General features: G+C 41.4%; 2 protein-coding genes across 2 annotated transcripts; one reads left to right on the plus strand and one right to left on the minus strand.

Moving 5' to 3' along the window:
* Window positions 1-33,483: 33,483 nt before the first annotated feature.
* Window positions 33,484-50,262, minus strand: mrpl15 (mitochondrial ribosomal protein L15). Its single transcript, XM_072254871.1, has 5 exons — window positions 49,949-50,262; window positions 43,367-43,524; window positions 42,121-42,286; window positions 39,015-39,138; window positions 33,484-33,913 (listed from the first exon to the last, which is right to left on the minus strand). Exons 1-5 carry the CDS (start codon window positions 50,045-50,047, stop codon window positions 33,570-33,572), a joined length of 891 nt encoding a protein of 296 aa, XP_072110972.1. The 5' UTR covers window positions 50,048-50,262; the 3' UTR covers window positions 33,484-33,569.
* Window positions 50,263-50,515: 253 nt separating this feature from the next.
* On the plus strand, window positions 50,516-96,434 carry lypla1 (lysophospholipase 1). Its single transcript, XM_072254908.1, has 9 exons — window positions 50,516-50,731; window positions 61,589-61,620; window positions 63,120-63,185; window positions 65,271-65,318; window positions 70,681-70,751; window positions 75,164-75,237; window positions 76,942-77,043; window positions 93,066-93,242; window positions 94,545-96,434. The coding sequence occupies exons 1-9, from the start codon at window positions 50,669-50,671 to the stop codon at window positions 94,599-94,601; spliced, it is 690 nt and encodes a 229-aa protein (XP_072111009.1). The 5' UTR covers window positions 50,516-50,668; the 3' UTR covers window positions 94,602-96,434.
* Window positions 96,435-139,013: the final 42,579 nt, after the last annotated feature.

Consider the following 139,013-nt stretch of genomic DNA (forward strand, 5'->3'; position numbering starts at 1 on the left):
TTAGAAATGCATGCATTTAAAAATGATACAATGTTCTTCCAGTATGATATCACAGAAACACATGACAAACCAAGACTACAACTGACAAAAACCACATAATTATAACATATAGTTACAACAGTGCAAAGCAATACTGTAATTTGATAAGAGCAGATCATGGGCACGGTAAAAAAAAGTCTCAAAGTCCTGATAGCCCCAACATCTCACGCAGATGGTAGAAGGAAGAAAAACCCTCCCTGCCATGAACAAAGGTTCTGAACTTAAAAAAGGGTAACTTTGAAAAACTCTCCCTGCCATAAACAATGGTTCTGAACTTAAAGAGGGGTAACTCTGAAGGTATGAGATGTGAATTAGCTAAGATAGACTGGCAAATGACACTTAAAGGGTTGACGGTGGATATGCAATGGCAAGCATTTAAAGATCGCATGGATGAACTACAACAATTGTTCATCCCAGTTTGGCAAAAGAATAAACCAGGGAAGGTAGTGCACCCGTGGCTGACGAGGGAAATTAGGGATAATATCAATTCCAAAGAAGAAACATACAAATTAGCCAGAAAAAGCAGCACACTTGAGAACTGGAAGAAATTCAGAGTCCAGCAGAGGAGGACAAAGGGCTTAATTAGGAAAGGGAAAAAAGATTATGAGAGAAAGCTGGCAGGGAACATAAAAACTGACTGTAAAAGCTTTTACAGATATGTGAAAAGAAAAAGATTGGTTAAGACAATTGTAGGTCCCTTACAGTCAGAAACAGGTGAATTGATCATGGGGAACAAGGACATGGCAGACCAATTGAATAACTACTTTGGTTCTGTCTTCACTAAGGAGGACATAAATAATCTTCTGGAAATAGTAGGGGACCGAGGGTCTAGTGAGATGGAGGAACTGAGTGAAATACATGTTAGTAGGGAAGTGGTGTTAGGTAAATTGAAGGGATTAAAGGCAGATAAATTCCCAGGGCCAGATGGTCTGCATCCCAGAGTGCTTAAGGAAGCAGCCCAATAGTGGATGCATTAGTGATAATTTTTCAGAACTCTTTAGATTCTGGATTAGTTCCTGAGGATTGGAGGGTGGCTAATGTAACCCCACTTTTTAAAAAAGGAGGGAGAGAGAAACCAGGGAATTATAGACCGGTTAGCCTGACATCGGTGGTGGGGAAAATGCTAGAGTCAGTTATCAAAGATGTGATAACAGCATGTTTGGAAAGCAGTGAAATCATCGGACAAAGTCAGCATGGATTTGTGAAAGGAAAGTCATATCTGACGAATCTCATAGAATTTTTTGAGGTTGTAACTAGTAGAGTGGATAGGGTAGAACCAGTGGATATGGTATATTTGGATTTTCAAAAGGCTTTTGACAAGGTTCCACACAGGAGATTAGTGTGCAAACTTAAAGCACACGGTATTGGGGGTATGGTATTGATGTGGATAGAGAATTGGTTGGCAGGCAGGAAGCAAAGAGTGGGAATAAACAGGACCTTTTCAGAATGGCAGGCAGTGACTAGTGGGGTACTGCAAGGCTCAGTGCTGGGACCCCAGTTGTCGACAATATATATTAATGACTTAGACGAGGGAATTAAATGCAGCATCTCCAAGTTTGCGGATGACACAAAGTTGGGCGGCAGTGTTAGCTGTGAGGAGGATGCAGGATGACTTGGATAGGTTAGGTGAGTGGGCAAATTCATGGCAGATGAAATTTAATGTGGATAAATGTGAGGTTATCCACTTTGGAGGCAAAAACAGGAAAACAGATAATTATCTGAATGGTGGCCAATTAGGAAAAGGGGAGGTGCAATGAGACTTGGGTGTCATTATACACCAGTCATTGAAAGTGGGCATGCAGGTACAGCAGGCGGTGAAAAAGGCGAATGATACGCTGGCATTCATAGCAAGAGGATTCAAGTACAGGAGCAAGGAAGTAATACTGCAGTTGTACAAGGCCTTGGTGAGACCACACCTGGAGTATTGTATGCAGTTTTAGTCCCCTAATCTGAGGAAAGACATTTTTGCCATAGAGGGAGTACAAAGAATGTTCACCAGATTGATTCCTGGGATGGCAGGACTTTCATATGATGAAAGACTGGATTGACTAGGCTTATACTCGCTGGAATTTAGAAGATTGAGGGGGGATCTTCTTGAAACGTATAAAATTCTAAAGGGATTGGACAGGCTAGATGCAGGAAGATTGTTCCCGATGATGGGGAAGTCCAGAACGAGGGGTCAGAGGTTAAGGATAAAGGGGAAGACTTTTAGGACCGAGATGAGGAAAAACTTCTTCACACAGAGAGTGGTGAATCTGTGGAATTCTCTGCCACAGGAAACAGTTGAGGCCAGTTCATTGGCTATACTTAAGAGGGAGTTAGATATGGCCCTTGTGGCTAAAGGGATCGGGGGTATGGAGAGAAGGCAGGTACAGGGTTCTGAGTTGGGTGATCAGCCATGATCATACTGAACAGCGGTGCAGGCTCGAAGGGTCGAAAAGCCTACTCCTGCACCTATTTTCTATGTTTCTATGCTTCTAACCTCCAGCGCCGCAAACTTGTCGATGCAGCATCCTGGAAGCACCCGACCACAGTCCAACTCTGAGTCCGTCCGAAAACTTCGAGCCTCCGACACCGAGCACCGAGCACCATCTCTGCCGAGCGCTTTGACCCCGGCCACCATGCAACAGGCAGAGCCGAGGATTCGGGACCTTCCCCTCCGGAGATTTCGGATCACACAGTAGCGGTGGCAGCGAAACAGGCATTTCAGAAGTTTCACCAGATATTCCTCCGTGCTCTCACATCTGCCTCCATCAAATCAGAATTGTGCACGGCACCCTACTTGACAGATAACAGATTATCATCACCAGAGAGGCCACGCGCGCTGCGTCGCGCCGCCATCTTCTCCTCCCATCATTAATGTTATATAATGTTAATATTAACAGATCTGAAAGTGAAGAGACAGAAAAGAGACCCTTAATGTGGGAGGCAGGAAGGGAAGATGTGTTATCAGGAGTTTGGGGTATTAAGGATTAGAAGCATGGAATGGGACTGACTACTGGATATATGTAGAGAGAGGAATACATTCAAAAATGATCATGTTCATGGATCACAGTGTAGGACTCAAAGAGCAGCATGGAGGACACAGTTTTTGATTAACAGCAACAGCACTAGTGCAGGGAAAAGAGGGGGCTGTTCTACTGGGACAAGCTCCACTTAAACCAGATTGGAATAGCTGTCCTGAGAATGAAACAACTGGAGAAGCAAATATGCCTTTATACTGACAAAGGAAGGAAAAGTGTTCAAGTAAGTAAGGACTTACAAATTTTAAAATAACAAGTTAAGGATAAAAGACACAAAATGTGATTAGAAGAACTAGTTTAAAGCCAAAACTATAACAATGGTGATTAGACAATGGTTAAACTACTAGTTATTGACTATAAAATGACTAGCACAGTAATCCAAAATCCTTAATTAAAAATCCAAAGAGTGGAATTCAAATTGCATCATGGCAGTTTGGAAATTAAAAATTCAATTAACAATCTGATTTTAAAAAACATAAATGCAATGATGGCTGCAAGACCACCAGATAATGGTTAAAAAAGAACTGATTTACTAATGTCCTGTAGGGGAAGAAAACCTGTCATCCTTACCCAGTCTGGCCTACACATGAAGACAAAATACCAATGAAATTAACTCTAAAATGACCTAGAAAGCAAAGCAGCTCAAGGCACTTAAAAATAGACAATAATGTCCAGATCCAGAAAAAACTATAATAAATTTTAAAACACGAATGAGATCAAGTTAGATGAAAATGGTTGAAATATAACTTTTCTCTGAATACACAAACAATATTCATGACAAGATGAATAATTTAATATCATGAAAGGATGGGCATGATCTTATAAACATCAGATGGATATGATCAAGGTTTGTAACCAAATGTTATATTTGAGATTTTGAAAAACAGACAGAAATTAAGAAAGTATTACATAATCCTAATATTAAAAGAAATCATAAGGGTACTAATGAGGAATGAGCTTGGTGTGATGAAGTGAAAGGGACTGGCAAGATGTGAGAGAGGCCTAGATTGTCCTCGTGGTAAAAGCAATTGGATGATGCATGACAAAAGGAAATAATGCTGAAGGAACTTCTGAGATGTGTGAGAAATTATAGCCTATAAACCACTTCCCATTGTTCCTAATAATTGTTAACACAAAATAATCTGCAGATGCTGGGGTCAGAGCGACACTCACAACACGCTGGAGGAACTCAGCAGGTCGAGCAGCATCCATAGAAACGATGAGTCGACATTTCGGGCCGGAACCCTTCATCAGGACTGAAGAGGGAAGGGGCAGAAGCCCTATAAAGAAGGTGGGGGGAGGGTGGGAAGGAGAAGGCTGGTAGGTTCCAGGTGAAAAACCAGTAAGGGGAAAGATAAGGGGGTGGGGGAGGGGAAGCAGAGAGGGGATAGGCAGGAAAGGTGAAGAAAGAATAGGGGAGAACACAATGGGTAGTAGAAGGAGGCAGAACCATGAGGGAGGTGATAGGCAGCTGGGGGAGGGGGTAGAGTGACATTCGGATAGAGGAAGGGAGGGGGAGGGAATTACCAGAAGTTGGAGAATTCTATGTTCATACCAAGGGGCTGGAGACTACCTAGACGGTATATGAGGTGTTGCTCCTCCAACCTGTGTTTAGCCTCATCATGGCAGTAGAGGAGGCCATGTATGGACATATCTGAATGGGAGTGGGAAGCAGGGTTGAAGTGGGTGGCCACCGGGAGATCCTGTCTGTTGTGGCGGATGGAGCGGAGGTGCTCAACGAAGTGGTCCCCCAATCTGCGTCGGGCTTCACCGATGTGGAGGAGGCCACACCGAGAGCACCGGATGCAATAGATGACCCCAACAGACTCACAAGTGAAGTGTTGCCTCACTTGGAAGGACTGTTTGGGGCCCTGAATGGTGGCATGAGGGGAGGTGTAGGGACCTCATATACTGTCTAGGTAGTCTCCAGCCCCTTGGTATGAACATAGAATTCTCCAACTTCTGGTAATTCCCTCCCCCTCCCTTCCCCTATCCCTATTTCACTCTGCCCCCTCCCCCAGCTGCCTATCACCTCCTTCATGGTTCCGCCTCCCTCTACCACCCATTGTGTTCTCCCCTTTTCCTTCTTCACCTTTCCTGCCTATCACCTCCCTGCCCCCCTTCCCCCACCTCTTTATCTTTCCCTTTACTGGTTTTTCACCTGGAACCTACCAGCCTTCTCCTTCCCACCCTCCCCCCCCCACCTTCTTTATAGGGCCTCTGCCCCTTCCCTCTTCAGCCCTGACGCAGGGTTCCGGCCCGAAACATTAACTGATCGTTTCCACGGATGCTGCCCGACTTGCTGAGTTCCTCCTAATAATTGTTAGTGAGAGCTTTTTAAAGTATTAGACCATTCTTATTAAAGTTGCCCTCATCCAGGCAAGAAATAATAATAATAATAATATTACCGAGGCAATAAACACTTATGCCATATTTATACTAACATATTCTTTTGGCATAATATATTGGTCCAAAACTCTTCAGGAAAATTTACAGAGAAAAATAAGAACTGAAGTATCAAATTTCAGTAAACATATGTACACTCAAATGCGCTTAGATTAGCACTTACGAGAACAGAAAGGGGAAGGGGAATAACAGACATTAAAAATTTACACAACACTCAGATAAAATTTCTCAGGATATATTTTCATCAATGAAAACAAGATTCAGCATTCCATGCGAGCATATACAATTCTGATAAGAAGTATATACCACTAAACTTAAATGAGAGCACAACCCAGAAAAATGAAGACGTTATCACTATTGAAGAAAAAGTTAACCAAAGGAAGAGAATGACCCTTCATGGAAGACATCCCCTCGATCTGAGCAGACTAGAGGTCGACAAGGAAGCATCGAATGCCTGGCTCAGAGTTGGAGACCTCTTCCCAGAAACAGAAGGGTACCTTGTGTCATTACAGGACCAGGTGGTTAAGACAAAAAATATCAAAAATGTACAATAAAAGACCAACAAATTCAAGATGAGAAATGTAGAAAATGCTGAGAAAAACCAGAAGCAATCCAACACGTTACAGGATTCTGTAGCAGGTTAACACAATCTCATCACTTACCAGACACAATCAAGTGGCAAACATCATTCACCAAAATCTTAAAAATACAAGCTCACAAAAGAAATCATACCTTACTATAAATACAAGCCTGATTCAGTTTTACAGTCAGAATATCACTAATTATATTATGACTGATCCGTTATTACAGATAGGACAACCCAGAATAACCATCCCGATATAATACAGGATAAAGCAAGAACAACTTTCTTAGTAGATATAGCCATTCCAAACACACATAACTTACAGAAATCAATAAGTGAAAAACACCAGAAATACACTGAATTAAAAGAGGAAATTGAAAGACTTTGGAACATGTACAGGGTCTACATTATCGCAATAGTAATATCTACAATTGGTGTCATCCCAAAGGCAGTATACAATAGCATTAAACAATTAGGGCTACACAGCAATATCTATGTAAATCTTCAAAAAGCCACAATTCTAATACCACTGGAATAGTCTGAAAGTTCCTAGCAGTTGAGAAATGAGCGTGCTTGGCTATGCCAGCATCTCAGGTTTTACCATCTCAAGCTGAGAAAAAAATTATTTTTATTATAATAATAATAGTAATAACTTATTGGTAAAACACTTTTCATACAGCCAATATAGTTCAAAGTGCTTTACAAGGGGGCAAAGAGCAAACATGAAAATAAAAGACAAAAAATATTGGTTAGAAGCAGAGTTAAATAAATAGGTTTTAAGTTGGTGTTTAAAAGTGCCAACAGAGTCAGCATCCCTTATAGATTTAGGTACTGAACTTCACAGTTTAGGAGCATAATTCCTGCCAATTATCTTTTGAGAGAGATGGTTTAAATTTAAGAGACCAGCAGAAGAAGACCTGAGAGTTCAAGTAGGATTATAAAACAAAAGTGACTCTGTGATGTACTCTGGGCCCCTGGGCTTTAAAAACAAGTAAGAGAACTTTAAAATCATTTCTAAAAGATATAGGAAGCCAACGCAGAGTAGCTAGGACAGGAGTGATATGCCCTCTCGTCCAGGTTTTAGTTAAAAGTCTAGCAGTGGTGTTCTGAATGAGGTGAAGTATGTTAATAGGTGGCTTTGGAAGGCTAGTAAAAAGTGCATTGAAGTAATCTAGTCCTTTCGATATAAAGGTATGAATTAGTTTTTCAGCACCATTATGTGATGAAATGGATGTACCTTTACAATATTTCATAAGTGTACAAATGCTGCTCTGGTTACTTTCTTTATATGCAATTTAAAATTCAAATCTGAATCCAGGTTCGTTACTTCTGATTTTACAAGGGGAACAAAGTCCCCAAATTTATCAAGAAGTTTGGCTTTGGGACCAAAGAAAAGTATTTCAGTTTTATCTTAATTTAGTTTTAGGAACTTATTCTCATCCATTTGTTTATTGCAGCCATACCAGAAGTTGGAGAAAATAGGGTGTTATCATCAACAGACTCGACACCAAAGTGTGTCATCTGCATAATTGTGGAAATCAAGTTTAGACTATGTAATGATGTTGTCTAAGGGGGGTATTTATAAGGAGAAGAGTAGGGGACCAAAACAGCTTTCCTAAGCAACACCAAAAGGTACATCATATCCCTTAGAAAAATGATCTCCAAGACAGCCAAAATATTTTCTCTCTAAGATATATGTATGAACCCAATTAAGGACTGTGTCAGAGAGGCCAAACTAGGTCTCCAAGCGATCTAAGAGAATATTGCATAGTCAATTGTGTCAAAGGAAACCCTGAGATCTTGGAGAATTAGAGCTGAGACGTTGAAGGCATCAGTGCTTAGCCTGAAATCACTGACAATTTTAGTAAGGGCTCTCTCTATACTGTGATTTACTCTAAAACCTGACAGAAACTTTTCTAGAATATTGTAGTATAATGATATTATATAGTATAGTATAGTGTTCTAATATATATTGTAGTATTATATAGTATTAGAAATGTAGAAACATAGAAAACTTACAGCACAATACAGGCCCTTTGGCCAACAATGCTGTGCCAAATATGTACTTACGTTGAAGATTACCTAGGGTTACCCATAGCCCTCTGTTTTTCTAAGCTCCATGTACCTTTCCAGGAGTCTCTTGTTGTATCCGCTTCCACCACCATTGCCAGCAACCACATTCCACTCACTCACCTCCCTCTATGTAAAAAACTTAACCCTGACATATCCTCTGTACCTACTTCCAAGCACCTTGAAACTGTGCCCTCTTGTGTTAGCCATTTCAGCCCTGGGAAAAATCCTCTGACTATCCACATGATCAATGCCTCTCATCATCTTATACGCCTCTATCAGGTCACTTCTCATCCTCTGTCGCTCCAAGGAGAAAAGGCCAAGTTCACTCAACCTATTCTCATAAGGCGTGCTCCCCAATCCAGACAACATCCTTGTAAATCTTCTCTGCACCCTTTCTATGGTTTCCACGTCCTTCCTGTAGTGAGGGGTCCTACGTAGCATTAGCATTACCTCTTGGTTCTTGAACTCAATCCCACAGTTGATGAAGGCCAATGCACCATATGCGTTCTTAACCACAAGGTCAACCTGCACAGCAGCTTTGAGCGTCCTATGAACTCGGACCCCAAGATCACTCTGATCCTCCACACTGCCAAGAGTTTTATCATTAGTACAATATTCTGCCATCATATTTGACCTACCAAAATGAACCAACTCACATTTATCTTTGTAGGCCACCATCTACCATTTCTCAGCCCATCCTATCAATGTCCCTGCTGTAACCTCTGACAACCCTCCACACTATCCACAACACCCCCAACCTTTGTGTCATCAGCAAATTTACTAACCCATCCCACCACTTCCTCATCCAGGTCATTTATAAAATTCACGAAGAGAAGGAGTCCCAGAACAGATCTCTAAGGCACACCACTGGTCACAAACCTCAATGCAGAATATGACCCATCTACTACCACACTTTGCCTTCTGTGGGCAAGCCAATTCTGGATCCATAAGGCAAGGTCCCCTTGGATCCCATGCCACCTTACTTTCTCAATAAGACTTGCAAGGGGTACCTTATCAAATGCCTTGCTGAAATTCATATACACTACATCTACTGCTCTACTTTCATCAATGTGTTTAGTCACATCCTCAAAAATTTCAGTCAGGCTCATAAGGCACGACCTGCCTTTGACAAGGCTGTGCTGACTCTTCGTAATCATATTATGCCTCTCCAAATGCTCATAAATCCTGCCTCTCAGGATCTTTTCTCTCAACTTACCAACTACTGAGGTAAGACTCACTGGTCTATAATTTCCTGGGCTATCTCTACTCCCGTTCTTGAATAAGGGAGCAACATCTGCAACCCTCCAATCCTCCGGAATCTCTCCCATCATCATTGATGATGCAAAGATTATTGCCAGAGGGTCATTAATCTCCTCCCTTACCTCCCACAGTAGCCTGCAGTATATCTCGTCCAGTCCCGGTGACTTATTCAATTTGACGCTTTCCAAAAGCACATCCTTTTCAGTCCGCTGTAAGTGATCCCCACAATCACCAAGATCCTTTTCCGTAGTGAATACTGAAGCAAAGTATTCATTAAGTACATCCGCTATCTCTTTCATTTCCATACACACTTTTCCACTGTCACACTGGTCCTATTCTCTCACATCTTGTCCTCTTGCTCTGCACATACTTGTAGAATACCTTGGGGTTTTCCTTAATCCTGCTCGCCAAGGACTTCTCATGGCCTCCTCTGGCCCTCCTAATTTCGTCCTTAAGCTCCTTCCTGCCAGCCTTATAATCTTCCAGATCATTATCATTACCTAGTGTTTTGAACCTTTCATAAGCTTTTCTTTTCTTCTTGATGAGAAAACATCTGTTCCCAGTTTATGCTTCCAAGTACCTGCCTGATAGCTTCATATTTCCCCCTACCCCATTTAAACGCTTTCCTAACTTGTCCGTTCCTATCCCTCTTCAATGCTATGGTAAAGGAAATAGAATTGTGATCACTATCTCCAACATGCTCTCCCACTGAGAGATCTGACACCTGACCAGGTTCATTTCCCAATACCAGATCAAGTACAGCCTCTTGTCTTGTAAGCTTATCTACATATTGTGTCAAGAAACCTTCTTGAACATACCTAACAAACTCCAACACATCTAAACCCCTTGCTCTAGGTAGATGCCAATCAATATTTGGGAAATTGAAATCTCCCACCACAACAACCCTGTTATTGTTATACCTTTCCAGAATCTGTTTCCCTATCTGCCCCTCAATGTCCCTGTTACGATTAAGTGGTCTATGAAAAACACCCAGTGGAGTTATTGACCCCTTCCTGTTCCTAGCTTCCACCCACAGTAGACAATCCCTCCATGACTTCCTCCTTTCTGCAGCCGTGACACTATCTCTGATCAGCAGTGCCATGCCCCCACCTCTTTTGCCTCCCTCCCTGTCCTTTCTCAAACATCTAAAGCCTGGCACTCCAAGTAACCATTCCTGCCCCTGAACCATCCAAGTCTCTGTAATGGCCACAACATCATAGTTCCAAGTATTGATCCACGCTCTAAGCTCATCCACTTTGTTCATGATACTCCTTGCATTAAAATAGACACATCTCAAACCATTGGTCTGAGCGCATCCCTTTGCTATCACCTGCCTATCCTCTCTCTCGCACTGTCTACAAGCTTTCTCCATTTGTGAGCCAACTGCCCCTTCTTCTATCTCTTCAGTTTGGTTCCCACCCCCCCAGCAATTCTAGTTTAAACTCCCTCAATAACGTTAGCAAGCCTCCCCGCCAGGATATTGGTCCCGTTTGGATTCAAGTGCAACCTGGCATTTTTGTACAGGTCACGGCTGCCCCAAAAGAGGTCCCAGTGATCCAGAAATCTGAATCCCCTGTCCCCTGCTCCAATCCCTCAGACACGCATATGTCCTCCACCTCACTCTATTCCTATACTCACTGTCGCATGGCATAGGCAGTAATCCCAAGATTACTACCTTTGTGGTCCTGCTTCTCAACTTCCTTCCTAACTCCCTGTAGTCTGTTTTCAGGACCTCATCCTTTTCCTACCTATGTCGTTGGTACCAATATGTACCTTGACCTCTGGCTGTTCACCTTCCCACTTCAGGATATTGTGGACGTGATCAGAAGCATCCCAAACCCTGGCATCTGGGAGGCAAACTTTTCTTTCCTGCATCCACAGAATCGCCTGTCTGACCCCCGAACTATGGAATCCCCCATTACTGCTGCCATGCACTTCCTTTCCCTCCCCTCTGAGCCACAGGGCCAGACTCTGTGCCAGAGGCATTGCCACTGTTGCTTCCCCCAGATAGATCATTCCCCCCAACAGTACTCAAACAGGAGTATTTTTTGTTAAGGGGGACACCACAGGGGTACTCTCTAGTATCTGACTCTTGCTCTTCCCTCTCCTGACTGTTACCCATTTATCTGTCTCTTGTGGCTACTTGTCCACAGCTCCTCTCTATCACTTTCCCTGACCAGACAAAGGTCATCGAGCTGCATCTCCAGTTCCCTAACGCGGTCCCTGAGGTGCTGCATGTCGCGCACCTGGTGCGGATGTGGCCGTCCGGGAGGCTGGGAGTCTCCCGGACTTCCCACATCTAACACCAAGTACAGAACACTGGCCGCACAGACATACTTCCTATTCCTCACAAGTAACTTACCTCGCCTGATCCGTTACTTCATTCTTAAGCTCCTTCCTGCTAGCCTTATAATTTTCTAGATATCTATTATTACCTAGTTTTTTGAACCTTTCACAAGCTTTTCTTTTCTTCTTGACTAGATTTCCAACAGTCTTTGTACACCACGGTTCCTGTACCCTACCATCCTTTCCCTGTCTCATTGAAACGTACCTATGTAGAATGCCACGCAAATATCCCCTGAACATTTGCCATATTTCTGCCTTACATTTCCCTGAGAACATCTGTTCCCAATTTATGCTTCCAAGTTCCTGCCTGATAGCCTCATATTTCCCATTACTCCAATTAAACGCTTTCCTAACTTGTCTGTTCCTATCCCTCTCCAATGCTGTGGTGAAGGAAATAGAACTATGATCACTATCTCCAAAGTGCTCTCCCACTGAGAGATCTGACACCTGACCAGGTTCATTTCCCAATATCAGACCTAGTACAGCCTCTCCTCTTGTAGGATTAGCTACATGTTGCGTCAGGAAACCTTCCCGAACACACCTAACAAACTCCACTGCATCTAAACCCCTTGCTCTAGGGAGATGCCAATCAAAATTTGGGAAATTAAAATCTCCCATCACGACAACCCTGTTATTACTGAACCATTCCAGAATCTGTCTCCCTGTCTGCTCCTCTATGTCCCTCTTACTATTGGGTGGTCTATAAAAAACACCCAGTGGAGTTATTGACCCCTTCCTGTTTCTAACTTCCACCCACAGAGATACAGTAGACAATCTCTCCATGACTTCTTCCTATTCTGCAGCCATGACACTATCTCTGATCAGCAGTGCCATGCCCCCACCTCTTTTGCCTCCCTTCTCAGATTCAAGTGCTACCCGTTATTTTTGTACAGATCACACCTGCCCCAAAAGAGGTCCCAATGATCCAGAAGTCTGAATCCCTGCCTCTTGCTCCAGTCCCTCAGCCACACATTTCTCCTCCACCGCACTCTATTTTCATCCTCTATTATAGTGTATATAAGTATGAAATCACACTCCTGACTTGTGCCTTGTAGATAATGGAAAGGCTCTGGGGAGTTAGAATATCGATGGCGTCAGGTTGAGGGGGAGGGGTGTGGAGGGAAGATCTTGGCAATGGCAATGTCAAGAATAAATGGCTCAACTCTCTTTCATAGGAAATGGCTATTGTCTGACACATCTGTGCAACTGATCAGCCCATGTCTGAATGTTCTGCACAAGTAACGCTGCAAACATAACTGGGTGAACATCGAAATTGACCTATTACTTCTTTGGAAGATATTTCAATGGAAAAGTTTCTGCACCACATACAGAAAAATGACTTCTAATTTCCCATTCTACCAGCCTGTAATAGAATTGCACTTATGTTGAATTTCAATATTCATACAATGGGATTCTACCACATGATAAAGTTACATGGCACAGATTTTGAAAAGAGGATTTTTCTCTAAAAAAGTTCAAACGTTCATTCAAATCATTCAATTAAACACCTTACACACCCATTCTTCTCATGTTGAAGAGCTTAATTGGAATCAGTAATAAATACCATCCAATTGATAGTATAAAGCATCATTGTTTATACATGAGAAAATAAGGTAAATCATGTTTCAAATTATTTCATATTGCCTAAACTGAGATTGAACGACAGAAATGAAGCCACTGGTAGTGTTTATCAGAGTTTCTCAACAAGCCAAAACAGTAGATAAAGTAACTAATGTATGTCGCTCTTTTTTAAAAAAAACTTCATTGTAAATTCTTAAGACTCATGACTTTACATTAATAAAAGATAGTTCAGTTTAGGGTTAGAAAATATATGTTCCTGGCCAAGTACTAAAGACCTGTGCTGAATAACTGACTGGAGCATTCACTGAGATCTTTAACCTCTCATTTCGGAAGTCTGATGTACCCATCTGCTTTAAGCATGTTCCACTTATACTGGTGCCAAAGAAGAATGTGGTAACCTGCCTCAATGACTATCATCCAGTAGCACTTATATCCACAATGACAAAGTGTTTTGAGAGGTTAGTGATAAAACTTATCAACTCCTGGCTGAGAAGCTACTTAGATCCGTTCCAATTTGCCTACCAGCGCAAAAGCTCCACAGTAGATGCCATTTCAATAGACAATAGGTGCAGGAGTAGGCCATTCGGCCCTTCGAGCCAGCACCGCCATTCACTGTGATCATGGCGGATCATCCACTATCAGTATCCAGTTCCTGTCTTATCCCCATAACCTTTGATTCCGCTATCTTTAAGAGCTCTATCCATCTCTTTTTTGAAAGCATCCAGAGACTTGGCCTCCACAGCCTTCTGGGGCACAGCATTCCATATGTCCACCACTCTCTGGGGTGAAAAAGTTTTTCCTCAACTCTGTTCTAAATGGCCTACCCCTAATTCTTAAACTGTGGCCTCTGGTTCTGGACTCACCCATCAGCGGGAACATGCTTCCTGTCTGCAGCATGTCCAATCCCTTAATAATCTTATATGTTTCAATAAGATCCCCTCTCAGCCTTCTAAATTCCAGAGTATACAAGCCCATTGGCTCTTCATTGGCTCTTCGCTCAACCCTGGAACATCTGCACAGCAAAGATATATACCTCAGGTTGCTCTTCATCAACTACAGCTGAGTATTCCTTACTATCATCCCCCCAGATCTAATTAATAAGCTTCAAGCCCTTGGCCTCAATACCTCCCTGTGTAATTAGATCCACAATTTCCTCATTTACAGACCCTATTCAGTTCATCTTGGTAGCAACACCTCCTCCATGATCTCCAGCACCACAGGTGCACCACGTGGGCTGTGTGCTTAGCCTCCTGCTCTACTTACGACTGAAGGTTAAGCACAGCTCCAATGTCATGTTCAGTTTTACTGATGACACCACAGTTGTAGACCAAATCAAAGGTGCTAATGAATCAGCTTATAGGAGGGAGATTGAGTAGACAATAGACAATAGGTGCAGGAGTAGGCCATTCAGCCATTCGAGCCAGCACCACCATTCACTGTGATCATGGCTGGTCATCCACAATCAGTACCCTTTTCCTGCCTTCTCTGAATATCCCTTCACTCCACTATCTTTAAGAGCTCTATCTAACTCTTCTTGAAAGAATCCAGAGAATTGGCCTCCACTGCCTTCTGAGGCAGAGCATTCCACAGAACCACAACCATCTGTATGAAGAAGTTTTTCCTCAACTCCGTTCTAAATTGTATATCCCTTATTCTTACACTGTGGCCTCTGGTTTCGGACTCCCCCAACATTGGGTACATGTATCCTGCCTCTAGCATGTCCAATCCCTTAATAATCTTATATGTTTCAATCAAATGCCCTCTCATCCTTCTAAATTGCAGTGTATACAAGCCCAGTCGCTCCAATCTTTCAACATATGACAGACCCACCCTCCCGGGAATTAACCTTGTGAACCTACGCTGCACTCCATCAGAGCTAGAATGTCCTTCCTCAGATTTGGAGACCAAAACTGTACACAATACTCCAGATGTGGTCTCTCCAGGGCCCTATACAACTGCAGAAGGACCTCTTTGCTTCTATACTCAACTCCCCTTGTTATGAAGGCCAACATGCCATTAGCTTTCTTCACTGCCTGCTGTACCTGCATACTTACTTTCAGTGACTGATGAACAAGGACACCTAGATCTCATTGTACTTCCCCATTTCCTAACTTGACACCATTCAGATAGTAATCTGCCTTCCTGTTCATGCCACCAAAGTGGATAATCTCACACTTATCCACATTAAACTGCATCTGCCATGCATCTGCCCACTCACCCAACCTGCATTCTCATAACGTCCTCCTCGCATTTCACACTGCCACCCAGCTTTGTGTCAACAACCTCTTACTCTTACTCAATGTCAGCAAGCCGATTATTGACTTCAAGAGGAGGAAACCAGAAGTCTAGGAGCCAGTCCTCATTGGAAGATCAGAGATGGAGAGGGTCAGCAGCTTTAAATTCTTCAGTGTTGTCATTTCAAGACATGGCTGTGCCTCTTCTTCCTTAAGAACTTGCGAAGATTCAGCACATCATCGCGGAACATTGTTGCAGGAAAGCAGCGTCCATCATCAGGGACCCCATCACCCAGGTCATGCTGTCTTCTGCTGCTGCCATCAAAAAGAAGGTACAGGAGCCTCAGGGGTCACAGCACCAGGTTCAGCAACAGTTAATACCCCTCAGCTAATAGGTTCGTGAACTTCACTCAGCTTCACTTGCCTCATCTCTGAAATGTGCGCACAAACTATGGACTCACGTTCAAGGAATTTTCACCTCATGTTCATGATATTTATTGCTTATATATTGATTACCATTTCTTTCTTTTTGTGTTTGCACAGTTTGTGTCTTTTGCTCATTGGTTGAAGGCTCAGTTGGTGCGGTCTTTCACTGATTTTATTATGACTATTATTCTATGGTGGATTTATTGAGCATACACACTAGAAAATGAACCTCAGGGTTGTATATGGTGAATATTATTGTATATGATAATAAATTTACTTTAAACTTTGAACTTTGTACATCTAGTACATTTCAAATATAAATAAAACACAGCAAGAATAATCTCATCTTGAATTTGTGAAACACATTCCAATAGGCCTTGAATTTACTAAAAACTAGGCATTGTACTGCATTTTTAAAAATATAGTTATTTTGGCAATTGAAACCTTGTGCTGATTTACAACTTCATGCCTATTTAATGTTCAAATTTAACCAAAAAAAATAAGCAGGTTGGTCTAATTCCGATGCAGTTTGTAAGAATGCAAAAGCAGACAACATTGTAGCCAGGATGCAGCTGCTCCCTGTCTAACATCATGTCCATTCAATGAGTGCAGTCCTATCACCTCCTGTAAGCAAGCATCTGTTTCCTGTTTTCATTTACACAATTAACTAATTTTCCTCCTCACTTCCATGTCACCTGCAGTAGCATTTGAAAATCAACGAAAAGTGAAAATTTATTTATTGTATATGTTACACAAAATATAATCACCATGGTACATCCTTTATTATACAGAAAAAAAATCAGCCTGTGCATTAACATGAGCAACCCCAAAAGCATTATCTTTTCCTCTTAAACATTTCACTTTCCAACACTGCATAAATAGTTGTCATTACCTTGACTCAATATGGTCCAGAGGTCAGATTGTATACATCATGAATTCTATCACTTCAACCCATAAATTTGACATATGCATGAGTATTATAACGAGTGGTGCCTTCATTTTAAGAAATGTCTTTCTTTTTGGAAAGATGTTAAGGTAAAAAATTCCATACCATCATCCAAAGAACGGTAAACCAAAATACAAATTGCCATTTATGAGCCATTGTAATGTTGAATTTCTTGCCTATCTATACTTCAAAACTAATAGGTAGTATAAACTATCTACTATATAAAATCTCCCATTTCATTATTACTTTTTCAATTACCTTAGATTGATTGCCAATTATCCCACCAAAAAAACTTTCATGTTTTTTGTTACTAGAATTTTTTTCATTCACATATATTAAACCTCTGCCTGACATTCCTATATGAATTTAATTGACTTTATTTCTTGCATCCTTCACATACATGAGGAGTAAAATTCTTTATGTTACGTCTCCATCTAAATGTGCAATGTGCAATCACAGTAATTTATAATAATTTATAATAAATAGAAGTCAATGTGATATAGAAAAACACTCAAATCAGCGTGAGTTAATCAGTCTGATGGCCTGATGGAAGAAGCTATCCTGGAGCCTGTTGATCCTGTCTTTTATGATGCAGTACCGTTTCCCAGATGGTAGCAGCTGGAATTGATTGAGGTCGGATGACTTGGGTCCCCAGTGATCCTACGGGCCCTTTCTACACACCTGTCTTTGTAAACGTCCTGAATCATGGAAAGTTCACAACTACAGATGCGATGGGCTGCCCGCACCACTCTCTGCAGAGGCCTGCAATTAAGGGAGGTACAGTCCCATACCAGGCAGTGATGCAGCCAGTCAGAATGTTCTCAATTGTGCCCCTGCAGAAAGCTCTTAGGATTTGGGAGCCCATACCAAACTTCCTCAACCGTCTGAGGTGAAAGAGGTGCTGTTGTGCCTTTTTCACCACACAGCTGGAGGATACAGACCACTTGAGGTCCTCGGTGATGTGGATGCCAAGGAACATAAAGCTGTTTACCCTCTCAACCCCAGATCCATTGAGTCAATAGGGGTTAGCCCATCTCCATTCCTCCTGTAATCCACAACCAGCTCCTTTGTTTTTGAGACATTAAGGGAGAGATTGTTTTCTTGACACCACTGTGTCAGAGAGATGACTTCTTCCCTGTAGGCCACCTCATTATTGTTTGAGATTAGGCCAATAAATGTAGTGTCATCAGCAAATTTAATTAGCAGATTAGAGCTATGGGTGGCGACACAGTCATGAGTATACAGGGAGTAAAAGAGGGGACTTAGTACACAGCCCTGAGGGGCTCCTGTGTTGAGAGTCAGAGGGGTGGAGGTGAGGGAGCCCATCCTTATCACCTGACAGCGATCTGTCAGGAAGTCTAGAATCCAGCTGCACAAGGCAGGGTCAAGGCGGAGGACTCTGAGCTTCTTGTCGAGCCTGGATGGAACTATGGTGTTGAATGCTGAGCTGTAGTCCAAGAACAGCATCCTCACATAAGCATCCTTCTTCTCCAGATGTGTAAGGTCAGTATGTAGAGCAGTGGCTATTGCGTCGTCTGTCGATCGGTTGTGTCAGTAGGCGAATAGTAGGGTGTCCAGTTTGGGTGGTAGCAAGCTCCAGGTGTAATCCTTGACCAGCCTCTCAAAGCATTTGCTTACTATTGAGGTGAGTGCGACAGGACGCCAGTCGTTCATGCATGTTACCCTGGTCTTTTTTGGTACAGGGACAATCGTGGATAACTTGAAACAGTAGGGCACTCTACACTGGGAGATGGAGAGATTAAAAATGTCTGTAAACACACCTGCCAGTTGTGCTGCACACAGCTGAGTACTCGCTCTGGGATGCCATCCTGTCCTGCAGCCTTGTGACTGGCCACTTATTGGAAACCTCTGCGTACCTCAGCCTCAGAGATGACCAGGTTGCAGGTTGTAGCGGTGGCTTTCCTCGGAGGCTCAGAGTTAGTGACATCGAACCGAGCATAAAAGCAATTGAGCTCATCTAGGAGAGAGGCCACGATGTTGGCGGCACCACTACGTTCGGATTTGAAGCCTGCGATGATATGCATCCCTCGTCACAAGTCACATGTGTTATTTTCTGCTTACTGCACTTTCAATCACAGCTTCTCTGCTTAACTGAATCCTCTTATCCCCTGCTAGCATTCTAATAATTCTAATATATATCCTCTGCACCCTCTTTAGGTTCTAAACGCAATGCCAGGATTTAGACACAAATTCGCACACATTTATGGTATTGGGAATTATGATGATATGATTTAAGATGAAAAATAATTTTAAAACAAAATAAAGGTACCTTTATTCCAAAAGATTATAATAAAACCATATGACAATAAGACAGCAGGGTGGAATCATGCCATTCAGCCCATTGAGTCTACTCTGCTATCCTATCACAGCTGATTTATTATCCCTCTCAGTCCCATTCTCCTGCCTTCTCCCAGAACCATTGACCGCTCCTACTAATCAAGAACCTATCAGTCTCCATTTTAAATGTAACCAATGAATTGGCCTCCACAGCCATCTGTGGCAATGAATTCCACAGATTCGCCACCCCCTAGCTTAGAGAATCCTCCTCATCTCTGTTCTAAATAGACATGCATCTATTCTGAGGCTGTACCCTCTGGTCTTAGACTTCCCCCACTGTAGGAACCATCCACATCACAAATATTCTATCTGAGTCTTCAATGAAATTCCCCTCATTCTTCTGAGTAAAGGTCCAGGGCAATTAAACACTGCTCACACATTAACCCTTTCATTCTAGTATCATTTTCGTAAATCTCCTATGGATTCTGTCTGGTGAAAGCACATTTTTTCTTAGATAAGGGGCTCAAAACTGCTCATAATACTGTAAGTGCAATCTAATCAATGTTTTATGCGTGGGAGGGGGAGTTAGTGGGGGGGGCTTTGTGGTTCTAACGTTTTAATTGTCGTTCATTCTTTGGAGCACTCTGTTTTCATGGATGTTTGCGAAGAAAAAGAATTGCAGGATGTATATTGTATACGTTTCTCTGACATTAAATGTACCTATTGACACCTATTGATTAGGTAGAGTCACTTTGAGACTCGAATAATTACTAAGAGTAGGCTGTGAATAATTAAAGCCAAAGTTCCGATGGTTATGACTTAGGTCCACAAGGGAACAACCTCATCTGGTCAGGCTAAAGATCTTGGTGGTGTTGCATTCTTAGCATTTTGTTGGATGTGTATGATGGGATTCAGCTGGGCCATAAGCAAGTGGTTGGATTTACAATTAGATTCACACTTCTCTCTCCTACTTTCTTGAAATTCATATTGATCTCCTCCTCACTAACAATCAATACTGGTGCACCTCAGGGATGTGCGTTTAACCCACTGCACTACTCTCTCTACACCCATGACTGTGTGGCTAGGCATCTGTAAATATGCTGATAACACAACCATTGTTGGCAGAATCTCAGATGGAGACGAGAGGGTGAGTAGGAGTGAATTATGCCAACTACTGGAGTGATGTTGCAGCAACAACATTGCACTCAGTGTCAGTAAGGCCAAATAGCTGACTGTGGACTGCAGAGAGGATAGGAAAAGGGAACATGAACCAATCCTCATAGAGGGATCAGAAGTGGAGAGAGTGAGCAATTTCAAGTTCCTGGGTATCAATATCTCTGAGGATCTAACCTGGTCCCAACATATCGATGCAGCTATAAAGAAGGCAAGACAGTGGCTGTATTTCATTAGGAGATGTGGTTTGTCACCTAAGACTGTCAAACACTTCTACACATGCACTGTGGAGAGCATCCTTACAGGCTACATCATTGTCTGGTATGGGGGTGGGGCGGGGCAGCTACTGCACAGGATTGAAAGAAGCTACAGAAAGTATTAAAATTTGTCACCACCGTCTTGGGTACTTTCTTCCATAGTCTCCAAGACACCTTCAAAGAGCAATGCTTCAGAAAAGTGGCACCCATCATTAAGGAACCCTGTTACCCAGGACATGCCCTCTTCTCATTGCTACCATCAGGATGGAGGTACAGAAGCCTGAAAACACATGCTCAGCGATTCAGGAACAGCCTCTTCCCCTCTGCCATCTGATTCCTAAATAGACATTGAAACCTTGAACACTACCTCACTTTTATTATTTCTGTTTTTGCACTATAGTTAATTTAACAATATACATATATATACTTACTATAATTGATCTACTTTTTCTTTTCTCAGTACTACGTTGTACTGCTGTCGCTAAGTTAACAAATTTCATGACATTTGCCGATGATATAAAACCTGTTTCTGATTTTGATATTGAAAATTGAATGATTATTCAACATTCCCAGCCCAGCATTCTTCTTTGCCTCATGGTTATAGGGACGGAGTTTTAGAAAATCCCAAGATTGGTCATGTCAGCTAGGAGAGTATGAGCGTAGATATGAGACAGCAGATGCTGGAAAATGGAGCAACGGATAATATCCAGGAAGAACTCAGTGGAGTGCACAGCCTCTGTGAAAGAAAGGATTTGTCTATGTTTCATACTGAAACGCTTCATAAGGACTGAGAGTGGAGAGAGCAGATAGTCAGTACAGGGAGGATTAGGAGCGGGACAGTGTGAGACAGGAGTCTGAAGACATTGGACTGAAGAGGGGTGAAGGATTTCAGGCAAGTTGAGACAAGTAGGGGAGGGGGACAGGTGGATCAAGGAAGCAGAAGAAAAAGGGAGGAAGAAAGGGAGGAGAAGGTGAGAGGGAGGGAGGGGAAGAGGGAGGAGGAAGGGAAGGGGAGGGGGAGAAGGAGAGGGAGAGAGGGAGGAGGAGGGAGGAAGAAAATATCTGAAAACTGCTCACCTAGTTGGCACTTGATCACACGAGAAACCATATACAGTAGATGAGATTGGAGGAGGTGCATGTGAACTTTTGCCTCAAAAAGAAGGTCCTTAAATTAACATGGTATTCCTAAACCACACCCGAGTAGGGTAACAATATTGGGAGATTTTGTTAGGATTTAACCTAATAGCTAATTTTTTCAAAAGTGCTGTTTTCTTTGAATTTTTTTTGCTTATGATAGACCACTTGAAGTTGAACACAAATATAATTTCAGACTACTCGTATCATGTAACTTTTATTGAATATTATATGTTTAATTGCATAAAAGTACTGCGCAATTGTTCAACTAAGTTAAAAATGTGATGTTGATAATTTTCACTTGTACTCAGTGCCTGAGGCTCCTTTCTTAAGAATCACCTGCCAGCACTGACGGATTCCAGTTGCCCTGATACCGTTTCTCCATGGCCACAATGTCCTGGTGAAACCTTTCACCATGCTTGTCATTGACAGCGCCAAGATTTGCAGGGAAGAAGTCTAAATGGGAATACAGAAAATGAATCTTTAGTGACAAGTTGCACTGCATGGTTTTGTTTACTTGAAACATGTTGTCAACCTGCTGCACATAATTTGGTGCTCCGTGGTTGACAAAAAAAATTTCAGCAACATCCTTGGATGCCTTCCATGTGGTTTTCTCTGGTCCCACCAAGAGTTCTTTGAATTGCCTATCATTTGTTTGATTTGTGGACCAACAAAATGCCTTTCTTAATCTTGGCATCAGTAATTCTGACTTGAATTACGAATTAAGATAACAAATATAGGCTGCCAACCTGATGGCACGAACATCGATTTCTCGAACTTCTGGTAATTGCCCCCTACCTCCTTCACCATTTCCATTCCCGTTTCACTTTCTCACCTTATCTTCTTACCTGCCCATCTCCTCCCTCTAGTGCTCCTCCCCCTTCTCTTTCTTCTACCCTCTCCTATCAGATTCCCTTTCTCCAGCCCTTTATCTCTTTCACCTGACAGCTTCCCAGCTCTTTACTTCACCCGTCCCCTTCTTCTGGTTTCACCTATTGCCTACCATCGTGTACTTCATCCTTGCCTCACCCCACCTTCTTGCTCTAACTTCTCATCTTTCTTTCCAACCGAAAACAATGATAGTTTACTCTTTTCCATAGATGTTGCCTGGCCTGCTGAGCTCCTCCAGTAACTTGTGTATGTTGCTTGGATTTCAAACATCTGCAGATTTTGTAGTCCTTCCAATTCACTTCAAGGTTGGGTTATCCTAGACGGACAAACACAAGTTAATTTACTATTGTCATAAAAGAGAAAGCTGCATCAGTAAGTTTATTGCCCCTGGAGTACTACAGTATGTACAGTTTTAGTTGCCCTATTATAGGAAAGGTGTGGTTAAATTAGGAAAAGTGTAGAAAGGTACATGGAGGGGCAGGGCTTAGAGGACTATGGGCTGAATGCAGGAAATTTGGACCATTGTTGGCATGGACCTGTTGGGCTGGAGGACCTATATCTGTACTGTAACCTTCCTGAATTGAAATACAATTAGGAGTCAATTTTCCCTTAGTACTTTGTTAGAATCTCCAAAGTGAGTAACATTGCATTCTGGGCGTCATTGCTCGTATATTTTTGTACATGATGCTCTCTTGAGAAAGGAGTTTAACAATGATGGGGTGGCCACCTAAGTCATGATCACAATTCAGATGACCAATCCAATCACCCTTTATAGATGCTGAACAATAATTCGATAATTGCAGCAGAAGCCCAGAAAACCTTCAAAATAATGATTAGACTAATACTACAAATGACATGCTAAACAGGAGGGAAGAAACCATTCGTTAAATTTCTAAACATCTTCTTGAACTCATGTTCAGCTTTTACTAGTCACAAATGGAAATAACTGCATTCAAAAGACTTTTGATGACTTCATCTCTCCATGAACATTCCTCCTGGAAGCTACCCATCTAAGGAGCTAAAGGGAACGAGTGCTCTGCAACTATAGACTTTATGAGTGCACCATATAAAGGGTCTGGTTAGTTATACAGAGAACTAGGATCTGACAGAGGAAAAGGACAGGAGATGAGGCCAGTAAAGCAGTACCAGTTGCTTCAGGAGAGAAGGGAGTAAGCTTTTTTAAAAAGAAATATTTGGAAAAATATTGAAATCTGTTAGAAACAGAATCAGATTTGATATCACTGGCATATAGAACGTTGTTTTGCAGCAGCAGTACTGTGCAATACATAACATAAAAACAGTAAATTACACTAAGGTAATCCTATTTAAATGAATTTTAGAACAAATTAGAACACTATTAATACTACTACATGATCACAATTATATAATACAGTATTATAAATCTGTGTTAGTTCCTAATGCGTATCAGCAGAGCAATTCATCCACAACGTACATTTGACAGTTTTGGACGCGGAGAGTATGTTTCCTATGATGGGAGAGTCTAAGGCCAGACAACGTAGCCTCAGAATAGAGAGATATCCTTTTAGAATGGAGGTGAGGAGGAATTTCTTTAGACAGAGAGTGGTGAATTTGTGGAATTCTTTGCCACAGACAGCTGAGGAGGCCAAGACTTTATATACATTTAAGGCAGATATTGATAGGTTCTTGATTGGTCAGGGCATGAAGGGATATCGGGAGAAGGCAGAAGTTTGCGGCTGAGAGGAAAATTGGATCAGCTATGATGAAATGGCCGAGCAGACTCATAGATACATAGAAAAACTACAGCACAATACAGGCCCTTCAGCACACGATGCACTACTGGACATGTACTTATTTTGGAAATTACTAGGGTTACCCATAGCCCTCTATTTTTCTGATGCTCGATAAGCCAAATGACCTAATTCTGCTCCTATATCTTATGGTCCTATGGCTTTAATGAACAAAATAAGCACAGAAACCTAATGCAGATAATGGACAGCTTTCATGCAATGCTGTTGATGATTGCATTGTGCAAATCTTCATTTTCATTGTAATATTCATGATGCTTGTCAATGCCTTCAAATTCTGTACTTTCTGACACGCTGAAGTAGTGAAATAGTTGCATTTCCACTATCGACCATTTCTGGCATCACCAAACCTGAATGCTTGAAACAACAGTGAGCAAAACCTTTTGAACACAAACACACATAATTGACGCTATTTAAAAACAGTTCGCTCGAAGCATGGTGTAGAGTCTAACAGTCACACAAGTGCAGCAACTGATGCAAGTTAGAAACTGGCATCAGTGCCGTGCCCCAAGTAAGAGACGCAGTTGCTCAAATAAACAAAGGGAATCTTGGCTATTTTCTCAATTAGGTTTTGTAACAAGTGGCTGATCCGATTAATTGATGGCCCAATTAACTGGAATCCACTCTATTTCAAAGACTAAATTAAATAAGTAGTACAAAAAGAAAGCAAAATAAAAAAAAACGTGAGGTAGTTTACATGGATTCGTTGTTCATTCAGAAGTCTCATGGCAAAATGGTAGAAGCTGTTCTGAAAAAGTGGAGTGTGTCTTTTCTGTGACACTTGATGGTCATAAATGAAAATAGGGCGTGTCCTTGGTGATGGGAGTTCTTAATGATGGAGGTCACCTGTTTGATGATGTCCTCATCATCATGGGGAGGCTATTGCCCATGATGGAACTGGCTGAGTTTGCAACTTTCTGCAGCTTTTTCTGCTCCTGTGCACTGCCTCCTTCATACCAGGTGATGATGCAGCCAGTTAGAATGCTCTCCATAGTACATTTGTAAAAATTTGCTAGGGTTTTGCTAGGTGACATACCAAATCTCCTCAAACTCTTAATGAAATTTAGCCATCGTCGTGCCTTATTTATAAGTGCATAAATATATTGGTCCAGGATACATGTTGAGAAAATTTGACAGCCAGGAACTTGAAACTGCTCACCATTTCCACTGCTGATTCCTCGATGAGTATTGGTGTGTGTTCGCTCAGCTTCCCCTTCCTGAAGTTCTCAATCAATTTCTTCATCTGACTGACATTGAGTGCAGGGTTGTGGTTGAAGCACCACTCAACCAGCCTATCTATTTCACACCTATATGGCTCCTCATCACCATCTGAAATTCTGCCAACAACAGTTGTGTCATTGGCAAATTGACAGATGCCATTTGAGTTGTGCCTAGCCACACAGTTGTGGGTGTAGAGTAGAGCAGCGGGCTAAGCACTCATTCTTGAGGTGTGTTGGTGTTGATTATTAGCAAGGAGGAAATGTTATTTCTGATCCGCATTGACTTTAGTCTCCCGAAGAGGAAGGCAAGGATCCAGTTTCAGAGAGAGGTACAGAGACCCAGGTTTTGGAGCTTGTTGATTAGTACTGGGGGTATGATGGTGTTGAATTCTGAGCTGTAATCAACAAACAGCAACCTGACATAGGTAATTTACTTCCCCGCTCTTTACTTCATCCCTCCCCTTTTAGGTTTCACTTCTCACCTTGTGTTTCTCTCTCCCCTCCCTCCACCCTTTAAATCTACTCCTCAGCTTTTTTTCTCCAGTCTTGCCGAAGGGTTTCGGCCCAAAACTGTACTCTTTTCTTAGATGCTGCCTGGCCTGCTGAGTTCCTCCAGCATTTTGTGTGAGTTGCTCAGATTTCCAGCATCTGCAGATTTTCTCTTGTTTGTAACCTCACGTAGGTATTGTATTGTCTAGATGGTCCAAGGCCCAGTGCAGAGCCAGGGAGGTCAGATTCACTGTAGACCTGTTGTGCCAATATGCAAATTGCAGCTGGTCCAGGTCCTTGCTGAGGCAGGGGTTGATTCTGGCTGAGACCAATCTCTCAAAGCACTTCAGCACAGTGGATGTGAGTTCAAATGGGCAATAATTGTTGACGCAGCTCACCCTGTTCTTCTTGGAGACTGTTATGATTGTCGTCCTTTTAGGACCATAAGACCATGAGATATAGGAGCAGAATTAGGCAATTTGGATCATCGAGTCCTCTGTGCTATTTCATCATGGCTGATCTATTTTCTCTCTCAGCCCCAATCTTCTGCCTTTTCCCCATATCCCTTCACCCCTTGACTAATCAAGAATCTATCTATTTTGAAGCAGTTGGGAACCTCTGACTGCAGCAATGAGAGATTCAAGATTTTCTTAACGCTCCCGCCAGGGGGTTGGCACAGGTATTCTACCAGTGTACCTACCAGGTACACCATTCGGGTCTGTCACCTTACAGGGGTTTACCCTCTTGGAAGATGTTCTGACGTCGGCCTCAGGCAGAAGTCAGTGTCACCAGATGCTGCAAGGATTTTATTCTATTTATTAATTTAATTAGAGATATAGCATGGAATAGGTCCTTCCAGCCCTTCGAGCCACACCACCCAGCAATCCCCAACAACCCAAATTTAACCCTAACCTAATCACAGAAAAATTTACAATGACCAGTTAAGCTACCCTGTACATCTTTGGACTGTGGGAGGAAATCAGAGGACCCAGCGAAGACCAAGCATTTTACAAGGAGGACATACTGAGATTCCTTACAGAGGACGCCGGGGTTGAACTCTGAACTCCATCACTCCGAGCTGTAATAATGTCACGCTAACTGCTAAGTTATAGTGGCAGACAGGTGTAGTTTTATTTTCCTTTCAAAGCGTGCATAAAAGGCATTGAGCTCACCTGGAAGTGAAACATCAGAGTCATTCATGATGTTAGGTTTCACTTTGTAGGACGTAGTGGTCTGCAAACCCTGCGAGAGCTGACGTGCATCTGATTTTGTATCTAACATCAACAAGAATTGTTTTTTCACCCTTAAAATAGCCTTCCATAAGTTTTACCTGGACTTTTGTATAGTTCTGGATCACTGGTCTTGAATGGCACAGGCTAACCCTCAGCGGACTGCAGATCTGCTGGTTCTTGTTTGGGTATGACTGGCGTGTTTTTGAAGGCATACGATCATCCACACAGGTCTTGATGAGGTCAATAACAACTGTGGCATGTACATTCAGATTCAAAGATAAGTGAATGAACATTATCCAGTCCACTGATTCAAAGCAGTCTTGTAAGTGCTCCTTCACCTTCCTTGACTATTCCCTCAGGTCTTCACCACTGATGCTGTGATCCTCAATCTCTGCTTGTACGCTGGAAGAAAGAGTACACCCAGGTGATTGGACTTTCCAAAGTGCAGCTGTGGGATGACATGGTAAGTGTATTTGATGGTGGTGTAACAGGAGTCAAGTGTGTTGACTCCTCTGGTTCCACAGGTGATATGCTGGTGGTAATGGGTCAGACACTTTTTCAAGCTGGCCTGGTTGAAATCCCTCCTGCAATGATGGAGAAGGCATCAGGCTGCATTGTTTCATGTCTGCTGATCATGATGCTCAGCTCCTTCAGTGCTTGCCTGACGTTGGCCGGGGTGGAATGTACACTGTTGCCAAGCTGATGAAATGGATGACACTTGACTGCTAAATGTTAAGACAATGAGACTTTGGAGCAGGATTAGGCTATTCAGCCCATCGAGTCTCCTCTCCCATTCCATCATAGCTGATTTATTATCATGTGATTAATCAAGAAATTATCGATCTCTGCCTTAAATATACACAGTGACTTGGCCCACACAGCTGTCTGTGGCAAGGAATTTCACAGATTCAAAGTTCAAAGTTCAAGGTAAATTTTATTCTCAAAGTACATATTTGTCACCTTATACAACCCTAAGATTCATTTTCTTGTGGGCATACAGCAAACTTATAGAATAGTAACTGGATCAATGAATGATTAACCAGAGTGCAGAAGACAACAAACTGTGCAAATGCAAATATAAATAAATAGCAATAAATAACAGAGCTTGAAATAACAAGATTAAGGGTCCTTAAAGTGAGATCATTGGTTTTGGGAGCATCTCAATTGATGGGCAAATAAGTGTAGTTATCCCCTATTGTTCAAGAACCTGATGGTTGAGGGGTAGTAACTGTTCTTGAATCTGGTGGTACAAGTCCTGTGGCTCTTCTACGTGATGGCAGCAGCAAGAAAACAGAATGGCTTGGGTGGTGGAAATTTGATGGTTGCTGCTTTGCTACAACATGGTTTCATGTAGATGTGCTCAATGGTTGGGAGAGTTTTACCTATGATGTACCGGGCTGAATTCACTACCTTTTGTAGGATTTTCTGTTCAAAGTATTGGTGCTTCCGTACCAGGCCATGATGCAGCCAGTCAATTCGCTGCCCTCCGGTTAAAGACATGTTTCTCATTTGTGTTCTAAATGGATGCCCCTCTATTCTGAGGCTGCGCCTTCTGGTCCTAGACTCCCCCACTGCAGGAAGCATCCTCTTCGCACCCACTCTATCTAGGGCTTTCAGTGTTCAATAATTATCAATGAGATTCCACCCCCCCCCCCAATTCTTCTTAACTCCAGTGATTATAGGCATAGTCAAACAGGAGTCAAACGCTCCTCATGTTAGCCCTTTCATTCTCGTAATTCTCCTCTGGACCCTCTCCAATGCCAGCCCATCTTTTCTGAGATAATGGGTTAAAACTGATTATAATACTTCGTGCGGTCTGACTTATGCCTTATAATACTTCAGCATTACATCCTTGCTGTTGTAATGTAGTTCTCTTGAAATGAATGCTAATATTGCAATTGCCTTTGTTACATACTTCATGGATATCTTGTGATTGTCTTATGAGGATGATGTAATGGTCTTGCAGAGGTCACATGATGTAATTTTCCCACCAATGTGAGGTCACGTGATGACCTGTTCTCACCAGGTACATAAGTGTAGACCCCTGGTGACACAGTTAGCTTTTCAGTTAGATCGTCAGTCAAATACTCCGCTACACTGCTTATTAATCTCATGACGTAGTATAGTTTTAAAACGGAGTTTTACTTTCTATTGTAAGGTACAGAAGACGGGAACCTGAAGGAGTCGTTCAACGGTTTTGGAGAGAATCGACCATTACTGAATTTGTTCAAGTAAGATTGATCTGCATGAGATAACCTCTGCTAGAAGCAGCAGAAAAGGTTGTGCAGTATCTAGTCTACGGAGGAAAAAGGTCAGTGCCTTTAAACCGTTTTACTTCCATTGTCGTGAGTCCTGTGGACAAGGCAGGTTCCGGCTGAGATCGGCAGTAACGTCGAGTCTTTGAGGAATTCTTTACTTCAGGAAAGGTTCTCCGAATTGACTGTATAATGGACTTTCAAATTTACCATTCTAAGAACTGTGGTTGAATTTACTACTTTAAGACTGTTTTCATATTTACTGCTTTAAGAACTAGTACTGAGTGGCGGTTTGTTAAATGGCCGCATAGCAGTTTACTTCCGGTTAAGGTTTTCGTTTGTTTCTTTTTACTAATTTTGAGCAGAGTTTAATAAATGTTTATTTGTTTATAAAACCTGACTCATTTCTATATTCATTGTTGCCGGTCACGTGACACCTTCCTTACCACTGACACAGCCTACAAGTTAACCTTTAGGTGCCCTTTGCACTTCTGAATTTTCTCCCCATTTAGAAAGTAGTCCATGCCTTTATTCCTTCTACCAAAGTGTAAGGCCATACACGTCCTTACACTATATTCCATCTGCCACTTCTTTGCCCATGTTCCAGTCTGTCCTTCTGCAGACACTCTGCTTCCTCAGCACTACTTGCCCCTCCTCCTATCTTTGTATCATCTGCAAACTTCGCCACAAAGCCAACAACTCCACCATCCAAATTATTGACATATAAAATGAAAAAAGCGGTGTCAAAACTGACCCCTGCAGCACACCACTAGTCTCAATCAGTCAACCTGAACAAGCCCACTTCAGTTGCACTCTTTGGCTCTTGCCAGTCAGTCATTCTTCTATCCATGCTAGCATTTTACCTGTAATCCCATGAGCTCTTATCCTGTTAAGTAGCCTCATTTGCAGCACTTTGTCAAAGGCCTTCTGAAAATTCAAGTTAACAACATCCACTGACTCTCCTTTATCATGCCTGTTATTTCTTCAAAGGATTCCAAGAGATTTGTCAGGCAAGATTTCCCCTTAAGAAACCATGCTGACTTTGGCCTATTTTGTCATGTGATTCCAAGTACCCTAAAACCTTATCCTAATCACAGACTCCAACATCTTTTCAACCACTTAAGTCAGACCAACTGGCCTCTAATTTCCCTTTCTTTCTTCTGCCTCCCTCCCTTCATAAAGAGTGGAGTGACATTTGCAATTTGATTTTCCGAATTGGGTGCACAGGACTAAGGCAGAACCATGTTTATGCATCATGATGAGTTAATCATAAAGCACACTCCACCTTCTCTACCTTAAGAGACTGCTCTCCTATCCATGAGATGCGTCCAAAATGGTGGGAGTGAACCATGTTTCCATAAAGCAAGGCACATAGCAGTCCCAAATATCCATCTGGTACTGCAATCTTGCTGAGACCTTTAACTTTATTTTCTAGAGACTGTACAATCATCAGTAGAATAGTATGGAGTAGGGTTCTAAGGATCTAAAATCCTACATCACACAAAAGATACGGGGAAGGATAGCAGAATGGCTCTCAGGCAGGAGGCAGTAAGTGGGAATAAAAGGGGCCTTTTCCAGTTGGCCGCCAGAGACTAGTGGTGTTCTTCAGGGTTCAGTATTGGGACTGTTGCTTTTCATTGTTTGTCAACGACTTAAAATAATGCAATCAATAGCTATGTGGCAAAATTTGATGATACAAAGATATGAAGATAGGAGGAGGGGTAGCTAGTGCTGCGGAAGCAACGTGATTGCAGCAGAACTTTGATAAATTGAAAGATGGGCAAAAAGGTGGCATATTGAATACAGTGTTGGGAAATGATACTGCATTTTGGTAAAAGGAACAATAGTGGACTATTATTTAAATGGGTGAAGGTTCAAACACCAGAGGTGCAGAGTCCTCGTGCACAACTCCCAGAAGGTTAATTTACAGGTTGAGTCAAGGGTAAAGAAGACAAAAGCAATGTTGGCATTTATTTCAAGGGGAATAGAATATCAAAGCAAGGAGATAATGCTGAGCCTTTTTAAGACACTAGACAGGCTGCACAAAGTATTGTCAACAGTTTTGGGTCCCATATCTCAGAAAGGATGTGTTGTCTTAAATAAAGGGGTCAACATATAGAAACATAGAAAACCTACAGCACAATACAGGCCTTTCGGCCCAAAACGTTGTGCTGAACATGTCCCTACCTTAGAAATTAGTAGGCTTACCTATAGCCTTCTATTTTTCTAAGCTCCATGTACCTATCCAAAAGTCTCTGAAAAGACCCTATTGTATCCACCTCCACCACTGTTGCCGGCAGCCCATTCCACTCACTCACCACTCTATGAGTAAAAAACTTACCCTTGACATCTTCTCTGTACCAGCTCCCCAGCACCTTAAACCTGTGTCCTCTTCTGGCAACCATTTCAGCCCTGGGAAAAAGCCTCTGATTATCCACACGATCAATGTCTCTCATCATCTTATAAACCTCTATCAGGTCACCTCTTATCCTCCGTCGCTCCAAGGAGAAAAGGCCGAGTTCACTCAACCTATCCTCATAAGGCAACCTCCCCAATCCAGGCAATATCCTTGTAAATCTCCTCTGCATCCTTTCTATGATTTCCACATCCTCCCTGTAGTGAGATGACCAGAACTGAGCACAGTACTCCAAGTAGGGTCTGACCAGGGTCCTATATAGCTGCAACATTACCTCTCGGCTCCTAAATTCAATTCCACGATTGATGAGGAGCATTTGGTAGCTTTGAGCCTGTACTCACTGGAATTTAAAAGAATGTGGAGGAATCTCTTCGAAACCTACTGAATGTTGAAAGAATGTAGGGTGGATGTGGAGAGGATGTTTCCTTTTGGAGTATCCAGAATTAGAGGGCACAGCCTCAAAATTGAGGGGGGGCCCATTTATAACAGAGGCAAGAGGATTTTTTTTTGCCATAGTAGTAAATCATTGGAATGCTGTGCATCAGACTGCAGTGGAGGCCATATCTGGATATATTTAAGGCAGAAGTTGATCGTTTCCTGATCAGTCAGGGCGTCAAAGGATATGGCGAGAAGGCAGGTATATGGGTTGAGTGGGATCCAGCCTCAGCCATGATGGAATGGCAGATCAGTCTTGATGGGCTGAATGGCTTAATTCTGCTCCTATGTCTTATGATCTACGCATTTTAATCTGACTTGCAGCCTGCCACACTTTCTGAGTTTCCTTTTTCTTAAAGGGAAACCACGCTCACAATCTGAGCGTGCACTCCGGGGTCCATCTACTTTTGAGAATTTCTTGAACATCTTCAAACAATGTTGCCGTCTGAGGTACCCATGGCTGTGACTGTGAATTTCAGTTGCATTAGTCCTAAATCGGAATATCTGATGTTTCCCTTTGGAGCTGCTGGCAAAGAGTCACCACTTTTTGGTGCCATCTTTGGAGGGAGAACTAGACACCACTATGAAGAAAAAGAATCAGTCAATAAGAATTTAAAGACGAACCATATGGAAATTTACAACAAAGAATACTGCGTGGAATGCACTGCCTGAGTCAGTAGTGGAGGCAGATACACCAGTGAAATTTAAGAGACTACTAGGCAGGTATATGGAGGAATTTAAGGTGGGGGGGGTTATACGGGAGGCAGGGTTTAAGGGTCGGCATAACATTGTGGGCTGAAGGGCCTGTACTGTGCTGTACTATTCTATGTTCTATTAGAATGAATGAGATAAGAGAGAGAGTAATTGGCAAGCACAAAAGTCAATTTAGTTTTTTTAATTTATCGCCAGGAACAATAGCACAGTAGACCATATGCATAAATTGTTTAATAAGTGCACAATCAGAAATGAAGCGACCAAATATAAAACAAATTCTTTTAATACATTATTTGGTTTACACAGATGAGAAATCAGCAATGATATTTCTAGTTACAATGACATCATTACTCACAGTTCAGATCGATAGTAACGACATAACTCTTCATCAGTTGGTTTTAAGATTTTCTTATCAGGAAGGTTAACCACCCAGCCAGGAGCAAGACCAAAAAAAATTTGCAAGGGATCCTTGCGCATTGTTAACATGCTATACATCACGTCTTTACTTATATCTGGTAAAATGTACCCATATTTCTTGGCAAGTACCATTCGTTCCTTTTGAACTTCTGCTGGATCTGCTAAATAACCACGATTTCGGGCATCTGAATAGTAAGGAACCAGTGCCCCTGGTGGAAGCATACGTTTTGGAATGGGTTGTCCTCTCAGAAAAAAAGGCACCGGCTTGCATAAAACATCTGTTTGAATGCAGAAAAAATAATGAATGCTGATTTATGAAATTCGATTTACTCAAAATGTAGTTTTCTGCACACCAGTTAACATACTTAAATTGTAACTCAAGCCCAATATAACCAGAAAATTTTAACTGAGGTTTCACATTATATATTAGACATAACCACCACATACCATTTTACAGGATTAATTCAGTTTACTGCTAATGAGGCTGAAATTTAACTCTACTAAATTGGCTTCAAGGAAGTTGAGTTTGGTGCTTAAAATGGAAGAGAAATTGATTAGGGAGGAAATTGATTAGCAAGGCAATCTCAAGGAGGATGGTGGCAGGCAGGAGGCCATCCTTTAAGGACTGTTGGTTAGGCAATAGAAACACTTATTTTTCTTCTGCTTTACCTGCACTTTGCCATCTGAATAACTTTTTTTTTATTTCAAAATATACTTTATTCAAAAATAAATATATACAATAAACCATTCAATAACTTTTCATCCTTTACATACGTTTCCATTATACTCAGTAAAATATCCGTGTTTATAGCCACCCACGTGGCACTCCAGTAGTTCAGCTTAGCATCTCATTGTTGAGGGGTATACTCCTCGCCCACCGACCCCTCCCACTCCCACGGGTGGAGAAAACCTATACTGTGGTCCTTCCCCACCGAGCCCTTACGGTGGCTGCACCAAGTTTCAGTGCGTCCCTCAGCACGTACTCCTGCAGCCGAGAGTGTGCCAGTCGGCAGCATTCTCCCACGGACATCTCCATGTGCTGGTAGATCATCAAGTTTCGGGCTGACCAAAGAGCGTCTTTCACCGAGTTGATGATCTGCCAGCAGCACCGGATGTTGGTCTCCGTGTGCGTCCCTGGGAACAGCCCGTAGATCAGAGAGTCCTCTGTTACGCAGCTGCTGGGGATAAAACGTGACACTAGCCCGTCCATCCTCCTCCACACCCTCTTTGCGAACTGGCAGTGTGCAAAGAGATGGGTCACAGACTCCTCCTCACTGCAGTCCTCCCGTGGGCAGTGGGGTGCGGGGACGACATTCCGGGCGTACAGGAGGGCTCTGACTGGGAGGGCCCCTCTCACCGCCAGCCAGGCGAGGTCTTGGTGCCTGTTGGTGAGATCTGGCGATGAGGCATTTTGTCAGATGAACTGGACAGTCTGCTCAGGGAACCACCCCACTGTGTCCATCACGTCCTTCTCCTGCAGTGCCTGCAGGACACTTCGTGCCGACCACTGCCTGATGGCCTTGTGGTCAAAGGCGTTCTCCTGGAAGAACTTTGCTACGTGGGACAGGTATGCCGGCAACGACCAGCTGACTGGGGCGTTGCGCGGGAGTGGGGCCAGACCCATCCTTCGTAGCCAGGGCGACAAGTAGAACCTGGGCACATAGTGGTACTTGGTGCCCACATACCTGGCCTCTACACACAACCTGATGCAGCCACATACGAAGCTGGCCATCAGGGTGAGGGCGACATTGGGGACGTTCTTGCCCCCGTTGTCCAGGGACTTGTGCATGGCGGTCCGTCTCACCCGCTCCATCTTGGATCCCCAGACGAATCTGAAGACAGCCCGGGTGATTTCCGAGCTGTAGGAGCGGGGGACGGGCCAGACCTGCGCCGAGTACAGCAGCCCTGAGAGCACCTCACACCTGATGACCAGGTTCTTGCCCGTTATCGACAGGGAGCGCCCTCCCCACAGTCCCAGTTTCTGTTTCACCTTGGCAGTCCGCTCCTGCCAGTTCTTGTTGCACGCCTCAGCCCCTCCAAACCAGATCCCCAACACCTTCACGTGGTCAGACCTGATGGTCACCCTCATCTACAAGCAGAAGGGGGAAAGGGAGGATATTAGGAATTGGAGACCCATCTCTCTCCTGAATGTGGACTACAAGATCCTGTCCAAGGCTATCGCCAACAGGGTCAAGTCTGCTCTGGGACAGGTGATCCACCCGGACCAAACCTGTGCTGTACCGGGCAGGAAGATCTCAGACAGCCTCGCGCTGCTGAGGGACACCATCGCCTACGTGCAGGACAGGGGGGTGGACGCCTGCCTGGTCAGCTTGGACCAGGAGAAAGCCTTCGACAGGATATCGCACATGTACATGGCGGACGTGCTCTCCAAAATGGGATTTGGGGATGGAATCCGGAATTGGATCAGACTGCTCTACACAGACATCCGTAGTGCAGTCCAGGTCAACGGGTGGGAAACAGACAGCTTCCCCATCAGGTCTGGAGTCAGGCAGGGCTGTCCCCTCTCCCCTGTCTTGTTCGTCTGCTGCATAGAACCCTTTGTGGAAGCCATCAGGAGAGATGAGGGCATAAGAGGGGTGACGCTGCCAGGCAGTGGAGGGACCCAAGTGAAAACCTCCCTGTACATGGACGATGTCACCGTCTTCTGCTCTGATCCGAGGTCAGTTCGCAGGTTGATTGGCACCTGCGAACAGTTTGAGCTAGCGTCGGGGGCCAGGGTCAACCGCACGAAGAGCGAAGCCATGCTCTTTGGCAACTGGCCCGACCGATCCAGCCATCTGAATAACTTAATTTTGCACAGACAATCAACCATTGATCACACATGTAACGACCCCAGTATCTTTGGCATGTGTCTCCTATAGCAGTGGCACACTTTTACCTTGTAATGAGTACATGCTTCTTTCCTTTCAAATCTTTTTATTATTTTTATCCAAAATAAACGCGAGTACATCAAAGTAAACAACACAATGTCACAAGAAAAAAAAATTATATAAAGATTGAAAAAATTTTGTGATGAGAAAAAACCCCTACTAAGCAAGAAAAGTGGGAAAAAAGAAAAACCTCATTAGGTGTTCAACCCCAGAGCCATGCATCATACATAAAGCTTCTAAAGATAAACATCAAACCACCAGCAAAAAAAAAGTACCAAAAAATTTACAATTAGATCGTGCAGAATCCATCAATTAACTCAATGATAATAACGAGCAAATAAACTCCATCTTTTCTCAAAATCAAACATGGGTTCAAAGGTTCAACTTCTAATTTTTTCCAAACTAAGACATAGCATCACTTGAGAGAACCATTGTGACAAAGTGGGAGCCGTTGTATCCTTCCACTTCAACAAAATGGCCCTCCTAGCTATCAATGTAACAAATGCAATAACATGTTGGTCAGACACAGGGATACCATGGATATTTTGAGGAATTATTCCAAAAAGCACAGTTAATTTGTTAGGTTGTAAATTAATTTTAAGTGCTTCAGAAATTGTTGAGAAAACTGACTTCCAGAACTGTTCCAGTACAGAGCAAGACCAAAACATGTGTGACAGTGTAGCTGTCTCAGTTTTGCATCTATCACAATAACTATTAACATTCGGGAATATTTTAGACAATCTCTCCTTCGTCAAATGGTAACGATGTACAATTTTAAATTGAATCAATGAATGATTAGTACAGATCGATGCTTCTAAGCTACAGTAATTCACACTTAATGGTCTGTTTAACACCTTAAAATCAGGTATAGTGAAATCTAGATACCAGTGCTCCACAGGTTGTGTCCTTGGCCCAATTCTCTTCTCCCTATATACTCTACGTGGCCAGATTCTGCTCTAACTCCATCTAAGTTTGCAGATGACACCACTATGGTGGCTCCTATCTCAAATAACTATGAGTCGAAGTACAGGAAGAAGATAGAGCTGAGTGACATGATGTCATGACAGCAACCTTTCCCTTAATGCCATCAAAATAAAAGAGCTTGTCATTGACTTCAGGAAGTAGGGCACTGCACATGCCGTTGTGTTTATCAACAGTGCTGAGGTTGAGAGGGTTGAGAGCTTTAAGTTCCAAGGACTGAACATCACCAATAGTCTGTACTGGACTAAGCACATAAAAACCGCAGCCAAGAAAGTTCACTTATGCCTCGACTTCCTCAGAAGGCTACAGAAATTTGGCACATCCCATCAACCCTTATCGATTATTATTGATGCACAACTGAAAGCACTGCTGGATCCAACTGTTCTGTTCTTAGACTAGACTGATTATTATTTTCTTTGCTGTTTAACAATTATCTACTTGCATTTTACATAATTACTGTATACAGGTAAAGGCTTACTATGATTCCTAGTGGCTATATTAAGCACATAACAATTTAATATGCCTCTAGGGGTTATAGAAAGTATAATTCTGGAAAGCTTTGGAGGCTTCTTTGTTCTGCATTAAATGAGCAAGTGTTTTCTCATTGGTTAACTTGGTACTACAGTTTTGAATAAGTTTTCTAACTGGTTAGTTTTTAGCTACAGATTAGAATAGATATTTTCCTTCTACCTGAGTATAAAACAGCTAAACACAAAGCAGCGCCATCTTTAATCTTAGTTTTCCCTGTCAATGTCTGCTTAGCTTTCTTCTGTTCTATGAACTCTTAATAAAAATGACCATGAAGCAACCATGCACTCTTTCCTGACTTCGAGAAGAGCCTTGGATTAAAACACCAGAATTGATCGGCAGCTTATCTGGATGTATAATGGCTTGGTATGGCAAATGGTCGCAAAAAAAACTGCAGAGCTGTGGAGACAGCTCAGCATATGACAAAAAACAGCCACCCTTTATGGACTCTGTCTGTTCTTCTCACTGCCTCATTAAAGCAGTTAGCATAATCAAAGAGCCCCCCATTCCACCCTGAACATTCTCTATTCCAACCCTCCACCCCTCTCACCTCCATTGGGCAGAAATTACCAAAGCCTGTAAACTTGTACAACCAGGCTGAAGGACAGTTTCTAGCCCATTAATTTAAGATTTATGGTTTCCTAATATGATAAGATGGACTCTTGACCTCATAGGCTACCTCATTATGCTTTTGCACTTGCTCTGTAGCTGTTAGTTTATTCCGCATTGTTATTTTTTCTGTATCTTGTTCTACTTGAATGCACTGTGCAATGATTTGATTTGTATGAACAGCATGTAAGCCAAGCTTTCCACTGTATATCAGTACATGTGGCAATAATAAACCAATATCAATACTGATTTCTGGGTCAAAGCACCAGCAACATAAAAAAATGCAAAATGAGAAATTAATTTTAAACAGGTCTAAAGATATGCAAGAGGCTCTGGTTGATTTTTAATAATCTATTAAAACAGTGCTTACCTAAACTTCGTGGATCATAGAATCCAGTAGTTATAATTCCACCATTCTTTTCAACTGCAGCTATAGCAAGTTCCGATGCCCACTGGACTTCAATGTTTACTTTTGCTGCAAAGTTGTCAGCACCCTAGAATTTAAAAAAAAATACAGCTGATTACTCCAGTCATAATAACATTTACAAAAGCAATGAATTATTGAATCTGGGTTTTATTTTATAGCAGTTGTTACAAAGACCACCCACCTGAAGGAACAAAGATTTCTTTGACTATACCTACATTGTTTTCTTCTGGAAGATTTGCTTTACCAGCTCATAAACTGTATGCTTTTGCTTCCATCTAATGGCAGACAGAAAAATAACTATTCAAATAAACTGCAGCTATCTTTTCTCCTTTATTACAGTAAGTACCAGGGTTAAGTAGGACAAAAGAAAAATAAAGCCACTGACATGAAAAAAAGTACTGCAAGGCCTACTGCTGAATTGTAAAGTTTAGTTTCAGAATCTAGCCAGCCTCAAGTGCTTTGCATTCAATCTACCGTTGATCTTCTCAGCTAAGGATTTGCCACCTCAAAAACACTATTCTAGCGTTCACCTGACCAGCCTCTGCTCTTCTTGTAAATTAGACTTCTGCTCATCAAAAGTTCTGCTTTCCATTTCTAACCCAAATACTTAATTCATTAATGCCATGCGCACGTTTTAAAAGTTAAAAGTCAAATAATTTTAAACTTTCTGGATTCACAAATCCGAATGTTCTCCTAACTCTAGATGGCTGTGAGATGAATGGGGTTTCAGGAGTTGTAGAGCTAGGAGAATATTTGGATTTGTGAAGCTAGAAAGACATTTTAAAATTGTTTGACTTTTAATTTTTAAAGTTGGTTTTATATATATTATTTTATTCACGGTTTAAGTAGTTCATCTAACATTCAGTTAAAATTACCACAAAATTGAAAGGGGAAAGGAGAGGGTAATGGGAGAGGGGTACTGGAGATCAAAGAGCCAGGAATGGAGAGGAAAATGGTGCATGGAAAGGAGAGGCGGCTTTAGAAATAAGGATAAAAGAGCTAGACTGTCCCGACGAAGGGTCTCGGCCCGAAACGTCGACTGTACCTCTTCCTAGAGATGCTGCCTGGCCTGCTGTGTTCACCGGCAACTTTGATGTGTGTTGCTTGAATTTCCAGCATCTGCAGAATTCCTCGTGTAGACTGGAGATTGCTTAGAAACAACTAAGGAAAAGTGGGGGCAATCTTAAGTGGAAAACTGCAGCTCTATCCATTCTTTTCTGCTTATGTCTCAGTTTTTAAGCAGTTGTATTGCTTCTAGATTAAAGCCTTGCTGCTAATGAGTAACTTGTCAATGAGATACATCAAATGAATTGCAGTCATTAGCAATTAAAGAAAAGATTTTAAGAATTCCTAATCCAAACACCTCTTAACGAAATTTAGTTCGGGGACTAAATCTACTGCTGCAGTTGAGGATTCAATGCGGCAGATTTCTCTCCTACTACTGAGATGATTGGTAGAACAAAAGGACCTGGGAATACGATCCATAATTGAGTTCAAGTTTAATTATCGTTCAACCATATACGAATATCCATGAATACAGCCAAACGAAACAGCATTCCTCTGGGGCCAAGGTGAAAAACAGAGTTCAACACTCTTACACAGCACAAGGGACTTACAGCACACTTAAGTAAAGATAGTCACTCAAAAAAAAAATATATAGCCAAAGATCCTGAGTGATACATCCTGTAAACTGATGGTGTAAGGGTGTTATTGGCAAGAACAAACAGTCCTCAGCAGTCCGCACACAGACGTACGCACGCATGCACACCATCCAGCTTGTCATTCTACTGATTGAACACTGGAGGGCAGCATCGACAGAAGGGACCAGTCCCCAACCCAGGATGGACACTGCACTACACTGCAACTGGCACCTCCTCTCCTGAACGGTTGCAACATTCAAGCCCATGGCTTGAGGCCTAGTCCTCGCTGCAACCGAGAGCATGCAGCTCCACTGCCACTTACCTCGCCAATAAACAAGGGAAGTGGACTTGCTACAGTTTACATTACCAATGTCCAACAGGGTTGCGTGATCGCAAGAGAAACACCTAAGGCAATCACTTGCTGTTAAACCTCCTTTGCACACCAACTCTGACTTCCTCCTGTAGCAGGCAGTAACACAGCCCCCACCAAGACCAGCTTCTCCACCAATAGGCAACTTGCTGATGGGGAAGACCTGCAGTACTTGCAGTTTTTAATGTACAGCATTGTCTTGCGAGAGTAAAAAATGTTTAAAAAACAAAAACACGTTGGTTGGCCTCCGGGAGGCTGCTCCATTGAAGGTGTCGCCATCTTACTGAAAGAGACCCTGAAAGCAGCATCCCAGGTAGGTAGGATTGTAAAGAGAGCTTCTGGCACATGGGCCTTCATTAATAAGGCCAATGAGTACAGGAGTTGGGATGTTATGTTGAAGTTTCACAACAGGTTGGTGGAGCCAAATCTAAAGAATACTGAGCTCCATACTTAGAAGAACTATATCAATATGAGTGCAGAGAAAATTGACAATACAAGGACATTGCTGGGGCTTAACGATCTGGACGACAGGGATAGATTGATTAGGTTAGGACTTTATTCCCTAGAGTGCAGGAGAATGTGGGGAGATCTTTTAGAGGTACACAACATTATCAGGGGTATAAATAGGCTTTTTCCCCTCAGGTTGCCTGAGACTCGAACTAGAGGCCATAGGTTTATGGCGAAAGGTGGAATATTTAGGGGTATCTGAGGGGGATGTTCTTCACTCAGAGAGCGGTTCAAATTTAGAGTGAGCTGTCTGTGGAAAAGGTACATGCAGGTTCAATAGTAACATTTAAGAGAAGTTTGGATAAGTATATGTAGAGGAGGGGAGGGATATGGGCCGGGTGCAATTAACAGGGACTAGGCAGAAGATCTAGTCGACATGGACTAGATGGGCCAAAGGGCCTGTTTCTGTGCTGTAGTACTCTATGACTCTACTTGCATGCAAATATAAGCTTCTGGGGCAGAATAAAGGATTGAAATCAGCAGAGCCTGTTACCCTACAAGGTTAACAAGGAACACTACTTGGCTTTATTACCTCCTCCACTAACTGGATTCCATAGTCTCGTTTCAGTGGCTGCACTGTAACTCCTCTTGCATTTACCAATTGGGTCAGATCAATAGGTTGACATGGATCCACTCTACCCAGATCTATCAAATATTGGAGTCGATTCAAACTTAGTGGCTGGTATTGCCGCCGATTACTGAGAAAAGAAATCAGAAAAAGAATTCATTTAGTGCAAATATTATAAATTAACAGAATTATATATGATGTGTCCTTTTTCCCATGATGCTTCCCCAAGGGAATAAAATCTTGTCTTTCAGTGTCATGTCTATTATACATACATGATTACAAAGAATTAGATATTCATGAACACAGAGATGTACACGTATAGAAAACTTGCATCTATGTAGCAAGTCCCATAAAGTCACAATACCCAGTAATTACTTACAGCTCTTTAATGACTGAAAGAAAAGTAGCAGCAGACAAAAAAACAAGAAAATAAATAAAGTGATGACTACTTGTGTTTAAATTCCTGAAGACTCACGTGGCAGAACTGTGCCATAACCGAGACCATTTTGCACCTGCAGCCAGGTGTAGTCTACCTCTAAACATACGCATAGTTAAACCTATACCTAATTCGTACACAAACACGCATATACAAAAATTCTCAATAACCTGTACACACCTTTGCAAACACCAAAGCCATGTGCCTACCTGTATGTATATAAACATGCACAGTATTTTGGATTTTGTTTTCCAGATACGTTTATACTTTAAGAAGTTCATGCAATTTTTTAAATGTGGATATTAAAGATTTTACATTTATATGTATGGAAATGTGTGCATCTCCACACACATGCCTGCACAGACAGCACATATATCCAGACTTCCATATACTAGCTGAGAACAGAATTAGTAGCACTCTCACCTCTAATTCAGAACGATCCAGGTTCAAATACCGATGTCATAATAGAAATCTAGTCTAACAAGATCCATTCTACTCTTCCATACGGATAGAGAACATCCAATAATCAAATATCTACTATTAAAATTAGTTTATTTGCTATAAGCAGTCTGGGGTGCCCAGAGATCATGAAAGGTGCTACATCAGAGCACATCTATTTGAACCTGTTTAGTTATGTAAAATGTATGTATAATAATAAATATGTTAGTTCATGTGCATGCAAACATATGTATTTTCAGATAATAGGGCATTCTGATGAAGATTTAAAATTTGGGAGAAAACAACCTTAACCCATAGAGGTATTTATTCACCAACCTGTGCCCTTTATTGTATCCATATTTTGGAATAACAATATAAAATGGAGTCTGACCACCTTCAAATCCTAATCGTGGACGGTTTCCACGCTGTGTCTGACCTTTGTGACCTCGACCACTTTTTTTTCCTCCATGGATACCCCTGCCACGTCTTTTTTCCTGGAAAATAAGCATCATTCATCAGTAGTTATTTGTGTCAGAGCATGCTCCTCTGTTCCATGTAAATGCAAAAAAAAAATGGCTTTCTCATGACCACAGTAAGTTCCTTTGCCCTTGCTTATGAAATGATACTTATGATAATCCTAATTTGGCCAAAGAAACATCTTAGAAGCTCATAGAAACATCTTGACTACCATTTTTGTTGCTATTTCCAGAATCACTGGAGTAGGACTCAGTTTAAATTTTGATTGTACCAAGGTAAAATTGTCTCGCAGTACTTTATGGGAATACTGGTGTCAGCTTTTATATACATACTAATGGCAGCCAGTTTTACCTGGCCACCATGTCTTCAAAGGTTCACTTATTCTCAAAGAATGTGTCCATATACAACTGATTTGTCTTTGAAGCTCCATTGTCTTTAAATTGTTCCACATCAAATGGATGAGCAGATATTTTCTAAGTTGAAATATTAGCAAAACCAAGACTGTTGTCTTCAGTTCCATGAAAAAAAGCACAATTCCCAGGCCAACACCACTAACTTTCCCAATGCTAAGTGTGGGAAACACATCTAAACTGTTTTCATCTTCAGCGTCACACTTAACCCAGAGTTAGAATTTACAGCACAGGAGCACACTCGGCTCAAGACAGCCAAATATACATCTATTTAGGTTACTGCCACATACAAGCTGTTAACCAGTTTTTAAGGTTATAGCTCTAGTGTTTAACCCGATAATCACAATTTTGCTTCACAGTACTGAGATGTTACAATGCTCTTAGTCCTCCTATCTGAACATGCACAAGGTGCACAGTGATCTCCTTCAAGTTTCTGCAAAATCCCCACTCCTGGTAATTTCCACCTACAGCTCTGTGAAGGCTGGTGGTGGTGCAAATGCAATTGGAGCAGCAGCTTTGTGCTGAGATACAGAGCTCAGGGCTGCCCCAGAGAACAGGCCATTGCTGGGTACTGGCAGCTCCTGCTCCATGTTGATATACTGCCCAGGTCCTATGGTTCTCTCTCCCCCCCTCCATCACCACCTACTGAAGATGGAAGCAGCCGTCCTTCTGTCTTGGGCATTACAGTACTCCAAACCCGCTGGCGTAAAGGAGGGTGGTAAGGACCTTTATGCCAGCGAGACCTGGACTGTCTACAGCAGACACGCCAAACAGCTCAAGCATTTTCACCTGAGCTGTCTCCGCAGACTCCTCCACATCAGGTGGCAAGACAAAGTCCCTGACAAGGAAATCCTGGAACGAGCTGGGCTCTGCAGCGTCTACACCCTCCTGCTGAAAGCCCAAGCCAGGTGGGCTGGACATGTGGTCAGAATGCCAGACAGCGATTGCCTAAGCAGCTGCTGTACGGAGAACTGTGTCAGGGCAAGCGCTCAGTCGGGGGGCAGAAGAAACGTTTCAAAGACTGTCTCAAAGCGTCCTTCAAAGGCCTGGGTGTTGACATCAACACGTCGGAGACGCTTGCCCTCGACCGTCCAGCTTGGCGCCACAAGATCACCACAGGAGCCCGTGCAGCTGAAGTCAGGCGCACCATCGAGGCGCAACAAAAGCGTGCTGTGCGCAAGGCCCGAGCAGCATCCACTGCCACGACAGCACCCACCCACTTGTGTCCCACATGTGGGCGAACCTTCAGGGCCCGGATTGGCCTCATCAGTCACCTCCGGACCCACAGCCACCAATCTCCCATTTGACTTTGAAGCCATGGTCATCTTCGACTACGAAGGATGAACAACAACAACTCCAAACCCAGAAACACCTCAAGGGTAATTTACAGTTGAACTTATACCACAGAGAAATCACTAGGCTGAGGAGAGCTGTGCAGATAAACAAGGAGCGAGGGAGACTGCGACATCCATCACATCTGAGGTAATGAGGGAGATCAAACGATCCAGGCAGTCTGTCAGTATAGAACCACCACTACTAGTCCTCAACAACAGTGAACCCTCATCACATCAGCCAGGCTGCAACACTGACACCCACGTCTGAGTGCTGAGCAGTCATTCACCCCAACACACTAAACTGTGGACCATCTGAGTGCTGAGCAGTCACTCACCCCAACACATTAAACTGTGGACCATCTGAGTGCTGAGCAGTCACTCACCCCAACACATTAAACTGTGGACCATCTGAGTGCTGAGCAGTCACTCACCCCAACACACTAAACTGTGGACCATCTGAGTGCTGAGCAGTCGCTCACCCCAACACACTAAACTGTGGACCATCTGAGTGCTGAGCAGTCACTCACCCCAACACATTAAACTGTGGACCATCTGAGTGCTGAGCAGTCACTCACCCCATCACACTAAACTGTGGACCATCTGAGTGCTGAGCAGTCGCTCACCCCAACACACTAAACTGTGGACCATCTGAGTGCTGAGCAGTCACTCACCCCAACACACTAAACTGTGGACCATCTGAGTGCTGAGCAGTCACTCACCCCATCACATTAAACTGTGGACCATCTGAGTGCTGAGCAGTCGCTCACCCCATCACACTAAACTGTGGACCATCTGAGTGCTGAGCAGTCGCTCACCCCAACACACTAAACTGTGGACCATCTGAGTGCTGAGCAGTCGCTCACCCCAACACATTAAACTGTGGACCATCTGAGTGCTGAGCAGTCGCTCACCCCAACACATTAAACTGTGGACCATCTGAGTGCTGAGCAGTCGCTCACCCCAACACATTAAACTGTGGACCATCTGAGTGCTGAGCAGTCACTCACCCCAACACACTAAACTGTGGACCATCTGAGTGCTGAGCAGTCGCTCACCCCAACACACTAAACTGTGGACCATCTGAGTGCTGAGCAGTCGCTCACCCCAACACATTAAACTGTGGACCATCTGAGTGCTGAGCAGTCACTCACCCCATCACACTAAACTGTGGACCATCTGAGTGCTGAGCAGTCGCTCACCCCATCACATTAAACTGTGGACCATCTGAGTGCTGAGCAGTCACTCACCCCAACACACTAAACTGTGGACCATCTGAGTGCTGAGCAGTCACTCACCCCATCACACTAAACTGTGGACCATGCAAGAGCACCAACCAACTGTATGGGTTCCCTTTATGTTCCTAATAGCCAGGCTCACTGCACAGCAGCAAGGTAAGCAAGACTTTACATCTCTTCCCATCTCCCTGACTCCTGCAATAAGCAGTGGAGGTTTGTATTAGCGCACTGCTGTCAACAATGCAACTTCATATGTATAATTTTAGAAAGACTCTTAACTGTTGATTCCTTTAAAGCTCATTCTGGAACACACCCTGACCACCAGGGAAAGTACCATGTACTCTACTTGTGAAAAACGTCCTGTTTTCCACTAATCCTTCTACCCTCTGACTTAAAAACAAATTCCTCTAGTTAAGAACTTGTCAAGGGAATTACACCCTTCTCATATACTGTCCAGGTTACTCATATTTTTAATACCTTAATTAGTTTTTCTTCTATCTCCTTTTCTTCCAAGAAAACAATCCAACCTACTCATTTGATAAATTTCCCTCCTGGCAACATTCTTCTTAGTACTTCCTACGGTATAGTTTTGCACTCTTCCCATAGATGGAGAGCGGAACTATACATTGTACTCTGTGGCTTAACTGTTCCAGGTTGAATTCCTTGCTTTTATATTTTATGATCTCACTGACAAAAGGCAAGTGTTCCACATATCTTAACTCTCTTGGTCAAGAACTTTAAGCATCTGAGACATGCACTTCAAGAACTTTACCTCAACATTCCTAAGTGCCATACTGTGCAGTGCAAGCTTTTGTCTTGCTTTCAATCTAGTGTTAGCTGGATTAAACTGTTTGTCACTTTCATGCCAATCTCTACTTTCGTTCCTTAGTTACACAACTAGCATCGGTATCATTAACACTTAGTGATGATAGTCTCTACATCTAAGTAAAGATTATTAACATATAGATTGAAAGGCGATGACTTATAATTGAAACCTGCATAACATTACTATTTTAAGGCAGTATCACAGGGTTAAAAATACTCCAGATCTGAACTGTCTAATGAGAAGTGTCTCCTTCAGGAATTTGGTGTTAGGCTTGTTAGTAATTTGGTGTGCCATCAGAGGTAACAGAGTACTACTTAAGCTTCAACCATTAAGATATGAACCTGGAAAACGATGCTGATATTGGTTTACTTTTTCTGCTTCTTGATTTGGAGGGTTTTGGAAAAAGAGAGGTGGTGATATTCCTCAGAACTTTGCAAAAGTTGCTATAGAATTCCACAACTCAGGAGAGCAGGTGTCACTGCTGCCCACATTACCAGCCAGGTTGAGTTCCTCCTCAAAAGTCTTTGTCATGGGTAATTAACGACTATGTTGGCATTATCACTGTCTTCATTAACAGGCAGTTCCTAGAAGTGGCTTACATTTTCTATGAAATCAAGGACTTTTATTGCCTGGAAACACCTTGTTAAAGGACTTCCGTTATGTATTTAAGTATAAAGCCCATTCCCTCATATACTTCAGTGACTGAATCAATGATAACTTAATTCATAAAGGTCATAAATTGGTCAGGTACTTCAGGTGGGGTGGCTGTGGCAAGTGGAATGCCATAGTGCTGGGCAACCAAATAGTCATCCTCTAGAACAGTGATTTAGGTGAGGCAATTATGTACAATATACACTAGCATGTTATCATACAAAGTTAACAAGCAGTGTGGGCTCAGAGGATGCAGAGAAGTTTCAAGCAAATATAAAGAATGTGCCTGAAGGAATATAGTGTGGAAAATGTAGAATAGTTGACATTGGTAGAAAAACTTTGGTACCAATGAGGTTCACTCTTCACTCCCAAGCTGTCTGCTGAATCCAGCTTCTCATTAACTAAACCTAAATTTTCAAATTCACATTGTTTTTAATGCCATTCATGCTTTTGCACATCTCCATCTCAGAGATCATCCTCTGTTTTGAGATTCCTACATTTCTCTAATTCTAACCCTGGCATCTCCATCATTGATAACAATACCCTGTGTTTGCTTTAATTTGGTGAGAAGCTCACAAGCACCTTAAATCGTGCTACATTTGCCAGTATTTTGATGATCTGCTCTGATATTTTGTCAGGTGGCTTGGAATTAAATACCGAGTTGGTAACACTACTGTGAAGTTCTTTGGGGAACATTGTCCCACTAAAAATTTAAATTACTGTTGCACTTGTTCACACATTGTGGGATGTTTGTCTTTCTGGAGATGACCATGCTTTCTGTCTTCTTGGTGTTGAGAGGCCTCTGCGATTACTTTCTGCTGCCACTATAGTGAGTAGTTCTTGAAGTTTTGTTTCTGAATCAGCTATTAGTACAATGTCAACAGCATATCTGATGTTATTTATATTATGGCCTCCAATTGTGAATCTTTGCTACTTCTCAAGATATTTTCACTATACAGGTTGAAAAAGTCTGGCAAAAAGACACAACCTTGCCTGCCTCCTCTCATGATATTCACATACTCACTCACTTCTCCTTCTATTCTGATTGATGCTGTCTAGTCCCAGTATAAGTTTCTTAAGAACGTACATCTTTCCCATCTATGTCAAGATCTTGAAGCATTTCCAGAAGATCTTGGTGTCTGACAGTGTCAAAAGCTTTTGTATAGTCTATGAAACTCAGGTATTTTGGCAGCCTAATAACAAGTGATGGCAGGTGCAACACAGATATCAAATACAGAATAGCAATGGCGAAAGAAGCTTTCCAAAAAATGAAGACCATATTAACAGACAGAAAGATGAGCATGTACACTAAAAACAGAATACTGCAGTGCTACATTTATTCTATCCTGACTTATGGAAGTGAATGCGGGACCATTTCTCCAGCAATGGAAAAGAGACTAGAAGCAGCTGAATTATGGTTCTACAGGAGAATGTTAAAAATATCATGGACCACACACACACACACATCAAATGAAGAAGTTCTCAGAAGAGCCCAAGCAGTTCGATCACTCATACCAACAATAAGGGAAAGACAACTCAGATTCCTAGGACACATCATGCGGAAAGATGAACTAGAAAAACTCATACTCTCTGGAAAGATTGAGGGAGTAAACCTAGACAGATAGACTGTTGCACTGGCGGGAGTAAAGGGTTCAAGAGTTTCCTCTCTGGGATTTGTTTATAAACTACAGGCTGACCTCACAGTGAAACATTGCTACAGGGACCAAAGTTTTGTGGCCGGCTGGATTTTAGTTCATCTCCTACTCAGCAGAAGCCTACAAGTTCCGTGGGACAGGGCAGTAGATTCGGATCAATGTAGGGTGGGTGTAGCCTATTTTCTCGGTTGCACCATGCCCGTGACGGGACCGGCTCTTCCAGCGCGGACGCTCCGGTGATCCCTTCCCGAGGACAGTTAGAGGACGCCGAGGAGTAGGTAATGCCCCCGCAGTCTCTTGTCACCCGCCCTGAATGCACCGCTATCTCACCCTTTTCTTGGCTCCAGGGTTGGGCCTGAGATTGGCAAGAGAAACCCGGGGCAGCCGCCGCACCAACTCCAGGCCCGTCCGGACGCCACTCCACGACATGCTCAGCAGGAGAACCACACACTTTACGTTGCTGCAAACACCGCGCGCGCGCGACCGTACTTTACGGCAAGAGCAAGGCTAGGCGCGAGCGATCCCGGATTGACCCATTTGTCCTTTAATGTACAGACAATGGTTTTATTGTTTTTATCCCCTGAGCCTTTCCTACCTAACATGCGCACAGAAATTGAATTAAATTATATCGTTAGATACATTGCTTAGAAACCATTTCGGAAAGACAACCACTCAAAACCATTCCCGACACATTGGGGAGGAGAACTGCAGCAAAGACAAGCGGACACAAAGATGAACTGCGCATGTCCCGGCCCGGGGGTGGGTGTCGGTGTTGTGCGCTTGCTCAGTGAGCCAGGAATTTTTTTTTCTTTGTGATTGACATTATCGTAAGCTAATCAGCGTGTAAGGTCGTGGGGCAGCTGGCCGAGACATCAAATCGACAAGAGGGGGAGGGAAGCTTCCGCCGGGAGTTGTAGGGTGGCAGTGCTGCGGGTGGGACTGTCGCTTTAACGGCCCAGGAGCAGGGCTTTGCGGTGATATTGCCGACGAGCCGAGTCTACTGTGGTATTGGCCTGGTGGTTAACTGGACGATTGTTATTTTTGTTGTGTATGTGCGGTAACAATATGTCATCGCCGATCATCGTTCCCGCCGTAAAGAAAGCAACAGCTGCGGTGAGTCTCACCTGGACGGCGATGGACAAAGGGCGGGCGCTGTTTCATTGATTAATGTTGTCCGGTTCACTGTACACTGCCCTGAGTCCCGTTAGTTCCCGTAGTGGAGAAATGTTTTGCATAAAATTGCAGGGTAGTAGAAAGGAAGGCTACTGATATTTGCTATCTAACGAAAACAACTTGTATTTCTGTAACGTCCTGTAGGCGACCCATTGTGACAGTTAATTTAGGTGTCATTAATGTTGGAGTCGGGGAAACACGATAGCAAGGTGCACATAGCTTTATAATTAATGTCCTCTCGTGAAAATTATACACAATTTCCGTGTAGCAAGTCAATGCTTACTTTATTTTCATTCATTATCTGCTGTTAGAGTCCACAATCATCTCAGCACGTTTTCTGAATAGATTTGTAAAGTTTTGGAGTTCTTTAACATTTTCTTTGTAATTCCTTACATGCACTTCAAAGGATTATTTACATTCTGGTTAATGTTTTGCACATCCTCAGTCTGAACTTAAGGTTTTCTTGTTTTCATATTTCCAAATATTTTGCCTTGATGCTTTAGTTTAAATACTTGGTACTTAACCTTGATATTTCAGTTTGAAATTAACTGTCGTGCTCAGTCTAATTTATTCAGATCAGAGCTGTCTAACTGGGTTTTTCAAATGCAGGAGTTTCTCAGGTTACTCATGGAATTGGTGAGAAGTTGCTACAATATGTAAAGAGCTGTCTGCAAGCTTGTTGATGATAATATTTTTAATGATATGTCATTTTCTGCAAAATGAGTTACTAATAGGGCCATGTGTAGATTTTGTTTAATGTTGTCATATTAGGAAGAAAAATAGATTTGTGCTGAATTTAGGTTGATGAAAGACTAAAGGAAGGCACCGTGCAAACATTGAAGGGTTGGAGCTGGCCTATTTTTGACAAAACTTATTTCACTTTGATTATTTGTATTAATGTAACAGGCAAGATCACCACAAATATCTTTATACTTTATAAAGATTAGAACTGAAATCTTGTTTAGAGGAGGGAGGATAGTTCATAAATCAATGAAGGGTTATGTGTACTGTTGTGACACCTCAGAATAAAAGGTTTGCTTGACTGCTTGCTTCCAATGGTCTATCCACTTAAATAGGTAGCATGAAATTCATCACAGTATTTGGTTTTTGAGAATACCATGTCCATTTCTGCTCTTCATTATTTGGTGGATGAAACTGACACTTTGATAGAAGTTTCAAAGCTTAGAATCACTGGTATAGAAGAAAGACCTTCACTCTGAGTGGAGCCATCAGGACGCTGTCATGACAGCATTTTTTTTTAGCAGGCTTTCTTATTTTTACGAGTCCGAGCTGGTAGCTCGACGCTCAACCCAGCACGGATGGAGTGCGTGCAAGGGAGACGGCTGGATTCGAACTTAGGAGCCTTCGCTCTGAAGTCCGGCGCTGATGCCACTATGCCACCAGCCGGCAAAATCACGGATATATGTAGTGATATTTGTTATCTTTGCACAGCAGTACAATGCCATACATAATAGAAAAAAATGTGAATATGTGAATTACTGTAAGTCTGTGTTTGTGTGTATGTATGTGTAATAGCTAAAGTAAATTAGTACAAAAATAGAAACAGAAAAATAGTTCATGGGTTTAATGTCCACTCAGAAATCAGATGGCAGAGGGGAATAAGCTGTTCCTGAATTGTTGACCGTGTGCCTTCAGGCTCCTGTACCTCCTTCCTGATGGCAGGAATGAGTACAAGGCATGACCTGAGTGATGGGGGTCCTTAATGATCTTAATGATGGACGAGGCTTTTTTGAGGCATCACTTCTTGAAAATGTCCTAGATACTTCAGAGGCTAGTGCCCATTATGGAGCTGACTAAGTTTACAACTTTTTGCAGCTTATTACAATCCTGTGTAGTAGCTCCCACCCCCAAACCAGACAATGATACTGCCAGTTAGAATGCTCTCCATCTATGAAAATTTTACAGTGCTTTTAGTGACAAACCAAATCTCCTCAAACTCCTAATGAAATATAGCCGCTGTGTTGCCTTCTTTATAGCTACATGTTGGATCCCGGATAGATCCTCATAGGTATTGACACCCAGGGACTTGAACTAGCTCACTCTTTCCACTTCTGATCCCTCTGCGGACTGAGGTGGGTACCATCGTCTTGCCCTTTCTGAAGTCCACAATGAGTTCTTTGACCATACTGATGCTGAGTACAAGGTTGTTGCTGCGACACACTCAACTAGCTGATATATCTCACTCCTGTACGCCCTCTCATCACCATCTGAAATCTGCCAACAGTAGTTGTGTATCATCAACAAATTTATAGATGGCATTTGAACTGTACTTTGCCGCACAGTCATGGGTGTAGAGAAATGTTATTTCTAATCCACACAGATTGTGGCCTTCTGGTTAGGAAATCAAGGATCCAGTTGCAGAGGGAGATACAGAGGCCCAGGTTTTGGAGCTTTTTAATCAGAACTGTAGAAATAATTGTGTTATACGCTGAATCAATAAACAGCATCCTGACATAGGTATTTGTAGCAACACACATAAAAGTTGCTGGTGAACGCAGCAGGCCAGGCAGCATCTCTAAGAAGAGGTACAGTCGACGTTTCAGGCCGAGACTCTTCGTCAGGACTAACTGAAGGAAGAGTTAGTAAGAGATTTGAAAGTGGGAGGGGGAGGGGGAGATCCAAAATGATAGGAGAAGACAGGAGGGGGAGGGATGGAGCCAAGACAAATGGGTGTTTGTATTTAGGTTTGATGTACTTTTGAGTCGAAGTACATTTATTACCGAAGTATGTATACAGTGTGCAACCCTGAGATTCAACTTCCCACAGGCAGCCACAAAACAAAGAAACATCAAACATCCAATGCGCAAAAAAGAACAAATCGTTCAAACAGCAAAACACGAGCAAACAACGCACACCATATTAAACATCAAACCTTTTGAGTCCTTGAAACAGTCTAGGAATTTTCAGTGTAGTTCAGTTCAATTTAGCTCTGTGTCATTTGTTGACTGCAGGGCGCAGAGCCAGTCCACATCGAAGTCCCAATCAAAATTATACAAAATAGCAAATAAGAAATGTGTAACCAGAAACACATATAACATGAAGTGCGGAGTCCTCTAAAAACAAGTCCAATCCACCAACTGCGCCGATCAAACCTTATCCCAAACCGAAGACTGCTGCAGAGCACCTGCTTGCCTTCTGCTCTTGCCCTCGTTGAGCTGATCATGGGTTCCCGCGCCACCATTAGGCCGCATATTCTGTTCTCAACCATGCCGAACCCCCTCAGAGACAGCAAAAGCACCAGATCGCTCAGCTGGCCCAAAAACACATTATCAAAATGTAAATTATGTGTTTCAATTGCAAACATATTAGTAATAGAAGTATATTTAAAAGAAGAAGCAGTTTCATGAACTGCCTGCAGGACATCACCATTAGTTGTTTGGTCACTGGCACCTTCCTGTACCAAAGCCCACAATTATTCATGGTTTACTTTGAGTGTAAACTCATGTGGTTTAATTAAGATTCTTTGAACTAGATGCTTTGAACACTAACAAATCATTTCAACTTGTTGGATTTAGGTATTAAAGGATAAGCTGTCTCCCATTAATTTATTTTATGGTTCCAAATACTAATTCAAAGAATTAGGCCTCAGAGAGAATGTTATAGAAGAATCTTGAACTGCTTATTTCAAGCATTTTCTATTTTTATTACAATTCCTAATTTAGTAGGATTAGTCAGGCATAACCTACCCATTAAAATTCAGCACTGATTCTGATCAGCTTATACTTACTCTGGCCTTAATGACAGCTTTCAGCAATTTCTCTGTAACTGACTATTCCAACAGATTTTCTGTCTCTTAAATAACATTTGCTATTTTCCAATCCAGAGGAACATTTCCCAAGCCAGAAATGATAAAGGTTTTCAAACTTTAAACATTGACTGTCTCTTTCACAGATGGTGCCTGGCCGGCTGAATTATTTTTTTTTGTTTCTGATATGTCAACTTCCTCACTCAATTCATTTATTTTATTTTAACTGGCATGAAATATTGCCATAGATTACATGCCTCATATTAATTCTGCATTCATTGATACTATTGCAAACTGCTCAATTGACTAGAGATATTATTGTTGAACATTTGATGGAAACATTGATTTTTCACTCTGGCTATAGTAAGGTCTTAAAACCTGGAAACATGGTGCCAACTGAGATCAGAGGTGGATGTAGAACCACTTGCCTCTTTTGGAGTAACCTTTTTTAATCCCAAGGGTCAAAGGTCTGACGTACCAATTTTTTTAAAGAAATTATCTAAAAAGATGTCACTGGGTTAATTTGATGCCATCAACCAAACATGGTCCTTTTGGAAGAGGAAATGGTAAAAAAGTGAGTGCAAAAAGTATTTAATTAAAATTGTAAATTAATAAGGTAAAACAATGTTACTGCTTATCAGTGAAAAAGAACTCCATGCTTTCTAGTATCCAGTAATTACAGAAGAGCTGTTTTTCTTGGAATGGGCTGCAATCGTCATGAGAAATCATTCGTTGGTGAGGCTGTACGATGTTTGAAAAGAGGTCGGGGCCTTTTGGAACTTTTTGACAGGCTGCAATCATAACAATCTCTTAGGCACATGACAGGAGCAAATAAAAAGAAGCAAGCTGTTAGCAGTGTGGTCATTGTGGGGCATGGGCCAGGATTAGAGTGGTCAGACTTTGGCACAACAGGTGTAGGCTAGAACTTTAGCTTCAAAAGTTAGAGGTATAACAAGTGCAGACAGCATGATAGTTACGACAGTGGAATGCTCCTCCTGTGGGATTTATTTTTTAAGATCGAGGAAGGAATAGGCCTTCTGCCCTTCAATGTAGGGTTTATGGCACTTGATAGTCTCACTGTTGACTACATCTACAAGTACAGTATTGTGCAAGTCTTGGGCATATATAAAAAAAATTCTGTGAAGTGACAATGCTTTCAAAGATAATGAAATGAAAAAAAATGCTATAAAGAGCGGTAAATAGTAGAAAAAACTAAATCAAGTCAATTTTTGTTCTGACCACCCTTTGCCTTTAAAACTGCATCCGTTTTATAAGAAAATCAGCTGGTAAGGTTGTTCCGAGCATCTTGGAGAATTTACCACAGTTTTCTCAACAGATTTTGTCTATCTTTCTTGCTTCTGTCTCTCCAGATAATCCCAGGCAGCCTCAATGATGTTGAGATCAGGGCTCTGTGGAGGCCATACCATCTATTATAGAACCCTTGTTCTTCTTTTCACTTAAGGTTGTGAAAAGAAGGTAGTGCCCTTGGCAATGTGTTTGGGGTCATTGTCCTGCTGCAGAATGAACTTGGGACCAATCAGAGACCTCCCTGAAGTATTGCATGATGGATAAGAATCTGCTTGTACTTCTCAGCATTGAGCATTTCATTAATCCTGACCAGATCAGCAACTCCATTTGCAGAATTAAGTCGTAGCCTGCAGGGAAACGCTACCATGCCTCACTGTTCACTGCATACATTCATCCATATAGTGCTCTCTATTTCTACGGACAAAGACCAAGATAACATGTCAGAACGACTGGCGTCCTGTTGCATTCACCTCAATAATAAGCAGATGCTTCGAGAGACTGGGCAAGGACTATATCTGCAGCAAGCTACCTCCCACATTGGACCCCCTACAATTCGCCTGCCAACACAACTGATCGACAGATGATGCAATAGCCACAGCTATACACACCATCCTTACACATCTGGAGAAGAGGGATGCTTATGTGAGAATACAGTTGGACTGCAGTTCAGCATTCAACACCATAATTCTCTCCAGGCTCGATAAGAAGCTTAAAGACCTCAGCCTTGTGTAGCTGGATCCTGGACTTCCTGTCAGATTGCTTGCAGTTGGTAAGAGTGGGCTCCCTCAGCTCTGCTCCTCTGACCCGCAATACAGGTACACCTCAGGGCTGTGTACTAAGCTCCCTCCTTTACTCTCTGTATACCCATTACCATGTTGCCATCCACAGCTCCAATCTGCTAATTGAATTTGCTGACGACACTACACTGATTTGCCCAATCTCATAATGAGGCAGCCTACAGAGAGGAAGTCATCACCCTGACACAGTGGTGTCAAGAAAACAATCTCTCCCTCAATGTTGCAAAACCAAAGGAGCTGGTTGTGGACTACAGGAGGAATGGAGACAGGCTAGTCCTATTGATATCAATGGATCTGGGGTTGAGAGGGTGTACAGCTTTAAGTTCCTCGGCATAAACATCACCGAGGATTTCGCGTGGTCTGTATATACTAACTGTGTGTGGTGAGAAGGGCACAATAGTGCCTCTTTCACCTCAGACAGTTGAAGAAGTTTGGTATGGGCCCCCAAATCCTAAAAACTTTCTATAGGGGCACAATTGAGAGTATCCTGACTGGCTGAAACACTGCCTGGTATGGGAACAGTTTTCCCTCAATCGCAGAACACAGCAGAGAGTGGTGCAGACAGCCCAGCACATCTGTAGATGTGAACTTCCCACTATTTAGGACATTTACAAAGACAGGTGTTTAAAAAGGGCCCAAAGGATCATTGGGAATCCAAGTTGCCCCAAGCACAAACTGTTCCAGCTGCTGCCATCCAGGAAACAGTACCGCAGCATAAAAGCCAGGACCAACAGGCTCCAGACAGCTTCTTCCACCAGGCCATCAGACTGCCTAATTCATGCTGACACAACTGTATTTCTATGTTATATTGACTGTCCCATTGTACATACTATTTATTATAATTACAATAAATTGCACATTTAGATGGAGATGTGACGTAAAGGTTTTTACTCCTCGTGTATATGAAGGATGTAAGTAATAAAGTCGATTCATTTCAAACTGCTTCTTGTTCTGAAAGAGGTAGCTGAAGGGATTGTATTAGTAAAGATTGGTTCAGAAGGACTGGAAAATTGCACAGAAGGATTCTTTAAGATCGGGTGGGGGGGGAGGAAGGAGAAAGGAAATTATGGGCCAATTAGCCTGACTTCAGTGGTTGGATTGATTCTGGGCTCTGTTATTAAGGATAAAGTTTTATGGTACCTGGAGGCACATGATAAATTAAGCTAAAGTCAGTGTGGTCTCCTTAAGGGGAAATCTTGATTGATAACTTGGTTGGAATTCTTTGAGGAAATAACAAACAGGATAGACAGTAAGGGTATGTTGTTTATTTGCATTTTCAGAAAGCCTTTGACAGGGTACAAACACAAGGCTGCTCAATAAGATTAGAGTCCATGGTATTACAGGAAAGAAACTAGTGTGTATAGAAGATTGGCTGACTGGCAGGAGGCAAAGAGTGGGAATAAAGGAGATTTATTCTGGTTGGTGCCTGTGACTGGTGGTACTCCGCAAGGGTTGGAACTGCTTCTTTTCATGTTACAAGTCATTGACTTGGATGATAGGATTGATGGATCTATGGCCATGTTTGCAGACAATACTAAGATAGGTGGAGGGGCAGGTAGTGTGGAAACAGAGTCTGGAGAAGGGCTTAGATAGATCGGAAAGAATGGGCAAGGAAGTGGCAGATGGAACATAATGTAGGTAATCGTATGGCCGTGCCCTTTGGTAGAAGGAGTAAAGGCACAGACTGTTTTCTAAATGGAGAGAAAATTCACAAATCAGGGGTATAAAGTGTGTCCTCATGCAGGATTCTCTAAAGGTTAACTTGCAGGTTGCATTGGTGGTAGAAACATAGAAAATAGGTGCAGGAGTAGGCCATTCGGCCCTTCGAGCCTGCACCGCCATTTATTATGATCATGGCTGATCATCCAACTCAGAACCCTGCCCCAGCCTTCCCTCCATACCCCCTGATCCCCGTAGCCACAAGGGCCATATCTAACTCCCTCCTAAATATAGCCAATGAACTGGCCTCAACTGTTTCCTGCGGCAGAGAATTCCACAGATTCACCACTCTCTGTGTGAAGAAGTTTTTCCTAATCTTGGTCCTAAAAGGCTTCCCCTTTATCCTCAAACTGTGACCCCTCGTTCTGGACTTCCCCAACATCGGGAACAATCTTCCTGCATCTAGCCTGTCCAATACCTTTAGGATTTTATACGTTTCAATCAGATCCCCCCTCAATCTTCTAAATTCCAACGAATACAAGCCCAGTTCATCCAGTCTTTCTTCATATGAAAGTCCTGCCATCCCAGGAATCAATCTGGTGAACCTTCTTTGTACTCCCTCTATGGCAAGGATGTCTTCCACAGATTAGGGGACCAAAACTGCACACAATACTCCAGGTGTGGTCTCACCAAGGCCTTGTACAACTGCAGTAGTACCTCCCTGCTCCTGTACTCGAATCCTCTCGCTATAAATGCCAGCATACCATTCGCCTTTTTCACCGCCTGCTGTACCTGCATGCCCACTTTCAATGACTGGTGTATAATGACACCCAGGTCTCGTTGGTAAGGAAGGCAAATGTATTATTAGCATTCTTTTCAGGAGGACTAGAATATAAGAGCAAAGGTCGACTGTTGAGGCTTTCTAAGGCATTGGTCAGACTGCACTTGGAGTACTGTGAGCAATTTTGGGCCACTTATGTAAGAAAAGATGTGCTGGCATTGGAAAGGGCCCCAAAGATAACGATGTTCAGTGTGCTTGTTGTCCTCTGTCGCAGAACTTCATATTTACCTCTTTCTGTGTTTGCTTCACTGCTTGCACCCAGTTACACCCAGTTGGTAAACTTCTAATGTGACCACAGCTCAGGATCAGCTTTCATGTTAGAATGATGAAAACTTACTGGCAAAAGTTTTGCTACCATAATTTTAATCAAGCTTTCATCTGAATATACAAAGTTGTAATTGCCTATGTAAATATTTGATGGGCAGTACAAGGTCCAAAAATAATACTTTAATGAGATATTTGAGATCCTTTTGTGCTATACAGATTTCCACCGCCATCCGAAGGTAGAGCGTTCCTATGAAATGGTTCGTAAGCTGGAAGGTCATAAAGCGAAGAAGCATTTACTATTTATTTATATGGGAAAAATTTGTGAGCGTTCGCAGACGCAAAAATAACCTACCAAATCATGCCAAATAATACATAAAACCTAAAATAACAGTAGCATATAGTAGAAGCAGGAATGATATGATAAATACACAGCCTATATAAAGTAGAAATACTTTTCTACAATCATTGCCTGCACTGTTCTCCGTAGTGAAAATCTCACACAAGCGCTCTCGGCAAAAACACGGCGCAAGTGCTCTCCAGTAACCTTTAAGTTATGAAGCTCCCAAATCATACCAATTAACACCTAAAAATACGCAGCCTATATAAAGTAGAAAAAATGCATGTACAGTGTAGTATCACGGGAATCAGGAAGACATCGAGCACACTGATGATGGTGTGTTAGGCTGAGTCGTTGGAGGTTGTGGTGCAGTGGCCCCCACCCTCCGGGCCGCCAACCGATACTAATCCGCGAAGAAAGCAGCAGTAGCCAGGACACACCCAGCACATCTTTAAGAAAAAAGCTGAAATAAACAAACTAATTAATTAGGTGCCGCCTGGCACGTAAATGTCGGCCCAGATCAGAGGTGACGCAATCGGCAATCGGCTCTGATCTGGGCTGACACTTACATGCTGGGCAGCACCTAATTAATTAGCTTGTTTATTTCGGCTTTTTTCTTAAAGATGTGTTGGGTGCCTCCCGGCTACTGCTGCGTTCTCATGAATCGGTATCTGTCCGCGGCCCAGGGGTTGGGGTGGTGGGACACTGGGGTGTCATCTCATCGTCGATCAGGGCAGGCAAGTCATCTTCTTCGATGTCTGCCTGCCTCGATGTCGAAGGTTGGGGTTCATCGTCTGCTGTGGCTGATGTGGAAGGCTTGAAAAACGACAGTATGCTTGACTGTGAGCCTCGTGCATTTTTCTACCATACAGTTCTTTGTAAGCACTCAAACCATCTTGCAAATATGCCCTAAACTGATGTACCCTTTCAAAATTAAAGTCGTACTTTATCATTGTAGCAAAAATCTCACGCAGTTGCATCACATTCAGTTCCTGGACAACTTCACTTTCGGTCCGTTCGCTACTACATTCAGTTTCGATTGTTATCCTTTCCTTCCAATTGCATCAGCTCTTCATCTATCAGTTCTTGGTCATGGGATGCCAAAACCTCTTCAACATCATCTTCATCAGCTTCCACAAGCCAAACTCACTTCGTCCTTACTTCGTTCACCACGATCGAAATGCTTAATTATGTCTAGTTTTATGCTAAGTGTAACACCCTTAAGAACTCTTTTAGGCTTTTCCGATATCTTAGAACTTACCTTGCAAACGGCTGCTCACAGGCACGTGCTTGAGCAATGCCGGCTAGAATGCCGTTCTGAATCCAGGGGAGAGCGGCTGCTCGGGGCGCGCGCTGCTTTTTCCACACGCTGCTTTTTCCGCATGCTACCTTTTTTCTTAACAGTGAAAACACCTTCTGTTAGCGAAAACAGGGAACTAATGTAGGTCTTTCGTAACAGTGAGGTTTCGTAAAGCGAACATTCAAAAAGCAGGGGACACCTGTATATGGAAGTGGTCTATATTCTATTAGAACAAAATAGCCATTTCAGACTAGTTTTAGTCTAGTGGGCTAGTCTGTGTACAAATCCTTATCTTGTTACAGTTTGGTTTGGCAGTAAATAAATTAGACTGGAAATTGTGCTACCACGTAACAAAAAGAAATGCTGTCCTAATTTTCTTCAATATTTGGAAAAGGTCTATCAATTTTCATGCAAGAAGAATCTGAGCAAATTTTTATTTGGGATGTCAGTAGAAACACAAATTGTGTAACTAGGTAAGATCACTTTAGAGAAAATTTTTACAGTGTGTTCTTTTATCTGCAGGTTATCTTTCTGCACGGATTAGGAGACAATGGGTAAGAGATTTCAAAAAAAGTTCTACACTAGTCGGATATTGCAATGTTTTAGTGGACATGTTAAGATTCTCATTTGGCCAGAACAACAGGCAAATGTTTAAGTTAGTTTGCTTTGTTTCCTTCAGTTAAAAAAATAACTATTCCTGTACAATTTTCATTGCCCACACTTTCAGTGGATGAGCTCGCCATTATGTCCCTTCTGAGTGCAGCTGTGATATTGTCCCCAATTAGTCGTGCCACTCCCCCACCTCTTTTACGTCCCTTTCTATCTTTTCTAAAATGTCGAAACCCTGGGACATTAAGCACCCATTCCTGTCTCTTTCTAAACCGAGTCTCTAATGGCCACAACATCATTGTTACATATACTGATCCATGCTTTAAATTCAGCACCCTTATTCATTTCAAACCATCCATCCCATCGTATCTATTACGTTGCTCCTGTCTATTTATATTGGTCCTGACATCTACCATCCTCTCCATCCCTTCACTTTCTGACCTAGTGCTCTTGTTCCAATCCCCTGCCAAACTAGTTTAAACCTTCCCGAGTTGCACTAGCAAATTTCCCAGCCAGGAATATTGGTTCCCTTGGAACTGATATTTTTGGGATACTGGTTTGCGTGTGTTACTGGATTCTCAGCTGTAATCCAAATATCATTTGAATTCTTTCTTCATATGCCTGATGCTGCATGCTGTATATAAATATATAGTATAAACATGTCTTATTAAAATGGAAATGTTAGAAATACGAAACCAAAGCTGAAAGTGTTAGGAGTACTCAGCAGGTCAGGCAGTATATTTGGAACTTCTTTCTAATTAAGGTCATCGGTCTGAAATGATAATTGTTTCCCTTCATGTTTCTAATCTGTTTAGTATTTCCTGCATTGGTCTGTTCTAATTTAAAATAAATTATAATCCTTTTACTTGCTGCACATTCTTCCTGGAGACATAACTCTTTCAAATATGAGTGGGAAGAAAATAAAATGTTTTTACAACCTCTGCAAGTTTAGTTGGGTTCCCGCTCCCATGCTCAGTAGGCTTCAGGATTTTGTTGCTAGCCTGCAGCCTAAGAAGTTGGCATAATATGCATCCACGTGGGACGAAAGTGGTACTGTGGATGTGGTGAGTGTGGTATGGACAGACCACCATGTGAACCATACACCATGATACACTTCTCATGTTGTGAAACTATGTACTGTGATTGTTGCCCTTGAGAAATTCGGCACAGTTTAATTATTCAGTCTACCATGCACCTTGTTCTACTCCAACTTCCAAATCTCTATTTGCATACTTCAAATACTTGCTGTTTAGAATTGAGAGAGTTGTCTTTATATTTTCCACTTCAAATGAGAATACATGGAACTTCAGATTTAGAAGGCATTACATTTTCTCCAATTTCTTGGTCCATATATACCTTCCTGGGGCAGCTGTATGTGTCAAGATCATGTTTAATGTGACTTTTTTATGTGCACTATTTTCTGGTACATATTTGCATTTTACAGATATGGTTGGGCCGAAGGATTATCAAACATTAAGATGCCACACATCAAGTACATTTGCCCAAATGCGTAAGTACTTGAATGGAAAATTTAATATGGACCAACTTTACTAATTTAAATATTGACAGAAAAATAGAATAAAGCTTTTATTCTATATAATTCTATGACATTATGAAATATGTTTTCAATGGCATGTGCTTTTTGAGCAAGTTAATTTGGCTTCCTACTAACTGAAAAAACATGCAGCTTAACTAAATTTTGAAAGCAAATCGGGAAAAAAACTGCAACTATTTATGTAGAGAAGATGGAAGCTTTCTGATAACATACAGATAGGCATGTTTACATATGTTTATTAATGAAGGTATCAGAGAGACGAGCATGAGATGTACAGGGATCATTTGCAATGATGGAATTTAATGTTAATATAAATTCCTGGAAAGTTGCAAGCGTTTCAGACCCATGGAATTGTCATCCAGTGCAGTCAAATCAATATCTATCACTGCTAATTGAAATCCACTTTGGAGCCAAACAATCTTCACCTTGGTTTTCCCAAGAGGAAGTGACTAGGAATGAAAACTCCTTTGGGATTCTGGGGGTAGATGGGATGATGTTTTGTTGGTAGTTTGTTTATTGTAAGTGGCATGGCAATTATTGCTGTTGCCTCAGTATTCTAAAAATACATATTGAAACTGACAACATAGATCTTAAAAAAACAGAGGAGGTTTTGAAGAGAGAAAATACGGAGTTGGGTAGAAAGCTGAAAAGTGAGACCTTCAGGTCAAAAAGCTAAAAATCATTTGTGATATAAGTGGGAACATCGTTATGATTTGGTTTCATGATTGGTAGATTTAATACAATCCTTGATTTGATTTGTTTTGTGTTTGCTCCAAGTTTGCCTTATAGTAATTAACAATCACTCAAACCTTGATCCCAATGCCAAATTTACTAACTTGCTCATCAGCAACACCAAATACCATCTGCTTTTACTTTCAGCTTGGGAACCCATGTTCTAGAGTCTGTTTATTAGCCTTCCATTTCCAAACCTGTCAGAAGTAGATTTAAGTCATTTAGGCTTGGAGTACTTAGCAGTTCACTACTGTATTAATACTTGAGGTACATACAGTGCACTAATTATCTAGAACTGTACTTTTAATCCCCACTACTGTGATTTTAATTTGTTGATTAATTAAGTTCTGAAATTGAAATAGTACTTAACAGTAATGGTTAATCTATGAATCTATTCTATTGCTGTTTTAAAAAAAATAATAGTTGATTCAAAGAGAAGGAAATATGCTGTTCTTGGGCTGTACGTGACTCCAATCGCGTACCAATGTAGTTGACTGTTATCTTCTCTTGCTCATCTGCTGTCATGCATTTCAGTAGCCTGTCATACCGTTCCTTCGATACCCAAGTCCTCAGTGTCTTGAAGGACTAAGATCAACAGGTGCATGGGAATACTTGCATCAGCGTACTTCCCTCATTGCTCACAATTCTGACTGGGAAAATTATAATCATTCATGTGTCAAAATCCTTCGGCTCTTTGCTTTGAATGTTGGAATGCATTGACAGAGGATAGCAGTTAACAATGACCCTCATCATTATTTTCCTGAGCAGTTATTGATAGGCCATAAGTTATTGATGTGCCAGTCCACATTCTATAACAGAAAATCTCCTTAAACAGGAATTTGTTTTTCTTCATAAAAATCTCAGGTTCTATTCAAATAAATCCACACATCTTAAATTTTATAATTTACCATTATACCATGCATTTATGGTTTTGAGCAAACTTGTTGCAGGTGTTATATTTATTCTTGTATTTGCATTCTAAGTTCTCTGGGATTCATCCTTTTTTCTACCATAATCAAATCAAATTAAGTTTAATTACCATTCAAACCATACATGGATATAGTCAAATGAGACAATTCCTCTCATAAAAGTAGAAGTGATAATTTTGAATTTGTCTTGCCAGTTGAAAACTTGAAGTTGTTGAGCATTTTGAACTGCTTCAAATGTACTATGGAACTTTAGTATTATCCTTTACAGTACAAATTGATGCAGAAAAGTTTTAACATTTCTCTTTTGTTTTAATTGAGAAACTATGATTTAAATATTTTTGGTATTTACTAACATGTGATTTGTGTATTTTTTTTGTAGGCCAAAGGCTCCTGTCACAATGAACTTCCATATGCATATGCCATCCTGGTAAGTGATTGTAATGAACATTATTCAAGCCAGTGTGGTGTTGCATAACATTGGGAAGCATAGAAGATTATGAACAAAATTTTTGGCATTAGTAATGTTAAAGAAACAATTATAGAAATGTCCAACAAAAATTGGGCCTACAACAGTCTATCTTGACCATGGCTGCCATGATACTAATTTCACTTGCCTGCATTTAGGCCTCTATTCCCATACTCATTTCCTATCTAAATACCTATCCAAACATCTTTTAAACATTGTAACGGTATATGCCTGAGGATAAAAGTAGGATTACTTTGGCAGATGAATGTGTGGCTGAGGAACTGGTGCAGCGGGCAGGGTTTCAGATTTCTGGATCATTGGGATCTCTTCTGAAGAAGGTATAACCTGTACAAGAAGGACGGGTTACACCTGAACCCAAGGGGGATCACTATGCTCATGGACAGTTTACTAGAGCTGTTGGGGAGGGTATGAACTAACTTGGCAGGAAGATGGGAAATGGAATGATAGGCTGAGGGTGGGGGAGTTGGTAATATAAGTAAATGCAGTGTGTAGTGAGACTGAGGAAGGACAAACGGGTGATAGGGAAAATTTCAGTCGGGTAGGATGGGTTGCAGTGTAACATGGGAGAAAAATCGAAAAGAGTGATGAATACAGGACTGAAGGTGTTATACAGGGCGGCACAGTAGTGTAGTGGTTAGCACAAATCTTTACGGTACCAGTGACCCTGGTTCAATTCCCACAGCTGCCTGTAAGGAGTTTGTACGTTCTCCCCATGACTGTGAGGGTTTCCTCCAGGTGCTCCTGTTTTCTCCCACAGTCCAAAGGTGTGTTAATTGATAGGTTAATTGTTCATTGTAAATTATCCTGAGATTAGGTTGGGATTAAATTGGGGGATTGCTGGGCAGCATGATTTGAAGTTCAGAATTGGCCCTATCTCAATAAATAAATGCACACAATATATGGAGTAAGGAAGATATCTTGGAGATTAGCAGGGCAATGTTGTGGACAACCCTGAGTCGTGGCTGAAACATCCTACCTTGGGAGTTTAACATCCAAGGTTACACATTCTATTGAAAGAACAAGCAGGTAGGCACAGGGAGTGGGGTGGCTCTGTTCTTTTTAAAGAAAAAAAAAGAAATCAAGTCCTTAGAAAGAGGTGACATAGGATCGGAAGTTGTAGAATCCTTGTGGGTAGGGTTAAGAAATTGCAAGGGTAAAAAGACCCTGATTGGAATTATATATAGACCTTCGAACAGTAGCCAGAATGTGGGAAAATAATTACAATGGGAGATAGAAAAGGCATGTATAAAGTCCAATGTTATGGGGGATTTCAGTATGCAGGTAGGTTGGGTAATCAGGTTGTTGCTGATACCAAGAGAGGGTGTTTGTAGTATGCCTCTGAGATGGCTTTTTAAAGCAGCTTGTGATTGAGCTCACTTGGGGGAAGATAATTCCTGATTGGATGTTGTGTAATGGATTTGATTAGGGAGCTTAAAGTAAAGGAATCCTTGGGAGACAGTGATCATAATATGATAGAATTCACCGTGCAGTTTGAGAGGGAGGAGATACAGATATGATGGAATAATGGGACTTAGAGGCATGAGAGAGCTGCTGGCTAAAGTTGATTGGAAGGGAACACTAGCAGGGATGATGGCAGAACAGCAATGTTTGCAGTTTCTGGAGAAAATTCGAAAGGCGCAGTATAGGTACATCACATTACAAAGGGAGGACGGCTGACAAGGGAAGTCAAAGACAGCATTAAAGGAAAGGAGAGGGCATATAAAAATAGTGGAAAGTTTTTAAAAACCAACAAAAAGCAACTAAAAAAGCCGATAACAAACTAAAGAAAATCTGCAGGTGCTGACAATGTGAGCAACACACACAAAATGCTGGAGGAACTCAGCAGGCCAGGCAGCATCTAGGAAAAGAGTACAGTCAACATTTTGGGCCAAAATCCTTTGGCAGGACTGGAGGAAAAAAAAGCTGAGAAATAGATTTAAAGGTGGGGGGAGGAGAGAGAAACACAAGGTGACGGGTGAAATCTGGATGGGGAAGGATGAAGTAAAGAGAGTAGTGGGTCTAGATAAACACACAATCAAAGAGTTGGAGAGCAGCAGGGATCACAGTGGGTGAGCAGTGAGAGGGGGTTTCTCAGATAGGTGGAAGAGAGACCCTGATGATCCTCTCAGCCGTCCTCATAATCCATTGTTGGGCCTTGCAGTCAGATGCCTTGCCAGATGTGCCATCACATGCCAGATGTGATGTAACTGGTCTTGATGGTGTTCCTGTAAAAATTGGTTAAAATTAGGGTGGGGTGAGCCTCACTCACATCAATCTCCCCAAGAAATGAAAGCTGCATATAAATGGTTCCTCCATGGAGAGAGGTATGAGCACCAAGTTGCTGGGAGTGCACATAATAGACAATCTCACCTGGTCGCTCAACACCCGCTCTCTTAGCAAGAAAACACAACAGTGATGCGTGGTCAGTCAGCACCTTCTTAAAGTCCACAATAATCTCTGTAGTCTTCTCCACATTGAGACACAAGTTGTTGTACTTGTACCTGCACCATTCTGCCAACCACTCTACCTCCTCTCTATACACTGTCTCGCCACTGTTGTTTATGAGACCAACCACTGTTGTGTCATCAGGGAACTTGATGATTTGGTTTGAACTGGATCTAGCAGTACAGTCATGCATCAGCAGCGTGATGGAGCTAGAGACGTTGCTGTCAACACGAACTGACTGTGGTGCTTCTGTCAAGAAGTCCAAGATCCACTTACAGAGAGAGGTGTTGAGATACAATGAGGACAGTTTATCCCACCAGCTTCTGAGGGATGATCATATTAAACGTCAAGCTAAAGTCAATAAACAGCACCCTGGCGTATGAGGCACCATTTTCCAGGTGGGACAGGACGAAGTGGAATGCAGAGGTAATATAGCATCATCAATGGACTGATTTGACCAATAAGAGTTGTAATTTATAGTGTATTTTATGCATTGCACTTAACTGCTCCGGGTGATTTTCTTGTTGGTTTGATTTTCCAAAATGCATCACCTTGTTGTTACTCTGGAAATACTTATCGTTTAAGCATAAAATTACCACAGTAAAATTTGCTTATGTAGATAACGCAGCTATTCATTAAACACCTGTTTGCAATTAAGTTAATAAACAAGGAAAGGAAAGGTACGTCGCATCCGGAGTTTCTCCGGTTAGCGGACGATTTCCCTCCACACCTATCTGACATAGTGGGGAACCATGTACGGGGCAAGTTACAGCAGTGGTTTGCCATTGTCTTCTGCCGGGTGAGTTTCCAAAGAGATCACCAGCTCGTAACCCATCAGGGGAGCCAGCTGAATTCGAACTCGGGACCTTTCATCCTGAAGTCTGACACTGATGCCATTACGCCACCAGCACCTAACTTTTGTTGGCACTTAGAAACTAAAGGGCATTGACACCTTTGGTACAGAAGTGCGTTAATCATTATATTCATCTTGTAGTATAAGTCTTTTTAGAATAGCACATTCAATATGATTTAGAAATCAATATTAATATTAGGAATCAAATAATAAGGTAAGTTTTAATTAATATGGTTTAATACAATGCCACGTACCACTAAATATGAATTTCTTAAAGAATAAGGTTAGTCAAACAAAATCTAAAGAAAAGGCAAAACCCACAAGCATTGTGAGCAGAAAGTATCCATGGAGATACCACGTGGAGATATAGAAACATTAAAAAATAAATATCAAGATAAAAGTACACAAGGATAAAGTCTAAACACAAGTGATAAAGGAACTGCATTACAACAGTAATAAGGTCTTCAAAGGAGACATAAAAAGGCAGCAAACGGCTTCAAGCTATGAACACCATGAATACTATAAGACCATAAGATATAGGAGAAGTAGGCCATTTGGCCCATTGGGTCTGCTCCGCCATTCAATCATGGGCTGATCCAATTCTTCCAGTCACCCCCATTCCCCTGCCTTATCCCCATACCCTTTTTTGCCCTGGCCAGTCAAGGGCGTATCTATCTCCTTAAATACACCCAATGACTTGGCCTCCATAGCTGCTCGTTGCAACACATTCCATAGATTTACCACCCTATGACTAAAGTAATTTCTCCGCATTTCTGTTCTAAATGGACTTCCATCAATCCTGAAGTAGTACCCTCTTGTCCTAGACTCCAATACCATGGGAAATAACTTTGCCATGTCTAATCTGTTCAGGCCTTTTAACATTTGGAATGTTTCTATGAGATCACCTCTCATTCTCCTGAACTCCAGGGAATACAGCCCAAGAGCTGCCAGACGTTCCTCATACTGTAACCCTTTCATTCCTGGAATCATTCTACTGAATCTTCTCTGAACCCTCTCCAATATCAGAATATCCTTTCTAAAATAAGGAGCCCCAAACTGCACACAATACTCTTAAGTGTGGTCTCACGAGTGCCTTATAGACCTTCAACATCACATCGCTGTTCTTATATTCTGTACCTCTGGAAATAAATGCCAACATTGCATACGCCTTCTTCACCACTGACTCAATCTGGAGGTTAACCTTTAGAGTATCATGCACAAGGACTCCCAAGTCCCTTTGCATCTCTGCATTTTGAATTCTCTCCCCACCTAAATACTAGTCTGCCTGTTTATTTCTTCCACCAAAGTGCATGACCATACATTTTCCAACTTTGTATTTCATTTGCCACTTCTTTGCCCATTCTCCTGAACTATCTAAGTCTCTCTGTTTCCTCAACACTACCCGCTATTCCACCTATCTTTGTATCATCAGCAAATTTAGCCACAAATCTATTAATCCCATAGTCCAAATCATTGACATAATATCGTAAAAAGCAGCAGTCCCAACACCAACCCCTGTGGAACTCCACTGGTAACCAGCAATCAGCCAGAATAGAATCCCTTTATTCCCACTCTCTGTTTTCTGCCGATCAGCCAATACTCCACCCGTGCTAGTAACTTCCCTGTAATTCCATGGGCTTTTATCTTGCTAAGCAGCCTCATGTGCGGTACCTTGTCGAAGGCCTTCTGAAAATCCAAGTACACCACATCTTCTGCTTCTCCTTTGTCTACCCTGCTTATAATTTCCTCAAAAAGTTGCAGTAGGTTAGTCAGGCAGGATTTTCCTTTAAGGAAGCTATGGTGGCTTTGGCCTATCGTGTCATGTGCCTCCAGGTACTCCATAATTTCATTCCTAACAATCAATTCCAACAACTTCCCAGGGAGCAAATCAAAATGTTTTCTTGTGATTCCTTTAAAATCTGAGCAGCATGTCTAAACCAAACTGAATACTTAATAAAGCTCAAGAAGTATATGTAATTTCTTTAAAAATGTTTTTTTCCTTAGGTTTGATATCTTTGGACTTACTGTGGATTCCCTTGAAGATGAGGGGGGCATCAAGAATGCAGCAGAAAGTGGTGAGATAAGAAAACCTATTTAACTTTGGCTATAACTCTTGCCTTAATTAGGCAGTTTTTGTTCAGAATGGTGTTGCTTTGAAACTTTTGCTTCATCTATTTTGTGTGCTGCAGTTCCCAAGGAGACATTGGATTGCGCAGCAGGAGAGGCAGTTCAAAAGAGGCCAGCAGGGGCAGTTGGGAACATTCTGTGCGCCACAGTTCCCAAGGATAGTGCATAATTAGGTAGTTGGCAAGGCCCATTAAAAAGAAGTTAAGGTTTAAGCAGAGCAGCCATTTGGGAAGCAGGCTATTGTTAGAGTGTGGAGTTCAGGCCTTGGCTCATAGAGGCTTAGGAGAAGAGAGACAGATATTTTCATTCAGTTTTTCTTTCTTTCTTGTTGCACAGTTAGAGTAGTGAGGTTCCAGGTAGGATAACACAGTAGAATGCTCCTCTTGTGGGATGTGGAAAGACAGAGCTCCCTTTATTCCTGGCAACCACACATGCATCCAGCTGCAGCTTCTTTCAGACTGTGTTGAGGAATTGAAGCTAGAACTTGATGAACTCCAGATCATTCGAGAGGCTGACAGGTTGATCAACAGGACATACAGGAAAATAGTTAAACCCAAGGTACAGGACTTGGGTAACTGGGTGACCACAGGAGGGGAAGAGGGGATAGACAGCCAGTGCAGACTACCTCTGTGGCCATTTCCCTCAACAACAGGTATACTACTTTGGATACTGTTAGGAGGGGATGACTGAGTAGAAGAAAGCCACAGTGGTCATGTCTCTGACTGAGTCTGGCTCTGTGGCTCATCAGAGAATGATGGAGAATAGGTGACCTGGAGTGATAGGGGATTTATTGGTTTGGGAACAGACAGGAGGTTCTGTGAACAAGAACGAGATTCCCATATCGTATGTTGCCTCCGAGGTGCCAGGGTCAGGAACATTTCAGAATCACGTTCACAGCATTCTTAAGTGGGAGGATGAACAGCCAGTGGTCGTGGACCATGTCCTACAATGTGAGTTTCGGGAGTGAGGTGCTAAGTTAAAGGACAGGACCTCCAGGGTTGTGATCTCGGGATTGCTACCCATGCCACGTGTTAATGAAGCCAAAAATAAGATCATACAGTTTAACATGTGGCTAAGGAGATGGTGTGGGAGGGAGCGTTTCAGATTTTTGGATAATAGGCTCTATTCCAGGGAAGGTGAGACCCTTACAGAAGGGATAGTTTGCACCTGAACTGGAGGAGGACTTGTAACTTAGCAGAAAGGTGTGCTGCACAGAGGGGGTTTAAACTAGAGTTACAGAGGGATGGAAATCAAAGCGCCAGAAAAGATAGTGGGATGGTTGTGGAGAAAGATATTGTTCAGCCTACACGCAAAGTCAGGAATCAAAAGTTTGAGCCTGGTGAAACTAGTGTTCTGAGCTGCGTATATTTCAATGCTAGTATTATAGTAAAGGCATGTGAGCTTAGGGCATCGATCAGCAAGTGGAACTACAACATTGTAGCCATTAGTGAGATTTCTTGCAGGAGGGTCTGGAGTGGTAGCTCAGTGTTCCAGGGTTCCATTGTTTTAGACATGATAGAGCGGGAGGGATTAAAGGGGGAGGTGTGGCATTACTAGTCAGGGAAAGTATCACATGTGCTCAGACAGAACTGACTGGAGAGCTTGTCTACTGAGGTTATATGGGTGGAGCTGAGGAATAAGAAAGGGGTGACCACATTAATGGGATTATATTATAGACCATGGTATTTAAGGGAGCAAATTTGTAGAGAGATCACAGACCTTTGCAAGAAACAATGGCACAGTAGCGTAGTGGTGAGCACATCGCTTTACAGTATAGCGCCCTGGATTCAATTCCCGCTGCTGTAAAAGGGTTGAATGGGGTAGAGTTTGTCAAATGTGTTCAGGAAAGTTTCTTAAATCCATAGAGGTCCCAACTAGGGAGAGTGTGATACAAGATCTCCTATTACGGAATGAATCTGAGCAGGTGGCAATTGCACATGGAGGTATTGAGGCCAAGGTGTTAAAGGTTATTGATTATTTTTGAGGGATATTGATCTTAAAGCTTATTGATTATTGAATGCTGAGCATAACGAATATCTCAATACATGCCATCTTTGCTGTCCGGATGTTCCAAGGTTGAGTGAAGAGCCAATGAATGGCATCTACTTTGGACTCATTACGCCAGTAGGCAAACAGGAGCGGATCCAAGTCACTTCTTAGGCAGGAGTTGATATATTTCATCACCAGCTTCTCAAAGCACTTCATCACAGTGGATGTAAGTGCTAATGGATGATAGTCATTGAAGCAGGTTACCATGTATTTTTTAGGCACTGGTGTAATTGAAGCCTGATTAAAACAGGTGGATACCTCAGACTGCCAAAGCAACAGGTTAAAGCTATTGGTGAATACTCCAGCCAGTTGATCAGCACAGGACTTTAGTAGAATCACAAACACAAGAAAACCTGCAGATGCTGGAATGCAAAGCAAATTCCACAAAATGCTAGAGGAACTCAGCAGGCCATGCAGCATCTATGGAAAAAGGTAAACAATCAATGTTTTGGGCTCTTTTCCATAAATGCTACCCGGCCTGCTAAGTTCCTCCAGCATTTGGTGTGTGTTGCCCAGGTCTTTGGTACTCTGCCAGGTAACCCATCTGGGCTGGGTGCTCTCCGTGGGTTCACCCTCCAACAGAATGCTCTCATGTCAGTCTCAAGAGAATGAAATTACAGGGTCATTGGGGTCTGTGGAAGTTTATGAAGGTTCCTGTAAGTTTTGACAGTCAAAGCGAGCATAGAATACATTGAGCTCATCTGGGAGCAAAGCACTTTTACCACCTATGTCGCTTGATTTCACTTTGTAGGAGGTAATAGCATTCAAACTATCGAGCATCCTTCATTGATTCAAGTTTAGTCCAGAATGGCCACTTCGCCTGTGAGACGGCTTTGTTGACAACTGGCGTGGTCGCAGACTGGGCCTCAGCAGATTGCAGATTTATGATTAATCCAGGGCTTCTGGTTGGTGAAGTCTGAATGATTTTCTGAGGACACACTTGTTTTTTGTAAAGTCTGTTAGAACCATGTTGTATTCATTCAGATCCATTGATGAGTCCTTGAACACGCCCTAGTCCACCAATTCAAAGCAATTCTGTAGCCTCTCCTCCACCTTCCTAGACCACCTCTTCGTTGTCCTTATCTCTGGACCCTTGCTACTTCTGTATGCAGGTAGCAGAAGACAGCCAAGTGATCACATTTTTTTGGGCTTGGTACGGTAGGCATTCTTTATCATAGTATACAGTGGTATAGTGTGCAGAGATTTCTCAAAACAAGCCTGATTGAAGTCCCTGACTATAATTTCAAATGCGTTGGGGTGGACTGCTTCTTGCTTGATAACAGCAGCATGCAGTATCTCAAGTGCCTGATTACAGTCAGCCGATAGTGGTATGTAAACTGCGGTCAGGATCACGGAGCAGAATTCTCCTGGTAAATAGAATAGTTGGTACTTGATCATTAGGTGTTCCAGGTTGGGGAAACACGAGTACAACAAAGCCACCACATCAGAGCACCACAGAGCTTACCATGAAACACATCCCCCCACAGTTTGCCTTTTCAAAATCAGCAGTAAGATCACTCTGATAAGAGGTGGTGAAGGAATTTGGATAGGTGATGGAAATGTGGAACTGACTATGCTTCGAGTATTTGACTGCCAAAGTTGACCTAAGAAAGAATGTGGATAGTGGCCATGATTGGATCCTTAGGACATTACAGGGTAATGGGAAGAAAATGCATAGGTGAAGGTAACTCACTAGGATCATGAAGGTTAAGAATGAAGTTAAAGTAGAAAGTTGGGAATACTATGCAAGTTAGGCAAATTCCTGGATTTTCCTGTATAAACAATTGATCAATGCTTTTGTATGATAATTTAATTTCAGATTTTTGGTAGATAATGTTTTTTTTTGCTTTACAATTTCAAGGAATGAAATCAATTGAAAGAGGAACCAGGCAGTAGGGAAATGGCATTGGCACAGGAGTGAAGCAATGGGCATCGTCAGTAGTTAAAGGCAGACTGAGAAGAGATAAAACAATGTGGTCAGAATAATGGAAATTTAATTTGTGACTTAAGAAACCTTTATATTTTTGGGATCAGAAACTGGTAGGAAATGCAGAAAGGGGTGTGGTAGGAATGATGGCCTTGTATTTATCGTGGAGTGGGACTTTGGAATTGATGGAGAAAAGAATGTTTACACAATCTGCAGATTTCACATGGGTATTGAAAGTCAAGGGTTTTCTTTTAGGTAACCTATCAATATAATTTTGGAAGTCATTTTCTGGTTCCAATGCAACTGCAATTAAGAAAATTCCATATTTTGTTACATTACATGAAATTATGTAACATCTGTTTATTTTTATCACCTTTTTTGCAGTTAAAGCAATGATAGATCTTGAAGTTAAGAATGGTATTCCATCTCATCGAATTATTTTGGGAGGATTTTCTCAGGTAAAATATGTTCATCGGGCATTGTGTCTGTTTTTGTCTGGTCTTTTAGAGGATGTCCCATAATTTCAAATAAAGTAACCTCGATAATTTCTCTATGCATTGATCAGTGTCCCCTTCTAGTCAATTTTTAGAACATGGGGGATGTGACACAAAAAAAAAGTCTGTCTTAGTATCCGGCTGTTGCTGACACATTTATTTAATTTGTGTATTTTTTGAAGTTTTTCCATTTTTCTGAATATATGTATTAGAAATAATATCAGCGTATTAAATATTTTTAAAGCTACAATGTAGAATTAGAAAACAAATTAAGCTGATTTTTCTGAATCTTCTGATGGAGCATCATTAGATTGCTTTGCATTTTAGATGGGGCATATATGTTCTAATTATGATTGAGTTATTCATTATAGAATTCTTTACTGGATTAAATTTCTAATGAAATTAGAATTATTTCCTATTTTACAATAATGAAAATGTTTTTTTAAAATATTTCTGAAAATCTGAAATAAAACAGAAAATGCTGGGAACAACATGTCACCAGCATCCATGGAAAGTGTAAAAGTTAACACTTCATGTTCAAGACCTTTTCTCAGAACTAGGGAAGAGTTAATTCTCAGTAACAAGTTTGATGAGAGCCCCATAGACTAAATGGGCTAATGTGGCAGTTAAAACGCATGATGCTTTGTGTTACGTGTTATTAGCTGAGCCATGGGACAAGCCCAATAGGTTAGGCTATACTAATGGAGATGAAAACTGAACCACTGTAATGAACTGTATTTAAACCACAGTAATGTACCTGAGGAGACTGAGGTCCTTTAACATCTGCCGGACGATGCTGAGGATGTTCTACGAGTCTGTGGTGGCCAGTGCTATCATGTTTGCTGTTGTGTGCTGGGGCAGCAGGCTGAGGGTAGCAGACACCAAGAGAATCAACAAACTCATTCGTAAGGCCAGTGATGTTGTAGGGATGGAACTGGACTCTCTCACGGTGGTGTCTGAAAAGAGGGTGCTGTCTAAGTTGCATGTCATCTTGGTCAATGTCTCCCATCCACTACATAATGTACTGGGTGGGCACAGGAGTACATTCAGCCAGAGACTCATTCCTCCGAGATGCAGCACAGAGCGTCATAGGAAGTCATTCCTGCCTGTGGCCATCAAACTTTACAACTCCTCCCTTGGAGGGTCAGACACCCTGAGCCGATAGGCTGGTCCTGGACTTATTTCATAATTTACGTATTACTATTTAGCTATTTATGGTTCTATTACTAATTATTATTTATGGTGCAACTGTAACAAAAAACAATTTTCCCCAGGATCAATAAACTTTGACTATGACTATGAATGGCCAGTTTTGATACAGATCAAAAAAGCTTTCTGTATGTGGTCTCTTGAACTATTATGAGGCCCAAGACAGTTCGTGGAATATGCCTCATCTTCCATCTGGGCAAATTGTAGCCTTCTGAAATTGTTTTCAAATTCTTCAGCTATTGACAACGCTTCCATTCTTTGCTGAGTGTTTTCAGCGTATTCTGTTCTTATCCTTATTTGACGACTTCTAGCAGATGGATCAACAAATATCAGCCAGAGTTCTTTTTAATAAAAAAAATTAAGCTTCAGTTAGAGCATCAGCATTAAAATATTAGCAATGAGAAGTCTATTTAATGCATTTAATCATTATTAAACCTCATTATTTAATTTATTCTATAGGGAGGTGCTCTGTCATTATACACAGCGTTGACAACACATCAGAAGCTTGGAGGTGTGATTGCCCTTAGCTGTTGGCTTCCACTTCGGAATGCTTTTCCAGAGGTATTAATTAAATAACCATTATCTTCTTTTGAGTCATTGTTAAAGATCTGAGGCACTCTCCACTCTGCAAGATAAGAGAGAGAAACTTTAAAGATTAAACATGGGTGACAGTGTATATTTGAAGATAAGATGATTCCACTGAAAGCAGAGAAAAACCTTATTTTTGAAAAACTAGAACTGTATATAAAAGGTTGTTTTGGTTTGGCAATTGTAATTTCCATATCTGCTTCTGGTGATATGTGGAAATCTTGTGTCATCACAAATATGGTAATATTACTGATCCATTATTGAAGTCAGGCATGGAATACTTAAATCCATACTTCAAACAATCACATTATTATTTAAGGAAAAAATAGAGCAATTTTAAGACTGTTTCAAAGATAGTAAACAACTAACTTCAACTATTAAACTAGATTTATTGTGATGGAGATTCCTATCCTTTGAATTCTTATGCATTTAAAATGGCCTGAAATTCTTTAAGTTCTGTACATGTTCCCATGTTTATGTGTGCTAGATTATCAATTTTCAATTAGAAAAGGCTTTTTCTTCAATATCTGAGACATCCTTTGGATTTTTAAAGTCCATTAAGAAACTTCTGGATTCGTCATTTATCTGCAAAGTTGATCAGCATGCAAGGCATATTTAAATGCTAATTGTAAAATTGTAGATGCTGAAAATCTGAAATAATATTAGTAAATGCTGGAAACATTCAATGGGTGAGACAGCGTCTATGGAAAGATGAGCTGTGATCTGCAGCCATCTGGCTCTTAGACCAAGTTCGCCCTGCTCAGGCTGAACTGGCTCTGCAGCTGTGGCCTGCAGCAGTCAGGCTCCTAGACTGGCTTCACTTGCCTCAGTCCTGAACTGGCTCCGTGGCTATGAACTCACTTTCAGCCACTGCAGTTTATATTGCAGTGTATTTGTTTACTTTGTTAAAATTGTTTACAGGACTTGTTCTTATTTTTTACACACTGGATGTTTGTCAGTCTTGGCTGTGTGCCGTTTTTTGTGGATTCTAATGTTAGTTTGTTTTGTGACTGCTGCAAGAAGATGAATCTCAAAGTTGTATACGATTTATGTACTTTGATCATCAAATTACTGAGAAACTTTGAGAATTAAACTTTCAGGTTGAAGATCATTAACTTCAAATGACCTGGGTGTTTTCAGCATTTTCTGAAATGCGACTTTCATTCTTAAGTGTGCATCCTGCACAAGGAACAGGATCTGGACTTCATAAGATCTATTTTGTCAAAAGTTAAAAGAAATTAGACAAACCAGGATCTATCCTGTAGAGGCTTGCCACTGGAAACTGGCACCACCCTCAGTTAGGACTATTTAACTTAAAAACACAGGACATCATTTCCTCAGAGATTCATGTCCCAGCTTTCTGCAGCAACAGTGATCCACTATTCCCAGCAGCTGTCTTTTTCTGAAAATGCATCAGTTGAAATTATTTAACACACTTAAGTGGCGGGACAGTCTAAGTGGAATAACAACTTTTTGATTTTTCACTCTAATTCCAAGTGGGAAATGCCCTTATCAATCATCCATGCATCCTTTTTCACTGAACTTCATTCTGACAATTATGGGATCAAATAAAATTAGTGATGTCCAAGTAACTTATATTTATATTTCTTGGAGAAATTACTTTCAAAGTTCAAAGTAAATTTATTATCAAAGTACGTATATGTCAACATACCGAGATTCATTTTCTTGCAGGCAATCACAGTATTTACAAAGAAACAATAGAATCAATAAATCAATTTTAAAAAACTACACACGAAGGTGGACAAACATCTAATGTGCATAAGAAGACAAACTGCAATTACAAAAATATATATATAATATAGGGAACATTGGCTTTTAGAGTCCTTGAAAGTGTATCCATAGGTTGTGGAATAGTTCATCGTGGAGGTGAGTGAAGTTACCCATGCTTGATCTAAATCCTGATGGTTGAAGGTTAATAATTGTTCTTGATTCTGGTGGGGGTTCTTGACAATGGATGCTGCTTTCTTGTGCCAGTGCCCCCTGTAGATGTGCAAAATGGTGGGAGGGCTTTTCTTGTGTTGGACTGGGCTGTATCCATAAAGGTTTTTTCCATTCATGGGCATTGGTGTTTCCATACAGGCCACGATGCAACCAGGCAGGATAATCTTCACTGCACATCTATAGAAATTTGTCAAAGTTTTAGATGACATGCTGAATTTGTGCAAACTTCTAAGGAAGTAGAGCTGCTGCTGTGCCGCCTTTGTGAGGGTACATGCATGCTGGGCCCGGGACAGATTCTCAAAAATGAAGAAGCCAATAATTTAAAGATATTGACCTTGATGAGAACCGGCTCATGAACCTCTGGTTTCCTCTTCCTGTGGTCAGTAGTCAGGTGTTTGGTTTTGCTGACATTGAGTGAGGTTGTTGTGATATCATTCAACCAGATTTTTAATCTCCCTCCTCTATGCCGATTCGTTTCCACCTTTGATTTGGCCAACAGCAGTTGTGTTGTCAAAAACTTGAATATGGCATTGGAGCTGTGCTTGCACTCAACAGTCGTAAGTATAAAGCGAGTATAGCGGGGACTCAGTATACGGCCTTGTGGTGTACCTTTGCTGATAGTGATTGTGGAGGAGATGCTGCCATCCAAACTGACTGGGGTCTGATAGTGAAGAAAGCGAGGATCCAGTTGCACAAGCAAGTATTGAGGCCTAGGTCTTGGAGATTATTAACTAGTTTTGAGAAGATGATAATGTTGAATGCAGAGAGAAATGGTGTTAATTTGGACCTGGATATCAGGGATAACTGCCCCTGATAGAGTGGAATTTGATCTTTTATCATCATGCAAGAGTTAATAACTGGACTGGACTGGTCAGAGAACACTGAGGCTGTCTACAAGAAGGGTCAGAGCCGTCTCTATTTCCTGAGGAGACTGAGGTCCTTTAACATCTGTCGGATGATGCTGAGGATGTTCTACGAGTCTGTGGTGGCCAGTGCGATCATGTTTGCTGTTGTGTGCTGGGGCAGCAGGCTGAGGGTAGCAGACACCAAAAGAATCAACAAACTCATTCGTAAGGCCAGTGATGTTGTGGGGATGGAACTGGACTCTCTGACAGTGGTGTCTGAAAAGAGGATGCTGTCCAAGTTGCATGCCATCTTGGACAATGTCTCCCATCCACTACATAATGTACTGGTTGGGCACAGGAGTACATTCAGCCACAGACTCATTCCACCGAGATGCAACACAGAGCGTCATAGGAAGTCATTCCTGCCTGTGGCCATCAAACTTTACAACTCCTCCCTTGGAGGGTCAGACACCCTGAGCCAATAGGCTGGTCCTGGATTTATTTCCTGGCATAATTTACATATACAACAGGAATTCTGCAGATGCTGGAAATTCAAGCAACACACATCAAGGTTGCTGGTGAACGCAGCAGGCCAGGCAGCATCTCTAGGAAGAGGTACAGTCGACGTTTCAGGCCGAGACCCTTCATCAGGACTAACTGAAGGAAGAGTGACATATTACGATTTAATTACTTATGGTTTTATTACTATTTAGTTATTTATGGTGCAAATGTAATGAAAACCAATTTCCCCCGGGATCAATAAAGTATGACTATGACTACTATAAAGTCTCAGTTTAATGTACCGTATACAATATGACACATCGAACAGTGCAGTCATTCTTATTGCTGTATTGGAGTGTTAACTTTTTACTTGAGTCTCTGAAGAAGTATTTGAACTCTTAACTACCAGAGAAGAGAATGCTACCAACTTAATCACAGCTATTGGTCATTTTGGCTTTCAATTTCACTCTAGTACAGGGGTTTTCAATCTGGAGTTCACTGACCCACAGCTAATGGTAGGGGTCCATGGCATAAAAAGGTTTGGAACCCCTTCTCTAGTGTATTATGATAAACCACTGGGTTTAATCATAATGAAACTTTGAATTTAATGAAGAATATGGAATAATATTCTATATTCATCTGAACCACAGCTATGTGAATCCCCGCAACACCCGCTGACCCTGTGATCTCTGTCTCAGAGGCTGACATCAGGCTATCTTTTAAGAGGGTGAACCTTCGCAAGGTGACAGGCCCCAATGGAGTACCTGATAGGGCTCTGAAAACCTGAGCTAACTAGCTGGCAGAGGTGGTCAAAGACATTTTCAATGTCCCTTTGCTGAAGCTGGAAGTTTCCACCTACTTCTAAAGGGCAACAATTATACCTGTGCCCAAGAAGAGCATAGTGAGCTGCCTTAATGACTATCATCCAGTAGTACTCATACCTATGGTGATGAAGTGCTTTGAGAGGTTGATTATGGCTAGAATGAATTCCTGTCTCGTCTAGTACCTGGACCCACTGCAATTTGCCTATCGCCACAATTGGTCTATGGTGGACGCGATCTCATTGGCTCTTCACTTGGCTTTGGATTGCCGGGACAATACAAGTAGCCTATGTCAGGATGCTGCTCATTGACTACAGTTCCTATAGTTCTGATCAAAAATGCCCCTCCCTCTCCATCATTAAGGACCCCCATCACCCATATCATGCCTTGTTCTAATTGCTACCATCAGAAAAGAGGTCCAGAAACCTGAAGACACACAGTCAATGATTCAAGAACTTCTTGCTGTCTGCCATTCGATTTCTGAATAGACATTGAACCCACGAACACTACCTCAACTCTATTTCTATTATTGCATTACTTAGTTATGTAACTTTTATATTTTATTAGAAATTACCTAGGGTTACCCATAGCCCTCTATTTTTCTGAGCTCCATGTACCTGTCCAGGATTCTCTTAAAAGAACCTACCATATCCACCTCCACCACTGTCACCGGTGTTCCATTCCACGCGCTGACCACTCTGTACGTACAAAAAAAAACTTACCCCTGACATCTCCTCTACCTACTTCCAAGCACCTTAAAACTGTGACCTCTTGTGCTACCCATTTCAGCCCTGGGGAAAAGCCTCTGACTATCCACACGATCAATGCCTCTCATCATCTTATACACCTCTATCAGGTCACCTCTTATCCTCCGTTGCGCCAAGGAAAAAAGGCTGAGTTCACCCAAACTATTCTCATAAGGCATGCTCCCCAATCCAGGCAACATACTTGTAAATCTCCTCTGCACCCTTTCTATGGTTTCCACATCCTTCCTATAGTGAGGTGACCAGAACTGAGCACAGTACTCCAAGTGGCATAATACCTTAATTCATTTTTTCTATTATTATGTATTACATTGTACTGTTGCCACAAAGTTAACAACTTTCTCAACATATGCCAGTGATATTAAACCTGATTCTGATCCTGATTCCTTTGCAATGAAGTGTAAGTTTTAAAATCTTTTGTTCCTATTTCATTACGCTATTGTAAGGTTAGTTTGTTACATGATTCATTAAGTATTGTAGCGGTTATTGGAAGACAAACCAAAACCGCTGAGAGACGAAGCTAGGGTAATTGACACTGTATGACATGCTTCCATATAATGAATTTCCAAATCGAAAAGGGTACATTTGATCCTTTATTAAGAAACCAGCTAAGACGAACGATCTTGTATCATTTTTTTTAGAAAACTAACAAAACTAAACTTTCTTTCTTTTTAAATCTTTTTATTGAATAAGTATACAAAAGGTAAGCCATATAGGCACTAATACACTGTTAGAATATAATAAAATTACAGGAGATATTAAAACAGAAAAGAAATGATACAAACAATGTAATTTAAACATAAAATAATAAGGTAACATAATAGTATACTAATTTATATATATAAATACAATAGAAAAAGGAAAAAAAAAAACCACCGTGCAACTAAACTAAAAGCAAAGCAAAGCAAAGCAATGGGCTAACTTGGAAACAAGTAGAGTTAAAAGACTTAAAATCATGTCCTCAAACCCGACTTCCATTAAAAACAGTAGAAAAAAACAAGAAGGGAATATAAATATGGAGCAAAAAGGGGAAGAAAAAAAATTACATTAAATGAAAATATTGAATAAAAGATCTCCAGGTCTGTTCAAATTTAAGTGAGGAATCATAAAGATTGCTTCTAATTTTCTCCAAATTCAAGCAGAATATCGTCTGAGAAAACCAAGAAAAGGTAGATGGAGCATTAAGCTCTTTCCAATGTTGCAAGATACATCTTTTCGCTATTAAAGTAAGAAATGCAATCATTCTATGGGCTGAAGGAGAAAGATTACTGGAAATTTTAGGTAATCCAAAGATAGCAGTAATAGGGTGAGGAGAGATATCTATATTCAATATCTTTGAGATAATATTAAAAATGTCTCTCCAAAAAGTTTCCAAAGTAGAACAAGACCAAAACATATGAGTTAAAGAGGCTATCTGCCCCGGACATCTATCACAAAAAGGATTAATATGAGAATAAAAACGAGCTAATTTATCTTTGGACATATGTGCTCTATGAACAACTTTAAATTGAATTAGGGAATGTTTAGCACAGATAGAGGAAGTATTGACTAATTATAAAATCTGCCACCAGTCATCCACGGAAATGATACAGCCCAATTCCTGTTCCCAATCTACCCTAATCTTATCAAATGGAGCTTTCCTAAGTTTCATAATAATATTATAAATCATAGCTGATGCACCTTTCTGACATGGATTAAGGTTAATTATAGTATCTAAAATATATGTAGGAGGAAGCATTGGAAAGGAAGAAAGTATAGTACTTAGGAAATTTCTAACTTGTAGATATCTAAAAAAATGTATTCTTGATAAATTATATTTATTAGATAATTGTTCAAAAGACATAAGGGAACCATCAAAAAATAAATCCAAAAACTGTGAAATACCCTTAGTCTTCCAAATTTGAAAAGCACGATCTGTGAAAGAGGGAGGAAAAAATATGTTACCTAAAATAGGAATCGCTAGCCCAAATTGGTTAAGATCAAAAAAATTTCCGAATTGAAACCAAATACGTAAGGTATATTTAACTATCGGGTTAGAGACCTGTTTGAGGCGTTTCAAATCAAAAGGAGGAGAGGAACCTAAAATAGAGCCAAGTGTATAGCCCTGAGCAGATTGTAATTCTAATACTACCCATTTAGGAATGGATAGTATATCCTGGTCAAGTAACCAAAATTTCATATGTCGAATATTAATTGCCCAATAATAGAATCTAAAGTTAGGTAATGCTAAACCTCCATCTCTCTTAGCTTTTTGTAAATGTATTTTACCCAGTCTCGGGTTTTTATTTTGCCGAATAAATGAAGAAATTTTTGAGTCAACTTTATCAAAAAAAGATTTTGGAACAAAAATCGGTAATGCCTGAAATATATATAAAAAATTTTGGCAGAAAAAACATCTTAACTGCATTAATATGACCAATCAAAGTTAAATATAATGGAAACCATTTAGATGAAAGTTGAGTAATATGGTCAATTAAGGGTAAAAAAATTAATCTTAAATAAATCTGTGTTTACAAGTAATTTTAATCCCAAGATATGAAAAATAATTATTAATCAATTTAAACTGAAAGTTGTGATATAAGGGAAGTTGTTTATTAATCGGGAAAAGTTCACTCTTACTAAGATTTAATTTATAACCTGAAAAAAGACTAAATTGTGCTAATAAATCTAAAACAGCAGGGATGGATTTTTGAGGATTAGAAATATATAAAAGTAAGTCATCAGCATAGAGTGATAGTTTATGGGACTTTAAGCCTCGAGTTATCCCAGTAATATTTGGAGATTCTCAAATGGCAATTGCAAGAGGTTCTAATGCAGTATCAAATAATAAAGGACTAAGAGGGCAGCCTTGTCGAGTACCTCGAAAAAGAGGGAAAAAAGGTGAGCTTAAAGAGTTAGTACGGACCGAGGCTACAGGAGAATGATATAACAGTTTGATCCAGGATATAAATTTCGAGCTAAAATTAAACATTTCAAGCACTTTAAGTAAGTAAGGCCATTCTACTCTATCAAAAGCTTTCTCAGCATCTAAAGAGATAACACACTCAGGAACATTTTGTGAGGGGGTATAAACAATACTTAACAGTGTACGTATGTTATAGAAAGAGTAACGACCTTTAATAAAACCCATTTGGTCTTCCGAAATAATAAAAGGAAGTACTTTTTCTAATCTGTTTGCTAATAATTTAGAAAAAATTTTAGAATCAATATTTAATAAAGATATTGGTCTATAAGATGCACATTGAGCAGGATCTTTATCCTTCTTTAATATTAGAGAGATTGACGCTCTATTGAAAGATTCGGGAAGTTTACCCAGTTTTAATGAAGCCTCGAAAACCCTACAGAACCATGGGATTAATGAAGATGCAAAACATTTATAAAATTCTGCGGTAAACCCATCAGGGCCAGGAGCTTTCCCCAGGTTCATAGAGGAAATAACATTCTTAATCTCATCAGTGGTAATGGGAGTATCTAGCATAGAAGACATATCCCGTGAAATCTCAGGGAATTCTAGGTTATCTAAAAAATCATTCATATATTTAGAGTCCCGAGATGACTCTGATTATTATAAGGAAGAATAAAAATCAAAAAAGGTTTGATTAATCCCCGCATGATCAAGTATCAGTCGATCATTTTGATTATAAATCTGATTAATTTGAGACTTAGTATAATTAGATTTCAATTGGTTAGCCAACAGTTTGCCAATTTTATCACTGTGTACATAAAATTCACTTGTTTTCTTTAATTGGTTTACAATCGAGGACGAAAGTAATAAACTGTCTTCCATTTGAAGTTCAGTTCTTTGTTTATATAACTCCTCAGAGGGAGCTATAACATATTTCTTATCAATTTCCTTAATCTTGTCCACAATTATCAACTCCTCCTGCTTCAGCTTCTTCCTCAAAGCAGCAGAATACGAGATAATCTGACCACGAATATAAGCTTTAAAAGTATCCCAAAGAATGTTTACAGAAATATCCTCTGTATAGTTAATTGTAAAAAAAAGATCAATCTGTTCATTCATAAAGTTAACAAAATCCGAGTCCTGAAGCAACAGCGAATTAAAACGCCATTGTCTATTGTTTTGTGTATTGGCCTGAATTTTAATAGAAAGCTTAAGTGGAGCATGATCCGAAATGGTTATAGAGTCATAATCACATTTAATCACTGAAGAACTAAGACGAGAGTCAATAAAGAAATAATCAATTCTTGAATAAGAATAGTGAACATGTGAAAAAAAAGAAAAATCTTTTTCCTGAGGATGCAAAAAACGCCAAATGTCTGTCGACCCAGAATCAGGGAGGAATGAATTAATCAAAGTTGCAGATTTATTAGGTAAGGTCCGTAAAGGAGCCGAACGGTCCAAAGCTGGAGATAAACAGGTATTAAGATCTCCACCCCAGATCAATGAAAACTCATTCAAATTCGGGAACTCATTGAATAATGATTTATAAAATTCCGGACAGTCCATATTGGGAGCATAAACATTAACCAAAACTACCTTTTTATTAAATAGTAAACCACTAACCAGTAGAAATCTACCATTCAGATCAGAGATAATATCATGTTGTATAAAAGTAACTGAGGAGTCTATAAAAGTAGAGACGCCTCGAATCTTAGCGTTAGAGTTCGAATGAAACTGTTGTTCCTTCCAGAATTTAAAAAAACGTAGTCTGTCCCCCCTCCGCACATGGGTCTCTTGTAAAAATAGAATTTGTGCTTTAAGTCTCCGGAACACTTTAAAAACTTTTTTCCTTTTAATAGGATGGTTAAGACCATTAGTATTCCAGGAGACAAAATTAATAATAGACTCCATAAACCCTAAAGTCAACCCGCAAAAAGGAGGATTGACGATAGGCTCGACCCACGAACCTGGAAAGGGAACAGAACAAGCAAGAGATACCGGGAAGGAGAACGCAACCAATACTTCAATAGTGTAAATAGCCCAAGAAGAAAATAACTAAAACGTGAAGCCCCTCCCACCCCATGAGCCCAAGGCTAAATCTAAAACAGACCAGCCGGAAAGAAGCAAGCACTAAAACTACCCCCATGACTTCCGATAGACGCTCACTAAAAAAAAAGTGTAAATATAAAAAAGATCAGCAAATTATAAAACAGTAAAAGAATAAAAAAAGTAAATCAATTAAAACAAACACTTAATATAACAGAAAGCCAGAAAATATAAAAAAAACACAACAAACCCCAGACCCTATGAATAAACAAAAAAAAAATGAAATTATTAACATAAACTAGTTATAAAAACCTACAAAAAAAGTAGACTTAAAAACTACAAAATTTAAGGCCTCAAAGGAAATACGTAGAATGACGCTGAGGAAATAACCACCCAAAATCCCCTGGGAAAAAGAAAGGAATGACGCAGATAGAAAGAAAGTTTAGCAACCATATTAATTAATCAAAAATAAACTTTTCTGCCCATATAAGGCAAAAAAAAATTAAGGCCGACAGATTCACAACCTCCGATCAAACGGAGGTAGTTAAAAATTACGATTAAGATGTTGAAGGTGAAAATTGATCCAGATAACTCTGGGCATCCGATGGAGATTCAAAAAAACGGAGGGCTCCATCCAACGTACGAATCCTTAGATGTGCTGGGTAAAGCAGCGCTGGTTTTAAAACCATCTTATAGAGTTCCGACATCACAGATCTGTAACAAACCCGTTGATCCCAAATTGGTTTACTGAAATCCTCCACGAATCGGAAATTAAGATCCGAAAAATCAATGTAACCTTTAGATCGAACGAATCGAAACAGTTTCTCCTTGTCTTGAAAGTAATGAAAACGTAAGATGACATGTCGAGGTTTATCTGACTTAGACGAGTATGATGGAACTCTGTGAACACGATCCAATAACGGTGACAACAGGAATTCTGCAGATGCTGGAAATTCAAGCAACACACATCAAAGTTGCTGGTGAACGCAGCAGACCAAGCAGCATCTGTAGGAAGAGGTGCAGTCGTCGTTTCAGGCCGAGACCCTTCGTCAGGACTAACTGAAGGAAGAGTGAGTAAGGGATTTGAAAGTTGGAGGGGGAGGGATAGAGCCAAGAGCTGGACAGGTGATAGGCAAAAGGGGATACGAGAGGATCATGGGACAGGAGGTCCGGGGAGAAAGACGGGGGGGGACCCAGAGGATGGGCAAGAGGTATATTCAGAGGGACAGAGGGAGAAAAAGGAGAGTGAGAGAAAGAATGTGTGCATAAAAATAAGTAACAGATGGGGTACGAGGGGAAGGTGGGGCCTAGCGGAAGTTAGAGAAGTCGATGTTCATGCCATCAGGTTGGAGGCTACCCAGATGGAATATAAGGTGTTGTTCCTCCAACCTGAGTGTGGCTTCATCTTTACAGTAGAGGAGGCCGTGGATAGACATGTCAGAATGGGAATGGGATGTGGAATTAAAATGTGTGGCCACTGGGAGATCCTGCTTTCTCTGGTGGACAGAGCGTAGATGTTCAGCAAAGCGGTCTCCCAGTCTGCGTTGGGTCTCGCCAATTTATAAAAGGCCACATCGGGAGCACCGGACGCAGTATATCACCCCAGTCGACTCACAGGTGAAGTGTTGCCTCACCTGGAAGGACTGTTTGGGGCCCTGAATGGTGGTAAGGGAGGAAGTGTAAGGGCATGTGTAGCACTTGTTCCGCTTACACGGATAAGTGCCAGGAGGGAGATCAGTGGGGAGGAATGGGGGGGACGAATGGACAAGGGAGTTGCATAGGGAGCGATCCCTGCGGAATGCAGAGAGATGGGGGGAGGGAAAGATGTGCTTAGTGGTGGGATCCCGTTGGAGGTGGCGGAAGTTACGGAGAATAATATGTTGGACCCGGAGGCTGGTGGGGTGGTAGGTGAGGACCAGGGGAACCCTATTCCTAGTGGGGTGGCGGGAGGATGGAGTGAGAGCAGATGTACGTGAAATGGGGGAGATGCATTTAAGAGCAGAGTTGATAGTGGAGAAAGGGAAGCCCTTTTCTTTAAATAAGGAAGACATCTCCCTCGTCCTAGAATGAAAAGCCTCATCCTGAGAGCAGATGCGGCGGAGACGGAGGAATTGCGAGAAGGGGATGGCGTTTTTGCAAGAGACAGGGTGAGAAGAGGAATAGTCCAGATAGCTGTGAGAGTCAGTAGGCTTATAGTAGACATCAGTGGATAAGCTGTCTCCAGAGACAGAGACAGAAAGATCTAGAAAGGGGAGGGAGGTGTCGGAAATGGACCAGGTAAACTTGAGGGGATCTCCCATCCACTGCTACCAACCTTATAGTTCCCACACCCTGCACTTCCCGTTTCTACCTCCTACCCAAGATCCACAAACCTGCCTGTCCTGGCCGACCTATTGTCTCAGCTTGCTCCTGCCCCACCGAACTCATTTCTGCATACCTCGACACTGTTTTATCACCCCTTGTTCAATCCCTTCCGACCTATGTTCGTGACACTTCTCACGCTCTTAAACTTTTTGATGATTTTAAGTTCCCTGGCCCCCACCACTTTATTTTCACCATGGATGTCCAGTCCTTATATACTTCCATCCCCCATCAGGAAGGTCTCAAAGCTCTACGCTTCTTTTTGGATTCCAGACCTAATCAGTTCCCCTCTACCACCACTCTGCTCCGTCTAGCGGAACTAGTCCTTACTCTTAATAATTTCTCCTTTGGCTCCTCCCACTTCCTCCAAACTAAAGGTGTAGCTATGGGCACCCGTATGGGTCCTAGCTATGCCTGCCTTTTTGTTGGGTTTGTGGAACAATCTATGTTCCGTGCCTATTCTGGTATCTGTCCCCCACTTTTCCTTCGCCACATCGACGACTGCATTGGCACTGCTTCCTGCACGCATGCAGAACTCGTTGACTTTATTGACTTTGTCTCCAACTTTCACCCTGCCCTCAAGTTTACCTGGTCCATTTTCGACACCTCCTTCCCCTTCCTAGATCTTTCTGTCTCTGTCTCTGGAGACAGCTTATCCACTGATGTCTACTATAAGCCTACTGACTCTCACAGCTATCTGGACTATTCCTCTTCTCACCCTGTCTCTTGCAAAAACGCCATCCCCTTCTCACAATTCCTCCGTCTCTGCCGCATCTGCTTTCAGGATGAGGCTTTTCATTCTAGGACGAGGGAGATGTCTTCCTTTTTGAAAGAAAGGGGCTTCCCTTCCTCCACTATCAACTCTGCTCTTAAACGCATCTCCCCCATTTCACGTACATCTGCTCTCACTCCATCCTCCCACCACCCCACTAGGAATAGGGTTCCCCTGGTCCTCACCTACCACCCCACCAGCCTCCGGGTCCAACATATTATTCTCCGTAACTTCCGCCACCTCCAACGGGATCCCACCACTAAGCACATCTTTCCCTCCCCCCACCTCTGCATTCCACAGGAATCGCTCCCTACACAACTCCCTTGTCCATTCGTCCCCTCCCCATCCCTCCCCACTGATCTCCCTCCTGGCACTTATCTGTGTAAGCGGAACAAGTGCTACACATGCCCTTACACTTCCTCCCTTACTACCATTCAGGGCCCCAAACAGTCCTTCCAGGTGAGGCAACACTTCACCTGTGAGTCGGCTGGGGTGATGTACTGCGTCCGGTGCTCCCGATGTGGCCTTTTATATATTGGCGAGACCCGACACAGATTGGGAGACCACTTTGCTGAACATCTACGCTCTGTCCGCCAGAGAAAGCAGGATCTCCCAGTGGCCACACATTTTAATTCCACATCCCATTCCCATTCTGACATGTCTATCCACGGCCTCCTCTACTGTAAAGATGAAGCCACACTCAGGTTGGAGGAACAACACCTTATATTCCGTCTGGGTAGCCTCCAACCTGATGGCATGAACATCGACTTCTCTAACTTCCGCTAGGCCCCACCTTCCCCTCGTACCCCATCTGTTACTTATTTTTATGCACACATTCTTTCTCTCACTCTCCTTTTTCTACCTCTGTCCCTCTGAATATACCTCTTGCCCATCCTCTGGGCCCCCCCCTTGTCTTTCTTCCCGGACCTCCTGTCCCATGATCCTCTCGTATCCCCTTTTGCCTATCACCTGTCCAGCTCTTGGCTCTATCCCTCCCCCTCCTGTCTTCTCCTATCATTTTGGATCTCCCCCTCCCCCTCTCCGTCCAACTTTCAAATCCCTTACTCACTCTTCCTTCAGTTAGTCCTGACGAAGGGTCTCGGCCTGAAACGTCGACTGCATCCAATAACGGTGGTTGGTCAGGAAATACAGTAGGAAATGCATCTTTTAAAAGTTGAGAAAAAAACTTCATAGGGTTGTCAGATTCCTCAGCTTCACGCACACCAATCATTCGAAGATTCTGCCGTCGCATTCTGGATTCTAAGTCAGAGTTTTTAAAGGTCAGAAAGTCAAGTTTTTTCTTCATTATAGTAATTGTTTCTTCAATTTTCCCCATCTTGAGTTCATTTTGTTGCATGGATTTTTGAAGATTAGATATAGCCGACTGATGTTCCGTAATAGATAATTGTATTTTATCGATTGAATCGGCAATTTTCTGGAAATTAATTGAAATTTCCGAACGAATCAGTTCCGTAATAGAGGTTGAAATTTCCCTTTGAATTAGATCCGATATAGCTTTCAAAGTCACCAGTGGTTCAGTCTGAGTAAGATCGGTACCTTTCGGTCTAACCGGAGGTTTGCCGTCTTTCCCATTTTTTCCATTCTTAGACATAGCAGACCTTAAAAACATCCGATTATCGAAGAGCCCAATTTGTTTCAAAGTATTGTAAAAGTCGATGCCTTAATGGTTAGTTAAAATATAGCTGATCATAAGAAAAAAAACTCAGAGATAATGGAGCGAGTCAAGAACACGACTTCACTCCATGAGCTCTACCGCAAGTCCCCACTAAACTCAAATCAACATAACTAAGCAATATAACTTGGCAAAACTAAGCGCAATTAGCAGTCAAACTAAATTAGCATTCCAATTACGAAGCAGATTTAAGCGGTCAACAAAAAAACTATCATTGACCGTGGCTCACTCTCTCTGGCTAATGAATAGCTAACACAAAACACAAATACATAACTATACCCATTTGCTCCTACCGCGCCCCAACCCATGTGACAGAGTACCATAGTAAACATGCCACAAAGTAGAATAGAATAAAATTGTGTGGAACAGGCTGCCGGCAATGGTGATGGAGGCAGATACGATAGGGTCTTTTAAGAGGGACTTTTGGATGGGTACATGGAGCTTAGAAAAATAAAGGGCTATGGGTAAGCCTAGTAATTTCTAAGGTAGGGACATGTTCGGCACAACTTTGTGGGCCAAAGGGCCTGTATTGTGCTGTAGATTTTCTGTTTCCATATACATGGTTCCAATGGACAGAAAATAGACACATGGATCCTGCAAGTATCAATTCAGTGCCCATTCCTAATTATATTGTGAATATGTTTAAAGTTGAAGAGTGTTCCTTTTCTGTTTCAACTACAAACTTGCAATATATTTATGTTTTCAGTTATAATGCAATCTTCTGTCTTACAATATATTGCTTAATAGGCAAAAGCTTAGGAAAGAATTTTTATTAAATGAGGCTTATTGCCAGCAGTTCTCTGCCCAAACCCAGTTATTTGACTAAACTTGTGCCATGGTTTATCTAGCCATGATTATCTCAGCAATATAGCAAGATTTATGCAGTTAAATTGTGGGCGTAAATAATTTGCACAATGACAAAATCTGTAATGCATTTGAAGAAAAATACTGTTACTAATGGATTATTTTGATTGTACATTTGCAAACTTTGTATATAAAAGTGTTTTTGAGCTATGTTTGCCATATGTAATGGAAAGGTTAAATAGTAATCTTAATCATTTCAGTCTATATCTGCTGAAAATTGACTATTTGACAAAGAATGTACAAGTTTAAATGGAAACATGATCGTAGCATATTTATTTTCTAGGATTTTCATTTATGTATTTTTTTTAAGAATACATCTCATGATGCTGTGAACGTATCATCAATGATATAACCTGGGGTCATCAGGTGTTTTGAAAATTTCACCCAACTTTTACTCCTGTTTATTTTTATTAATCAGTGTGTCTCTATGTCCTAGTTATTATTGTTGTTTTGTTCCACAGGCAGCCGCTAATAGTCCAAACAAGGATATTCATATTCTTCAATGTCATGGAGAGGCAGACCCTCTTGTGCCTCTAACATTTGGTGATCTTACTGCTGGTAAATTAAAAACTATCATCAATCCAGAAAATGTCATTTTCAAGTCCTACCCAGACATGATGCATAGTTCTTGTTCCAAGGTAAACAATTTTAAAAATCTTAGTTGAAGTTGAATATATTCAAAAAACATTGTCGAAAATTATGGTTGTATTGAATGAAGGACATAATAGCCACTTTATCTAGATGTTTTAATGTAAGACTGAAAGAAATTAAATATTACCTGATAACCCTTTTGAAATAGCAGAATTGTTCTTTTCAAAATAGTTTTACTTTGGAACTAAAGACCTTTTAACAATTTTGTGATATTTATGATTATTCTGCCTTCCCCTTTTTACCCCATTTTCACCTGAATGTTCCTTCCCCATTGGCTGATTGATTAAATAGATTATTTTATATCATACAGATTTATAGACCAAAATATTTTTATTGGATTTTTTATCTGTATTTGGGTATCTATTCTAAGTCAGGCTGATGAAAGAAGTACCAGATAATCCTACATGCCTGAATTTTAAAAAACAAAACCCCACTTTATTTTGTGGGCTGCATTAGAAAATACATGCATCCAAATATCCCTTGATCATGATTATCTTTTGTCTTATACCAATATACCCTATCAAACTATTCTTCCCACAGTGGACTCTAGTGAAATAAGAACCTAATCGTTTACAAAATGCAGTGCACAAGCTGTTTGACTCGTTCTCTGCTACTAAAACTACAAGGATATTAGCAGTCTAGAAGTTGGTTAACTGCCAGGTAAGGCAGTAAACTCGTAAATGCAATGATTTAGGAAAAGATCGGAGATGAAAATATCTCTTTTAGAGGTGGCATATATTTTTTGATACTCAAATACCATTAATAAGTAGTCGGAGAGTTCCATGATCAATCTTCATGGCAATAGGGATTTCAAGAAAGAACTCTTAAGTTTTTGTTAAGCATTTACGTTTTGTAGCTGTGAAATATGCCATGTGATGAAGCATACAAGCATTTGTTTCTTATCATATAATACTTGGGATTAGAAGGTGTGAGAGGAATATACTTTTTAAATTAGATTAGAGTTAGAAATGACAAAGGTCAGGAAGCCAACACAGGCATGAGATTAGTTTCAGAGTGGAGTACAAAGATATTTGGGCTTAAAATGGTACACTGGAGCTCAGCATTTGGTGATTATAATTGGAGTTGGGGTCCTCGTGGTTAATAAGTAACTTTTTTGTACTAGGGGCTAGACTCTACTTGATTTAATCCCTTGAACTGCATTCGATTTAGTGTTATTCATGATCCTGTGGAGGACAGGTGTCGATGTTCTGATTGTCACATTATATTAGAGCCAGTTTTTGGCTGTTACATTGAAACAATTCTAACAGTTTTTTTTCTTTTAAAATTAGGAAATGTTAGATATCAAAGAGTTCATTGAAAAGCAGCTACCTCCAATCAACGAATAAGAGATCAGAAGCATTTTTTAAGAAGCTGCACCAGCATCTGATTGATTGACCCTAATCCTTTCTTTACTTGCCTCCATAAGATGCCAGTCATCCATCATTTTAACATTTGCATTTTTTCTGAATTTGTATTCTGTAATCTTCACAAAGAAACTTTGCATTACTTGAGACTGTGCTGCCTACTAGTTTATAAATAATGAGCGTTGCAGTAGTCGCAGACAGCATTTCAGATGTTCATCTATGCTCACGCTCAGATGCTCCTCTAAAATGTGAGCATTACTTTTGCTTTGTTCAGACTGAGATTCATTCTCTCTTGACTAAGTGTGGTATTGGTGAGTGTATGACCATATTGGGGTGGTGGGGGAGAAGAGTTACAAGATACAAGTTTCTATAATCTCCCAAAATAGACACTTGCCATTTTAATGCAGTAAATCTTGTCATAAATCAAATAAAGGCCATATTTGATAACCAATGGTTCTTGTTTCATATAAGTGTACTATTGAGTAGTTTTAAAGTGCATTTCTTCTCTTTAAAAAAAACATTTTGACATCACATAGCACAGTATAAAAACAAGAGGAAGAAGTGTTCTAATGGAACAACTGTTTCCAGATTAATGTGTAGTCAAAACTGCATGAAGCCAAGAGCAACATAACAATTGTTACTTGCTCATTTGAATAAATGCAGCTTGTTTAGGCAATATTAATTATGTAATCTGCTATACCAATATAAGAAACAATTCTAAATTGAGAAATTATTAGTTCTATTGTAGTTTTATTCTATATACAGTTCCAAGTTCTAAACTGTGCAGGGATATCTTTATATGATTTGTATATTACAGTTAGATTTGTGCAAAGTTGTAATGATGGATTTGGCTTGTGTACTTTACTTTTTGTATAATGTGGAATTTACCTACATTTTTAAACATGAAAATATGGATACATCTTGGTCTAATACTGTATGTGGGTTGTGTAATACACAATTCTAAAATGCAAACAGGTTTCAGTGACAAGCATGCTTCATAATTCTCAGAGTAGCATGGTGGAATTTAACAGAAGCATCTTACTATCAATGTTTAATTTATTTCTGAAATCTTTTGCTTTTGTACAGGAATTGTTTTCTTAAAATGTTAGTTCCCAAAGAAACAAGTTGAAGTTCCTCTTCAACCAGGTGCAAATTTACCATAGAGTTTAAAATATATTTTCAGAAATAAATTGTTACAATTGAATGAACATGCAAATTTAAAGGAATGCTTAATTGGATCTAGTAGCAAAAAAAAGTTTGTGGCAGATAGAAGCATTTTGGGAATACATTCACAAGAAATGTACCTAACTTCATTGCGTAAAACGTGTGAAGATTTCTGTTGAGTACTCTGCTGTGAAATAAAGACCTGCAGTTTCTGTACAACATGTAAATGTGAAGAAATGCTGCTAACAGCTGATTCACAAATACCTGCCAAGATTAAAATAAATATGCCCTATTTTAGTGCATAAAGTAATTTCAGAAAATGAACTAAAAATATGACTAAAATACACCACCAATTGATACTGGACCATTATGACTCTCTTGGGCTATGTATTTTTAATTATTCTCTTCTGAGTTAATTGTAATTGTTTTCTTGAGTTAAAATTGTTTAAAATATTTTCAAACCAAAATCTTATATGGATAAGATACGTAAGTCTCAAATGTCCAGCCTATGACAAATAGACTTCTAACTGTTCTACTTGTACTGATTTGCTGGTTTGTTCTGTTGAACTTTTGTGGGCTGGGACCTCTACAAAGGATTGTCCTTAATGCTGTTGTCTGAAGTGGTGAATAAAACCAAAATTAGAAAAGAAACATTTCTCTGCATCAATAATTTGCCATGTTAGAAAGTACCAAATTAACAAATTGAAGATGGCATTGAAAGTTTGCAATATAATGTAAAGAATTTAAAAATAAAGTTGCATAACACCATATAGGTTTTGGATTAAGTAATATGGGGAGTCAGGGAGGGGTAGCACCTCTGGTGGGGGAACATGTCGTGTCCTTTTTAAGGCAGTTAGTCCACCTTTGGTCCCCACCTGGCACTCAGCTGTCACCTGTGGCTCCCCGTAGCTGTTTGCATGCGACAGCAGCCACAACCCGGGCAACGGCTTCAACAAGCCGGCTAAACCAGGTGAGGGTAACCGATGGGTCTCAACCCCTCAGTGAGATGGGGAGTTGTCTATCCCAGCATGTGAAGACAGACTCCGCCGGACTGAGCGGACAAGACCAATGGAAGGTCCAACGGTCAAGAAGGTGGTCTCTGCAAGCGTCGTGGAACGTGTAGAGCAGGACAAGACACAGAAGACGTCCTGGTCATCCACTGAGCCTAGTCCCATCTCCAGCCGTCTCGACTCTGTCTGGCCACTGGATCCAGACGGGAATTGGGAAGAGAGAGTGAGGCTGACACCGCGCAACTCTCCCTCACTTAAATCCAGATCACGCGCTAGTCTCGACACCATCATAATGGTGGACAAACACATGATGGGTGGTACTGTAGTTATCAAGCTAGACACCTGGATCACCATACAGCTGTGGAATTTAACATCAGTTAATTTTGAAAAATGTTCCCTAGTTCTGATAATCACAAAATAATTTACTGAATTATGTTGAAAAATCCATCATGTTCTTCAAAGAGGAAATCTGTCAACTTTCTAGGGGTTCCCAATCTCTGGTCCAATGACCCCCTTGATTAATGGTAGGGGTCCACAGCATAAAAAAAAGCTTGGGAACCCCTGGTCTAGCCTATAATTTACTCCATATCTATCAATAGTTGAATCTTAAATACCCTCTGAAATGGGCCAATAAGTCTTCCATGGATGGACAAAAAAAACATTAGAGTCATAGGGTAAAAGTTAGTTAACATCATAAGATTCAAACAAAAAAAAGGTTAATAAGGAATACAAGCATAATTAGAATGATTTTACTGCATCACTACTTGGGTTCTGGTTCATGATGATGAACTCCATCATCAAAAGTTCAACACCTTTAGGTGACTGCAACATTTTTACAGGGTACTAGCTACTGGTGCCATTAAGGACTGGAAGGAGAAATTTCTTCACTCAAGATTTGTGAAGTTACAAGTTATCTCCATCAAAGTACCATGGAAACTCAGTCCTTGAATATATTTAAGACTGATGTTGATAGATTTTTAGGTGTAAAAAGAATCCAGGTAACATGGATAGGGTAATAAACCTGTCAATGGATATTATCATGTCAGTGAATAACAATCCTGATTGTGATGGGAAAGTAGTGCTGTTAACAGAAATTCAGCCATAATTTCACAGGGTAATAAATCAGACTCAACAGGCTAGACATATTTGACATGGTTACTAAAAAAATGCAGATGTTGGTAATCTGAAATGATAAATAGTTTTCAATTTGAAAAGTTAATTTTGTTTTTTTCAGATGCCTCTGAGTGTTTCTAGCATTCTGTGTATTTTATGCTATTGTTTAATGTAATACAAGTCTTACCCTTTCAAATGAGTTTATTTGAGCTGGCTTCAAAGGGTAAAAACAGTTGCAGCAATCTAGAGGTGTTGAATTTTTGATGATGGGGTCACATCATCTTAGGAACCTAGCAATGAAGCTCTAATATCATTCTAATTATGCTTGTATTCCTTAATAACCTTTGCCTTTTCTTTGAATTTCATGTTATTTTTGGCACTAAAATCTCATTGACAGATGGCTTAGATCAGATCACCAATATTTGATGACCTCAGATTTGCAACTTAATGTGGGCATCATCAATTTAAATAATACAAACCATTGCTTAATGGTATGCAGCAGTGCAACTCATAAAATAAGCTTGAATAGTCATACTGCAATCATATACATTACCAAAGATAATATATGCTGCAGTCTATTCCTGTTTATACATATTTAGTCTTTTTTTTACTTTAAATATTCAAATAAAGCAATTAAACACCTAATATGAACTGTAATTCACTGACAACTGAGTAATTAATCAGACATGTGGAAAATGACAAAGACAGAAAATATGGAAGCATTCAGGTTAGGCAGCATTCCATGGTTTGATGATTGATATAATTTGATGTTGACTCTTAAGAAGTATTCTGTCCTAGGTTCATGTTTTCTTTATATACTAAAGCTATAAGTTGAATAGAGTGCACAGCACAGGAACAGGATGATCTATACTGACATTTATACTCTCTACAAGTTTCCTTTCATTCTATCTCCCTCCTTCTCAGATATATCACCCTACCCATGTTACCTGGATTCTTTTTATACCTAAAAGCATATCTATACTCAAATGTCCTCTTTCTTCAAGGATCATGGTTTCCCTTCTGCCATTATCAATGATGCCCTCACCTGCATCTCCTCCATTTCCAGCACTTCGGCCCTCACCCATCCTCCCGTCACTACCACAGGGACAGAGTTTCCCTTGTCCTCACCTATCACCTCACCAGCCTCCCGATCCAGCACAATATCCTCCACATCTTCCGCTACCTTCAACAGGACCCCACCACTAAGCACATCTTTCCCTCTCCACCCCTCTCCTCTTTCCACGGGGATCATTCCCTCCGCGACTCCCTGGTCCACACGTCCCTCCCCACGGATCTCCCACCCAGCACTTATCCCTGCAAGAGTAAGTGCTACACCTGTCCCTACACCTCCTCTCTCACCACCATTCAGGGCCTCAAACAGTCCTTCCGGGTGAGGCAACACTTCACTTGTGAGTCTGTTGGGGTCATCTATTGCACCCGGTGCAGCCTTCTGTACATTAGTGAGACCCGACGCACATTGGGGGACTGCTTCGTCGAGCACCTCCGCTCTGTCTGCCACAACAGACAGGATCTCCCAGTTGCCACCCACTTCAACTCTGCTTCACATTCCCATTCGGATATGTCCATACATGGCCTCCTCTACTGCCATGATGAGGCCAAACTCAGGCTGGAGGAGCAACACCTCATATACCATCTGGATAGTCTCCAGCCCCTTGGCAGGAACATTAAGTTCTCCAACTTCCGGTAATTCCCTCCCCTCCCTTCCCCTAACCCAGTTTCACTCTGCCCCCTCCTCCAGCTGCCTATCACCTCCCTCATGGTTCCGCCTCCTTCTACTACCAATTATGCTTTCCCCTATTCCTTCTTCACCTTTCCTGCCTATCCCCTCCCTGCTTCCCCTCCCTCATCCCTTGATCTTTCCCCTTACTAGTTTTTCACCTGGCTCCTACCAGCCTTCTCCTTCCCACCCTCCCCCACCTTCTTTATAGGGCCCCTGCCCCCTCCATCTTCAGTCCTGACGAAGGGTCTCAGCCCAAAACAATGACTGTTCATTTCCACGGATACTGCCCGACCTGCTGAGTTCCTCCAGCGTCTTGTGCGTGTTGCTTTGACCCCAGCATCTGCAGAGTATTTTGCGTTCAATATTAGTCTTATTCAAGGACTGCATTTCCATAGTGCTTTAATATAGGAAATTCTTTAGCTTCACAAATCTTGAATGAAGAAATTGCTCCTTCCAGTCCTTAATGACACTGGTATCTAGTAAAAATTGTTGCAGTAATGTAGAGGTGTTGAAATTCCGATGATGGGGTCACATCATCTGGAACCTCAGTGATGAATGAACTAAAATCATTCTAATTAATGATTCTCTTTCCTTTCTCCAACTACCAGGACCTGCCCATCACCCATACCTTCCAAATGTTGGCTCCCACCTCCTTCCTTTTATTCTATGGTTGCCTGTCCTCTCCAATCAGATTAGATTGCCTCTTCCATCTATCATCTCCCAGCTTCTCACGTCATTTCAGTCCCCCTCCATCACCCATCACCTGCCAGCTCGTGCTCCTCCCCTTTCCCCTCCCTTTTATTCTGGCTTCTGCCCCCTTTCTTTACAGTCTTGGTCCAAAACATTTTCTGTTCATTTCCTTCCATAGATGCTGCCTGACCAGCATTTTGTGTGTTTAGGCAAATACTTCTTCTTTGCATAAGGAAACTATATATATATAAAACGCTAAATGTATCCCATTAGAGCCTTACATGCAGTGCCCTGCAGAAGTAGTCAACCCCAACACAGTAAACAGGGATTTTGATCAATTAACTGAGATTTTTTATTTGTGACTCTCATGCTCGTTTTTTCTCCCCACATTAGAGCCCAAAAAAAATTCTAAAGCATGAGAAACTATAAATTCAAAAACTGAAATGTCAGCAGTTCAAAAGTATTCATCCCCACTTCCCCCAACCCCACCCCACCCTTTGCTCAATACTCTTGTACCATTTGTAGCTATTACAGCCAGTAGTCTTTTTGGACAAGTCTCTATTAGCCTTGCACAACATGATGAAGCAAGATTTGCCCATTCCTCCTTGCAAAATTGCTCAAATTGCCAGGTTATTTGGACAGCAGTGGTGGACAGAATTCTTGAGGTCTTGCCAGAGATGTTTGATTGGGTTACGGTCAGGCCTCTGACTGGACCACTGAAGAATATAAATTTTCTGCACTTGAAGCCACTCTATAGTTGCTCTGGCAGTGTGCTCTGGGTTGATATCCTGCTAAAAGACAACTTCCGCCCCAGTTTAAACTTTCTGGGAGAGGCTAGCAGGTTATTATCCAGGATCTCTCTGTATTTAGCAGCATTCATCCCCTTCCGTTAACCCCTTCCATACCAGATGCTGCGATTCAGATTGACAGGTTTACTGTACACCGTCAGTATAGATCTAGATCTCAGAAGCAGAGGTGGAGGAGTATGCCTCATCATCAACTCTTCTTGGTGTACAAATATATCAGTGCTGTCCCAATTCTGCTCACTAGACCTGGAATATCTAGCAGTAAAGTGCCATCCTTTTTACCTACCACGGGAGTTCACCGGGGTCATTTTGGTAGCACCTCAGGCCATTGTCAATCAAGCTTTAGATGATCTGAGCAATGGGATCAACATGCCTGAAACAGCACACCCTAATGCCTTCACCATCATTTTGAGAGATTTTAACCAAGCCAGTCTGAAAAAAATCACTAAGCAACTACCATCAACAGATCACTTACAATACCAGAGGAAACAACACACTGGACCATTGCTACACCACCATCAAGAATGCCTACCATGCTATTCCACGCCTTCACTTCGGGAAGTCTGATCACCTGGCTGCACTTCTACTCCCTGAGTATAGGCAAAGGCTGAAGACTGCAGCACCAGTAGTGAGGACCAAGAAGGTATGGACAAGGGAAGCACAGGAACACCTACAGAACTGCTTTGAATTGGTGGACTGGACTGTATTCAGGGATTCATCTTTGAACCTGGATGAGTATGCTGCAGTTGTTACTGACTTCAAGGCCACCACCATCGTCCCCGTGCCGAAGAAGTCTTCAGTGTCATGCCTCAACGAATATTGTCCCGTTGCACTCACATCCATCATCATGAAGTGTTTTGAGAGGCTCGTCATGAGGCACATCAAGACCCTGCTGCCCCCCTCACTGGACCTCCTGCAGTTAGAGTATCGTCTCAACCGCTCAACAGACGACCCCATTGCCACTACCCTCCACCTGGACAAAAAAGACATGTATGTTCGAATGCTGTTCATAGATTTCATTTCAGCATTCAACACAATCATTTCTCAGCACTTGATTGGAAAGTTAAGCCTGCTGAGCCTGAACACCTCGCTCTGCAACTGGATCCTAGACTTCCTGACTGGGAGACCTCAGTCAGTCCGGATCGGGAGCAGCATCTCCAACACCATCACACTGAGCACGGGGGCCCCCCAGGGCTGTGTGCTCAGTCCACTGCTGTTCACTCTGCTGACCCACGACTGTGCTGTAACACACAGCTCGAACCACATCAAGTTCGCTGATGACACGACCGTGGTGGGTCTCATCAGCAAGAACGATGAGTCAGCATACAGACAGGAGGTGCAGCGGCTAACGGACCGGTGCAGAGCCAACAACCTGTATCTGAATGTGAACAAAAGAAATGGTTGTTGACTTCAGGAGAGCACGGAGCAACCACTCTCCGCTGAACACCGACGGCTCCTCCGTAGAGATCATTAAGAGCACCAAATTTCTTAGTGTTCACCCGGCGGAGAATCTCACCTGGTCCCTCAGCACCAGCTCCATAGCAAAGAAAGCCCAGCAGCGTCTCTACTTTCTGCGAAGGCTGAGAAAAGTCCATCTCCCATCCCCCATCCCCACCACATTCTACAGAGGTTGTATTGAGAGCATCCTGAGCGGCTGCATCACTGCCTGGTTCGGAAATTGCACCATCTTGGATCGCAAGACCCTGCAGCGGATAGTGAGGTCAGCTGAAGGGATCATCAAGGTCTCTCTTCCCACCATTACAGATGTTTACACCATATGCTGCATCCACAAAGCTAACAACATTGTGAAGGACCCCATGCACCCCTCATACAAACTCTTTTCCCTCCTGCCATCTGGCAAAAGGTACCGAAGCATTCCAGCTCTCACGACCAGACTGTGCAACAGTTTCTTCTCCCAAACCATTAGACTCAATTCACCAACCTACACACACACACACACACTCACTCAACTGAATACTACTCCACTCCCTTTGCAATTTTTGCTCATTTCTGTCTCAATTCCTGCTAAAACATTGTTTACATTTATATCATTTATTATTACATTGTAATTTGTCCTTTACTGTGCCTGTTGACTTGTTTGTTAATTATTGTATTGTACTGTCTTGCACTGTCCTGCACTTTATGTAGTCCCGTGTAGGCCTGAAGTCGAGTGTTGTTTTGTGTTGTTTCATGTAGCACAATGGTCCTGGAGGATCGTTGTTTCATTTTTACTGTGTACTGTACCAGCAGTTATGGTTGAAATGACAATAAAAGCTACTTTACTTGACTTGACTTCATTAAAACCCGTGTGGATGAATGTGTGCCTACAAAGACCTACTGTACATTCCCAAACCAAAAGCCGTGGATGAACCAGGAGGTACGTTGTCTGCTGAAGGCTAGATCTGTGATATTCAAGTCTAGCGACCCAGGCCTGTACCAAAAAACTAGGTATGATTTGCAGAGAGCTATTTCAAGGGTGAGGAGACAATTTAGAATGAGATTGGAGGCGTCATCGGATGCACGGCAACTCTGGCAGGGTCTGTAAGATATTGCTTCCTACAAAGCAAAATCCAATAGCATGAGTGGCAGCGATGCTTCACTACCAGATGAACTCAATGCCTTCTCTGCACGCTTTGAAAGGGAGAACACAACTACAGCTGTGTAGATCCTTGCTGCACCTGATGACCCTGTGATCTCCATCTCAGAGGCCGATGTTAGGCTGTCTTTTAAGAGAGTGAACCTTTGCAAAGCAGAAGGTCCCAATGGAATGCCTGGTAAGGCTCTGAAAACCTGTGCCATCCAACTAGTGGGAGTACTCAAGGACATTTTCAACCTCTCACTGCTACGGGTGGAAGTTCCGACTTGCTTCAAAAAGGCAACAATTATACCAGGGCCTATGAAGAATAATGCGGGTTGCCTTAATGACTATCGCCCGGTAGCACTTACATTGATAGTGATGAAATGCTATGAGAGGTTGGTCATGACTAGACTGAATTCTTGCCTCAGCAATGACCTGGACCCATTGCTATTTGCCTATCACAACAATAGGTCAATGGCAGACACAATCTCAATGGCTCTCCACACAGCTTTAGACCACCTAGACAGCACAAACACCTATGTCAGGATGCTGTTTATCGACTATAGCTCAGCACTTAATACCATAATTCCCACAATCCTGATTGAGAAATTGCAGAATCTGGGCCTCTGTACCTCCCTCTGCAATTGGATCCTTGACTTCCTAACCAGAAAACCATAATCTGTGTGAATTGGTGATAACATATCCTCCTCGCTGACGATCAACACTGGCACACCTCAGGGATGTGTGCTTAGCCCACTGCCCTACTCTCTATATACACTAGGCATAGCTCAAATACCATCTATAAATTTACTGACAATACAACCTTTGTTGGTAGAATCTCAGGTGGTGACGAGAGGGTGTACAGGAGTGAGATATGCCAACTAGTGGAGTGGTGCTGCAGCAACAACCTGGCACTCAACGTCAGTAAGACGAAAGATCTGATTGTGGACTTCGGGAAGGGTAAGACGAAGGAGCACATACCAATCCTCATATGGGGATCAGAAGTGGAGAGACTGAGCAGCTTCAAGTTTCTGGGTGTCAAGTTCTCTGAGGATCTAACCTGCTCCCAACACATTGATGTAGTCATAAAGAAGGCAAGACAGCAGCTATACGTCATTAAGAGTTTGAAGAGATTTGGCATGTCAACAAATACACTCAAAACCTTCTATAGTTGGACTGTGGAGAGCATTCTGACAGGCTGCATCACTGCCTGGTATGGAGGGGCTACTGCACAGGACCAAAAGAAGCTGCAGAAGGTTGTAAATCTAGTCAGATCCATCTTGGGCACTAGCCTACAGGACATCTTCAGGGAGCAGTGTCTCAGAAAGGCAGCGTCCATTATTAAGGACCTCCAGCACCCAGGGCATGCCCTTTTCTCACTGTTACCATCAGGTAGGAGATACAGAAGCCTGAAGGCACACACTCAGTGATTCAGGAACAGCTTCTTCCCCTCTGCCATCCAATTCCTAAATGGACATTGAACCTTTGAATACTACCTCACTTTTATTTAATATACAGTATTTCTGTTTTTGCACTTTTAAAAAATCTATTCAATATATGCAATTGATTTACTTGCTTATTTATTATTATTATTTTTATTTTATTTATTATTTTTTCTCTCTCTGCTAGATCATGTATTGCATTGAACTGCTGCTGCTAAGTTAACAAACTTCATGTCACATGCCAGTGATAATAAACCCGTTTCTGATTCTTCCCATTACTCCTGACCAGGTTTCCCAGTCTTCTACTGAAAAAGCATCTCCATAGCATGATATTAGCTCCAGTATACACTAGCAATGGTATCACCTGGCTGAGACGCAATATTAGATTTACGCAACGTGTACCACCTAGTCCCTTGAGGCCAAAAAGTTCTACTTTGTGACCATAAGACTTTCTTTCACAGTTTTACAGTATCTTCTAAGTGACACTTTGTGAAGAGTTCACAGGAATGAAAATGATTTTATTTTTAAGCCAGTGCTTCTTCCTTGCCACTCATCCTTCTTTTGTACAAGGCCTCAGAGATTGTGGAGCCATGAACTTCATCTGCAGTTGCTGTACTGACTTCTTCAGCTCACTCAGAGTGACTGTTGGCATCACAATAACCTTCTCTTACAAGTTCTTTTCTTCTCCGGTGACCCACTTTGGAGAGGTTGCCTGACCTAGCCAGTGTGGCTGTGGTTTCATATTTTTCCACATTTTCACAATGGACTGCACAGGGTTCCAAGGTATGTTCAGTGCCTTTGAGCTGGTCTTGTACCCTTCCCCAGATATGTGCTTCTCTGTTATCATTTCCCTGACTTGTCTTGAATGTTCTTTAAATTTTAGTTTGGTATGTTGAAAATCTGCCAGACTGTTTGACCTTACAGAGAGAATGTATTGAAAACAGGTGTAGATGTGCTAAGTGGCAGGGAAGACTTTTCTGTGATGGACTGGGCCGTATCCACTACTTTTTGTAGGATTTTCTATTCAAGGGCACTGTTGTTTCCATACCAGGCCAAGATGCAGCTAGTCAATAAACTCTCCATTGCACATATATATGTTTGTCACTGTTTTAGATGTCATGCTGAATCTTAGGAAACTTATAAATGGCACTTTACGTGCTGGACCCAGGAAGATCCTCTGAAAAGATAACACTGAGGAACTTAAAATTGCTGACTCTCTCCACCTCTGATTCCCCCAATGAGGACTGGCTCATGGACCTTTGTTTTCCTCCTCCTGAAGTCACTATTCAGCTCCTTGGTCTTGCTGACATTGAGAAGTTGTTGTGGCAACTTTCAGCCAGATTTCCTACATGCTGATTCTTCACCAGCTTACAATGCTTCCTTTGAATTGCATATGTATATTGGGTGACACCTCTGAATGTTCAAACATACCTTTTCACACAAATAGTCTAAAAGCTTCCGAAGACAGAGAGCCAGACACCCAAAATTAATATTGTGAGGGCTGTCTCTGAGTACATGTATATCCTGAGTACAGAAAAAAACTATTGCTTATACCTGTAATCATACATTATATGCTAAGTGACAACATCATTCTGGTCTGCTGGCTTAAAATCAAGTCACCATGGTACAAAAATCTTACCCATGTTCCCTGGCTTAATGCAGAGCAATTAACATTGTCTTAAAATTTGGCTCATAGCATATGCAAACACCTCCTGGTCACCATTTTGAAAACCATATCTATTAGTCTGTGGTTCTTTTAACTTCAGTTTACTGCTTGTAATTTACAATAAAAACTGAAGACTGGTTCTTGCTTGAATTAATGTCTGCTATAATTAAATAACTTCAGAATACTCCCTAACAATTCAATTATGAGGGACATAAGTAGAATGGATAGCCAGTCTTACCCATGATAGGGGTGACTAATATAGGTTTAGGGTGAGAGGAAGGAAGTTTTAAGCATGATATGGGGAGTAAATTCTTCGTAAAGTAGTTGGATTCTGAAGTGAACTGCTAGTGGTGAGAACAGTAACAACATTTGACATCTGGACATGTACTTAAATGAGCAGTGCATAGAGGGATATGGAAATAGTACAAGCAAGTGGGATTATTATAGATGGGCATGACAGTCAGTATAGATAAAGTGGGCTGAAAGGCCTATTTCTATTGTGCAACTCTATAATTCTGTTCGAAGTTAAAGTAAAATTATTATCGGTCTGTATATGTCACCATTTACTACTTTGAGATTCATTTTGTTGCAGGCACTGCAATGGGCAGATCAGACCCAAACAATTCCAGTGTACAGAAGGCACAGTAAATAGTGTACAAGCAAAACAAACTAACTTAAGGCTAATTTATCATAAAAATAGAAAGCACAAATAAACCACATAAAATACTACATGCTAAGTCACAAAGATTTCCACAAGGACTTCAGGGCTCACAATTCTTAGTCACCACTTGATTGCTGCTGGTGTTGGGGAAATTCCAAATCCAACCCACTTGTGAACCTACTGCTGGATCCTGGACACCGATCACAATTTCCAGTCTAGGCAAAGTCCAAAGAACCCAGGGAACGGTACCCCAATAAATATGAGTTGCACAAGAGACAGACAAACTTTTCATCTTTTGTTCTCATGTCATTAACTCAGCTTGGTCTTTTTCATTCAAACAACTTGTGTTCGTTAATACAGTATTCAGCGAAATTTTGTTGTTCACATCCATCAGTCCACCAATGTTTTGAAATTAACATTCCATTAGTTATAAAAGAACATTAATAATAGATATAAGTAATAAACCCAAATCCAAAAATGAATCCATCAAGCCAATTTAACAGGCAATAAGACTGAATCCATCAACCTAGCTCTCAAAGTGACCAACAGGCATTTAGTCATTAATGGGCAGCCTCATGTTAATGGTGTCTGAGACGAAGAAAGAACCAGAATCAGGTTTAGTATCACCAGCGTATTTTGTGAAATTTGTTGACTTTGCGGCAGCAGTAAAATGCAATACATAATAATAGAGGAAATTGCAGAATATATATATAAAATAGTTAAATTAAATAAGTAGTACAAAAATAGAAATAAAAAAATAGTGAGGTAGTCTTCATGGGATCAACGTCCATTCAGAAATCAGATGGCAGAAGGAAAAACACTGTTCCTGAATCATTGAGTGTGTGCTTTCACACTTCTGTACCTCCTTCCTGCTGGTAGCAATGAGAACAAAGGATGACCTGGATGATGGTGTCCTTAATAATGCACACCGCCTTTTAGAGGCATCGCTCCTTGAAGATGTCCTGGATACTATGGCCGCTAGTTCTCATGATGGAGCTCACTAACTTTATAGTTCTCTGCAGCTTACTTCAGTCCTGTGTAGTAGCAACCCCGCCTCGTACCAGATGGTGATGCAGCCAGTTAGAATGCTCTCCATGGTGCATCTGTTTTTGGAGACATATCAAATCTTCTCAAACTTCTAATGAAATATAGCCGTCATTGTGCCTTCTTTGTGGCTGCTTCAATATATTGAGTTCAGGTTAACTCAGGAAATTTTAAATTTCTCACTCTTTCCACTTTTGATCCCTCTATGAGGACTGGTGTGTGTTCCCTATTCTTACTGTTTCGGAAGTCCACAACCGTTCTTTGGTCTTACTGATCTTCAGTGCAAGGTTTTTGCTACAACACTAGCTGATATTTCTTACTCCTGTATGCCCTCTCGTCACCATCTGAAATTCTGCCAACAATGGTTGTATCATCAGCAAATTTACACATGATATTTGAGCTGTGCCTAGCCACACAGTCATGGGTGTAAGAGAGTGGAGCAGTGGGCTAAGTACACATGCCTGAGGTGCACCAGTATTGGTCATCAGCGATCCACACTGGTTAGGAAGTCAAGGATCCAGTTGCAGAGGGAAGTACAGGTCCAGGTTCTGGAAGTTCTCAATCAAGTCTGTAGGAATAATGGTGTTAGATGTTGAGCTATAGTCAATAAACAGCATCCTGACATAGGTATTTGTATTGTCTCAGTGATCCAAGGCCGCATGGAGAGCCAATGAGATTGTGTCCACCGTAGACTTACTGTGGTGATAGGCAAGTTTCAGTAGGTCCAAGTCCTTGCTGAGACGGGAGTTAATTCTAGCCACAAACGACCTCTCACAGAACTTTATCATCATAGATGTGAGTGCTACTGGATGATAGTCATTCAGGCAGCTCACCATGCTCTTCTTGGGTACTAGTATAACTGTTGCCCTTTTGCAGCGAGGAGAGATTGAAAATGTCTTTGAACACCGCTGCCAGCTGGTTGGCACCGCTTTTCAGAGCCCTAAAGTAGAAGGAGATGAGTTATTAACTTCAAACTTTCTGCATTTTCACTCAAAGAGTTGAACTACACTTGCATGTAACAAGAGCTGTATAACTCATCTCCTGCTACCTAAGGCCACAAACTTATCAATCACCCCTGCTGTGGACCACCTGGAGGTCTAAGACGCCCTCGTTACATGCACGTGCAGTTCAACTCTTTGAGTGATAATGCAGAAAGTTTGAATAACTCATTTCCTTCTACCTTAAGCCACAAACTTATCAATCACCCCACGTACAGTCCAGCTGCCATCAACAAACATTAGACTTTAACAAACCTACAGTGTTTAACTTGTACAGACATTCTACACACTGCAAGCTCACAAAGTTAAATTGTCATTTTGAACTGTTCAGGCATTCATTCAATGTTTTACAAAATTTAATCTAACACAGGCATGTACAGGAAAATAAAGAAATACAAAAGAACTTATGAAGAAGTATAAAGACTGGCAAACAACCAATGTGCAAAACAAGACAAATTGTGTAAATAAAAAAATACTGAGAACTGTAGAGTCCTTGAAAGTGAGTATGTTGAGGTGAGTGAAGTTATCCATGCCAATTCAGGAATCTGATTGTTCTCAGGTGATTACAGCTCCTGAAACTGGTGGTGTAGAACTTAAGGCTCTTGTATCTCCTGCCTGATAATAGTAGTGAGAAGAGAGCATGGTCTGGGTGGTGAGGGTCCTTATGATGGATGCTGCTTTCTTGTGGAGTGCTCCTTGTAAATGTGCTCAATGGTGGGATGGGCTTTTCCTGTGATGAACTAGATTGTACTCACCACTTTATTTAGATTCTTCCTTTTGTGGACATGGTGTTTCCGTACCAGGCCATGATGCAGCTATTTAGGATACTTTCCATTGTGCACCAATATAAGTTTATCAAAGTTTTAAATGACATGCCAAATCTATTCCAACTTCTAAGAAAGCAAAGGCGCTGTTGTGCCTTCTCTGTGATAGTACATACGTGTTGATCCCAATACAGATCCTCTGAAATGATAATGCCAAGGTGTTTAATGTTTTTGAATCTCTCCATCTCCAATTCCCTAATGAGAGCATAAGAACATAAGAAATAGGAGCAGGAGTAAGCCACCTGGCCCATCGAGTCTGCCCCGCCATTTAATAAGATCATGGCTGATCTGTCCGTAAACCCAGCTCCACCTACCTGCCTTTTCCCCATCACCCCTAATTCCCCTACTATGTAAAAACCTATCTAACAGTTTCTTAAATATATTTAGTGAGGAAGCCTCTACTGCTTCCCTGGGCAGAGAATTCCACAGATTCACCATTCTTTGGGAAAAATGGTTTCATAGAAACATAGAAAATAGGTGTAGGAGTAGGCCATTCGGCCCTTGAGCCTGCACCGCCATTCAGTATGATCATGGCTGATCATCCAACTCAGAACCCTGTACCAGCCTTCCCTCCATACCCCCTGATCCCTTTAGCCACAAGGGCCATATCTAACTCCCTCTTAAATATAGCCAATGAACTGGCCTCAACTGTGTCCTGTGACAGAGAATTCCACATCTCCGTCCTAAATCTCTTCCCCTGAATCTTGAGGCAATGTCCCCTAGTCTCATCTACCAATGGAAACAACTTTCCTACTTCTATCTTATCTACCCCTTTCAAAATTTTGTATGTTTCTATAAGATCCCCTCTCATTCTTCTGAGCTCCAGAGAGTATGGCTCGTGGACCTCCATCTTCTTCCTCCTGTAGTTGATGATCAGCTCTTTGGTTTTGCAAACACTGAGGAAGAGTCTGTTGTTGAGGCACTTTTCAACCAGACTTCCAATCTCCCTTCTATATGCCGAGTCATCACCACCTTTGATTCGGCCAACAACAGTGGTGTCCTCAGCAGACTTAAATATGGCATTGGAGCTGTGCTTAGTTTGTAGCTACTTAAATACGTAACAATCTCATTTATTTTTAATTATGCATTACATATGCCCTTTCCTCTTGCACTCTATGTAAAAGGAGGTTTGTTGTGTTTGGTAACCCACAAGTTCTTTGTTTAAATTGCATCCTGCTTAAGTGCATCCCCTAGCTCATATCCCTGGGCTTAGCAATGTGGTAGTACAGCAGTTTTTAGATGGAAAATATAGCTTTATTACCTTGCATCAGCACTCAAAGGCAAAGGACCAAAGTGAAGAATCATGTGTCATGGGGCGCATGGGACAAAGAACAATGCATCTCTCCACACCTTCCATTCAAAAGTTAATTGCAAGAAGGGATGGATGAAACCTGCCAGTGTCAGAGGCAGCATGAACTATGATTCCCAAGGGTGTAGCAAAGACCACACAACAAAAGTCTTCCTTACTATAATCTGGGCTACAATCCTGTTATTAGGAAACATAAAAGCTTAGGCAGTCAATGTCAATTAATGAAAAGTATATCACATTTTTTGAAGTTTATTGCAATACCAGGAAGATGTAACTATCAGTGTGGATAAAGGAAAGCCTACAGATATTGTTCATTTGTATTTCCAAAAGGCATTTGATATAGTATCACAAGAAGGGTTACTTATGAGATAGGGGCCCAGATAATTGTTTGGAATATATTATGTGAATGGAGGATTTTTTAAGAAATCAAAGTGGATATCTTCACATTTGCTCTCAACCTCAATCCAGCAAATGTCACCATACAGTATAATTGTTCTCTTGGCTAATCTAAATGTCTTTGTAGATTCTTTGTAGCTACCCAACACACATACATTTGTGAACTCATCCAGCTCCATTTAATCTTTGCAGGTAAATATTATTAGAGTGCTCAAATTATAGACAGTACTAATTAATGTATCCATGATTGTAATGATAAATTATTGAGGCACTCTAAAATGACCTATCTATCCCCACTGTTGAACAATTCTCCATTCATGATATAATATGCCCTACCCTAAGACTTATCCTGTGTGATAAGCTTTTCTGTGGCACTATATGGGGTGGCACAGTGATACAGCTGCTTCACATTGCTGGCAAGCCAGGTTCAGTCCTAACCTCTACTGCTGTGTGGAATTTGCACATTCTCACTGTGACTACCTGGATTTCCTTCCATATCACAAAAGCATGCTGGTTGGTGAGTTAATTGCCCATTACAAATAGCTCCTAATGACAGAAATGTGGGGAGAACAAAATGGGTTATGGTAGAAGTAATGTAAAAACAGATGCTGGGTGGTCAGTGTGGTATTGATGGGCTGAAGGGCCTCTTTTCATGCTGCATCTCTCTCTCTCTCACTATATTAGATATTTGTTCAGATGCATTACACTTACAGGCACTATTTCATTTACCTGACAGTTACACCCTTAAATAAGTCCAATATATTGAAAAGATTTTCTTTTCATAATTAGGCAGAGGCAATGCTGATTTATGTTATGCCTAAGTGTCCTATTAAAACTTACAGCATTTTTCTAACAACTGATGATATAATAAGTGAACTGCAGTTACCAGTACTACTGTTTTTTTAATATAAAAAAAGGGATAATAAAAAGGGATAAGTAACCATTGGTACATTTGATTACAGAAAGGCAAGACCCGGAAGGACACAATAAGATAGGTACAGTATCTACCCAACACACATATTTATGAACTCATCCAACTCCATTTAATCTTTGTAGCAAATCTGAAATTATTTAATGATAGCATACAACATGCTATTAAAACTGAAACAGAATGTTATCTTGCACTTTTATATATTTACGGTGTATAATGATAAAAGTTGCCAATTAACAATTATGTGCACTTAGATGACATTTTAATTTTACATAATGCCCAGTCTGTTTATACTAAATTATCCAAATTCACCCTAAATGTTGCCTTTTCCTGTAAACTGGTGTACAGCAGAATGAACATAACTATTTGCATATTTATTATTTTAAATAGTAGGTCTATTTTTTCTCAATAAAATATTCCCGTGTGAAATGTAGCCCATGATTAATATTAATAGAAAGACTCTTGGCAGTGTGGAGGATCTAAGAGATCTTGGGGTCCGTGTCCATAGGACAATCAAAGCTGCTGCACAGGTTGACAGCGTTGTTAAGAAGGCGTATGGTGTGTCGGCATTCATTCAATGTGGGATTGAGTTCAAGAGCTGTTACAACTATATAAGACTGTGGTCAGACCCCACCTGGAGTACTGTGTTCAGTTCTGGTCACCTCATTACAGGAAGGATGTGGACACTATATAAAGAGTGCAGATGAGATTTACAAGGATGTTCCCTTGATTGGAGGGTGTGCTTTATGAGAATAGGTTGAGTGAGCTTGGCCTTTTCTCCTTGGATCAATGAAGGATGAGAGACGACCTAATAGAGGTGTAAAAGATGATGAGGGGGCATTGATTGTGTGGATAGCCAGAGGCTTTTTTCCAGGGCTGAAATGGCTAACACAAGGGGGCATTATTTTAAACTGTTTGGGAATAGGTACCAAGGGGATGTCAGGGGTAAGTTTTTCACACAGAGAGTGGGGGATGCGTGGAATGCACTGCCAGCGGCAGTGGTGGAAGCGGATACAATAGGGTCTTTTAAAAGCCTCTTGGATAGGCACATGGAACTTAGAAAAACAGAGCGCTATGCGCTAAGGAAATTCTAGGCAGTTTCTGGAGTAGGTTACGTGGTTGGCAAAACATTGTGGGCCGAAGGGCCAGAAACGTGCTGTAGATTTCTATGTTCTATGATTAGATTGGGATGGATATTCACTTCTTGGCCAATAAGCTTCTTTCTCTTTCTTGGTTGTTTGCTATTTGTGCTTTCTAAACACAGCCTCCTCCACTTATAAGATGACAAACAGATGCAAGTAAACCTCCAATTTACAGCTGGAAGTTGTTCAACTTTTGGTAGTAAAGGGAAGTCAGTCTTCAGTTCTTGAAATATAGATGGAAAGCATTAATCACCTTGAGGTTAAAAGAATAATTGCCTAAAGACCCACTTTGCAAACACCAGGAAATCTGCAGATGCTGGAATTTCAAGCAACTCACTTTGCAAATAAACTTTGTAGACAGTAGGCATTTTGTCTGGGAGAGGCAAGATTTAGCTCACTACACCTGTTTTATTTCTGGTCAAGATGCAGTATTAGAGTTGTTTATTTGAGATTGTTTCAAACAGATGACAATGGGCTGTTTAATTCAGGTTGTTTCAAACAGACAAGCTGTTTCTTAAGTTGCTTGGTTCATGGAAGCTTGCAGAACAGATAGATAATATCATTTAGCATATCAATAACAATGATGTGCTTACAGTTGGAAGGTTTAGTGCTCAAGGAAGTTAGCTTTACAGCTTCACAGCATTAGTGATAAGTAACTGAAGAACTACGTCTCCAAAATATTTTCAGACCATTTGCGGTGATTGCCAGAAAAAACCACAGTCTACAAGTCAGTGAATTTGAGTGAAACAAAAACAGACCAGTTGGCTTTGTTCTTGCTTAGGAATTAAGGCTGCCATTTTGTGGAACTGTTTTACGTCCTCCATTTTGTGAGATGAAGTTGCTTAGCTTGATCAGTGTTTTAAAGTAGACACAATGATGCTCCAGGTAATCTGCTGGAGTAGGGATCATTTCCAAATAACAGTATTATTTGTGAGGTGTTCTTTAATATAACATAACCTGCAGGTTTATGATAGTTAGGGTTTGCGCCTGCTCTGAGAGATTCAAGCTGGTCACTGAAGAAAACAAAGAGCCATAAATTACCAATTGTCAATAAATGGATGCTGGGTTGGAGCAGAACCAATAAAAAGATGCTAAAGTTCAATCAGGTGACCTATAGCCAATGACACTGGAATGTAATATTTGAATCAGTAAGGAATGAGTATAAAAGCAGAGGTTTTCACATACAAGACAGTGATGACACTACAGGAAATTCAGCATCGTGGATGAGAGGTGTCCCACGGATGTGGAGGTTTGAAATGGGATCATGAAGAACACGTGGCCAGGAGCAGAAACTCCTTTTTAACTGGCATTATCTTTTCTATTATTTGACAGTTCATGTAAGATCAGGAAAGCTAAGTAGGTGTGCACACCGGTATTTGATTATGTAAGTTCATGTGTTCACCTGTTGAGATATAAAGGTACTTGTCAGTAATTACAGATTCTCTCTGTGCCTCCATGATCAATATTACTAAGGGGAAGATATACTAAGGTATATGGAGGAATTTTAAGGGGGGGCTTATATGGGAGGCAGGGTTTGAGGGTCGACACAACATTGTGGGCTGAGGGGCCTGTACTGTGCTGTAGTATTCCATGTTCTATGCTCTATGTTCTAAGAAGATCCTTGTAACAGTGTTGAAAGGACACGTCAGGAAATATCATATGCCTGTGAAGTCATCCAACTGGTAGAAAAAGGGTATAAACGTAGATACAGTTCGGGCTTATTATGAGTGACTGAAGAACATCAAGAATAATAATAGGACAATGGGGTGAATAGAATGCATTCCTCTAACTTTAGTTTCAATGACAGATGAGTTATTCATCTGCATCATGATATGCTTTTTAGTTGATAGGAATTGTACCTATGTTTTGAAAATCCTTTGAGTTTAAGAAATGCTTTGTGTTTTAGAAATGGTTTTTAATTGGGAAATAAATGTACATAGAACATAGAATAGTACAGCACAGTACAGGCCCTTCGGCCCACAATGTTGTGCCGACCCTTAAATTCTGCCTGTCATATAAAACCCCAACTTAAATTCCTCCATATACCTGTCTAGTAGTCTCTGAAATTTCACCACTGTATCTGCCTGAACCACTGACTCAGGCAGTGCATTCCACACACCAACCACTCTCTGAGTAAAAAGCCTTCCCCTAATATCCCCCTTGAACTTCCCACCCCTTACCTTAAAGCCATGTCCTCTTGCATTGAGCAGTGGTGCCCTGGGGAAGAGGCACTGGCTGTCCACCCTATCTGTTCCTCTTAATATCTTGTAAACCTCTATCATGTCTCCTCTCATCCTCCTCTCCAAAGAGTAAAGTCCTAGCTCCCTTAATCTCTGATCATAATGCATACTCTCTAAACCAGGCAGCATCCTGGTAAATCTCCTCTGTACCCTTTCCAATGCCTCCACATCCTTCCTATAGTGAGGCAACCAGAACTGGACACAGTACTCCAAGTGTGGCCTAACCAGGGTCTTACAGAGCTGCATCATTACCTCGCGATTCTTAAACTCTATCCCTCGACTTATGAAAGCTAACACCCCATAAGTTTTCTTAACTACCCTATCTACCTGCGAGGCAACTTTCAGGGATCTGTGGACATGTAACCACAGATCTCTCTGCTCCTCCACACTAACAAGTATCCTGCCATTTACTTTGTACTCTGCCTTGGAGTTTGCCCTTCCAAAGTGAGAGTAAGTGTTCAGCATGGACTAGAAGGGCCGAGATAGCTTGTTTCCATGCTGTAATTGTTATATGGTTATATATGGTTATAAAGTGTACAACCTCACACTTCTCCAGGTTGAACTCCATCTGCCACTTCTCAGTCCACTTCTGCATCCTATCAATGTCTCTCTGCAATCCTTGACAATCCTCTACACTATCTACAACACTACCAACCTTTGTGTCGTCTGCAAACTTGCCAACCGTCCCTTCTGCTCCCAGATCCAGGTCATTAATAAAAATTATGAAAAGTAGAGGTCCCAGAACGGATCCTTGTGGGACACCACTAGTCACCACCCTCCAATCCAAATGTACTCCCTCCACCACGACCCTCTGCTTTCTGCAGGCAAGCCAATTCTGAATCCACCTGGCCAAACTTCCCTGGATCCCATGCCTTCTGACTTTCTGAATAAGCCTACTGTGTGGAACCTTGTCAAATGCCTTACTAAAATCCATATAGATCACATCACTGCACTACCCTCATCAATATGCCTGGTCACCTCCTCAAAGAACTCTATTAGGCTTGTTAGACACGATCTGCCCTTCACAAAGCCATGCTGACTGTCTCTGATCAGACCATGAGTCTCTAAATGCCCATAGATCCTATCTCTAAGAATCTTTTCCAACAGCTTTCCCACCACAGACGTAAGGCTCACTGGTCTATAGTTACCCAGACTATCCCTACTACCTTTTTTGAACAAGGGGACAACATTCGCCTCCCTCCAGTCCTCTGGTACCATTCCCGTGGAGAATGAGGACATAAGGATCCTAGCCAGAGGCTCAGCAATCTCTTCCCTTGCCTTGTGGAGCAGCCGGGGAATATTCCGTCAGGCCCAGGGGACTTATCTGTCCTAATGTACTTTAACAACTCCGACATCTCTTCTCCCTTAATATCAACATGCTCCAGAACATCAACCTCACTCATTTTGTCCTCACCATCATCAAGTTCCCTCTAATTGGTGAATACCAAAGAGGAGTATTCATTGAGGACCTCGCTCACTTCCACAGCCTCCAGGCACATCTTCCCACCTTTATCTCTGATCAGTCCTACCTTCACTCTTGTCGTCCTTTTATTCTTCACATAATTGAAGAATGCCTTGGGGTTTTCCTTTACACTACTCGCCAAGGCCTTCTCATGCCCCCTTCTTGCTCTCCTCAGCCCCTTGTTAAGCTCCTTTCTTGCTACCCTATTTTCCTCAATAGACCCATCTGATCCTTGCTTCCTAAACCTCATGGAAGCCTTCTTCCACCTGACTAGATTTTCCACCTCACTTGTCTCACATGGTTCCTTCACCCTACCATTCTTTATCTTCCTCACCGGGACAAATTTATCCCTAGCATCCTGCAAGAGATCTCTAAACATCGACCACGTGTCCATAGTACATTCCTTGCAAAAACATCATCCCAATTCACACCCGCAAGTTCTAGCCTTAGCCTCATAATTTGCCCTTCCCCAATTAAAATTTTCCTGTTCTCTCTTGATTCTACCCTTTGCCATGATAATGCTAAAGGCCAGGGAGTGGTGGTCACCGTCCCCCTGACCCGGTTCGTTACCTAATACTAGACCTAGTATGGCATTCCCCCTAGTTGGCCTGTCAACATACTGTATATAAGATAGAAATTCTCTGTGAGTTTTAAAGGTGTTTTAAGAATGTGTGGATTCAAATGTGTATCACTGTAAGAAAATGAACTGTATTTTAAACTACTTTGTTAGCTGGAAGCATCTCCTCCTTGGTAGGGAGGAGGGACCCACCGCTCAAAACGTGGGTTTTGGCAGCTAAAACTCACCATGGAAAATAAACAGGGAAGTAAACTAGTCTTTGAAGATTGGGCAGTTACAGTATTATCTCCCTTTGGAAAGAGTATCTGAGGCCATTTATATCCAATAGAGCTTAAGATCTTTGCTTGAGTTAAGAACCTTCATGGTCAGTAAACCAATACCATAACAGTTAGTGGCCAACATGGTCATATTATAACAAAGGTATTATTTTAGAAAAACATATACTTAGAAGTAGTCCAACTCACAGCATGCTTGACAGTTGCTACAGCACCTCACCTAATACTATAAAATGGTTGTCATCCTGCTTGTGCACTCCCAAACCAAAAGCCATGGATGAACCAGAAGGTACGTCATCTGCTGAAGGCTGGATCTGTGGCATTCAAGGAAGGCCAGAAAACTAGTTATGACTTGTGGAAGGCTATTTCAAGGGCAAAGCCACAATTTTGAACAAGGTTGGAGGCGACATCAGATGCACAATTCTGGCAGGGTTTGCAAGACGTTACTTCCTACAAAGCGAAACCCAATAGCATGAATGACAGCAATGCTTCATTACCAGATGAACTCAATGCCTTCTATGCCTGCTTTGAAAGGGAGAATATAGCTACAGCTGTGAAGGTCCCTTCTGCACCCCGTGACCCTGTGATATGTCTCGGAGGCTGTGGTTAGGCTGTCCTTAAAGAGGATGAACCCTCTCAAGGCAGAAGGCCCTGACGGAGCACCTGGTCAGGCTTTGAAAACTTGTGCCAACCAACTGGCAGGAGTATTCAAGGAAATTTTCAACCTCTCACTGCTACAGGTGGAAGTTCACTTGTTTCAAAAAGGCAACAATTAAACCAGTACCTAAGAAGAATAACGTGAGCTGCCTTCATGACCATCGCCCAGTAGCATTCACATCTACAGTGATGAAATGCTTTGAGAGGTTGGTCATGACTAGACTGAACTGCTGTTTCAGCAAAGACCTGGACCTACTGCAATTTGCCTATCGCCACAATAAGCCTCAGCAGTCGCAATCTCAATGGCTCTTCACATGGCCTTAGACCACCTGGACAATACAAACACCTATGTCAGAATGCCGTTCTTCGACTATAGGTCAGCATTTAACACCATTATTCCCACAATCCTGATTACAGTTACAGAACTTGGGTCTTTGTACCTCCCTCTGTAATTGGATGCTCAATTTCCCAACTGGAAGACCGCAGTCTGTTGGTAGAATCTCAGATGGAGATGAGAGGGCATACAGGAGTGAGAAGGCAACGATAATCCCGGTGCCAAAGAAGAGCAAGGTGGCATGCCTGAATGACTATCGACCTGTGGCTCTGACGTCAATTGCTATGAAGTGCTTTGAGCGATTGGTTATGGCACACATTGACCACATCCTACCGGTCAACTTCGACGCTTTACAATTCGCCTACCGGAGCAACAGGTCAACGGCAGATGCCATCTCTCTGACACTACATTCCTCCTTAGAACACCTGCAGAATAAAGACGCATATGTAAGGCTCCTTTTCATTGACTACAGCTCTGCCTTTAATACCATCATTCCAAATAAACTGATTCCTAAGCTCCGGAACCTGGGCCTTAGCACTCAGATCTGCAGCTGGATCTTCAACTTCCTCACAGATAGGACCCAGGCTGTAAAAATAGGGTACAAGCTCTCCTCTGCAATCACTGAGCACCGATGCCCCACAAGGCTGTGTACTCAGCCCCCTGCTGTACTCACTGTACATTCGTGATTGTGTAGCCAAGTTTTCATTGAACTCAATATATAAGTTTGCTGATGACACAACAATTGTAGGCCGTATCTCGGGTAATGATGAGTTTGAGTACAGAGAGGAAATTAAGAACCTGGTGGCATGGTGTGAAGACAATAAACTATCCCTCAACGTCAGCAAGATGAAGGACTTCAGAAGGAGTAGCGGACTGCACGACCCCATCTACATCGGTGGTGCGCAGGTGGAATAGGTCAAAAGCTTTAAGTTCCTCAGGGTCGAGATCACAAATGACCTGACTTGGTCCAACCAAGCAGAGTCCACTGCCAAGAAGGCCCACCAGCGCCTTTACTTCCTGAGAAAGGTGAAGAAATTTGGCCTGTCCCCTAAAACCCTCACTAATTTTTATAGATTCACTGTAGAAAGCATTGTTCTAAGGTGCATCACAATCTGGTATGGAAATTGTCCTGTCCAAGACCGGAAGAAGCTGCAGAAGATCGTGAACACAGCCCAGCACATCACACAAACCAATCTTCCATCCTGACGAAGGGTCTCGGCCTGAAATGTCGACTGTACCTCTTCCTAGAGATGCTGCCTGGGCTGCTGCGTTCACCAGCAACTTTGATATGTGTTGCTTCTGTCCTTGGATTCACTTTACACCACATGCTGTCGGAGCAGTGCTGCCAGGATAATCAAGGACACGACCCACCCAGCCAACACACTTTTCGTCCCTCTTCCCTCTGGGAGAAGGCTCAGGAGCTTTAAGACTCTTAAGGCCAGATTTGGGAACAGCTTCTTTCCAACTGTGATAAGACTGCTGCTGAACGGATCCTGACCGGATCTGGGCCGTACCCTCCAAATATCCGGACCTGCTTCTCAGTTTTTTTGCACTATATGTTTTCCTTTTTCTATTTATGATATATAATTTAAATTTTTATTATATAATATTTACTATCGTTTTGTACTCCAGGGAGCACGAAGCACAAAATCAAATATCGCTGTGATGATTGTACACTCTAGTATCAATTGTTTGGCGACAATAAAATAAAGTAACTAGTGGAGTGGTGTTGCAGCCATAACCTTGCACTTAATGTCAGAAAGATGAAAGGAGGGTAAGACGAAGGAACACGTTCCAATGCTCATACAGAGATCAGAACTGGAGAGAGTGAGCAGTTTCAAGTTCCTGGGTGTCGAAATCGCTGAGGACCTAACCTGATCCCAACATATCGATGCAGCTATAAAGAAGGCAAGACAGTGACTTCGTTAGGAGTTTGAAAAGATTTGGTATGTCAACAAAAACACTCAAAACCTTCTGTAGATGTACAGCGGAGAGCATTCTGACAGGCTGCATCAAATTCTGGTATGGAGGGGCTACTGCACAGGTGTGAAAGAAGTTGCAGAGGGTCACAAATTTAGTTGGTTCCATCTTGGGTACTAGCCTACAAAGTACCCAGGACATCTTTGAGGAGCAGTGTCTCAGAAAGGCAGCGTCCATTATTAAGGAACCCCAGCACACAGAGCAGGCCCTTTTCTCATTGTTACCATCAGGTAGAAGGTACAGAAGCCTGAAGCCACACTCTCAGCAATTCAAGAACAGCTTCTTCCCCGCTGTCATCTGATTCCTAAATGGACATTGAACCCTTGGACACTACCTCACTTTTTTCAAAATGTATATTATTTCAGTTTTTGCACAATTTTTAATCTAGTCAATATACATGTACTCTTGCAAACATGAGGAAATCTGCAGATGCTGGAATTTCAAGCAACACACATAAAAGTTGCTGGTAAATGCAGCAGGCCAGGCAGCATCTCTAGGAAGAGGTACAGTCGACGTTTCGAGCCGAGACCCTTCGTCAGGACTAACTGAAAAAAGAGCTAGTAAGAGATTTGGAAGTGGGAGGGGAAGGGGGGGGGAGATCGGAAATGATAGGAGAAGACAGGAGGGGGAGGGATGGAGCCAAGAGCTGGACAGTTGATTGGCAAAAGGGATATGAGAGGATCATGGGAGAAGAGGCCCAGGGAGAAAGAAAAGGGGGAGGGGGGAAAACCCAGAGGATGGGCAAGGGGTATAGTGAGAGGGACAGAGGGAGAAAAAGGAGAGTGAGAGAAAGAATGTGTGTATAAAAATAAATAACGGATGGGGTACGATGGGGAGGTGGGGCATTAGCGGAAGTTTGAGAAGTCAATGTTCATGCCATCAGGTTGAAAGCTACACAGATGGAATATAAGGTGTTGTTCCTCCAACCTGAGCGTGGCTTCATCTTTACAGTAGAGGAGGCCGTGGATAGACATGTCAGAATGGGAATGGGACGTGGAATTAAAATGTGTGGCCACTGGGAGATCCTGCTTTCTCTGGTGGACAGAGCGTAGGTGTTCAGCAAAACGATCTCCCAGTCTGTGTCGGGTCTCGCCAATATATAGAAGGCCGCATTGGGAGCACCAGACGCAGTGTATCACCCCAGCCGACTCACAGGTGAGTGTCACCTCACCTGGAAGGACTGTCTGGGGCCCTGAATGGTGGTAAGGGAGGAAGTGTAAGGGCATGTGTAGCACTTGTTCCGCTTACTCTAATTCACATACTACTCATATACTCTAATTGATTTACTTATTTATTAATTTTTTTCTATATTATGCATTGTATTGAACTGCTGCTGCAACTAAGTTAATAAATTTCATGACACATACCAGTGATAATATGTCTGATTCTGATTTGGTAGTTGCACAGGCAAATTCTGGTCAATATTATGAACGTGTTAATAATATTTCTGATTCAATATACACCACCTCAAATTGAATGGGATAAATATTTTATTCGTTAAGTTATGAAATGATGAAGAGATAAAACACAAAATACGAGGCAGACTATAGGGACCAGACCTCGCTGTACGACCTGTTGGTCTCAGACCATCACAATTTGTACCAGATCCTAACAGTGTAGCAATAATTTGTTACTCGAGACAACAGATTTGCCTCTTTTTAGATGGAAACCAGGCACCCGGGTGGGGACCACATGCTTATATGATAGAACCCAGCAACCCATATGTTAATCCCTATGCATGAAGATATTGCGTATTCCTTCCTTCAAGGCACAGATGAGGTAGCACCAACACCATTAAATCCTGCAACAGATGGTTGGGAACATACATTAGAATTAACAAAAAGATTGACAAAGCCATCAAAAGAAAAATACCAGGAACTTTTCCTGTACAGGGAATTTCTGCAGATTCCCCAGTACAAATTTCCCATCAAGTTTTTGGACCTCTGACTATTCAGAGTTTGCAGACTGAATGTGTCATGCCTTCAGCTGATGTCAAAAAAATCTGAAGTGACTACTTCAGAATGCACAGAGGCCACAGTTCAGCAATTCTTATTAATGTTATTTCCTATAACCTTGGAACCACCTCAACATGAATGTGCAGATCCATAGTAGATATATATGTGGATTTATAAACAAATAAATGGGAGACATGTACACAGAGGATTTAGTACTGTATTGAGTAAAATAGTAAAAAGCCAGGGCTTTTAAGCTCGGACAGCAAATGGAAAGAGCAGACTGGGACCTAGTAATTCTATAATGTTACCCCTTTATCCTAGTGAAAACCTCCACACCATGTGTGGGATGGCTCTTAATAAACACCCAGTTCATGAATAATTTCAGGTTGCTGAAGAGATCCTGTCCACCCACATGGCAGTAGCAGAACTACTGTTTGTTCCTATACAAGGGCAACGAGGTACCGCACAGGGTCCTCTCCCTTTCCCTCGAAAGAGAATGCAGGGTCAGTAACAAAGTCACACAACCAACCTCGTCCCTTGGGTCTATCGCATTCATAGCATTCTCCTAAACCAGCCCCTCAGCAGGGAAGATGTAATCAGCAAACCAAACAAGTTCCCTGGAGACCACCAGGCTTAGGAAGAGATATTCACCCATAGCTTGGATGGCTAGACAGTAGATATAGGCCATGACCTTTAGCTTCATCCCCTTTCTTTGTGGAAGGAAGTAAGATACTCCATCCAGGAAAATCAGAACATTCAGAAGCCCCATTGATATTATAGAGAAGAGTATGACACTGAGAACATGCCACAAGGCCCGCTTCACCCTTCACCCTCCAAATATACAAAAGAACAGGGCCCATTCTAAACAACCACTCCCTCCCCTGCAACTTAGGGGAAACAAAATGTAAAGAAGGGGAAGTCCAAAGTTAACGTAGTAGAAATTACACAGAGGAATTCCAGCAACAATTCTACTCGAAATGCTCCATCTGACAAATAGGATACAGGCATACCCAGTCTTACATTTTCACATGCTGTAGCTCGTATTTTTAACACAAAGCAACACTCACAACACGCTGGAGGAACTCAGCAGGTCGGGCAGCATCCGAGGAAACGATCAGCCAACGTTTCAACGTTTCGGGCCGGAACCCTTCGCCAGGACTGAAGAGGGAAGGGGCAGAGGCCCTATAAAGAAGGTGGGGGGAGGGTGGGAAGGAGAAGGTAGGTAGGTTCCAGGTGAAAAACCAGTAAGGGGAAAGATAAAGGGGTGGGAGAGGGGAAGCAGGGAGGTGATAGGCAGGAAAGGTGAAGAAGGAATAGGGGAAAACACAGTGGGGAGTAGAAGGAGGCAGAACCATGAGGGAGGTGATAGGCAGCTGGGGGAGGGGGTAGAGTGAAATAGGGATAGAGAAAGGGAGGGAGAGAGAATTACCGGAAGCTGGAGAATTCTATGTTCATACCAAGGGGCTGGAGACTACCTAGACTGTATATGAGGTGTTGCTGCTCCAACCTGAGTTTAGCCTCATCATGGCAGTAGAGGAGGCCATGTATGGACATATCCGAATGGGAATGGGAAGCAGAGTTGAAGTGGGTGGCTACCGGAAAAAGGAAAGTTCAATCCTGCTGATTTGATATGAGTGCAGACTAGTCCTAAATTCTGATATAATTCAAGGTGATAAACTAGGGGAGCCTACTGTCTAGGGAAAACTAAAATTGTAGGTATATATAGAAACGAGCTAGGGTGCTCAACTTATAAAGTTCCTGTACACATAGACAGGATTAAAACAAACAATAGAAGTAGCTGTAAAGTCTTTACACACCAGTTTGCCTCAGATTGTACTAAACGAGCACTTCTAATTCGGATGTTTCCTGTTGGATTCATACTACAATTAAATCAAGAGCTGAGGCAACTGCACTGGATGAACGAGACATACATACTTAGAAACAGCTCAACTGTCAACAAGATAAAACAATTAGACTGAAATTGAAACAAATTTTGTACAAATTTTATTACCTTCAACAACAACATCCAAACCACCAGGAAACTGTAGTCTCCTATGAACAAGGTGCTTTGATAAAAGAAACTTTTCGATTTAACTCTTCCATGTTCAGCATAGCAAAGCCTGATGAACAGTGGTGCCTGGTCATTAACTACATCGTCCTGAATGAAAACTCAGCCCAGTAACAGTCTTTACAACTAATGCTGCAAGGATTGGCTCACAAAAATTTTTAATCTTTCATAGATCTGGTTAATGACTCCCAATTCTTGAAAGTGATAAACATTACAAAGCCTTTACAGAACCTGAATGCACTATATCACAAAATCACTGGACCAGACTCCCACAAGTTTTCTGGAATAGTCCACAGATATTTTCTGGAGGAGTCGTTTAGACTCGACAAAGAATAATAGACATTTGTGTGTACAGTTATGATGCAGACTGCGCAGCTGATACATTGGACAAGAATTTAGCACAGATTGAGACTATCATTAAGAGGTTGACGGACAGAAGCCATGTAATTAACATTAAAAGATCTAAATTCTGTTGTACAGAAGAAGTAAATTTCCTAGGCATGACAATTACAAATCAGGAACGTGGTTTAACCCCTGAATTTACACAGAAAGTTGCTTGCATAGCATATCCGAAGATACTGAAAGCCTTACAATCTACCCGAGGCCTGTTAAATTATGCTCAATTGTCAAAACCATTATATGACTGGTGTACATTGAAAAATGCAAAGCTTTTTGTGTTTACCCCAGAAGATTATGGGGCACTAGAGAAATTGATGAATACAGTTCAGCAAGTGATAGACCTCCAGACAAGAGACCTAACAAAATCCCTTGTTCTGCAAATTCACATTTCTCCAAAAACTGCTGAGCTGTATTCTGTAATGGGGAAGAAACATAAACCCATACACTATTCCTCATAATTTCACCCCAACAGAACTGAAATTTACTGCCTTGAACAACATCTTACTATGGTATTTCATATATTTATTCCAGTAAGACCACTGCATGGGGATAAACTAATTATATTGAGCTTAGGGCTTTGAAAAATGACAGTAAATTACCAACAAATGAACGGAGAGCTACCAGAATTAGATACGGAAATGGCAAACACTTTTACAAGATGACATCTTAAAGTGGGAATATATTCCTAAGAGCTAAGACTTACAATCCTTATCTTTCAGGGAAGATGCAGAACCATCTTCTCCATAACCTAATGTAGTACAACATCCTTGAGAGCGCTATTCTCAAATACAATACTTTGATGGACCGACAATGAAAATCCAGAAAGCTGGATCTGTTCAATTATAATTCCTGCTCCCAATTATAAAGGAATTTTTTTCTCGAAAATGAATTTGAATCACATGAATTGCAAGTGCACCCTTTAGAGAATCATACAGCTTAACTTGCAGAGCTGAAAGCCCTAGAATCGTCTCCAAAATAAGTAAATAAAATGGAAACAGTCCTGATATGTACCTGTACTGACTCTAATTATGTTAGAAATGTGGTAGAAAGAGATCTTCTCATCTGATCAACTATCAGATGAAGAACACACCAAGGTAAACTGTTTCCATGTTTGTCCAGGTGGAAGAATATTTATGAGTTATTATTGACTTGACCATAAGTACAGGTGTTACACATCCTGGGACATACTGCAGGCCTCTGACACAGCGATGGCAATAGATTAGCTAATGAACAAGCAAAACAAGCTGTCAGGATGGACCTTACTAAAGTAAGGGAGGCCAAGGTTTTGGTAACTAAGCAACAAATAGAAAATCACCAGGATGATATTTTAAGAATTCTCCTAGATACTAATGAACCCAATTCTAAAGGATTTCCAACATGGTATAAATATGAAGTTGATGGTGGAGGTAAGATTTGGGTGTGTCATCCTACAAAAGATGAGGAACAAAGATCTCCTGCCCACAAGTGGGAAACATTGATTCAAAAATCCCACCACGGAAACAATCATTGTGGTGGACGAGCCATTCAAGTAAAGTTAGCCATGTATACACGTGACCTTACATATTGAATGACTATAAGCAAATTGTAAAGAATACAATAATAAAGGCCTATAATAAAGGAACAATCACAAAACCACATCTTATAAGACAAACAAAACCAACTGTACCAATGCAAGTGTAGCAAATTAATTATATTGGCCTATTTCTGGCATCCCAATGTAACCCATTTTATCAGAAACCTATATTCTTGTGATAGTTGATCTTTGTGCAGGATATATGTGATTAGTCTCCACAACTTCTTGTAGTGGGATCGCAATCGTCACAGCATTCCAAAATTCCACATTCCCACATGCTAGTATTCTCACCATCAAGAGTGCTTGAGGGCTAGATCTGTGACACTCAAGTGACATCCAGAACTATACAAAAAGGCCTGGTATAACTTATGGAGGGCTATTCTCAAGAGCAAAAGAACAATTCCGACCGAGGTTAAAAGCAGAATTGGAAGCACATCAACTCTGGCGGCGTTTGCAGGCTATTAGCACCTGGTGACCCTGTGATATCTGTCTCAGGGGCCGACATCAGACTGGCTTTCCAGAGGGTGAACCCTCACATGGCAACAGGCCCCATTGAGTACCTAGCAGGGCTCTGAAAACTTGTGCCAATCAACTGGCTGGAGTGTTCAAAGACACTTTTAATCTTTCCTTGCTACAGTCAGAAGTTCCCACTTGCTTCAAAAGGGCAACAATCATACCAATGCCCAAGAAGTGCAGGGTGTGAGCCGCCATAGAATTCACATCTACGGTGATGAAGTGCTTAGAGTGGTTGGTTATGGATATAATCTACTCCTGTCTCAGCATGAACCAGGACCCACTGCAATTTGCCAATTGCCACAATAAGTCTACAGCAGATGCGATCTCATTGGCTCTTCATGCGGCCTTGGATCACCTGGACAATACTAATACATGTCAGGCTGCTGTTTATTGACTACCGCTCAGCGTTTAATACAATCAATCCTACAGGTCTGATCAAAAAGCTCCAGAATCTGGGCCTCTGTACCTCCCTCTGCAACTGGATCCTCCACTTCCACACAGGAAGACTACAGTCTGTGCAGATCAGAAATAAAATCTCTACCTCCCTGACAATGAGCACTGGCATACCTCAAGAATGTGTGCTTAGGCCAGTGCTGTACTCTCTCTACACCCAGGACTGTGTGGCTAGGCAGAGTTCAAATGCCATCTATAAATTTGCTGACGACACAACTATTGTTGGCAGGATTTCAGAAGGCATACAGGAACGAGAAGTATCAGCTAATTGAGTGATGTCGCAGCAGCAACCTTGCTCTCAACGTCATTAAGACCAAAGAATTGATTGCGGACTTTAGACAGGGTAAGATGAGGGAATACACACCAGTCCTCAGAGGGATCAGAAGTGGAAAGTGAGCAATTTCAAGTTCCTGGGTGCCAACATCTGAGGACCTATCCTGGGCCCGAAATATCGACACATTACAAAGAAAATATGACTGTGGCTATATATTTGTTTTATATAAAAAGTTTACAGAGATTTGCTATGTCACCAAAGACACTTGCAATTTTCTACAGATGTATCGTGGAGAGTGTTCTAACCGGCTGCAGCACTGTCTTGTATGGGGGGGGGTGGGGGGTTCACTGCACAGGACTGAAAATGCCCCCAAAAGGCAGCAACGTTAACGACCCTCATCACCCAGGACATGCCCTCTTCTCATTACTACCATCAGGAGGAGATACTGGAGCCTGAAGGCACACACTTAACCATTCAGGAACTGCTTCTTTGTCTCTGCCATCATTTTTCTGAATGGACATTAAACCCATGATTACTACCTCACAATGGTTTTTTTTACCACTTATTTCATTTTATATATACACACACACACATATAGTGTAATTCACTGTTTTTATCATTTTGTATTGCAATATACTGCTGCCGCAAAACAACAAATTTCACAACATATGCTGATGATTTTAAACCTGATTCTGATACCTGCCCACCAGCATTCTTTCTTTATTGGTAAAGACTGTCAGGCCATGTATGAACAAACAGGCATACTGTACAAGTGGAGTACAGAACTCCATTCCACTAACAATCAAGTGCACGGTGCAGTGAAGGAATCAGGAAATTAAGCGCAGACAGGCAAAACTGGTCTACTCTAGATGCTAAAGTGGGCTACATTTGTCCCTGACATGCATCCGTCCATAAACAATATGCCGATAGGAGTACTCAAGAATGTTACACCTTATATATTAATGTATAATGTTCACCTAATCACACTCCTTATTGCTAAACTAGGCCAACCATCACTTACACCTGATACAACTCTCCTCAGGGAATTGAGAGAGTTTATGGGAATTCAAGAGAAAGCAAAGGAATCTGACAAGACAACTTGGATGCCACAAAGAGGGGACTGGATCCAAGTAAAGAAATTCCATAAAAATAATTCCAGCCCTAGTTTCTATCCTAATTGGAAACCGCCTTGTCTCCTTACCCAGGTTATCAATGATAGGACAGTGGTAATCAAGACTGGGAGGGGAAACAAGGCTGTAAGTAAAATTGTCTCCATAGATAGCCGCAAACTTGCCCCAGCAGGATTTATCTCCCCAGGATGAGTGAAACCTTCATATTAGACCAGTACATGGGTCCACCATGGAACCCCTACATCCTGATGGGGGGGGGGGTGAGATATACTGAAAAAATGAAACTCACGTTAAGATTTAAAAAGAGACATTAAAAATCTTGCTTACTTTAAGAAGACTTCATAGATAGATTGGCCGGGGATGATACATTCAAAATGTGTATTGTTTTTAGAGTAAGACAGACTCAACCTCCAGAAAGAAATGCTGCTTTTGTTGTATTTTACATATAATGTGTGTTTATAATAATACTGTTTAGTGTTGCCTTAAATACCATCTGTTTTTTCGCAGATGAAGTTGCCTTATCTATGGAAATTGTCTCATCTGGCTCGGATACCTCTAAAACAATGACTCAGTATGTATTGGATTAAGTGGATCTGCGAGCAATGATGATTCTAATTTAAATATCACTAAATGACCCTTGCCTCTTGCTCGTACATGAACTAATATAATTGAACTCTTAACCCTTGCCTCTGGCAAAGTGATCGATCATGTCCACTTGAACATTCACTCTGACCGAATTGCAGACAAAATGAATAAAGATACATGGAAAGGCAAAGAATCACTTGCAGGATTGATTAACAACACCCTAATAAAACTGAAAGATTCCAACCCAGATAATGAAGGTAAACTGATCGAGGAATTCCTTGACATGGATCCCTCTACATTTGAAGAAAAGTACAGACACAGTTGTGTCATTGAATGATGCCACTCATAGGAACATGAACTGAAACTGTTAGACTTGAATATTGTGGAAAACACTATTTTTTTTAAAATGAAGACTTCTACATTAGACAGATGTCTTATTTCACTTTCCCTTTATGGCCAAAATCTATATGAACACTTGCTACGAAGATTTTAGATGTTTCCATGTTTTCATTTATGGCCACTATTCCCCTCCATTGCCACATGTCAAGGTAGCAAGGCAATTTTCTGCATTTCTGGGTTATGTTCTAAATGATTCAACAAAGCCTGTGATCAGGGTTTCTGTACGGGAATGCAAGATGGAAAGATGCATTGAAGCAGAATGTAGGATGAAACAAAAATGTTATCTTCCTTGTCAACTGAAATTGATAAGTCCAATAAGCTTTTTAGAGATCTTAGTCCCATAAACCATTGTATCCACCCAGGTTTCTCATTTCCCGTAGTCATGAATGGTTCGTGCTGTAGTGCAAATAATACCATAAAATGAAGATAGTAATTATTCAGAATCATTGGTATCCTTAAACATTAAATTATATTTCAGATAAACCTCAACAATAAATTGGAAAATGGAGACACAAGCCTATGACAAATTTTACTGTCAGAGACCAATTGATAATGCTAAATTTTCGGCTTACATAAATAACATTACTTCCTAAATGGTCAATGTTACATACACAGAAAAGCCTTCAATTATTGCTGTATATTCAGTTGCAAGTAGAGAAAAACATGATTGTCGTAAAGAATTTTCATGATTTAAAAAAAATGTGTTAAAGTACCTGTACAGCCACACTTTTTAACAGTGCTCACTCTCATAATAGCTTTGATGTGATTTTTTGGTTCACTTGGAAGGTAGAAACTTCTGCTGATGAAAGTTGTACACACGTACTGCCATCAGAGAATCACCCACTTTTTAACACTTATAAAGGAAATTACTATTACAGTAATTTGATGATTTAATCTATGTTGCACATCTCAAGACAGAGATGCAAGTCCAGTTTTAAGGAATGATTTATGATAGATGTAGAACACAGAATGTTCTAGAAGTCCTCTATGTTTGTCAACAATAGCTAGAAGAAACTCCGTCAAATTAAAAGAGTATTTTTCTGTATATTATGAGAGTCACAAAACTGACACAATCAGACAAGCAAGGCATCTGCTCTCACAAGGTTCCTTTGGAGACTCATACGAAGCCCCTGACTGGCGTAATGCTCGAGCTGAAACAATAGCCAAGAAAATTCCAGCTGTTGTAAATTTAGTTTCCGCAGCAGTGAATACAGTTTCTGAGTAGATTGGTACTACCTTAGATTGAGTTGAAGACTTTTGTTTTGCAGTTTTCAAATGGACAATTTCCCTAGCCATTGGAATTATTGTTTTTGTAGAGCTCTTTTTGCTGAAATATTGAAGCCTGCAAGGATGGTTCCACTCCTATGACCTGATCTGCACTACTAACTCTTGTATGGCTGTTTTACTTTAAGAAGACTTCATAGATACATTGCCCTGGGATAATACATCAAAAATGCATTGGTGTTTATAGAGTAAGACAGACTCAACCTCTAGAAAGAAATGTTGCTTTTGCTGTATATTACGTATAATACTTGTGTTTATACTACTATTGTTTGGTGCTCATACTCACCCTTTCATTGCAACAGACACATAATAACATATTCCCAAGGAAAGGTAAGATGACAAACATTATTTTTCACTTACCTTTTAGGATGTTGCATATTTACATTTTAACATGGGTAACTTATAAGACCATAAGACATAGGAGCAGAATTAGGCCATTTGGCCCATCGAGTCTGCTCGGCCATTCAATCATAGCTGATCATTTCTCCCTTTCCTCAGCCCCGCTCCCTGACCGTCTCCCCATAGTCTCTGATGCTGTGTCCAATTAAGAACCTATCAATCTCTGCCTTAAATACACCGAATGACCTGGCTGAATGAATGACCACAGCTGCCTGAGGTAATAAATTCCACAAATTTGCCACCCTCTGGGTAAAGAAATGTCTCCGCATCTCTGCTTTTAAGTGGATGCCCTCTATCCAGAGGCTGTGCCCTCTTGTCCTAAACTCCCCCACCATGGGAAATATCCTTTCCACATTTGAAAGGTTTCAATGCGATCCCCCTTCATCTTCTAAATTCCAGTGTGTACAGACCCAGAGCTATCAAGCATTCCTTGTATGATAACCCCTTCATTCCTGGAATCATCCTTGTCAATCTCCTCTGAACCCTCTCCAATATCAGCACATCTTTTCTTAGATGAGGAGCCCTAAACTGTTCTCAATCCTCAAGGCAAGGCCTCACCAGTGCCTTATAAATCCTTAGCCTCACATCCTTGCTCTTGTATTCTTGACTTCTTGAAATGAATGCTAACATTGTATTTGGCTTCCTCACCACCAATTCTACCTGCAAGTTAACCTTTAGGGTGTTCGGCACAAGAACTCCCAAGTCCCTTTGCATCTCAGATTTTTGGAATTTCTCCCTATGTAGACAATAGTCTACCCATTTATTTCCATGCATTTCCAACATTGTATTTCATTTGCCACTTTCTTGCCCATTCTCTTAATCTGTCTAAATTCTACGCAGCCTACTTGTTTCCTCAACCCTACCTGCTCCTCCACCAATCTTCGTATTGTGACAAGAATACACATAGATTAAGATGTAGCTGGCCTGGGCTGGCACCAGTGGAATCAGCAGTTGGTCTGCCACCTGTCTTCAGGAGAGAGAGCGATAAGGAAATCAATGGAGCAGCATTTGGAGATGTTAATGAAGGAAGAAGAGCTGTCAAGAGTGGCTCCCCCTTTGAACCCTGAACTGTTTGAAGTGATGGACAGGCGATACCCCAGCAGGGGGATAAAAAGGGACAGGTTCGCTAAGGCAGGACACACGACACCCGAGGTAATGAGACCCTGGAAGCAGTGCGTCTCTCACAAGTCGGTGGGAAGTTTTGAAAGGCACGATCGGTGGGAACCTGGTGTGTGTCCACCCTTGCCTGGGTGCCAGGTTCACCGCAGGGAAACGATTCGTATCTGGAAACGGAGGGGTCACAGTCGGTGACCTCAGATGACATCACAAAGGACTCGCCCGAAAGCTGATTGCGAAGGTCTGTGTGGAAGTCGTTTTGAATATTCATTCATTTTGCTCTCTCTCTCCTTCCCCCCACTGTCCATCGCCACGGCAGCGATTACTGCGAACTGAACTGAACTAAATTGAACTGAACTTTGCTTCACTTTGAAACTGGTCATTTACCCCTAGACAACGATAGAGCTTGATTGATCCTGTTATCTTAACTCTGTGTACATGTATGTTCATCATTGCTGAACTGTTGCATTCATTATCCTTTTGATTAGAGTACTGTGTTGCTTGTTTCTTTAATAAAACTTTCTTAGTTCTAGTAATCCAGACTCCAATTAAAAGTACAGACAGAATTTTCAGGAGAACTGTACTCTTCCTTACTTTTGTAAGTGTTTATTATTTTTGAATATATATTGTGAAATAATGTAACTAATGGATATTATTATCTCTAAATAAAATGTGAGATTACTAATCTTTAGGCAAAAGAAGACAGCAATACACTTGTTTATGAGACTTATTTTCATGAAATCTTAGTAAATTTATGTAGCATATTAAAAGTAATGCGATCACCCCTGTGAAAGAGATGAACTATCTTCAGCTTATTGAAAGACATTATGAGCTGACCTGATGAACTAATAGTGACAGAGATAGTGATTTGAATTTGCATCAAGTAAATGGCAAGACCAATTCGTGGGGAAGGTTTTAAAGATAGACTAATATTGACTTATAATATGGACCTTGGCACTTTGTCGTTACGTGATTATGGCAATTATAATGGTGACATTCCTTTGAGATGTGGGAAATGAGTTGTGACTGAGGAAATGAACACTGAGGAAGAGGAACATCATACAGTGCTTTTGAGCAGCAGATTGGAGAGAGCAAAGATCACCTTTTTTAGCACTGGAACGGATAAAGGAGTGTTACACTTGTCTCAAGAGGAGTCTTTGTCTTAAAGCTGATTTCAGTAGGAAGAAGTTGGTTATAAAATCTTTATTCATCTGGGAGTGGGTGGGTGGGTGGGGAAGGTAGATATTCACTTCTTGGCCACTAGCTTGTTTGCTAATCTTGCTTTCTAAACACAGCATCTGCACACTTAGAGTATTGAGAGCAGTTTAGCGTCCCTTATATAAGCGAGGATGTGCTACAACCAAAGAGGGTTCAAATAAGGTTCACCAAAATGAATGGCTTGTCACATGAAGAGCATTTGGTGGCTCTGGACTTGTATTCACTAGAATTCAGAAGAATGAGGGATGATCTCATTGAAACCTTTATTTCCTCTGCAATGCCTGCTTCGCTGCCGCTGTTACTGTGTGGTCCAGAATCTCCAGAGAAGAAGGCCCTGAATCCTCAGCTTTGCTTGTTTCGGCGACCGGACGAGGTTGAAGGCGCTCAGCAGAGGATAGCGCTCAGGAGGCTGTATCGGAGGGGCTGGATGGAGGCTCGAAGTTTTCAGACAGACGGACTCAGTGTCGACTGTGGTCGGGTGCTTCCAATGCATCGGCAGTTGTCGGTGCCTGGAGGTTTATGGCAGGGAGTTTCTCCCTTTGCTGCCTGCTGTCGGGGACTCGGGAGTCGATCGACTCGGGGCTTGAGACTTTTTTTCTTTTCCTTTTCAATCTTTTTATTAATTTCAGCATCAAACATTACAGAAAATAGATAGAGCAATTGGGATTACATTATTGATAATTAGTTTATACAAGTATAAACTCAATTAACACATAATTAATGAGCCTCCCAAAATCTCAAGAAGTACAAGTATAGGAAAATATAAAATGAAAATACAAAAATATCATGAAAAATGAAAAAATATAACCCAAAAGAAAAAATATAAACCAACTAAAAGAAAACTGAAAAAAAAAATGGGCTATTATGATACCTTAGATAAGACCATTAGTGTCATTAACTCTGCTCCTCTCCTACGAGAGAGACTTTTTTTTTCAAAACCATGCCCATGGTCTGTTCTTCAAATTATGGTATTGTTTTGCACTGCTGTAACTATATGTTATAATTATATTCCTCCAGATTGATATCACAGAAAAACAGGACAAACCAAAGACTAACACTGACAGAGGAATATAGTATGATTTCTTAATGCATGCATGTATTTCTAAATGACAATAAATGAGGACTGAGGTTTTTTTTTTTAAGATTATGAGAACACTATTGAAATGTGCGAAGACTTAATAGAGCGGATATAGAGAGGGTGTTTCCTATGGTGGGAGTGTCTAAGACCAGAGGACACAGTTTCAGAATAGAGGTGTGTCCTTTTAGATCAGATGAGGAGCAATTTGTTTAGCCAGAGAGGTGAATCTGTGGAATTCTTTACCACAGGCAGCTGTAGAGGCCAAGTCTTTATGTATATTTAAGTCAGAGGTTGACAGATTCTTGATTGGTCAGGGCACAAAGGGATACAGGGAGAAAGCAGGAGAGTGGGGCTGAGGGAGAAATTAGATCAGCCATGATAAAATGGTAGAGCAGATTCAATGGGTCAAATGGCCTTATTCTGCTCCTATATCTTATGGTCAAACAGATGCAAGTAAATTTCCAGCTAACAGTTGTTTGACTTTAGTAGTAAAGGAAAGTCAATCTTCAGTTCTTGAAATGTAATGGCAAGCACGAGTCACCTTGAAGTTAAAACAAATAGTCTTCATTTGCTTCATTACTGCTCAAGATGAGGTACAAGACAATGGGTTGGCTAACTTGGATTGTTTAAGACAAGCTAACTCTCAAGTTGCTTGGTTAAAGGAAGCCTGCAGACAGATGGATAATATTATTTAGTGTATCAATAAGTATATATCAACACACAAAAATTCTTGAGGAACTCAACAGGTCAGGCAGCATCTATGGAAATGAGTAACTCCCCCTGCAATTGGATTCTCGACTCTCTAACTGGAAGACTACAATCTGTGCAGATTGGTGGTAATATCTGGCACACCTCAGGGGGTGTGTGCTTAGCCCATCGCTTTATCCCCTCTATACCCAAGACATGTGGCTAGGTATCGCTCAAATGCCATCTATAACTTTGCTGATGCTACAAGCATTGTTGGTAGAATCTCAGATGGAGATGAGAGGGCGTATAGGAGCCAGATGTACCAGCTAGTTGAGTGATGTTGCAACAACAACCTCGCACCCAATGTCAGTAATATGAAAGAGCTGATTGTGGACCAGAAAAGGTAAGGCAAAGGAGCACAAACTAATCCTCAGAGGGATCAGAAGTGGAGAGAATGAGCAATTTGAAGTTCCTTGGTGTCAAGATCTCTGAGGATTTAACCAGGTCCCAACATAGCTATAAGTAAGGCAAGACAGCAGCTACATGTCATTAGGAGTTTGAAGAGATTCTATAGATGTACTGTGGACAGAATTCTGACAGGCTGCATCACTGTCTGGTATGGGGGGGGCTACTGCACAGGATCGAAAGAAGCTACAGAAAGTTGTAAAATTAGTCAGCTCCATCTCGGGTACTAGCCTTTGTAGTATCCAAGTTATCTTCAAGGAGTGGTGCCTCAGGAAGGTGGTGCCCATTATTATCAACACTCATCACCCAGGACATGCCCTCTTCTCATTCTTAGCATCAAGTAGGAGATATAGGAGCCTGAAGGCACACACTTAGCAATTCAGGAACAGCTTCTTCCCCTCTGCCATCCAATTCCTAAATGGACATTGAACCCATGAATGAATATGAAAATATATACATACATATACACATTTCTCTTTTACACTATTTTAATATACATATGTAATACTGTAATTGATTTACTTAGTTAATTTTTCTTCCTATATTACCATGTATTACATTGTGATGCTGCTGCTAAGTTAACAAATTTTACAACACATGCCACTGATAATAAACCTTATTCCAATTCTTAGATAATCAATGTTTTGGGCCAAAACCCTTCTTTGCCAGAAATGTCAACTACCTATTCAATTCCATAGATGCTGCCTGACCTGAATTGCTCTAACATTTTGTGCATGTTGCTTTGAATTTCCAGGTTCTGCAGACTTTCTCATATTTATCAATAACTATGTGTTTGCTGTTGGAAGGTTATGTGTGCTCAAGGAAGTTAGCTTCATAGCTTTACAACATTAATTGTAGGTAGCTGAAGAACTATATCTCCAAAATGCTTTTAGACTGTTCATGTTGAAGAGACACCTGAGGAAGTATTGTATGCATTTAAAGTCACCCAACCAGTAGAAAAAGGGTATAAATGTAGAGAAAGTTCAGGCTTATTAGGAGTGGCTAAATAACATCAAGAATAAAGGAAGACAAAATGAATAGAATCCATTCCTCCATCTTCAGTTTCTGCACTAGACAACTTGCTCATCTATATCATGGCAAGTCTTCTTAATTGATAGGAATTGTACCTGTGTTTTGGAAATCATTTTGAGTTTAAGAAATACCTTTGTTTTAGAAATGGTTTGTAGTTGGGAAATAAATGTTTAAGATACATTTAAAACTCAGAATATTTTGTATTTTAAGAATGTGTGGATTCAAATGCATATCACTGTAAATAAATGAACTATAATTTAAAAACAAACAAGAGAAAATCTGCAGATGCTGGAAATCTAAGCAACATACAAAATGCTGGACTCTGATGAAGGGTCTCAGCCCCAATCGTCAAATATACTCTGCCATAGATGCTGCCTGGCCTACTGAGTTCCTCCAGCATTTTGTGTGTTGAACTGCATTTTAAATAGTCTTTGAAGATTGGGTAGTTCAGTATTATCTCCCTTTTGTGAAGTAGTGTTGGCTATTTATACATGATAGGGCAAAAGATCTTTGAGTTTAGAACCTTCGCGGTCAGCAAATCCAATACCATCACATTTATCCCCTGTATACAATTCTAGAAGTTTACTACTTTTCAAAATTTAAAGTTACAAACACGTTTTTAAACGCTATTAATGTACGTGTAGCAACTTTTAAAACGCCAGCATAAAATATGTCGAGGACTAAGATTTGCTTCAAGTTTCATGTTAGCGAGATGTTAAACTT

Source organism: Mobula birostris, chromosome 1 (assembly GCF_030028105.1).
Source record: "Mobula birostris isolate sMobBir1 chromosome 1, sMobBir1.hap1, whole genome shotgun sequence".
NCBI lineage: Eukaryota > Metazoa > Chordata > Chondrichthyes > Myliobatiformes > Myliobatidae > Mobula > Mobula birostris.

What these genes read in the sequence shown, in the direction of transcription:
- mrpl15 (XM_072254871.1), bottom strand. Translation starts at nt 50,047, where the DNA reads ATGTCGTGGAGTGGCGTCCGGACGGGCCTGGAGTTGGTGCGGCGGCTG. An exon ending in GGATACAATAAAGGGCACAG is followed by an intron (nt 42,287 to 43,366) that starts GTTGGTGAATAA and finishes TTCTTTTCTCAG; the next exon opens with TAATCGGCGGCAATACCAGC. An exon ending in CTATGATCCACGAAGTTTAG is followed by an intron (nt 33,914 to 39,014) that starts GTAAGCACTGTT and finishes GCATTCAAACAG; the next exon opens with ATGTTTTATGCAAGCCGGTG.
- lypla1 (XM_072254908.1), top strand. Translation starts at nt 50,669, where the DNA reads ATGTGCGGTAACAATATGTCATCGCCGATCATCGTTCCCGCCGTAAAG. An exon ending in TAAAGAAAGCAACAGCTGCG is followed by an intron (nt 50,732 to 61,588) that starts GTGAGTCTCACC and finishes TTTTATCTGCAG; the next exon opens with GTTATCTTTCTGCACGGATT. An exon ending in TGCATAGTTCTTGTTCCAAG is followed by an intron (nt 93,243 to 94,544) that starts GTAAACAATTTT and finishes TTTTAAAATTAG; the next exon opens with GAAATGTTAGATATCAAAGA.